Here is a 143491-nt window from a genome sequence, read left to right as displayed (position 1 = left end):
GAGCGGGTTCTTAGCTTCCCATGGGTCTTGCCTTCAGTACATGTGTTCCGAGTTAAGGGTCTAAGATGATTTCTCTGGAAGATTTCAGTATGCGATGGCTTCCTTCTTACACAACACCCAGTGCTTCCCTCAAAGGGCTGTTTTCTTTTAAGGAGAAAAGGCAAAAGAGCAGTTACTGCTGTTCCAAGAAGTGACTTAAGTATTGGGACTAGAACTTTCCTCCACAAAAAGGTGAAGTTTCTTTAGTGGGCTCTACTAAATTTGCTTCTTGCAAAGGGAAAAGTTGGATACAAGATATTATAAAAGCTCCATCTCACTCGAAAAAAGGGACACATTTAACTCTTTCCCCACACACATAGAACCATGTACACACCCATAGTAATTGAGAAAATATCAAAAGCTCCTACCCAGAAGTTATGATTTAAAGCACTTCACAAAGAGACACATGGTATAGGAAGATAAAATAAATTAAAATAAGGAAAATGAGATTACATAAAGGAAAGTAATTTGGCATTAAGCTTTTTTTTTTTAAGTGCATACAATTGGTGTCATGAAATCCTGTACATTTACAAGTGGTTGGCCACAAATTCGGTCAGAAACTTTTTAGGTATTTGAAAATGAGAAATATGTTTTGTTAGAGATTCAGTTTCTAACAGAGTAAGACAAGCATCAGGAGAATGCACTGCAAAGAGAGAAACTCCTCTAATGGACCCAGAGGAGAAGACACTGTTAGGAAATGTTGATGAGAACGTTATTCCTTAAATACAAGATTATCTGCAGAGCTGCTTCACCAAACATCCCTTAAAAACAGCTGATGGTGGCTGCCTATGTGCAGTGCCGCTCTGTGTGGCTCTAGTCAAGGGGAAGACTTGTGTTTGTTTAGAGCACATCACCTTTTTGGAGCCATGGAAACAATTGGAATGAGATGTAACTTATGAATCCTCTTCCTTGAAAAAAAATGCTCTGAACAGTCCTGAATTCAGTTTCAGGGGCCCATGACCTGTAGGAATGGATGAGCTGCATAGCCAGCAGGCAGCGTTGTTGATGGTATCTCTTGATACAGATCTTGAAAGGCATCCTGGGCTTGCAATTATGTTCCCCATGGCACTGCATGGCGCAGCTGTCTGTACTGATAGTTAAGTGAGCAGCTGTCTATAAGGAACAAAGCCAGGGACAACTGAAGATATTTTGTGAAAATTGGAGTGTCATAAAGTTGAGAACTGAACAGAATCCTCTCACAAAGAAGGGATCCGATGGAGTATTTCCAGGAGAACCAAATTCTGTTGAGATATTCTGGCTTACCTTTTATACAAACACAAAGGAAAAAGCAGAACATTTCAGCTTTTTTATCTTAAAGCATGGCCATAATTTTTGTTTGAAAAAAATGGAAACAGGTATAAAACTCCCGTCTGCCATAAAGCACCTCTGAAATGCCAGCTTTGAGGACTAGAATTTCCTGGTTTGTCACTCATGGGCTGAATAGTGTTCCCCTCTCCCTTGAAATTCATATGTGGAAGTCGGAACACCTAGTACCTCAGAATGTGACTGTAATTGGAAATAAGGTCTTTAAAGATATGATAAAGTTAAAATGAGGCTCTTAGGGTTGACCCTAGTCTGATCTGACTGGTGTCCTTAGAAGAAGGGAAACTGGGACACACAGAGACACCAGGGATGTGCATGCACAAAGGGAGGACCACTTGAGACACAGCAAAAAGGCAGCCACCTGCAAACAAAGGAGAGAGGCCTCAGGAGAAACCACACCTGCTGACACTTTGATCTTGGACTTCCAGCCTCCAAAACTGTGAAACAGAAAGTAAATTTCTGTTGCTTAAGCCACTCAGTTTGCAGTGTTTTGTTACGGCAGCCCTAGCAAACTAACACACCACTGAGCAAAACATCCTCGCAAAAGATACAGCCAGAGAACTCAGTGAGGTGGTGTGCTTATGGGGGTTTTACAGACATAGTAACAAATTATGGGGCATCTACTGAAACACATCTTTTTAAAATGTAGTTTGTGGCCATTCTAGCAATAATTAGATGGCAGGCTCAGTTGTCCACTGGGGTTACTTACACTTTGTGATTAAGCCCTACCATCGGCATGTAGAAAAATGCTTATTTTATATTTTCTGTAGTGGGAAAGTATGTATCTATTTCATTCAAATAGGAGCTGATTCTTAACTACAAGTTTGAAAGTAAGAAAAAATGGGAAATGCAGAACATAACCGTATTGTATCCCACTTGCAACGATTTGATGGGTAAAATTTTCTTACCTGACCTAACTATCACAATTTTATGAAATCAATAAATCATTAAATGGTCATTCTCATCATATACAAACTATATTGTATACCAGGGATCACATAAGTGTCCCTATATGATCATACCTCAAAAAATTGTGAAAGGAATTGTTGTCTCTATTTTATAATTGAGGAAACTGAGTCTTGGAGATGAAATAACTTGCAAAATCACATGAGATTTGAAGCTGAGTGTGACTCCAAGCCTGTGCTCATAGTCAGTATGTTTTACTGTGCAAATAATCAGGATTTCACAATAGTCACAAGCTAAGCCCCTGTCTTAATCAGCTTGGGCTGCTCTAACAACATACCATAGACTGTGTGGCTTAAACAACAGAAATGTATTTGTTGACTGCTCTGGAGTCCAGAAGTCTGAGATTGGAGTGCCAGCGTGGGCAGGTTCTGACCAGGGTTCTTCCTTGGCTTGCAGACGGCGGCTTTCTCGCTGTGTCCTCACATGGGGAAGAGAGAGAGAGAGAGAGAGAGACAGCACAGTCCTGCGGGATAAGGGCCCTACTCTCACTTAACCTTCGAAAGATTCCATCCCCAGAGACAGTCACATTGAAGGTTAGGGCTGCAACATATGAATTTTGGTGAGGAGGAAACACCATTCAGTCACCGCCGCCCTAAAAGACCAGTTACGGACAAGGGAAAGATCGAAGCAATTCACAGAACTCAGGGTTATTCCTAACCAATTTTCCCAAAGGTGATAGAATACAAGAACATCCAGAAGGGCCATTCCTAATGTTTGTCTTCTCTATATGCTTCCCGATGGCCAGAAAAATCCAGGCTTTCTGTTTTGTCAAGAAGAAAACAGAAATCTATTATGGACGGAATGACTAGTATGCATTCAGCTTACAAATGAAGGGATAGTGGTCCTGAGACTTTTTAAAAAATTGCTTACTCCTATTTGTATATAAAAAGTCTATTTTCTTTTCCATATAGTTCACTTCAAGGTGGAAACGACCATATATCACAATATACTGAAAGCTAAAGAATGAGGGTGCTGTCAGCTGGTAGAAATCCTGCTCTTACTCAAGCTAAGTTGGTACACAGCATAGGACTAAACAGAATAAATGTGCTAGTCACAATCTAGATTAAATAGGATGAAGTATATTTTTTTTCCTTTTTCAAAGGATGAAAAAATAGAAGTTATTTCCATCCAGAACCCCCATGATTGCCTTACACACACCTGTGCGCATGCACCTAGTTTGGAGACCACTGATTGAGGATAATTCTCTGGGTCCTGTGGTGTAGGACAGTGTGCAGGGACTTGGTTAGAGTGAGCATGTAGCAATGGTCAAAGGGCATCATTCAGAGCAGCGCCAGGGGCAGTAAACCACCTGCCGCCCTCTCTCAGCGGATGCACACCATCTTGGCCCGCAACTCCACATCTCCCTGAATCTGTGAAACTGCCCTGTGACTAAATGAACTGGGTAAACTACCCCAGCCACAGGAAATTCATTAGTCTGAATAACTAATTTCTCAGGTCAGAAAACTTTTCTTAATTATTGTTTTCCCATCACACTCAGCAAAGAGCCTTAAATGTATTAGACTCCAAAAGTATTTGCTGAAAGAGGAAAATCAGAAAAAAATTTATCTCCTGAGTAAACTACTGATTTTGGTGTATAATGTAGACACAACTAAGGATATCTGAGTGGAAGCATTGCAATATAGAAATTAAGTTAACCTCTCTTGTGGGAACCTCAGAGCAATGATGCGATACTTTTTTTAAGCACAGTTATTATAAAGAAGGTGAAATGTTAGGAATGAATAGATGCTAAATTTTTATTGAAATCCTATAGAATAAGATTAGGACAAGGTTATGGAAATTGCACCTCTTGGATAATATGGTGCTGCTCCCATAATTATTGCAACAAGGGACAGGACCAGAGTAGTGGTGAGGAGAGGCCAATTCACAGGGAGCTATGGAGATGGTTAAAAGAACACAGTGACCCTAGAAGCTAAATAGATGGGCAGTTGGCAAGGGTGTTGCTTAATGTGTGCACTCAAAACAAACCAAGCACGGATGATTAGGAGGCCAATGGTAGGTAGTCTAACAAAAAAGCTGCAGTCCCCTGCCCCGTTATCAGAACTGAATCACTTCTCAGGCCCAGAACCCAGTGACTGAAGGAGAGGCCAGGTGTCTGTGATGAACGACTCTGCAACACAGTGCCAGGTGTACTCAGTAGAAATATCCTTGGTCCTTCCCTCAAAGTACCTAGAGCTATAGTCACAGGTAACTGTCCCTGGAGGAAAGGAAAGATCCAGGCCTTCTGAGGACTGTTGGACGCAGAGTCTGAACTGACATCAATACTCAGGAATGCCAAGTGCCACTATAGTCTCCTTGTTAGAGTGTGGTGATTGGAGGTTAGCTAGTCAAAGCCCAGCTCAGAGTGGATGCATTGGGCCAGTGGAGTCCCCCCGCCCCACAGTGGTTATTTGTCCAGTTCCCAAGTATATGATTGGAATGCACTTAATGGCAGTTGGCAGAACCCCACACTGGTTCCTCCCTATCTGACACTGTAGGTTAAAAGCTATTATAATAGGGAAGGCCAAGAGGAAGTCCTCAAAACTTCTCCTCCAACTTGACAGCCAAGATAGAAAATAATAAAAACAGTAACAACAGCAACCCAGCTGGGGAGAATTGCCGATATTATCACCTCCCTGTCTTTTCCACATGTAATTCACTCGTTGGTCCCTGTGATACGAGTTGGATCCTGAAGACGACAGTGATCTACCGCAAACTTAGTCAAGTATCAGCACAGTTGCACAGGCTGCGCAGGACTGGCTGAGCTGGCATATTTGCTGGAGTGGATTAACACGGGCTTCAGAACCTGGTATGCAGCCACTGATCTGCCGACTGAGCTCTTTTCCATTCCTATCAGACGGGAGAATCAAAGCTGTGCGAACTCACATGGGACAGCCAACGGCAAAGGTTTATGTTCTTGCTCCAGGGCCACGTTAACTTTCCCTCTTTCTGTCATAAAATGGTCTGAAGGACCCTGGATCATCTAGATTAATGGTTTTCTAAGTGTGGTCCGTAGACCCCGAGGAGCCCCTCAGACCCTGTCAGCGAGCCTGCAAGGTTAAAACTATTTTCACAATAATATTAAGATATTGTTTGCTTTTTTCACTGTTGACATTTTCGTTGAGGGTGCAAAAGCGATGGGGAGTAAAGCTGTAGGCCCCTGAGCATATATCAGAGCAACGGCATGAAATCTTGGCAGTAATCGCAGGTGCTCCTCACTGCCATGCACTCATAGGAAGAAAGGAGAAAATGGCCAGTTTCGCTTAAGAATGTCCTAAGGAAGCAGTAAAGTTACTAACTGTGTTAAAGCTTGACCTTTGAACACACATGTTTTTAATACTCTGCATAACAAAGTGGAAGGCGTGCATACAGCATTTCCAGAGCACTGAAAGAAGATGGTTGTCTTGAGGAAAAGCTCTTGTGTGATTGTTTAGATTTGAACTGAACTAGCAGCTTTTCAAAAATAAAACACCATTTTCACTTGAAAGAACACCAAAAAACTATCATTATTCAGTCTTGAGTATTTGGCAGATATTTTCTCAAAAATGATTAAAGTGAGTCTTCACTTCAAGGAAAACGACTGACAGTATGTGTTGCCCATAATAAAATTTGAGCTTTCAAGTGAAAATTAGAACTTTGGAAAACACATAACTGCCACTGTGAATTTGACAGCTTCCCAATACTTAAAGACCTTTCTGATGAGATTGGTGGTCATCTTAACAAATGTCATTTTTTGGTATGAATAATGAAATGTGTCAACATCTGGAAGATCCATATAACTCAGTGAGCCAACATTATCCAAAGGACTGCTGCATAATGATACAAAATTGTGAGTGGATAAAAGATCCATTTCACAGAGTAAAATAGACCCATGGATTTTAATCTAAAAGAGTACAAAAAGTGCATGATATGGTTTCAGATTCCACATTGCAATAAACCTTTAAGAAGCTACCACTTACTGAGTTTTGGTCTACCATCACAGAAAACACCCATAATGATCTATTAAAACACTCCTCCATTTAGTTATCTGTTAAGGTACTCTCCCATTTTTTCAGCCATATATCACTGTGAGGCTGGATTCTCTTCATAAACTGAGACCAAAATAGCATATCACAACAGATGGAATGCAGAAACACATATGAGAGTCCAGCTGTCTTGAAGAGATTTGCAAAAATATTAAACAATACCACTCACAATTTTTTTGTTTTGGACTATACAGTTATTTTTCATAAAGACATCATTTATATAAACATGTAATTATTTATTCTTTTAGTTTTAGTGGATTAATACACAAAAATGTTTAAAATTTCTCCATTTAAGTTTCTATTCCAGCAATATAAATGTATATAACCCATGTAAACAAAAGCTCCTTGGGGCACTCAACAATTTCGAAGAACGTAAAGGCGTCCTGAGACCAGAATGTTTGAAAAGTGCTGCTTTAGCTATTCACCAGAACACCACGCTCGTCCACTGCGTTGATGCAGAATGTTCGTGGACCAGATGAGCAATTTGTTAGTCCTCGGTAAAACATTTGTGTTCAAAGGGTGGGAAATAAAACTTTGAAGATTCAGGCACCTACTATATCAGAGAAGATGTCGAGATTCAGTGGTCTAGGGCATGACAGGCCATTACTTCCAATGTGAAAGAAAGATGACTGCGTCTGGGACTTCCCACCACTAAAAGGGAAGCATAATGTGTGGTAGTCACTTCAGATGCCACCGGCAGCATATTCCACACTTGAGAATACTTCTCTGATTCATACACCCAATGACGTGAAAAGGCTGCCAGCTTTGGCAGGGGCTAAAAGCAGGAGAGGGATCTACCAGAGGCCCTGGCTGCAGGGAAAGCAGCCCTTCTGTTTGGGCCTTGACACTCGGCAAATCTTATGGTGCTGGATCTACCTGGAACGGGAAAATACTCCATGTAGATTTTATGGTGAACATCAGTAAAAGAGTTCTAGGTATAGACTTCCAGGGTTCTGGTGCAAGGTCATGCCATCTGCATAGGAAACATTACACCATTGGAAAGGCACCTTGCGGTGTGCCAGGGCTAAAGCGGAGGTACAGCATCTGAGCATGAGACGTCAGTGACAATGGAACAAGACACAGCTATCATGATCTGGATTCTTGAGACTCATTCACGAGATTGGGTAGGGCCAGCAGCAAAATAGCACGAAATGGAAGTAGTCCAGAGGGGTGCAAGCAAGCTCCACAAGCAGGTAGCCTGGACCACCCTATCATCCGTGACTGCTGTGTGAGCACCTGCCCCTCAGCTCAAAGCTGTGGCTGCATGACTAGCTGATGGGGTATGAGAAAAGCTGAGAGAGGTTCACAGATGGGTCAGCTTGGCCTGGTGGTGCAAGCCAGAGGAAAGACTGCTACTGCTTACAGACTCGCTCTGGGGTGGCCTTGAAAGACAGTGCATCCCAATAGGTAGAGGTCCGGGTGGTGCACCCTGATCATCCATTTTGTGTGGAAAGAGAAATGGTCTGAAGTAAGAATGCATACAGACTCATGAGCAGTAGCTAAAGGCCCCGAAATTGGAAGATTGGGAAGAAGAAGGTGTGTGAAAGAGACATGTGGGTGAACCAAAGGGAATATGCATTAAATATGAACATCTTTTTATCACTTTTAATGTGCTCTAGAGAACAGAATAGAGACACTGGTGACAGAATGGCCCAGCCAGCTGGTGACAGTCGGCCTCTGTAACCGGCCACCCTGGTGCAGTACAATATTTGCATGGAGAAGCCATGGTGGAAGGGATGGAAGCTGTGTGTGGGTGACACAACACGGGATCCTTCTCACCAAGTTTGATTTAGTTACTGCTGCCGCCCATTATTCAACCTTCCAATAACGGAGTCCAGTGCTGAGCCTGCAAGTCGGTACCATCCCTGAGGAGATCAACCAGCCACTTGCATGGGGTCCAAAACTGACTACATTGGAACCAGCCGCCTGTGAAGGGCAGCCATTCATCTGCAAATATGGGTGTGCCTTTCCTGCCTGCAGGGTCTCAGCCAGCACAACCATCCAAGGACTTCCACAAGTTTTGATCCTCTGATACAGGGTTCCACATAACACCCTAAAGAACCAATGGACCCACTTTACAGTAATGGGCATATGACCTGGGGTCCTGTCACAAACCGCTTGTTTTGGGTTGAGTTGTATCTCCCCCCTCTCCCACAAAAAAGATATATGGAAGTCCTAACCCCTGGTATCCATGAATGTGACCTTATTCGGAAGTAGGGTTTTTGCAGATATAATCAAGTTAAGATGACCTCATACTGGATTAAGCTGGGCCCTAAATCTGATGCCTGGTGACCTCCTAAGGAGAGGGAGACTTGGAGACACAGATGCAGAGGAAAGAAGGCCGTGTGAAGGCAGAGGCTCAGAGTGGAGTGACGCTGCTGCAAGCCAAGGACACCAAGGATTGCCAGCAACTACAAGAAGCTGAAAAAGGCGAGGAAGGATTCTTCCCTAGAGCCTTCGGAGGGATCATTGCCCGCCGACACCTTGATTTCAGACTCCTGGCCTCCAGAACTGTAAGAGGATACACTTCTGTCATTTTAAGCCACACAGTTTGCAGTATTTGTTACAGCAGCCCCAGGAAACTAACAACACTCCTTTACCTAGAAACTGCCAGCCTGAGAGAGTGGTAGAATGGCCTCTTAAATATGCTATCAAGATGCCACGTTGGAGATAATACTCTGCAATGCCATTCTTTTACATAGAATAGATACCATAACTCAATGGCCCTTTTATGGGGCTGGGCCCTTAAGGCAGACTATACAGGTCCGGAAACCAAGGAATGCAAGCAAGAGTGGTCGTGCCTCTGGGAGATTTGTCACTGTTCATGCAGCTTTAGGCTCTGTGGGTCTAGAAGCCCTGGTGCCCAGATAGACAAACTTCCATCAGGTGCTGCAGCAATAGACTTATTTAACCCATTCACGCTCATGTCAAGAGACTAGCAGGCAAGGACCGGAGTCATCAAACCGACAAGGGTAACTGTGGTGATGAGGAGGTGATGGGGCCACTGCTGTGCAGTGGGGACAGGGAAGGATAAGTTTGGCAGCCAGATGATCCACTTGGGCACCTCTTGGATCTCCCATATCTGGTTTTAGGTATAAAGGGATAGATGCAGCCGCCATGGTTTGAAAACATCTTGGCAACCAGTGGGTCAGATCCCTCAGGGATGAGGGGCTTACCTGGTGGGGTAACCCTGACATCCAGATCAACAGAGATGCGAGCAGAGGTTCAGGGGACTAGATAGGTAGCAGAGGAGGGAGACGATAAGCATCTGTAAAGCCTTGAGACCAGTTACAACAGGAGGGACTGTGGTTTGTCCCACCAACCAGAACCTAGATGGGAAGAACTTACTATGGGAAGCAAGTAGGTTTGAGGGGCATAAGGAGTGGGCTGTGGTGGACACTGTGGTGTTTCTCCAGCTCCCTTCCTCTGCTCCGATGTTGCCTTCCCCAGACACTGAGGTGTCAGCTGCTGGTAGCTCACAGCTACATCCCTCATTGGGAATTCAGATCTGCTGCAGGAACCCATGCTAAGGTCACATCTCATCTCAGTGGGTGGCCCACCACCAATGACTGACCAATGTGGGGAAACAGTCCCAGCCCCCTGCCTCAATTTGGGACAACTGCCACAGGCAATTCCTTTTCCAGAGCAGGGTTGGCTGAGGCCTCGTTACAACACAGCGTGGTCAGCTCTCCCATCCCCAGCCCTGCTTCCCTCACTTCCTTATAGGAGTATCTTCTAAGAGTACTTCCCAATAAACTTGCACATGAGCCTCTGTCTCAAAGTCTGTCCCCAGGCGACACAATCTAAGAGCAACACTTCACATCAGGTTCCTTTGAGGAAGGGTATTTTGTTGTTAGAAGATGCATCCTAACACCACTGACGTCTGTTATGGACTCAGCGGGTGCACGTGCACAGATGAATGGAAGCCCAGGATGGCTAATTTTCTAAAGAAAAATTGTGACACTTATTTTTTTTTCCTACCGGATGAAGTTACTCACTAGCCTAAAGCTAATGGATGATTGATTGTGATGAGACTTTTGAAATAGCTTACGCAATAACAGAATAATTCTTACTTGCTTCAGCTTTGAAGTTTCCTGTGATATGAGGGGCTAAACATGAGTGCTCAGACTGTTATTACATTTGCAAAGTTGGATCACTGTCTTGAGAGGCCTCTAACTGTGGGATGAGTAACATTTCCTGTAAAGGAGTGAGAGCATTTTACTCAGAACGGGTGCAGAAAACACAGTTATTCTTTGTCTGCCCTTTTTCCCCTGTGCGTTCCTCAAGTATCTGAACAAAAGTGAAAGAAAACAGCAGCACGTGGGGAGAGGGTAGGGAATAACCCACGTCCTTTCTCTCCGGCCTGCAGCAGGCAATACACCGCGCTTCATCGGTTCACCGGGCATATTGAAACAGGCACTTTCCCCAGTTTGGCAGCAGGGGGAAAGCACACTGACTATGGCATTTCCTGAGGTCAAGTCTGTTTCCAGTTTCCAGAGCCATTAGGCTTTTTGGAGGATGGTCCTAAAACTCAAATGGCTGAGTACACTGTTGAGGACAAGCCATGCAGGGGAACAAATTCTTGAACACAGCCCTTCTTTGCGAAGTAAAAGGAGGTTGGTTCTTGAGAACTCCCCGAAGCCTGGAGCGTGCAGATGTCACCTTCTCCAAGCCTCGGGGCACTAGCCTCTGCAACCCCTTGGATGTGGTGGGGTGGTGGGCAGTGTCACAGGCTTTCACTGGGCCCTTCCTTCTCATCCTGGTTTCACTTCATGGATCAGGGAGTTCATGTGGATATTCTGCAATTTAGTCTCTATTCTGACTGAGAATTCAGAAACTGGGGGAATAACCAGTTTGTGTCTGCGTGCTCACTGGACCCAGGGTTTGATGAACCTGGGCTAGGATTTTATCACCCAACATCCATAATCCCCATCTGGTGGACCATGGTGGTGTGTGGAGGCCCCAGAGCTCCACATGGATGCAGATACAGTTTTGTATTAGAGTCAGCTCCCCCTAACAAAGTTGAGACAGGAACTTGGGTACAAGTAGTTTATTTGAAAGCAGGGGAGCAGGGAGAAGGAGACAGGAAGAGAGGAAGAACCAATGCAAAGCACATTCTAGAGCTGGTTCCCGGCATACAGCCAGGGCTCCACCCACCTGGAGCCTCAGGGAGAATGCCCTTCAGGATGGGTTCAGGAATGGCAGCAGGCTCAACAGTCATCACTGACTCATACCTTATTGGTTGAAGTTTGCTCTAGGGGTGTCAACTTCACCACTACCCCCACTTCAGGGCAGGCTAAGTCAGTCCCCTGTTGGGAAGAAAGCCAAGAGGCAGAAAGCGGAGAGACTGCTTCGGCCATCAGTCAGTGTGCATGGGCTCTGTCCACCGTCGGTCAGTGTGCATGGGATCTGCCCTCCATTGGTCAGTGTGCATGGGCTCTTTCCACCATCAGTCAGTGTGCATAGGCTCTGCCCACCGTCAGTCAGTGTGCATGGGCTCTGCCCACCAGCTCAAATCAGAACTGGATCCAAGAGCCTCTCAAGAGCCAGACCTAACACTTCCTGTAGGTTCTGAGTGTTTTCCTTGCACCTTGGTGAAGGGCCACAGGTCCGTCTAAAGAGGCTCAAAGGAAGGTTTATAATATATACGTATGGCCATGTTGCAGAGAACTTCCTCAAAGGGGCTCAGCCTGCTCCTCCATCAAGAGGCTCCAGGTCTGAGCACACTTGGGTCTGGGAGCTGGATGAGGGGCTCTGAAACTTCACTATGGCAATTTGAGTCAAATCTCTGCCCACCAGAACTAGGTTTTTTTTCCGGATGAAAGTAACACCTTACTAGGTTGCCCTTGTATTTATTCCTAGGGACCCCATGACTGATTTGTCACCACCTTGGATCCCAGGGGTCAAAACATTTTGATGGTCTCTCTGTCCTTATGGTCTAGTACACACATTTTGTCAACCATGTGTCTGACAAATATTTCCTTTTGGGGTCCAATTTTTTTCAGTTCAAAGCAGGGAGCCCAATTCAATGAGTCATTTTCCTTTCGTCTTCTCTATCTCACTGAGATAGAGTCTGCAGCTTCCACAGAATTTCTTGAGGATGTCTATGCTCCCCTTAACAATGCATTTCTGATCTTTTAAAACTTTTCTACTATGGAAAATTTTAAACACACATAAAACTAAAGAGTTTAGTCTAACAAACTCCCACATACCCATGATTCAACACATTGATTCATGGCCAATCTTGACCATCCCTACCCGCATCTGCTTTCTTCCCTCTACCCAATACACTCAATGGGTTATTCTGAAGCAAACACCATCATATTATCACAACCGTAAGAATTCTAGCATGTGAGATATCGGTAAGATAAAAAGTCTTTAAAAAACATAACCACATGCGTTATCACACCTAAAAAGATTCACATTAATTCCTTATTATCATCAAATCTCCAGGCACTGTTCAAACTTGGCAACTTTTTAATAGTTGGGTTGTTGAAATCAGGATCCAAACAGGTCCACATATTATATCTGGTACATAGATTCTTCAAGATTCTCTTGAATCTTTTTAATATATATCTCTCTAATCTAACTCCATCCCTCTTTTTTAATTCTTACAATACATTTATTGAAGAAGCTTGGTCAATTCTCCTGTATGTCAGTGTATCTCAAACTTTAAAGTTTAGGAGAGTCACCTAGGAATCTTTTAAAAATACAGATACTGATTGAGTAGCTTTGACGTGGGCCTGAGAGTCGGCATTTCTAGCTAGCTCCCATGGGATGTCCATGCTGCTAGTCACACAAAATGGCAAGGCTGAAAAATCCCACCTTCTTGATTTAGCTGATTGCATCTTGAACTGGATCATTCAACATGCTCCTCTGTGTCATGTAGTTCTTGTAAGTTATTAATTAGATCTAGAGGCTTGAACCGATTTGACTTCAGATTCTTGGTAAGAATACTTTCTGGCTTGTGTTATAGGAGACACACAGAAACTGTGATAAAATTGATCAGGGTGCAGGTGTTGTTAGCCTGATCGATCCATTACAATGGTCCCCACTTAAGTGTACTTGAAGAACAGTTAAAATGGTAAAGGCAGGATAAATGCTTTAGTCTTTCTCTTTATTTATTAACTGATTTCTGGCTATTGAGCACTTGAAATGTGGCTAGCACTAAGTGAGATGTGCTACATGTGTAAAATACACATCAGATTTCAAAGACTTAGTGTGAGCAAAAGAATGAAAAGTACCCCATTAATTATTTTTTATACTGACTAGAAGTTGAAGTGATAATATTTTGGATATCTTGGGTTTAATTTAACTTCACCTGCTTCTTTCTACTTTTTAGAAAAATGTAGCTACTAAAAAATTTCAAGCTACATAGTGGTTCGCATTTGTGGCTCACCGCCCATTGCAGTGGACAGCCCAGTTCAGAGCGTGTCAGGGAAGGTCCAACATCTCCACCTCATCGATCCAATCAAAGGGACTTGGGAGCCACTCCCCAGGGCCCCAGAGAATCCTGAATCGTGGGAGGGTGCCCTGGTGTCAATAGACTCAGCCCAGGCCCGTTATATATTTTATCTTTCTTAGTCGGACGCCCAGAACACATTTCCACAAGTCTTGTCCTGGTTCCTGCCAATACAAATTACCTACATCCTGAAACCCTGTCCTCATGAAAGTGTCTTCTCCAAGAGCAGAATTGAAATTCTATATAAGACCTTGTTTAAAAATAATCGAAAACCATTTTCCTTGATGATCTCTTGAGTCTCTTCTAGATTCGAAGCCCTCTAGGCCCAGTGACTTGGCTTCATTGGCACCAAGCTTTCCCCAACCACGCTGACTGGCAGGGACCACGGTCCTGATGCTGATTGTGTAGTAACAACCTTGAGCTGCCATCATCCATTTAGGAAGCATTATTCTGCAAAACTGACAACCTAACCATAACCAGAAGGCATGGGAACAGCCTCCTCAGACAGAGAAAACCAGTATTTGCTGCAACCACCAAATGCAGGCCCAACCAGTGGTTGCTCTTTTGAACTTGTTTGAAAAAACTAATTAAAACCAAAAAGAAAATAAACATAGGCAGTGTCATAGCTACCATAGGCAATGCTTGAAAATTTTGCTCCACCAAGATTTGGCCCACACACAGGCAAGAGGGTGGCTAAAGATCCATCTAGGAGACAGTTTGTCAACACACCAGTCATGCCTCTTCCGATTAAAAATAAAAATCTCTTGTCCACTTCTTTTCCCATCCTCATCAGAATATGAGCACCCTGCCCCCTTCATCAGTAAATGAGTGATGTGTGGGTTCCTGACTCTTGGACCAAAGAAAGAAGTTGGGTCTGTGTCTAATGTTCTGGTCTTATTTTAGTCTCTTTTAATCTTATCCCATCTTCTCACTGTCCTACTAACTAAGAATCCCACCCTCTGAGTCAGAACAAGTAACATGCCACAATCTTAATGATCTCCTTATTTTCAGCCACAAAAGCTCCCCTTCTCTTCTAGCTCTTTCAGGAGGAAACAAGCCACGTGTACATTCTTTGAGGTGCATGGACCAGTGGCTAAGGCTCATTTGAATAGAAAATGAAGTGAAACCATGAAAATAGGTCAACATATTATATTCTACCTATGAGACTTATGAGATTTCTCCAAGGTTAAGTTAGTTATTTGGGGAAAGGATCTATTGGTATAGCTAAGTAAATGCTGTGTATGTTTTGAATGCAATCACATATATACATAGTCAATCCAAATATTTAACAAATTAAATTTTAAGGTATCTCAGTTCAGATTCTCCAAAGTCAACAAAACTAATGTATTTCTCTCTCACATTAGCATTACAGAAATCACTTTTCACAGGGAAAACATTCCTTTATAGCAAGGAATTTAATGTTCTTCACCCAGAATATCTATGTAAATGAAAAAGATGGCATTACTGTTTAGAACATGATGTCTCAAACTTTTTAATTCCAAATGCTTGATGTTTTCCCTACCAGTTTTATACTGCAATTAATTGTATAAGGGAGAAATATTTTGCATGAAAAGTATAATTTTCAGCAAAATCATACTTGATCAGAAATCAGTACAGGTACAGTTATGCATCGATTAACGACGGGGGTGCATTCTGAGAAATGCATCGTTAGGTGATTTCGTCATTGTGCAAACATCATAGAGTGCACTTCCACAAACCTGGACGGTCCAGCCTACTACACACCCAGGCTCTATGGTACTAATCTTATAGGACCACCATCATGTATGTGGTCCGTCGTTGCCTGAAACGTTGTTATGCAGCACATGACTATATATCTAAAACTAAGTATAAGAACTTTAACCAAAATGACGTATTGGGGATAATAGTTCTGAAACAACTCCTGATGTATTTTCCTTCTCAGTAATTAAGGCTAAGCACCTCAGAGTCCCAGAATAGACATGGGCATTCTAAGAGATCTTGTGAGCCACAATAAGGATTCCACGGAAGACGGCAGACACTGGGCACTTCAGCAGCAGTGGCAGAACAGGATTCCCAGGGAAATGGCCAGGAAAGTCACGAGGAAAGACAAGCTCCAATCCCAATGCCATGAAACTGTAAAAAAAGAAAGAGAAAGATAGAGAGAGAATTTGTTAAAAAGTAAGTGAAAATACAACAGACACTTCATATATGAAAACGTCTAAATGGCCAATAAACATTTGACAAAGTCCTCAACCTCATTAATCAAGAAAATGCAAATTAAAACTACAGTGCAATACTCATCCATGGGAATGGCTAAAATGAAAAAGACTGACCAGACAGCCTCTGACAGGAGGATAAATGCTACAGCCACATTGGAGAACTGTTTAGCGGTATCTATCAAAACTGAACATATGTACATCCTACAACCCAGCAAGTCCACTGCCAGATTATATATATGTCTCCAACGGAAATGTACACATCTATCCACTAAATGGCACGTATGAAAATGCTTACAGTAGAATATTCATAATAATGAAAAACTGAAAACTGCCTAATGCCCATCAATAATTACACAGATAAACAAACTGTGGTACATTCACCATGGAATACCACACAGCAATATGGATGAAGAGATTGCCGATATGTGCAATAATATGGATGGATCTCGCAGACATGATTATGAGCAAAATATGACAGACACAAAATACTACCATATAATATGTGATTCAATTTATAGAAACTTAATAGCAAGAAAATGATTCTAAGGTATCAGGATTGTTAGCTACGCTTTTTGTGGGGACAGTGACTAGAAAGGGTGAGATGCTGGCCACGTTCTAGGTCTTGCAGCTTACACAGGTGTGTTCACCTTGTGAAATTCTTTGAGCTGTACACTTAGGACTGTGCACATTACTCTATGTGCACTATTATGCTTCCGAAACATGTTATGCTTTACGTAATATATATTATGCTTTAATATAAACGTCAACAGTAAGAGCAGCTCAATATCAACTAGTTTAAAATGGCCTCTTTCAGATTAATTACCCCTCCAGCAATAGCTACCTTCAGCAGAATGAAGAATCTGTGATTAGTATGAAACCATCTATTTAAAAATATTAAGAATGTCACAGGTTGCACTCCTCTTAGCAGTGTTAAATTTTACCCTGCTTCAATAGGTTATAATAATACAATTTTAAAATCTTAATGCCATGTGCCTATGGCAACCATCTGCTGCTTTATATATTATTTTGCAGTCATTTTTAAATTATCATAAGGGAATCAAGAATGCAGTCGGCTATCAGTGTCAGAATGCCCGATGAGCAGTGATTCCAGATTGAGATCATCACATGATGGTGGCCCAGGGTTAGAGGAGAGACTTAGAGGTGTCATCAGGGACTCAACGCTTCCTATCTTTGCACCCATCGTCCTCTGCAGGCTGGCTTCCCACCTCATGGCAGCACACTGGCTGCTGCATGTCCAAGCACCTCGTCCATTCACGGAAGGAAAGAAAATGTGATAAAGGAGGGCAATATTCTACCAAGCTCTCCTTCCTTACTGAAAATCAGGAAGGCAAATTTTCCCCCAGAACACCTCCTCTTCAGGAGTCTTCTACTTATATTTCATTGGCAAGAACTGTATTACACGGCCAATACTTGCTACAAAAGAAGCTAAGAAAGTTACTATTGAGCTTTCTGCTCTGTAGAGTAGAGAAAGGAGAGGGCAAAGGGGGCTGAGAATGACAGTTAAGTGAGCCACTATATGCGAGTGTTTTTTCCTGCTTTAAAAAAATGTAATGTTATATTATAAATCTTTCTCTTTTACTGTACCCTAGCACTCATCAATTCTAGAACTCTTGAAATCTTGACCCCTAAGATCCAAAAAGTGGTCCTGGCAAGGCGGGCTGTGTATGTCAGGGGACAGCAGCCCCCACTCACACCCATCAAAGGAGCCTTACCACTTGCTTTTCACAGGCATGGCATCCATCCTGCAGATAAGCCAACGGGCATGTCCCCCAAGAGCTGAAGATGGAACCGCAGATTCATCAGCTTCAGGCAGGTGCTTCTAACCATAGTCTGTGCTCAATAGATAATTGCGGTGTCTTTTGTTCAGGAACCAAGAACCAATCGCGTACTGGGACTCTGTGTCAGCTGCCTTTGTTATCACTGTCTTGGCTTCCCGGCCCTCTCTGCACCTAATAAAGCTTTATGTGCGGAACGAGTTTTTAACGAGTCAGTACATTAAACCCAAGTCTACTGTGGTCCCCACCATTCACTGTTGCCAACTACAGCTCTTTGTCTGACTCTAATGCTATCTACTTGAACCAGTGTGTATTTACTTATGTTCATCTCCAGGTAGTTATGACAATGACAGCTTTGAAAGAATAGCTACCAAGTTTCTTAAGGTAAAATAAAAGCAGGAATTTCTGTAAAAAGCATTTTTTGAGGTCTTACAATGGTAAGTAAAAATTCTTGTTTTAAGTATTTCCCTTAGGTCACAAAACTACTCTCTTTGAATGGCCCTTCCCCTAGATGTGAAAATGTCCTTTTAAAAATCAATCTGAAGCCCATTTGGGTTAACTAACATGTTCACAAAACCCACTTCCTAACATTTTATCTAGACTAAGATCTGGTGGCTTTAATGCAAGGCAGGCCGTGGTTCTGTTCTGGGCTCTGCTGTCAGATTGCCAGGAAAACTTGGAGGGTCACCAAAAGTTTTGGGCCTCAGCGACATCTATACAACAACTGTAGTAGGCTAAATGGTTAAAAGTTTTAAGAAAAGTGGGTTAACCACGCTGTAAAGTCTTCAATGAACTATCCTCTAGTGCAACTAGAGTTAGTTGTGCTTAAAACAGGGTAGCAGTGACTGGCTTTTCTCTCCCCACTCTTGGCATCGTGGGAGTTGACTGTTCCACTCTGAAATGAGAATCTCATTTTAGGATAGCTGTAACAATCCCTGGGCCACTTATTCAGTAATAAACTTTGATTGGCTACTATTTCAGCAACGTGGAGATGACAGACTCTCTCCTTTACCAAGCTTTATTCCAGCTCCTCTGAGCCCTCTTTCTGACTAGTCCTGTCTTTGGCATGCCCAGCCCAGTCTTAGCAAGAATCCTGCTAAGTCATCCTCTTATCCTTGATATCTGATCAAAAATCTGATCACATCCCACCTTTGATGTCTAAGTCCTTTGCCTGTCTTTAGCAAGAATCCTGCTAGGCTAGGTTAGCAAGAGTCCCCTACCCTTGATGTCTCCTCTTAGTCATTTGCCATCCACCGACCCCTCAATCTGCTCATAGGCTACAAATCCCCAGCTGTCTTTGCTGTTTTTGGTATTGAGCCCAATCTCTCTCTCCTATCGCAATAGTCTTGAATAAGTCTTCCTTATTGCTTTAATAAGTGGCAGAACAATTTTTTCTTTAACAGAGGTTGACTTGGCAGTTGTTAGGGTGACCAACCATGTCAAGTTTGCTCTGGCCTGAGGGGTTTCTCAGGAAGCAGGATTTTCAGTAGTACTAAAACAAGGACAGTTCCCAGAAAATCTGGACTATTGGTCATCCTAGAGTTTATAACTGTAATCCGTACTTGTTGGCACTTTGTCCAACTCTGCCAAGCAAGTCACAAAGAGACGCTCGGCTGCCAGGAAGACATGCTAAGCTCTGCACACTTCTTGGATTTAGCTCATGGGTGACATTGGAAGACACAGGCGAACACGAAAGGCTGAGATACTCCATGGATCAGGCCCGGAAGGCAGAAAGCGGAAAATCAGGGGACACATGTCGTGATGAACAAAGCAGTTGGGCAACCCATGTCTGAGTCTTGGAAAATCCAGAGGCACAAGAGATACCACATTTGCAACTGGAGAGACTGTCTTTCTCCCACAATTTATTTTGAAAAATGTTCATGCTTCCAGAAAAGTTGGAAGAATAATAGGAATGTGTATATCATAACCTAGACTCACCAGCTGTCAACATTTTGCGACACTGTCTTTCAACACATACATATATGTGTATGTGATACGTATATGTACGTGTGCACGCATATTTCACTGTCTCATACACACAAACATATACTCAATTGCCATTGAAGATATTTTAAGAATGTTGAATTTGCAAGGCATTCCTGATATAGGACATGAATTAAAAATCAGCATAACTGTTGTGCCAAAAGCAAATTAAGACATGAAAAGGTGCTCAGCATCACTTGCAGATAGGGAAATGCTATAGTTTTTTTTTTAGATCTTTTTCATTTTTCTAATTTGGTGGGTGAAAAATAGTATGACATTCAATGCTGGTGAGAGTATGGGGAAATGAGCTATCTTATACATTGCTGATAGTAATGAAAATTGCTGGTGGAAATAGAAATTAATTTTCAGAGGAAATAATCTAGCAGGATCTATTAAAATTAACAATGCGTATATTGCATGATTCAGCAATCCTTCTCTGAGCATTGGAATTCAATCTTACAGAAATAAAAGCACCAGTTCTTAATTGTAGTACAAAGCTGTTTATTGCAGTGTTGTTTGTGGTGGCAAAAAACTAGAGATATCTGTAAGTGGGCATTCAGGTTATGGTTCAATTATTTATGGTGGAGCCACGATACGGAATATATAAAATATATTTTCAAGTTAGATACATCCATATTGACTTGGAGGTACGCCACGGCATGTTAAATGGGAACTAGTTGAATAATTACATTTTTGAAATAAAAAAGGACAGAAATCTTCATGATTTATGTTTTGTCTATCTGCAGAAATAGAGAAAAACACAAAAGATACACTAATTTGTTTGTTGTTGTGGTTGCCACAAGAATCCGTTTTCCCTTCCTAATAGAAAATCTCAGTTATTAAGGGTAATGACCATCCCCCACTGCAGACAGCTGTCGGGGGAAGAAGAAATCGAGACACCTGCCTGCTACCATCTATACTAGAGACACTGAAAGACTCAGAGCCCCTCTTATGCCCGTGGTGCAATGATTGTCATTGACCCAGGTTTGATGAGTCAGACGCTCTCTCCAGAGACTCCAGAGAGACAGGTGCAAGCACGGAAGAAATGATTGTCTTTTATTTATCCCCCTGGCTTGGATACTGCTTGGATGCAAGCAGGACTTGTCCCCAGTTAATATTCCTCACCTATCGAGAGCTGGCTTTACCCCTGTCCATTTTCATGCCTGCATCTCCAGTCTTGGCGTTTTATGGCTAGATTCTACTGCAGAAGTAGTTAAAATCGCCATGGCTTACAACCTTTTCTAACTCACACCACTTCCACTATGAGCTGCTCTTTGTGGTCGCTCGGGGATCCAGGCTAAGGGCGAGTTTAGGGCATTATAAAGTGGGAATATTTAAAAGCATGAGCTTATTTAAAAGGTTTTTGGAGGACTCGATGAAGAGAGTTGAATATATAAAGGAGAAGAGGAATAACGGATAGCTTCTTGAGGATGTAAGCAGAGGGGATAAGATTGAAAGCTTTAGAGAGGCAGAAGGACGGCTTCTCTATTGTAACCAGAGAGGAGGACAGGAAATTGCATATGCAGGTGAATTTGTGTACCACAGACCCTAAATCCAAGTTTAATCAGAGAAGCAGAGCAACCAGGATATATAAGGAATTTATTACAGCGAGGAACCCTTACACAGTGGTGGAGCTGATTAGTCTAGGTGAGGCTGCTGTTTCTGCATCTGGGGCTGGCATCTGAAGTCTGTAAGGGGGGTAGTCGGGAAGGGAAGATGAAGGTAAAGTGGGAGAAGCAAGGATAGACTGGAACATGCACGGCTGAGCTGGACCCTCAGTAGTCCCTCACTGTGGTGGGGGGGGGGGGAGGCTGAGGAGCCACTGCCAGACTTACACACACCCCTGGCCCAAGAGGTGAAGAAGCTTAAGGAGGACCCAGCAGGAGCTGGAAGAGCTGTGGGCCCAGCTGCCACCCATGCTAGGCCAGTGATCCTGCAGACAAGCTACAATATGCGTGAGCTGTAACAAGGCCTAGTGCCCCGGCATCAGCCTGTGGGGCATAAAAAGAAAATGGCCGCTGTCCCACTCTGCCTTCCAAACCTTGAGCAAATGTCTCCTGTTGCCTACGCTAACCCCAAACTCTGCAGGGAAGAGAATTCTGGGAAACGCAGTTCCCACTCAGATAACTGACACAATTCTACCACTGTCCGCCCTTTGCAGACATGGCATACATAGACACCTCTTTTAACCATACTAAACTTCCAAACAAGGACAGTAGCAAAAATGCTTCCACCATCTTAACATCAATTATCCTGCACAAGACTAAAAAACATGTCGGTCCTCTCCTCCAAATTGGGAACAAAGACCCTTCATTCAACCTTAGATGATGTTGATTCTTTTTCTAATTGAGTCACATTTCACCTCTGATATCCTGGAAACTAGATGAGATATGAGGTTAACTACTCTACACATCGTAAGTTAGATGCAACGGGATGGAAGGGAGAAGAGAGAAAAAAAAGTTGGCTGATATGTACATAAATACATTCATATCAAAATAAGGAAGAAGTACTCATAACTATTACAGTCTTCGTTTCTGCAACTGGTCATGTGGTTATAGATGGAATTTACAACTACTTTCTCCTACTACCCATTCCGTATTTCCTTTGCCCTTAGTGAACACCATGGCTACTCAGGGTCATTAGAGCTTTCCATCAGCTTTAAACACAGAGTATAGGAGCACTGAATCCTCTGCATTCCAGAGAGACCTTTTTTTTTCCTTTTGAGGAAGATTAGCCATGAGCTAACATCTGCTGCCAATCCTCCTCTTTTTGCTGAGGATGACCGGCCCTGAGCTAACATCCATGCCCATCTTCCTCTACTTTATATGTGGGACGCCTACCACAGCATGGCATGCCAAGCGGTGCCATGTCCACACCTGGGATCTGAACTGGTGAACCCCAGGCTGCCGAAGCAGAACGTGCGAACTTAACCACTGCGCCACTGGGCCAGCCCCCAAAGGGACGTTTTAAGAAGTTTTAAGAAGAGGGTTATACAAGTCAGCTGTAAGACAGCAGTAGATGGCCTGAAATTATTATTGGATGGAATAAGAGAAAAACAGGTCTGATAACTTGATGTAAAATAATTGAGACCCATCCAGGTGGCGATGTGGATAAGCAAGAATTTTTTTCGTGAATAAGGATGAATGTCGTAACAAATGTTTAATCATTATGAACCAAATTATCATCGCAAGATGCAAAGTGAAAACAGTCACGTATCCACATCAAATTCTCCCGATTTCAACCTTTCTTTATTATGTTTTACTTTATTAGCTCCAACTTTTCCAAGTCTCCCATCTTAGCACTAAAGAAATGAGAGGACGGGGGGCTGGCTCAGTGGCGCACCAGTTAAGTGCACACATTCCACTTCAGCAGCCCAGGGTTCGCCAGTTCGGGTCCCAGGTGTGGACATGGCACCACTTGGCATGCCATGCTGTGGTAGGCGTCCCACATATAAAGTAGAGGCAGATGGGCACGGATGTTAGCTCAGGGCCAGTCTTCCTCAGCAAAAAGAGGAGGACTGGCAGTAGTTAACTCAGGGCTAATCTTCCTCAAAAATAAACAAGTAAATGAGAGGAGGAATAATATTGAGTCAGGCAAGAGAGAAGAGAGGATTAGAAAAAAAGAGCCAAGGAAAAAAATTTGGAGGAGAGTATAGCGAAAGGGAAAAAATGAAAATCTTGACATGGATTAGCTCAAGTCTCTGACAAATTGGATCCTCACTTAGCATTAAGAAGGCTAGGATTAATAACTTTATATCTGAAAATATCTGATTCAGGATATAAATAACTGTTCCTAGGATGGGTTCCAAGAGAGGACTGCCCAGAATAACACACTGTGGCAAACTGGCAAACATCAAGGGACAGAGTTTCAAGTATGCTAATCTCTGATGAATCTTCATGTAAACATCACTGCTAAAGAAAGGATAAATGAAGCTTCTTCTCTGATTCTAATGAACATGTTGTAGATAAATGGAATGAAAGACACATGTTAAAAAGCCTAAAATAAAATGTAAAAGTTCAGCTTTTATGATGTTCCTATACACATATCCCCCGATACACTGAAAATTGTCTGTAGGAATAGAACGTGGGACTCAACACTGTCTGCATATTCCTCTGATTGCTTATGCTTCTGTGAGAGTTCTCAGAGCTGGGCACAGAGGCAAGCAGAGTGAGTACATTCTCCCACTTAGAAGCACATTAGAATTATCCAGAACTCTATCAAATCATTTAACCATTGAAATAGTTGCAAAGTGTTCTAAAAATAAATTGCTTTCGTGTTCATTGAAGTTCTTTGCTTTTTATAGTCTTACTTTCCTTTCTCATCACAGGTATGGCACAGACTCTTTCTTCCAAGCATATGAGAAATACAGAAGCAAGATGAATACCAAAATCCTTGACATTCACCCCAATGAGTTATCCTTATATTACAATTGAAATGGCAGAAAGTCAATGCTATCCAATCACAGCATTCTGGCTGCTGCTTTCCCGCGATTTTCTGTCCGAGTCACCCTACAGCCTCCACAGTCCCGACTAGTAACTCTTAACATTGCCTTTGACTTCCCAAGGAGTAGTATGTTCCTAAGTGAAGAGAACGACCTGATTCACAAGTGAGGAAAGAACTGCGTGTGAGCCCTCCTCAGCAAAGAGCACAGCGTTAGAACTTCTACACAGTTGGGCTTTTAATATCGGACAAAATGTGTCTTCGGAATTGACTGGGAATGGAATGTTCACAAACAAAGAGTGACACTCTTTCAGTTTCACCGTCCCTCAATTCGTTCTAAGCTTAAAGCTCAAAATATTTGTTCATGTTAGAAGACAAAAAAAAAAAGGTATTTTAACTCATTTAAGGAGTCATGTACCTAATTTTGAGACCATTTTCTCTTTGTTATGTTGTTTGTAAAAACAGTTATATGTTGAAATGTCTGCCCCTTTTGGTAATAACAATGGTTTTTATTAATATCTTGGGAAAATGTCCCTAAAATCCCTGTATTTATCTCGATAGACACCGAGTTATTTTAATTCCTTTTAGATTAGTGCTATTCTTTTTTCCACGAACTTCACTACACAACAGGCATTTATATCGGAGACACCATGAACAAATTTCACTAAGACTTTATTCATTTTCACCTGTGCTGTGCTAATAAGCCGCAAATTAAACAGCTCCATCAAGCCTCAGCAGCTGGCTCTGTGCCCCACTGAGGATCACAAACTGAAAAACGATTATTTGGGGAGGCTTTATAATTATACTAAGATGAAAATGTTGGCAGCCAGGAGATCCATATTTTTCAAGGTCTGAGAGAAAATTTAATGAAAGTGCCACAAATATATTACTTAGGATGATCGTTTGCACTTAATATGAGGCCCTTTTCTCTCTGGATTTCAAAGTCTGGACTAATTAATTAGCCCTAATTCCCCTGTTTTCCTGATGGTCAAGCACTCACAGACCTCCTGAGACCAGTGTGATAACTCACAGTTACCACAGTGAAGTAGAAAGAGTGCCACCGGGGGTCAAGAGACCTGTGAGTTAGTTAACACCTGTTGGGTGTGAGTCTTTGTTTCTTTCACTTGCGAGTTGGCGACCCTGGAGGCCCCAACCCAGAGCTGGCAAACAAGGCCCCGAGGCTAAATCTGGCCCCTTGCCTGTTTTTGTAAATAAAGTTCTATTGGGACACAGCTTTGCTCATTGGCATACACATTGTCTATGGCTGCTTTCACACTGCAAAGGCCCAGTTAAGAAGTCAAAACGGACTTCATGGATCATAGTGTCTGAAATACTTTCTATCTGGCCCTTTAGAGAAAAAGTTTGCTGACCCCTGACCTAACCTCTCTGAACTTGTTTCCCCTCTGTAAAATAGAATGCAATAGTCAATAATACAGCAACTTCATTAGAAGAGGTATGTTTTAAATTTGCACAATGATGACTGTCTTTGATGGTGCTTCAAAACCAAGGTGAAAAATCCCTAGAAGTGATATTAATTCATTCAAAATGCTTCCATCTACTCTTTAAATATTTATCCATCATCCACTTGACATTAAGCACCATATTAAACAGTGACGGGGAACACATGTTAAGGGAGATAAGACCTGTTTCAGTTAGCAGTGGAGGGATGATGTGGGGGTGGGTGGGGACAGGATGTGAAATGGAAAATTATTTTAAAATAGTCTTCCTGGTGCTTTAAATATAAGTATTGGGATGAAGGCAAGCTTCTACATTTTGGGCTCCCTGCCCTGTTTGTACTCCTTGCCCTGAAAATGGTTCACAGATGGATCACACCAGCCATTATATTGAGTTGAGTATGAACTCTCTCATTCTTGGCTGGTTTAGTCATCCTCGATCCATGACAAAGAGCCTCCGGTTATATAATTCGTTATAATCATAAATAGAGGGACCAAAGAAATTCTACCTCAAGGCATCACAGACGTGTCATGAAAGGGGGCATGTGAGCTTGGCTGCAGGAGATGAGATCAGATCTGCACAGGCATGTGTGTGGAGAAGGTCGTTCAGATGGGGAGATCGACAGTTTGTAAAAAGCTATGGAGGTGAGAAAGTTCTGGATGTGTTTAGAGAAAGACCAATAGTCCAGTTTGGTGGGAAGAGAGCAAAACAAAGGGGAGTGGCTGGAGATAAGCCTGGAGTGCCCAGGTTCTGGAGCACGTTGGAGAGCAATAGGAGATCGTGGAGCTCTCTGACGGCAGGCTAATAGGACTGAAGTTTGCTCTGCAAGCAGTGAGAAGCTACTAGAAGCTTTGGGACCAGAGCAGTAAGCATTGTCTGGCTAGTACTTTTTTGAGTATTGTGGAACTCGTAGAACTACTTAGCCTGCTATAACCTGAGCAGGCACAGATATTTTTCAAACGGGATCAAATGAAAGACGAGCTTCTGTTGTCTCAATGTCAGCCTAAACATTTTTTGATGGTGATTTATAATAGAGAGACTCTAATCTGAGAACTATGGGTGGTTATTGTCTTTTCATACATAGCTTTTCGCTGAAGGTCTTCAACCTGCTTCTTCGTAGTGTCTTCCAAGGCTCCACCCCACAGCAACTCCCTCCAGCCAGGAGTCTGGCCCTCGTCCTGCTGCCCTGCTTGTTCGTTCCAGGCCAGGCTCTGGTCCAGCTGTGCCTCCAGATGGGAATGGGTTTCCTCCTCCCCCTCCTCTGCTACCCTTCAGAGCCCTCTCCAGACTCAGCCCCTCAGAGGCCCTCCCTCATCATCCTAGGCCCCATGCCTTCTCCCTACTTTGCATTCCATTACCCTGTATCAGTCACACTGGCGTTTAACGTGCTGTTACAGAATGGAACTTGGTCATTCCACGGGTGCCTGCTGACTGCTAAGTAAGCCCTATCTGCAAGGCAGCTCAGCGCCCAACGAATGTTAGTTCAACGGAAGCGAGTTTCCTATAATCAGACCACTTCATTTCACGACATGTGCTGGGTTTGTGTTTAACGCTGGCCGACCACCCCGGCTTTCCTCACGTCACCTCTGGGGGGACCTGGGCTTCTCTCGGGTGGTAGTGGTGCTATGGACAAGTGGCGATGCAGACATGGCTAAGCGCACTGCTATGTCCTGACTCTGTCAGCCTCTGCCCCGCAGAGGACTGAGTGCTCAAATCTATATTAGAAGGCACTTCAAAGGCGGGAAAGAGAAAAATTCAGCCATTTTGAAGATATAGTCTTATTTTTGTTCTCTAAAAAGTAATTATTTAATCTTTTCTGTATATCATTACATTAAAACAAGTTATCCACACATTGTTTACATTTGTACATATTTAAACATGAAAGAACAAGCGTTATTTGACTTCCACAAGCCATACAGGTATCAGGCTATGTTTTTACCATGTGTTCCCCAAACGTCATCCATTTAGCCCATTGAGCAGTCTGAGGAGAAACTGAATATTTTAGTATGTCATTTATACCAGGTGATCATTTCAGAAAATCTCTTTTTCATTATAATTACTTAGCATTATTCAATGCTTCATGATTATTTTATCGTCTATAAGATCATGTGGTGGGGCTATTTCTCATAAAATCCTGTGTTCCAGGATATCAAGGACATATCCATTGAGTTCTAATCTGATAGAAATTATTGAATCCCAACCTCGGTTTCTACATGTACCAGGTTTCAAGACAAGTGCACGTTTCTGAGACCTCGCCCTGAGTCCCTTCAATCTGTCCTATTCCTGCCGCTGACTGTAAAGCAATAAGTGCAAAACTTGGCAATATTCCCTCTTGGCATAAGCTTTCCAATTATTGAAAATTAAGTAATTCCCTATAGAGGAGAAATCATTAAATATATAGTAAATAATGAGGTTAATTAATTTAACCCCTTCTAATTAGGAAACTAATTAAATCAGAAAATTAAAACTGACACAAGACATTAAAATTGGGAAGTTCTGAACTTGGATTTAACAATCATCTCTCCGTCTTCAACCAATTCCAAAAGAGGGATGTGTACTAGCTACAAAAAGATAAATCAGTGGACTGTTTTTAACCATAGAAAGTTCAATTTTCCATACTATAAGTACTATTTTTACAGAGTTTACCTTTTTTCTACTTCTATTATATATGTAATTAAACCTCGTTCCTTTTAATGTTTTTAAAGACCGAATTAGAGTTAGTCCTGAAAGATGGATTTAGCCCCAATTCTGCTGGTAACTGATCACGAGCAGGGCACTTTGGAGTCTCTGGGCCTCGGTTCTCTTGTCCTCAGTATATTCTATGAAAGAAGTGAGACTGACTCATAATATCTTGGAGATGGAAAGAGATCTAAACAGGAGTAATGGATCAAGAAGCCAGAGTTGGGGAAGATTGTTAAAACCTTTGTCAGTGTGGCATGGTGCAGAACCAGGTCCTAGCTTAGGGTCTTCATTAATTAGTTGGTGAGCTGAGATAAAACGAAGGATATATTTTGCAAAGACACCGACTTTCTCTACAACTCTAACTGTCGTACCTGTTGACATTACCTCTGGATATAAATCTCCAACCTCTCAGAAGTCTCTGAGTAACAACACAACAGAGAATAAGGTTTGGTGCTTAGTGCCACTGGCAATGGTGTTTCTAAGCTTAAAATACCTCAGTAGGTGTCCTGTAAGAAGTTTTTGGACTCTCCATCCTTTCTACATTGTTCTCACTCTTCATTCAGTTGACCAGGGCATGGGGCACTGTGGTCAAGGCCCCCAGTGTGATCCACTCTGGGGAGGGGAGCTAATATAGATTCCCAAAAGCCAGCACCAAACATCATTTTGACAAAAAGGAGTTCTTTGACAGACGCTTGATCTCATCTACAGGAAGGTGAGCAGCCCGTTTGTAGGGAACTTGCCAGATTTCAGGGCTCTCTTGACTCAGTTATGTCTTTCCTGTACCTGGCGCCTGTGAACACTGACAGAAATTACGTGCAGCCAATCTGAGCAAGGTGGTGTAAAGTGCTAGAAGAAGCTGGTGGGGCACAATCTCTTCCCCCAGATTTGAATGCTTAACTCATTCATTTTAATTACTGCAAACAAATGTGTTCTAATTCCTTGGCATGTTCACGCTCTTGGGTGCTTTACAACAAATGGTCAACACGATTCATAATGACAATTTTATTTTCACACACTTCAAAGGCCATACATGAAGCAATAGTTAATCCCCAGCCAGCCTGTCACAAAGCACTTAACTTTAAATAGCCATTAAGTGACTTTCTCCCAATACCACTGCTACAGCATTATTCCATACCTCAACTTTAACAAGGAAAGATGAACAGAACCTGGAAGGAGAGTGGACAGAACAGGTTACCTTGCCAGCTCGAGGAAACCTGACTAGGAACCTGGGAAATAAACACCCTAAGCCCACTCTTCTCCCTCCCATCCCCTCACCTCTCTGCTGGGGTTCCCCATTCACCAAATCAACTGGAAGCCAGAGTACGAGGGAGATTATTTATATAATCCAGTCAGGTCAGGGTCCTGGAGCAGAGAACAGGTGGAGGATGGGGCGTGGATCTGAGGGTGGGAGTAAGACGAATGGAAAATATCCAGCATGTCCATTACAGGCCTTCAATAAACACCTAACTGCTTTTTAAAAAGAACACTATTAATCCTTTCCATCAAAAGCTAATAACCCCACATTCAAGAAGTATCTATTGAGTAGCTATTTGCAAGCATGGTTTTTAAAAAATTATCTTTAAGAATTTTCTGTTTTATGTTATATCGCATTCTGTAATCTTCATTTGTAGATTTTTTTGAAAACTAAAAATGGCAGATATTGGCAAGATGCCATCAATCCCATTTCCTTTTCCAGGATACATAGACGACTACATTTCCCACGCTCCCTTGCAGTTTAGGTTGGCATCAAGCAACCAGGTTCTGGCCAATGGAAGTGGTTGGACATGGAAGTATGCTGCTCTTTTTACGCCTGACCATAGAATTTTCTGCACAATATTATACTTGCTTTCTCCTCGTCTAGAGCTGGAAGCAAATGGCTCTCAGATAGCAAAGCCACAAGATGACAGAAGCCCTGAATGCCCATTTGGAGGAAAGTTGTCTGAGCAAGCCACCAAGTTGTGTGCAAGAAACTTCCAATGTCTTAATCCAGTGAAACGCTGTAGTTTGTTACAGCATCTCAAACCAGCTCTGTCAACAGCAGTATTATTGACATTTTGCACAGGCGATTTCTCTGTTGTGGGGACCATCCTGTGCATTGTAGGATGTTCAGCAGCTCCCTGGCCTCCACTACTAGATGCCAGTAGTACCCCCTCCCTGTGGTCACGACAACCCAAAGTGTCTGCAGACATTGGGCAGTTTTGACCCCACGGCCATTTGGCATCGTTGAGAGCCACTGATCTAAGCCCTCTTGACAATAAGCTCATTGTGTGCTAGGCAATGTGCGTAGAGAGAAGGGAGACAGGTACCGGACATAATTTCTGACCTTAGAGCATGGAACAGTATAATACATCACACAGGTAGCCTTACTTTAAGATGACTGCTTCACTGCAGCATGGTAACTGTTAAATTGGAAACAATAAATGTGCAACAATACAGAATTGGTTAGATAAAGTACATTAAAAAACAGAGTATTATGTATCATCCATTAAATGATGTAGATCTATTATTTACTGACATGGAAGGACATTCTTATTTTGTTTTTTTTTAAGCAGCAACAGAAGAGTGCATGTGGAATAATATTTTTTAAGGAAAAAATTTTTTTTTCTTGTGGGACAGATTGTCACTGAGCTAACATCTGTGCCAATCTTTTTCTTTTTGCTTGAGGAAGACTGTTGCTTTATTTTTTATGTGGGATGCTGCCACAGCGTGGCTTGACATATGGTGCTAGGTCCACACTGGGGATCCAAACCTGTGCACCCTGGGCTGCCGAAATGGAACACGCTAACTTACCAACTATGCCACCAGACCCGCCTCAAAAAATACTTTTATGTGAGGGGAAAAGTCTACAAGGATTTTAAGTGTTGTTTCTAGGGATAGGATTTGGGGTAATTTACTTCTTTCCCTCACTCATGTTTTTTAGGTTTACTACACTTAATAGCTAGATGACTACGGGGGACAACTGTGCCCTGTGGGTTAGTCGACTAAACCTTTCCCATAAAGACACAACGCCCTCTGGGTTCCCAGGTTCTCCTGCGATAAAACTCTGGCCTGTTTGTGCCGGTAACTTAAGTATTCCCTTTCAAGAAAAGGTTAAATGTAGTCCATAAACCCTAACTAAAGGTTTACCGAACATTGCTAATAGCTACCTTTCAGGGGTGTGTGACTAGCTGAACCGAACTGAACATGAGAACACGACTGAGATTGTTGTATGCAATATAAAGAGATGTGTTTTAAAAAAGCCATTTGGAAATATTTATCTAAATCACTGCCTCAAGTTCCCACCAGTAGGTACAATTTGAGTTAAATATTCCCAACTCTATTTTCACTTTTTCTAACTTCACACTTAACTTTTATCCTAGCCTCAGGTTATCTAATTTTGCAAAAAGAGATAATCACAAATGCATTACTTTACTTACCAAATTAGCATTAAACAAGCTGTTTATTCTCTGAAGGTCGATTATCAACAAAACAACTGTTTTGAACTTAGCCACGTAGGGAGGAAGAACTATTCCTCTCCCCTCTGGTTCCTTCTGGCTGGTCTAAGAATTAAATTTACATGAGACAGATTAACAGGAGAAAATCAAAGTTTAATAACACGTACACACAGGAGAAACGCAGGAACACTGAGCAACTCAAACAAAATGGCTGAAGCCACGACCTCAAATACCATCTCCAGCTAAAGACAAGGAGGATGTTGGGGATAATGGTTTGGGACTTCAAAGGAGGGGAAGACAATTCACATGGAGATGGAAAAGCAAATGTCTGGTAAACAAATATTTGCTGGGCCATCTACAGACAATGTGACCAGACAGAGAACTTTGATAAAAATGGGTTTAGCAAGGATGCTCCCAATCTATCAAACCCACAGTTATCTCTGATGATGGCCTGTCAGGACTTCTTAAATTTTTTTTTTTTAGGCAGTTAGGGGGAAGGTCAAAGTTTCTCTCAGTCTTTTGTCCCTAAAAATAATCAAGCCAAAGAAACACATTTTGGGGTGGCCAATTCTGATCTCCCACAGTTGGAAGAAGTGTAAAATATTAATGCTCAGAGTGTCATATATGGGGGTAGCACACGCATCAAAGTTAACGGAAACGCAAAGCTTCTGTTTAACAACTGATACTGTTATTATCCGAAAGTGGGTAATCCTCTAAGTGCCACAAAAATCAATGATAAGAAGTATCTATTTATTGGTGAATAAAATACAGCAGTCTCAATATGGTATTTTTTTCTATAACTTTGCATATGGATATCTTACAGAAACGGACCTCTTGTGAAGATCATTTTTTAGGAGTTTTAGTGCTAGTTTTTAAAAACTGAATTGCCACCGGTAAGTCTTCTGGTAGAGTCATCCCTCCTAACTTCAGGATGTCAGTTTTGCAGACTTCCTCAGAACATCCACTATGCACATGAAATTAGATTTCATCTAAAGCTGTTTATTTCTCATTCTGGCAAGCAGCAGTGTTGAATGCACTCTACGGAATGTTTTCTTTGTGTGGTGACCTGGGCCTGCCTTATGCGGGTGCCGTAAGGCCTGCACGTGCGTACTGATAAACAAATGACAAGCAGTAGGATACTGGAATACATGAGGAAGCCATTTGGTGTAAAACTTATTTGGCCTGACCTTGTTTTTCCAAAAGGGCGTGACGGGGTCTTTGAGCATGCATTTATAGCTGCTTTAAGGATTTGCTATGTCCCAAAGACAAGAACAAATGGCCTTAAGATAAAGGTGCAACTTCCCCACATTCCCATTTCCTTAAGGATAAGCATCTCCCTAGACTAGGAACCAATGGCTGCACTCTCCTGTGACCACCCAGCTCGAGATAGCAGACCTACTACTTGCTGTGTGAACTGCTGTGCCAACAAGGCAGTCTTGTGACTTCTGTAAAAGGGACATTCCATTCATATGCGATACACGCTCTTTGATAGTATACAGCCACTCTGTACACCCTACTTCTTTGGTGCCCTTCCTTCCTTGCCGAAGGAGGGCCCAGGCTAGTCCTCACATCTGGCTCACCTTATGATGATTTTTAGATCAGTTATATTATTTGCACTGACAGTACTACACTGACCTGCACGGTTCACATGGGGTGTCCTACAATTTCCGACAGGCTGATGACATTTTAAACAGGTTACTTAGTTCCATAATCTACCTTACTATCAGAAGTCATAGTAGGGTAAGCTTGTCCTGCTGGGTGTTCCAAGTTCTTTTTTAACTTACACGATACCCGGTTAGGGTATGCTTTAAGTGTTTTAACATAATACCACATGGTTAGCTCCTATGCAACCAAAGAAGAAAAGTGCTCACCAAGTTATCTCACACAGGTCAATAAAGGGCACGCTAATTTCAGTTCTATTTACAACTAATTTATTACACTGACATTTTCTCAACGGCCAATGTAAAATGTTGCAATGGTGAATACTAAACATATTCCTGGGTATTCAAAGGAAGGACCGTAAGTTCTTACTCATTCAGGCAAACTCTGAATGCTTTTATTATTTGTAAAGGAAATCCGTTAGCTTTACAATGTGGCTGTTTCATGCTGTTCTAAAGACAAACGAAAACGGCAAAAGACAGAAGCACGAGGAAGAGAAAACGGACGAATACTGAGAAGGCTGGGCGCGCTCGCCCCCTCCCCGTGGGCAGCCGCTCACCGCGCGCACGAGGCCGCCGCCGCCGCACCCCGGACCAGGACGGCGGACGGGGCCCCACGCCGCTCCGCCTCCAGCCCCGCGGGCCCACTCAGCCGTGCCTCGGAAGCGCGTTCAGGTCGCATCGGGGCGGCACCGGGGCTCCGAAAGCTTCCTCCTCCTCGGGACCAACTTCCACGCACGCTCACTCCCGTCGTTCTCCCGACGCCCTGCGGTGCTCCCCGGGCGGCCGGAACCGAGCGCGCGGGCCGCGCGGACCACAGGCCCCGCCCCGGGAGGACGGCAGAGGCGGGGCACGTCGCGGCGCGCGGTCGTCAGGACTCCGGGGGCGGGGCGGGCTCGCTCCGACGGCCCAGGCGGGAGAGGGGCTCGGGCCAGGCGGGGAGAAGCCGGCCTGCGGCGTCGGTGCGACGCGGCCAGCGCCCCGCCCCGCCGCCGGGACCGGCCCCCGGCCCCCCCTCGGCCGCTGCGCCGGGGCGTTACCTCGGGTCCCGTCGGGCAGCAGCCGCCGACACTCCGCTCTTCTGTGCCCACGGCCCCGAGACCCCGGCCAGAGCGCCCGAGGCCCGCTCCCGCCGCCTGGCCCGCAGGCTCCGCCCCCGCCGCGCGCATGCGCGACCCGAGCAGCCGCGCGTGGTGACGGGAGGGGCCTCGCGTTCCCTTTTTCCCTGGGCCGGTCCACTGCGGCCGCACCGAGTGGGGGGCGTGTTTTCCCGCTTCACCGGGACCCCCCCACTCAGTAAGCGGCCGCTACGGTCCCCCGGTCTCCGCAGCGGGCTGGGCGGTGCCCGTGCCCTGGGGACCGCGGGCTGCAGCGGAGGCGCTGCGCGGCGCCCGCGGGCGGCCGGCTCCTAGGAGCTCCCCCTCGGCGCCGCACAGGATGGTGCATTCCGCAGGGCGCGCGCGGCTCCCGCGCTCGGGCCGCTCGGCGCGGGCGGGGGCGCGGAGGGCGGGGGAGCGGGCCCGCCTCGCAGGACCGTGCGGGGGCCGTGGGCCGCGCCGTTGGGGAGAGGGCCCCGCGGGGCGGGGCGGGAGCCGCCGCGACCATGTCGGACCCGGCGCCCCAAGTTCCGGAGGAGATGTTCAAGGAGGTCAAGTACTACGCGGTGGGCGACATCGACCCGCAGGTACCGCACCGCCCCCGCCCGCCCGCCGGCCGCGTCCCCGGCCCGGCCCCGCTCCCGCCTCGGGCGCGCGCTGGGCGCAGAACGTCGGGCCCCGCCGCCTGGTCCCGGCCGGCCTGGCCGCGCGGAGGCTGGGCCGCCCTGCGCCGAGCAGGCCTGCAACCGGGGCCCAAGGAGAGGGAAGGGACCGGGGTCTACCGGACCCGCTCTCCGGGGGGTGGGGACCTCGAGGACCGGGGGAAGGGAGGGCGATCTGGGGGGTGCTCTGCAGGACCCGCGGCGGGGAGGGGACCTGCGGGTGCGCTCAGACCCGAGAGGAGGGGCAGGCACGTGGGTGGGGGCCTGCGCCCGGGCCCCTCGCTTGCACGACGCCCCTCCGATAGCCCGAACTTGGGCCTAGCGCCAATTGTCACCGTCCCCCGCCTGGTGAGGACTGGCGTCCTGTCGCATGGCAGTAAGCCCGCGAGCCCGCCGCCTCGGCCCGACTCCTACTTTCTGCTCCTTCGAGGGTGGCATCCTTCCTGCTGCCCGCTCCGCTCCAGCGTCCCGGCTCCCAGGGCGGTAGGTCGGAGAGGTGGACAGGTGACAGGTTCGGGAGCGGGAACCTTGGCCCTGGAGCTCGCGTGGGGACCCCGAGTTCCAGGCTGTCAAGGGGACAGTTGGCCGGTTCGCGTGCCTGGGCCGCGCAGCCCAGGTCCTCTTGTGTTGGCTGAGAAGCGCTCACTTCACCACCAGCCGATTCGTATTCCTTGATTTTCCTAGTTGGGCAAGTTATACAGTAAATGTGGAAAATACCCTGGTAGTACCAACACACTAAACATTTAATTTTTTGTAGTTTGGGCTCACGCCAGAGGATCCTGTGGCTTTTCCTAAGGTTTTTCTGAGTAAGAACTTCTGTTGAAATGTCAGAATGTTATCCTTCCGTGGTGGGAAAGAATCTTAGTTGACTGTCCTCTTCAGGTTAATCTTCACAATTTAGCTTATCTGTGTGGTTCTCCCACCTTAGGTGTCTCATTAGCAGCCAGGGCTAAGTTAGAAGGAGGGGCGTGAGCAGTGGGTGACCCATACTGAGGCCTGGGAGAGTGGGGACTGTATGTAACAAACTCGGTTGGCTTACAAGGTATTGTGGGAGGCTCCTTGGTCTTGGCCTTCCAGAGGCTTGTCTGGTGGTGTCTTAGTAACTAAACTCTCTTGCATGACCCCAGGGTGATCCTTTTTCTACTGTAACTTTAGGGTGAAGAGACTTTTAGCTTTGAATTTAAAGATAAACGGATGCTGAACCCCGAGTGATCAAATGAGTGCCTGTAACAGTGGTAGCTTTTTCCAGTCTTAATTTCCTTTTCTTTCACTGCCGTTTTTCTTCCCTTCTGCTTCCTAACCCCCTGCCCCTCATTTCATTTTAGGACTTTGCCTCTTACAAGGAACTTGAACCAAATGTTACTTAAAACCTGGAACAAGCTGAACTGGAACCATATTTGCCCAACTATGAATCAAAACTAAGTGCTTAAAAATCTTCTTGGCAAACCACTTTGAGCTGAAACAGTATATTTTCTAAAAAGTTTAGAGCCAGATCTTCTGATTTTCTGAATCTTGTAAACATGAATTCAGGAAGTTCACATGTGTTGAACATCTCTTATGTGTCAGGCATTGGAGTAGGTACTGAGTATAATATAAAGAATAAGACCTGAGCGTTATCCTTGAGGGGGGAGGTGGGGACATTTTATATATATATGTGTGTGTGTGTACATATATGTGTATATATAGTGAAGACGTAGCGTGGGGTGGTAGGTGCTGGTGGAACAGATTTCTCCACTGGGATGCATAGAGAAAGCCCCACTGAAATGTTTCAAAGTAGGTGTCATTTTGGTTGGGTCTTGAGATAAGCAGAAGTTATGAAGAGGGTGAAAGATTATTTCTTTCAGGTGGAATGTATATGCTAAGGAATGAAGGTGTTAATGTATTTGGGATACATCAGGATGATCAGCACCTCTGGAGCAGTGACGTGAGATAAATGTAGTAAGGTAGAGATTCAGTAGTGTGGGGATTGAAAAGAAGCTAGTGGTTTTGTCCTTAAAGTTCGTGAAAACTATGAGTATTTTCAGTAGAGTGTTGGTAGAAGAGGCTGGGTAGTGGTGAGTTAAAGGACAAATAGGAAGTGAAGACAGAAAGCTGGGTTGTTTCAACAAATTTGTGATTGAAAGGAAGCAGAAAAGGTGGCCTGAGAAAGAGAAGGCCAGGGCATGGGTCTGTGTGCACGTGCCTACATGTTATGCAGTGGAAGACTTGTTTCTAGGCTGAGGGGGAGAGCTTGAAATCTCAAGACTCATAAAAAAGGCAGTAAGGTGAGAAACACAGACCTGAGGGTGGGTACAAGGAGGGGTGCCTTTTTCTGTGAGACAGGTTGAATGGATGTGTGAAGCTGAAGATGCTTGGAGGTCGTTTGTGGCTAATGACCATTGTTTTTTCATTTATTAAACGAATACTTAGCATCTGCTCCATTTCACATCTATTGATGGTCAATATAGTATTCCAAAAAGTTTGTCCAACTTGTGGGTAGATTTAGCTGTGTGGGCACTGCATTACCTTCATATAGGTGCTCACTCAGCTCCTCTGAGCGTATACCACTCCCCTAGGGTTCTGCCCTTCCTTCCACCTGCCCCTGAAGTCTGTGTTATGGGTGGATACCCTCCAGTCTCCTCCCACTCTGTGCTCCCGGGATCTCATTGACTCAGAGGTTTGGCTCCCATCTTTAAAAGCTGATGACTCCCCACCGCCAAAGTGGGACCCGAGTCTTTTCCTGGATACCCCGGGCTGTATCTTCCTAGATCTCCTGCATGGCAGCCACAGAAGGGCTCCCTGCCCTCCGCTCCTGTGTCACGGTCCCCAGTAGTGGTGCTCTTGTTCTGCAGCACGTTTCATTCTTTCCTTGTGTGCCTACACCCCTTCCAGTCACCAGTCTGGCTGATTCTCACATCTTCCTTCTGCCTGTCCCTAGTGGTAGTCCTTTAGTTCAGTGACCTGTCTCTTCACCTGGATTACTGCAGCAGTTAACAGGTCTCCTGGCTCCAGTCATACAGCCAATCCAGCCCATTCTTCTTACACTGACAGTAGTCTTCCTGTAAAATCTGATCATGCCACTTCCCTGCTTAAAATCCTCCCTTGTCTCTTCAGAAGACACTTCTCTATTTTATTTTAGAATAAAATACAAACGTTTTTGCATAGCACATAAGAAAGACCACCTATGGTCTGATCCGTATTTTCCTGCCTGGAGTGTTGAACGCTGCTCTCTCCAGACAGTGGCCATATTTTTGCCTGACTGACTCCTTTAGATTTGTAAGGATTCTGCTTATATATCTCCTCTTCCAGAAACCTTCCCATTTGCAGTGAAACTACTCATCCCCAAGCCTTTAAGTTTGAGGTCTGGGAATGTCATATGCCCAGTCTCCACGCTCAGGGTTCTGCATTCTAACTGTCCGTCCTTCTGTCTTCAGGACAGACATCACCTAGTACCTGGCACACAGTAGCCGCCATACTTGGTCAGTGAACCAAGTCGTGCTGTGTTTCTTGGTCCACAAATGTTTCATTGTGTGTGACTCAGTGAAAGGTTATTAATCTTGTCTGGAGAACATGTGTGTTTTTATTAGAGTTTTCATTATTCACAATAATTTGTGTAAACCAGTAATGAAATGGAGTATTTTCCATTTTAATTTGTGTGGGTTTTTTTTAAAGGTAATTCAGCTTCTCAAAGCTGGGAAAGCTAAGGAAGTGTCCTATAACGCACTAGCCTCGCACATCATTTCAGAAGACGGGGACAATCCAGAGGTTGGAGAAGCTCGGGAAGTCTTTGATTTACCTGTCGTAAAGGTTGGTAGTAAATCTAATTATTTTTATGCATTTCATCATGTATCTTGAAACCAGTACATCGAAGTTTTAATATAACTCTTCTCAGCCTGTTTGCTGAAGTACTGCTTTGTGAGGGAAGCGGCCAGATGAATAAAACCCTTTGGGCGTCTCAGCACCTACCTAGTTGAAGGCCCTTTGAGTTAGATTGCCCTGTGGTGAGGGTTCTGTACGTGACCCGTAACTCTAGGTCGATCAGCTTATACACCTGCTCTGGGATGACCCGATGTTGTCGCTGTCTGGGAGAATGCTAAGCTGCGGACATGTGTCGTAGGAAGTGGGTGGGTTGGCCTGAAACAGATGGGCAGTGGTGAATTCTCGCTAGAAAGTGTATTTGATTCCAGAAGCAGGCTGAGTCCTGTCAGTCACTCCTGGAACAGGGTTCCTTTCCATCCCGGCTGGGGCAAGTGGTCCTCACTTCCAGCTGCACAAGTTGAAGGAGGTCCTGTTCCCCATCTGCTGTGCTGTTTACCCTCTGACAAGGGTCACAATGACCATTTGTGACATTGTCCACTGAGTGGCCGTCAGTACTTGTGTCCAACTTGACCTATAGGTGGTTTATTCTAGAAAGTGGGGGTCTCAGCTGGTGGCTGAATTGTGCAGAGTTTGTTGATCTTTATACCATGCTGCTCTGTTGTGGCTGATAGTTGCACTGACTGCTGTTAAATGTATGTTTGTAAGATTTAATTTTGTAATTTTGATCCTTCAACATTTTTTTCTTTTTTCTTTTTAAAGATTGACACCTGGGCTAACAACTGTTGCCAATCTTTTTTTTTCCCACCCCCAAAGATTGGCACCTGGGCTAACAACCTTTGCCAATCTTTTTTTTCCCCCTGCTTTTATCTCCCCAAACCCCCCCTGTACACAGTTGTATATCTTAGTTGCACGTCCTTCTAGTTGTGGGATGTGGGACGCCGCCTCGACGTGGCCTGACGAGCGGTGCCATGTCCGTGCCCAGGATCCAAAACCTGGGCCGCCGCAGCGGAGCGCGCGAACTTAGTCACTCAGCCACGCATCCGGCCCCTTTTTTCTAATCTTCTGTATTATGTATTTGTTTTAAAATACTTCTATTCCACTACCATTTTTTCCTCCTCTTCATGCTATTAAATGCTTTGCCTTAAAAATCAGTATGAAAGTTATTGTGCTTTAATGATGACAGAGGTAGGAGCTAGGAAGGGTTGCCATTAAGTCAGGCTGGGAAGCAGAGAAGCTGGCTGGCTGCTGGGAAGTCTGAACTACACACCAGTATCCATGGTCTGAAACTCTGCCTTACAAACTTAGAAACTTGATTTTTGAAAATAAACCTGAAAGCAGATCTGTCTCATGAGAAGATTCTCCTAAACCAGACTCTCAAGAGACTGCTATGTAAGTCAGAATGACTATTAATTCGCGGTGATGAAATACGTGGTCACCTTCCTGTGCGAGAGTGCTTGTTTCAGCGTGACCAGCTTGGGCTCGCTCAGCAGTAGATCCTTTGTGAAGACTGAGTATCAGCAGGCTTCCTGGCCAGTTCAACTGATGCCGTTTTGTAAGAGAGACGGGCTTCACAGGCCGTGGGCTATGGCCTTGGGTGCTGCTCCCGTGGACCCTGTTTTGTCTCAATTTGCTTCTATTTTTCCTTAGCTGTAGGTACTGGGGCTCAGGCCCTTCCCCTGTCTACAGACTTTCATTCTCCCAGACAATAGCCTGGGGCCTATTGTCTCGTCAGAGTGACTTCCATATACTGCATAGGTTTCATAGGGAACCTGAAGAGGCAATCTTATTAACAGATTTTGGGGTCCTAGGTCATTGTTACCAGACCACTTACAGCAGCAGCTCTTAAATCTGGTGACCCCAAGCCCCTGTTCGTAACAAAGATTTTGTAATACCCCTTTTATTATCCTAAAATGACAGTCATGCATAAGATGACATCACATAATTTAAAATAGATATGTACATGTGTATGTATGTTTATGTGTGTATATACATTGCCCAAACTGAAATGGAGAGGAGAAAAAAGGAAAGTACGTAATAAGTATGCATTTCAATATGTAAATGCTTGGGCACAACTACACCAGAGGATGGAATAAGGGAGTCAGGTGCTGCTGTGTATAGAATCACGGTGAATGTGGCTGCCACAGCTGCGCATTGATCCTCATATCCTACAAGTGGAGTCGCCAGCTGTGAGGTGACATTTCAAAGTGTTGATCAGTCCTTACTAAAATTCTGAGCTAAACAAAGCAGACTTCGTTTTACACAGTAGTTGTGTCCCGGAAAAGTCAGGCTATAGGCAGGCTCCATAAAAGTACCCGTTACTCAGCGTCCGCGCCTACCTCCATTTTGCTGATCTAGCTTCATACCTCCCCATCCTGCCTTTTACCCCTTTGGCTATAGTGTTTTAGAACAGATCCCAGGGATGCTGTTGTTTCGTCCTTCAGCACTCCAGCCTGCCTGAACTGATGGCAGCACCTGTATTGTCTTGGGCTGCCGTGTTACATTACGGGACGATGGAACATTTCAGAACTGATCCAGCAGTTTGTTTTCACTCCAGGGTGGTGCCGGTAGACCCTGATCTTCTTGGCCTGCACCTGATAGGCTTTTTCTCTTGGCGGCTGCTGCTAACGGTGGAGTTCAGCTGATTGGGGTGGAGGCCTGGTTCCCCAAGCACATAGCCCTTGGCCTTTACCTTTGTATTAAATTTGACAAATGCCTGTTAAAAATAAGTTAGCCTTACGCGTGGTGACAGTTTATCTATCTTTTACGTATTTGAATTTTCAGCTGTTTAAAACTTCTTTAGGCACCAGAACTTTCAAAATAATTTATTTAATGGAATTTCCTCAGTGCTCTTGGGGCATCATTGGAAATGTTAATTATGTTCACTTGGAGTGGGTTTATTTTTATATATTGTTATTAGCCTTTGGGATAAATAGCTCCTTATGTTACTGTGCTTTTCCAGTTCTCCACTGCTGTCTGCTTTGTTGCTGTTAGTGTGTCTTTACTTACCTTTGCATTGTTTTATCTAGATGTATCTGAGGACCTGCGGGCGATTCTGCTCTGTGTGGACTTTGATAGCTGGCCAAGCAGTCTTTCAGCAGGATACCCTGCTTACCTGACCCCCAGCTCCCAGAGGGGCCGCTTTCCAGGGTGTCTGCTGTATGGCCAGTCGTAGAGGGGGCCTTTCCAGAGGCCGTGTGCTTACATGGCCTTCTTGGAGCTGCCTGAGAACACTCCTCCGGTCACAGTGGCCTCTCTCCCACTGCACTTGGGAGAAGTCATATCTGCACCCTTGCAAATGGTATTACAGTGCATCGCCCTGGGCTCTGAAAATCCTCCTGTTCACTAGACAAAGGGAAACTAGAAATACTGGTTTCAAGAAACCGCCCCAGTGCTCAGCCATGCAACCACGGAGTTCCGAGGGCCTCCAGTTCTCACTGTTGAGAATAAAGCTGCCCCTGTGGAGATGTTCTGAGTGCAGAAGAGTCGCAGCCAGGATGGGTTACTGATGTGGCCAGTGCCCTTACATTTTCCCAGGACTATCAGAAATGTGCAGTTCGGCTGGATAAAGTGCGTGGATAGAAACGTGGAGTCCCTTTCTTTCAGCTTGGTGCACGTTATCCAATAAGTTAGTTAAAACATTTGATACAATTATCAAATCATCATGAGATAATTATCCCAAGTAGAGCCAATCTTTATTTTATAAAATGTTTAACATTAATACACTCCGTTTGCAGATGATACACTTCTGTAAACTTATGCTGCAAAATTGTTGACATCACTTAAAAAATGATGAGAAGGTACTTCGTTTTCTTCAGTTCTTTTAAGGTGTACATGGCGAAAATAGTTTGGAGGTCGTTACCTTGGGATATCGGTTGCATGAGAGCGAAGACCACATTTCTGTTCTTCATTATATCCCCAGTGCCTTGCACCATCTCTGGTGCAAAATAGATTCTCAATAAAGATTTGATATATGAATTGAGGCGTGAGTAATGAGTATGTACGTATGTGTCACTTGGCTGAAGTTTCTGCAATTCAGCTGGCTAAATGGGGCATTATTATATTTTTACGTAGTAATTTTGTGAAGCAGAGCTATCAAGGTAATGTAATTTTCAAAGGTAAATATAGAAATATAAGATAAGATAATTTTTCAAAACTGTAAGTTACCCAAAAGGTAGTAATTAAGGTTTTATAATTAATCTGTGTTTCGGTATTCATAAAAAAATTACCAGTTAGAAATACTTTTTATGGTTTGCAAACTGTTGTATCTGCTTGGCTTCACTGAAAAAACCTCACTCTTTAGTCTTGGTTGGATTCAGGATTCCAGAAAGGAACTTAGGAGGGGCCGGTATACTTTGGATGGGGGGGGGCATGGCTGTCAGATCCCCTCCCTGCCATTGTGAGACAGTTTCTATGCGTAAGCAATAATGAGTGTGTAAACCCAGAATTTAAAGTTCTGTACGTAAGAATTTTTTAAGATCTGGTAGCGTTTCACTCTATAATTGGGCTTTTCACCTTGGGTATTAATAACTAATCTTCGACTCTGATATTTCTGCTACGTGAATACTCATAATTTTAGTCTGAACACTTTATAGCAGAGCCTTTAATTTCTAGGAGCAACACTAGTGAACTAATGTCGTTTTGATGCTGATTGGAAATGTTTTTGATTCCTGTTAATGTTTTCTCTTTCAGCCTTCCTGGGTGCTTCTGTCCGTTCAGTGTGGAGCTCTTCTGCCGTATCCTTTCTGGGGGAAGGGAGGAGGGGAAGGAGGACTCTGGGTTTCACACTGAAATGATCATTACTGAGGGAAGAGTAGACATGTTAGTTAGGGCAAGTTGTGTTGTGTGCACTGTGTATTCCTACTATTTTCCATCCTGTATCAGATTTTATGTACCTGATCCTTGTTGTTACCCGTGGAAAAGCAGCAGACCAGCTGTGTGGAAGTAGCTCCAGGCTGCGACCTGGAGGTGGGAGTTCTGGTTCTTCTGGGACTTGGCTTTATGATCTTGGGCAGCCTGCTTCTCTGGACCTCAGTGTTCTTGTCATTGAAACAGATCGTTTTTGTGTTGTCTAGTTAGACGGAGTAGTTCCAAAATTCTAAGTCTGTATGGATCAAGTCATGAGTCATTTAAAGAACAGATTAGGGAGGAGAACGTCAGAATGTTTTTAGTTTTGTAACATGCATTGTTATTCTTTTTAATTATGTTGGGTGGAAGGTTTATTAATTCAGTGCACATATTGAACACCTGCTGCAGGCTGGGTACTGAAAATAGAGGGGTCAACAAGACCTCACTTCTGCCCTCAAGGAGCTCCCTCGTGTGCACGTGTTCTTTGACATTTCTTTCTTTTTTTTTTTTTAAAGATTTTATTTTTTCCTTTTTTCTCCCCAAAGCCCCCCAGTAAATAGGTGTATACTCTTCGTTGTGGATCCTTCTAGTTGTGGTATGTGGGACGCTGCCTCAGCATGGTCTGATGAGCAGTGCCATGTCTGTGCCCAGGATTCGAACTAACGAAACACTGGGCCGCCTGCAGCGGAGCGCACGAACTTAACCACTCGGCCACGGGGCCAGCCCCTCTTTGACATTTCTTGAGTGTGACTCTAGAACTCAGGTCCACCCCGCACTGTGCTAGATGTCGCATCATGAGACACTGTAGGCTGCTGTTCAGTGTTCTGGGCTGCGTGGCTCCTGTTTCGCCCTGGGAATAGGAACCCTCCCTGGAGGGTCACTCCATGCATAACTGATTTTGAAGATCACTTCTTGTTGAGGGTGCCTGGTGCCGTACAGTGAGGATGTTAAAATCTCAGCCCTGGGCACGAGATGAGGTCATTCAACCCGCTTTGTTTTGCAGCTCTGCCAGGCGGTGCCTGCAAATGCATTTATTACTTACTGAATCAATGAGGATGCAGGGAATCTTGTCTGAAATATTTATGGGGGACCTCAAATAAACAGAAAATATCCCTTTGTAAGCAGTTCCTGGAGAATGTGCAGAACTTAGCAGCTCTAACTCAAAAATTCTAAGATTTCTCATCCAAAATCTAAAAAGTCAGAGGAAATTGGTTCCTGTTTTGTTTTTTTGAGAGTTTGTTTTTTTTTTTTTTTAATAAGCGCAGGTATAAAAGACTGGGGGTGGGAGGGATGTTTTTGAAGGTAAGAGGCTAGTCTTCCTTTTCTGGATCCTGTACCCCACACACAAAAATTCCAAAGTAGTTGTCTTCTTTGAGTTCTTACTTGTCCATCCCAAAGAAGCTTAAAGGGACAGAAGGGGGAGCCCCGGACTGTGTTAGACAGCACAGTCTAGATATGCCTTTGTTCCTGTTTCCCCAAGTCTTTGGAAGTAGAAAGTGCCAGAGCTAAGATAGGAGGATGGAAGCATCTTGGATGAGGGGGCTGCAGGCATGATGCTGGGGTCTGCAGAGCCTCTTGTAGTCATGTGGGCTCCTGTCTTGATGAGACTTAGCAGCCCTCCATAGGAGATTCCAAATTGCCATAGAATTTTCAGTCTCACCCATTTTTCTTAATTCACTTCTCCCTCAGTAGCTGTACTTTCCCCCTGTAGGGAGGAAATTCTAGACACTCCAAATTCTTCAAAAAGTTTAAAGTATGAGCTCCTGGAGGCCACGTCTGCTGTGTGTACCCACATGCCCAGTGTCTGCACATAGTAAGCTCTCAGGAAATATTCTGAATGAATTTTAAAAGAGCTTCAGAACTGGGAAGATCTTGGGAATTATATATTCTAACTTATTTTAGCAAAGGAGATACTAAAGCTCAGAGTTGTCTTGCCCAAGTTTGCAAAGTAAGTGATGGTAATAAAACTAGAAGGCAAGTTCTTTTATGAAGGATTCTCTCTACTATGCAACAGAAGTCATCACATTAATGTTTCCTTCCAAAGTAAACTTAATTTGCTGTTAAAATAAGTGTTCTCCCGTATGAGTATGTATGTATCTACGTGTATGAGTGTATGTATGTTTGGATGGTTAGCTAGCTCAGAGGTCAAATGTTTACCCCCCTGAAAATGTTGTGCCCGTTTGATTGCTGCTGTAAGTGGAGAGGTTAGATTTGAAAACGCACTTGACGGAGACCTTTCAGTTCTCTCCGTGGTCAGTTCTCTGTTTGCCAGTCTGCCCTTTGCTCTTGTTGGGTCAGCTTCAGTCTGTCTCTTTCCTGAATGGACTGAGCGGGAAGGAGCGGGTGGGTAATGTCCAGGTGGGCAAAAAGGGTGTGTCTGTTAGTGAGCACAGTTGCACTAATCTTCTTTCATTGAAATCTTAATAACTGTAAAACAGAGTGAATGGTTTCTCTCCAGAGTCGTGTCAGATTTTCTTTGGAGTCACTGCCTGCCTCTCTCAGGTAAGTGTGCTTACGGTGCATCTTGGGTTGCTCACACTGACAGTTCTGGGCTTTTATACGATCCCATTTGTGACCTGTTGGTAAACCACTTTTAGAGAAGCTATTTACTAAAATGCATATTCAATATGACCTTATGACACACTTGTAATTTTATTTAAGTATTCATGATTAGTTTTAAGATTTAAAGTTTTAGTGGGTGAAAATGGCCTTTTAATCTAAAGAATTACAAAGATTTAAAACTTGAATATGAAAAAGTAATAAAAGTGAAATTAAAAGATGACAAGGAGGGGCTGGCCCCATGGCACAGTGGTTAAGTTTGACCTGCTCTGCTTTGGTGGCACAGGTTCGGTTCTTGGGCGCGGACCTGCACTATTCATCAGCACCATGCTGTGGCAGTGACCTGTGTACAAAATAGAGGAAGACTGGCGCAGATGTTGGCTCTGGGCAAATCTTCCTCAGCATTAAAAAAAAAAGATGACAAGGAAAATTCAGTCAGAAATAAAAGCAAAAAATTTTCTTAATGAATAAAGGGCTCATACAGATCAATAAGAAACAATAAAACTTCAGTAAATAAGGCAGAAAAATGAATTGACAACTTTTTTATAAAGAGGAATTGCAAGCGATAAGTGTAACAAAACATTTGATCCCCTCTGTAACCGCAGATGTGCACTTTCTAGTAGCACTGAGGTAAGCGTTCTGGCTCATCAGGTTTGTCGCGGTGTCCTCAGTGCTGTGCAGCTGCGGGCAGCAGTGCTGGTCAGTGCCGCGCTTCTCTAGAGAACGCGAGCTGTGTCACAGCCTCCAAATACGTGTTCTCTTCCTCTGCAGTCCTCGTGTTTAGGAACTTACCCCAGGTTGATAGGAATAAGAGCAGATTGACGTGTAAGGTGAAAGCACGGCGTTGTTTCTAAGATGCAGAATCGGAAGCAGCCAGACCACCCACAGTCTGGAAATGCGTGAGAAACCTGTTCTGCACTTTGACACCGTAGTCAGGCTCCGGAGCCAGCTTTGAATCATGTTTTATGAAAATATATAAAGACATGGGAAATGTTTTAAGTGGAAAAAGCAGGATATAACAGTTGTGTAGGGGCCGGCGCGGTGGCATAGTGGTTAAGTTTGCGTGCTATGCTTCAGCAGCCTGGGCTTCATGGGTTTGGATCCCCAGGGCAGACCACTCATGAAGCCATGCTGTGGTTGCATCCCACATACAAGACAGAGGAAGATTGGCACAGATGTTAGCTCAGGGCCAATCTTCCTCACCAAAAAAACCCCCATAGTTATGTAGAGTATTACATCAACCATATAAAATATATAAGAATTACCTGAAAAGGAACCAAAATGTTAACAGTGGTTAATTCTGGGTAGTGAGAGAAGTGAATATTTAATATTATTGTATTTTGTCTTCGCAACTTCCAGCTTAAAAAAGCCCTCAAACTGTACAAAACTATTATACAAAATCAAGTTGGTATTGTTCACGCTCATTTTTAAATTACATAGAGTACTTTGTTTCAAATTAGTGGTCAGTCGGGGGAAACGCTGCAGTTCAGCGTTTACCATTTTGTTTGACCTCACAGGCCTAGTCCCTTTCTGTAGTTTTGGTGTTAGATGCTATTTTTGAGGAGTATTTAGTCCCCGTCTCTATGGAAGCCTCTGAGAAGGGGCCTGTCAAGGACGCTAGGGGAGTTGGAGGGAGTCCTGCTGCTCTCCCTGTGCCTGTGACGGGATCGGGGCCGCGGGTGTGTTTAGGTCGCACTGTTAGAGGACTGGCCAGACTCGGCTTTCATGCACGTGGTGTCGTCAGCCCGAATTTGACCTCTTCTCTATCCCAGCGATTAGTAAGTTTAATTATGGTTCCTCTAGTTTGTGTCTCTTGTAAATTCTGGAAGTTCTTTAAAGTTATAAAATCCTCTCTTTTTGTACTTACTACATCAATTTAATAGCCGTCCTTGAAAAATTGGCCTTTTTTCCCCTCTTAAGAACAGGAATTTTGTTGATATCCCTATTCAATGTTTTTCACATCTGTGTTACAAATGTGTATTTACATGAGGATAGTCTTTCAAGTTAGCTTAAATGAAAACCTTTTAATGATGGGTACTGCAGTTACATGTAATTTTTATTGTTTTCTTTATACTTCTCTGTATGTTCCAAATTTACAATAAACATCAGAAACGTTTTAAAATGAAAGCATTTTATCACTATTACTCCTTATGCCTAAAGACAGTGTACCTTGGCTAAAATGTGAATTTTGCATTTAAGTATATTTTTATTGATTGGATTTCTGGGTTCAGAGATTCAGAGTCCACTATTGAGAGGGTTCAATTTGAAATAGAAAGGGAGAGAGGAAGAGCCAGGGGCAGGGGTATCTTCAGGGATCAAGGTCGCAGTGGCATGGTGTTTAGCAGACCTGACTTGAAGAAATAAATAAGAAAATCAAAAGTATGTGATATGAGAAGATTACAGGGTTTTAAATTAGGTAATTAGGCATTATGAAATAGTAACTATAAGTTTAGCACTAGAGAACACTTTTAGCCTTGAAGAGAAATAACTAATGGTTACATTTAACAAAGGTTGTCATATATATAATAAATTATTGTGTAAAAGGCCTAACATGTAAGGGTATAGTATGCACAATGCATACTGTATAGTTTGCTGAATCAGGTGGCACATGTGTGTATTAATGAGTGAGTTCAGAGAAGAAGGCTGCAGTGTGGACTCCTGGCATAGGACGGCCTTGATGGAGGATGTAAGATTTGGGTGGGCCTGAAAGAATGGGCATAATTGGAGTAAAAATGGGGAAGGGAGAGCAAGTTCCAAATAGAACGAGGTGGAAGGAGAAATCAGGCCGGCTCCAAGGCTATTGCTGAGGACACTGGCATCAGAACAAGGTTATGTACTGGGGTATAGAAGAAAAGAATGACTGTCTCGGTGGGTGGCAGAGAATGAGGAAAAGCATGAAACATAGATGAGTTTGAACTTGATGAAAGTAGCCAGCAGGATGCTTGTTTACCTTTTTTTCTTATATATTTAATTTTGGATTACAGATGTTTGCATTAGAACATTTGGAAAACAGAGAAAAAAGCAAACAAAATTAAAATCTCTTGTGGTCCAGCAGTGAAACTGGTCTGGGAGCTGTAAGCTGACATGCAGGGCAGGGTAGGGATGAGAGTGCTGACAGGAAGAGAGTCAGTCTTTTAGGCTTGAGATGAAGATTTGGATTTGGGTTAGCACCGTGTAAATGAAGGTACAGCATGGACCCTAGGAGCAGATGGGAATCAGCAGGTAGGTCTGGGTGACTTGGTAATGCCATGGTAGAGAGAGAAGCCAGCATCACAGTGCTCTGCAGGCCAGCTCCTGGGCTAGATGCTTTCACGTTGAAATTGTTAGTCAGATGACTTCCTTGTTTCAAACTAGGAGCAGTGGTAAAGTGATAGCATCGTTGCCAGAGATGGGAAACAGAGGATCCTGATTTCTGGGGGAAGATGACGAAGTTGATTTGAAACACATTGAGTTTGGGGTGTTGATGAGCTGTCCAAATGTAGGGACGTGGAGATGTGGTATGATGGGCTGAGAATTCCTAACTTCTTGCAGAGGAGAGTAGAGAGGGGCACATGACCAGGAATAGAACCTTGAGTAGTAACATGCATAGTTAAGGAGGTTGGGGAGGAAAGGGAGCTTGAAAATAAATAGAGATGATATTGGAGGAGTAGGACATTACTTTTAGAAACCAAGGATGAAGTCAGACTTAACCAGTTTTGTTTTTATTGCTGGGAAGTAGTCACGCCCCAGGTAAAGGTGGAGCGCATTAATTGGTCCAGGTAGTTGTATGTACCTGCATGTGGTTTTCAGTCCTGCTCTGTGACCCAGAAGGAGGAGGACCAGGGTGTGGACAGTGACACAGGACTGTTGATTGGCTTGGTGGCCATCATGCTGGCTTAGGGGTCTTAAGTAGATCTCAGGTTCTGCGCTGAGAAGAGACAAGTGTGGTTGGCAGAGGGGCGGGGAGGGGGAGAGTGGAGAGCCCATGAAAAAAGTGAGGTGAGGAAGCTGTGGTGGAGAACATAGCTGTCTGGATTCTCAGGTGAACAAGTGTTGCTGGATGGTGTGGTCTGGGAAGCAGCCCAGCTGGTAGACTTTTATCCGGGTGCGAAACTCATTGTGGGGAGTGGTTGGGGCTGTGATGGACAAAAAGGTGAATTTAGCAAGACCTTTGGCAGTATTTTATATCCTTTTGGCAAATTTCTTTAGGTAAAAAAAGCAGAATCCAGAATCAGTGTGATCTTTATGGATCACTTACTATACCTTATTCTCACATCGTCACTTATTATGATGGATTGAAATCCCCAGTGTGTAATGGGGTAAAATAAAAAGGCTTGCTTTTAAGTTCTGAAAGATTATTCAAATAAAGATGGGAAAGATTTTACTTGATAGTAGTTCATATGAAGAAACTTTGGTTAAGAAAAGTACACTGGGCACACTAACATTTTGTTGTTGCTAAAAGCTGTTAATTCGGTTTTAAGATATATTAACAAACATAAATATATATATATACACACACACATATATATACATATAGTGTGTGCAGCTAAGGGACTTGGGTTCAACAAATACATGACGAGCACTTCCTTTGTGACAGGAACAATGCCAGAGTACAAATGAACTGAGATAGGATTTCTCCCCCCCCAGTAAACGTACAGTCTAGAAAGGGGGACAGATGCGTGAACAAACGCAGTGTGTTGAAACGTGCACAGAGACAAAGTGGGTGCCAGGTGTGGAGATAATGCTGGGAGGGAGCGATCACCGGGTGAACCTGCGCCGAATGGAGGCTCTGGGTGTCTGTGCCCCTTTCTGAACACTGGAGCACCTGCACACACAGGCATGCACCGGGCAGGACCCCACCTTCACGAAAGGACTGTTTGCTTGGTGGTTCTCAGTGACCTTCTGTCTTTTCCCCGTCAGGGTGTTGATACAAGCTGGAGCTCTTTGTTGGAGTCTTCCAGAGCTGTCCAGGGAGAGGTAGGGAAGGGAGCTTGTGCCAGCAGAAGTTGGGAAGCACAGCCATCATCTGCCTTCTTCTGACCCGGTATTGATGCAGGCTGAGGCCTCTGTTGTAATGTGCTGGGTAGGTTTCGGGGACTAGGTCAAGAGTCTGATGGAGAGCCTGGCCAGGGTCATAATTTAAATCTGGAAGACCTAAAAATAAAAGCCCTTTCCATTCTGTATCTCAATCAATAAATATTTCTTGACTGCCTACCCATGTGCCTTGCACTGTACTAGGTACTATGAAATATATTAAAGAAGTTTCAGACGTAATTCTTGCAGAAGACTCTGGTCTTTAATAAGTAGGCTTACAGTCCATAATCAAGACTGGACAAGGAGAAATTCATGTGAGCTAGAACCAGGACTGTTTTATTGGAGATATGAGACCTCGAGGAGGAGGGAGGGCGTTCCTGATTGGTGTAAAGAGAAGCGTTTATTCAGTGGGGGACATAGATGCAATTGTAGTCCTCTGCTTCAAGTTCCTAGAGAACAGTGGGGGAAAAGACCAATGCTCACACAGTTACGGAGTGTGGTAAGCCTTTAGATTTTGTGCAGCTGCTGTCGGAGGACAGTGGCAGCGATAGCCGAGCTGCAGCTAGAGCAGTGGGGTAGGGGAGGGAGGGCATGGAGGCCAGGAAGCACAGCACGCTTAGCATGGTTGGGGAGTGTCCTGAAACCATAGGGTCAGGCGCATGCTGGGAGTGGTGCTAGTGAGCAGTGGGAGGCCGGCAGCAGTGAGGTCAGGTGGATTTTAAGGCATCCCAAGCTTTGTTAGCTGAGGTGATAGAGTTGTAGCGTAGAAAGATTGCTTAAAAAAAAGAAAAAGCACTTTCCCCAGTTATAAAACTAACGCTCTTAAAAATTTGGAAAATACAGAAAAGTATAAACATGAAAATAAAAATGTCCCCGTAATCCTGTCACCACTAAGTAATGATTGTTAAACATTTTGGTGTGGAAAGAGCATGCTTAACTGTTAATTAGGCTGATATAGATTCATTACGTTAGTTGATAGGTGTGTTTGAAGTCATTTAACCCAAATGTACATCGATGAAGAATCCCGTTCGTGGACGTTTTCCAAGTTGACGTGAGCTCATTTTTGGAGATCCGCTGTCAATTCTGGGACTCCCCTCCTCCCTCTCTGATGTTCTTTCCACAGCAACATACGGCAGGCACCCTGTTGAGACCCATGTCTGTGACACAGGCCAGATAGGTACTGTAGTCAGTAAAATAAAAATAACACTCAGCTGACGTGTGACCAAATCTTTGTAATAAAGGCGTATCTAGATTGTTTTTTAATTTCATTTTAATAAAGATTATGTAATGATTCATTGGAGTAATCCAAATGATCATATAATAAATCTCAGCTCTCCAAAGGCTGCAGGATGTAAATCTTTTTGTGAAAGCCTCTAATAAAAATAAGTCTTCTGACCCAACCTCTGAAATGTGACATTGACTTACTAAAGAGATATCAAATAACAATTTTTAAAGGTGATCTTATAAAATTAATGTGTTCTTGTTAGCATTCACAGAGTAATGTGGAGCGCAAAATAATGTCTAGAAGTCTTTGTAAAATGGATGAGAGTAGATGTGGAATGTTAGATTTTTAGCAAGCTGAATAATGGCTGTTAAAAAAACATGCTGTTTATCAATACTTCTAAAAAATTAACTTGAGACAAAGTCCAGAATTCTTCACCATAATTCTCAACTTGTAGTAAATTATCCACCAAAAAATTGACGTGGTTAATTGATTATCTTAGAATTAACACTCACACCTTTATTTTTCTTAAATGTTTCTTGTCTTTCAGAGTCTAAAATTTTATTTTTTAGACATTATTTTTGGTAGTAACTGCCCTTAGAGAAGCAGTGTAGAGAGGTTGGAAAATACAGTTAGGAGTCAGACCTGGGTTTAGACAGACCTGGCTTGTAAAAAGCCAGCTTTTCTGATTATCAGCTACAATTTTTCTAAGTTTGTTTCCTGATCTATAAACTGGTTCTTATGATGCCTACTCCACATGGCGGTCATGAGGATTCAGAGCAGACACAAAGCACTTGGCACAGTTCCTGGCACATAGTAGGCAGGCAATAAATGGTAGCTGTGTGTTGTTATAGTGACATCAGCCATTGTATCTGAAGCCTTACTTTATCATCTAGGCAAGCATAACATTTAATCCTTTTATGCTTGCCTTATTTCTTTCTTTGTGTTAAGTAATATTTACATTTTCCCAGAGCTTACAAATCACTGTATTTTTATCTTTTCATTTTATGCATTTCATAATTAATATTTATTTGTTATCCACTAATGATTAAGGCACTCCTTAAATATGATTTTGATACTGCTGTTGTATTTAAGCATTTTCAAAAATGACACAATTGGAAACTGGAATGGTATACTAGTTCTTTCTGCTTTTTTTTCCCCCTATCATTTTTGTTATAGAATGAAACAACCCTCCATTCAGTCTTTGGAGTGTAGATATAAGTATTTTCTTTTAATTCATTTGGTGACAAGGCAAAAAAAAGTAATATCTATAAAACTATTATTATAGGAATAAAAGTTTTTATTGTAATAAGCAAATAGCTAAAAGCTTATCTATTTTTCCCACTAATACCCTTAGGTTATATCATTTAATATGGGAGAAAAGTAGATAAAGCAAAATTGTTATACTGTCACAATGTATTTTAATAATGAAGTAAATAAGTAAACATTGAAATGTGTGATAAAAGCCTGATTTCTGGTTTTCTGTCAGGTGTCATCTGGAGATAGAAGTGCCCTCTGGGCTTTGCTGACTTTCTATGGGGGGGATTGCCAGCTGAACCTCAACAGGAAGTGCACACATTTGGTTGTTCCAGAACCGAAGGGGGTAAGTGTTTCATGTACATTCTCCTTTTTATGTCATTTAAGTATTTCCAGTAATCAAATGTCTTTTTTGAGCATCTTTTAAGTTAATTATTAGATTCCACTTACAAAAGCCGATTATATTAGTTTACATTATTTATACCCAGCTTCATTCCACAAGGGATATGAGATGATTATAAGTTTTATTCTATTGTATTTTTTTGGAGAGGAAGATTGTCCCTGAGGTAACGTCTGTGCCAGTCTTCCTCTATTTTGTATGTGGGACGCCGCCACAGCATGGCTTGATGAGTGGTGTGTAGGTCCATGCACAGGATCTGAACCTGCGAACCCTGGGCTGCCAAAGCAGAGTGTGCGAACTTAACCACTGCACCACCAGGCCGGCCCCTATAAATTTTATTTCGAGTCAGGTGTGACTTCTGAATACAAAGAAATAGGGGTTTATTTCATGGAGAAAATAGGAAAGTTTTTTGAATTTCTAGAGTTTCCTTTCAAGTCCAGTACAACTTCTGTTCATTTTTATTTGTGAAAATATGTATCTATCGACCTCTTCACAAGTTTTAAAAAGGCCTTGTACTGAGTGTAATTATAAACATGCATTTGGTGAAGTTTTCAGTATAGTTTCCTTCTTAATAATGTAGACTATATAGACTGCATTTATCTTGATAAGCCCAGGGCTCTATACCTCGAAGCACTGGTGGGGCCGGAGGGATTTTGGTCCCCAAGTGGGATCCCCATGTCAGCAACATCAGCCTCCCTTGGGGACTTGTGAGAAGTGCACACTGTCCGGTCCGCCCCAGACCTAGTAAATCAGAACCAGGTGGGGGAAGCGGGGAACCCAGGCATCCGTGTCAAGGCCTCCCAGCGATTAGGACACACACTAATGTTTGAGAATTACTGTTCTCTGGAAATCAAACTGTTTTCCTTCCATGAACAATTATTTGCATCTTTGAGAATCAGATATAGTATATTTATAGTAGAAGAGTTTTTTGATGATTACTTTTCCCACATATCAGTCATTGCCTCCATTTTTTTCTTACTGTCTTCAATCTGAGTCTACATTGTCATTATCTTATTTCGTCTGACTCACAGCAGGAGGAGAGAGGTGTGTGGTGGATGTGCCCACAGCCCTGGCGGAGGGTGGAGAGTGGAGGGCTGGAACAGTCGTACACTGGCCAGAGGACCCTTTCATGGGGTCTTTGAAACTAAGCAGGGGCACTCACGAATGTGTGCTCCTCGTCATGCCAGTCTACTGACAGGGGGAGAAGTTGTGAGCCAGTGGATTTGATTGTAACATAGTAAACCTCTCAGTCCAAGAAGAAACTTTTCTGTGAAAATTTAAGTAGTGAATCTTAAAATCTATATAAGTAAAAAATTACATTTTGCGTAACAATTTAAGAGATAAATAGTATGCTTTGGTTAAATAGTGTAGGGGTTCTTTATATATCAGTATTGATTTGTGGCTAAAAATAAATCATTAGATTTTAGGTAGCTGGTTTGAAGAGAAATGGAATCTTGTATAAATCTTGTACCTATGAGTGAATACTTAGAGGCAAATTATAATTTCAGAGGCATATGACTAGAGTGGATTTGTCAAACAGACTAGCTGACTACACACAACATAAATGGCATCTCTTTAAATTCTTTTCTTGCATTTTTTTGATGAATTCTTAGGGAAAATGTGTAAATGGCATAGTGAAACTTTTATATTCTTGAATTTTAAAGTTTTAAATTTAAGTTGAGAAGAATGGATGAGTTAGTAACAGAATCAACAGAAACGAAATGTACTTCCTAGTTATTGGGGGAAAGGGGCTGGATGTAGCACTTGGAGATTTCTGGGTGTGAATACTGCCCCCGGGGCTGAGGGCAAGGCTGGGAGAGATGGGCGGCATGGGCCAGCCCTGGCCCCCTGCTGGCCACACCCTGACCCCATGCCACTTCACTTTGACTCCTGAGGTCTGTGACGTTTAATAATTGATAGTTTTGAGGATTTCAGAGTTAGAATAACATAGCTGGTAAATTAGCACAGGCAGAGGCATTTAACGTTGCTTTGCTCTTCAGTCACCTTGTTTAAGCAGTAATTGTCCTTCAGTGACAAAAAACACTTACTGGTGAGAAGTGAGAGAAAATCTGAGTGGACTTCAGTTTGCTGAAGTGTTGTACGTAGACTTGCGTGGGAAGTAGGTCGTTCCTGGAGCGTGGAATGCCAGAACCCTGTACAAGGGGAGAACTCAGGACTCGTCCACGGTGGATCCAGCTCTTTAAGTATGAAGTGCTCTTTCTGACATCCAGAATGTTCAGCAACTCTGCTTCATGGTACTGGTTTTATTTTTAGTATTTAACAGAATTAAAAAACACTTTATTTCATATTTATTTCAATAAGCATCTTCCTACTTTGGGAAATAATATATAAACCATATTAAATGTATGTTATTTGCCCGTGTTGTATATTTGCAATATTTGTTTAGTTTGTAAGTACTTCAGTGTGCACCTGGGCTGTGTGTTTCCTGAGAGAGCTCTGGGCTCTTCTGGGCCACGTGGTCCAGTCACTGAAAGTCTCTAGTCAGCTGCAGAAAGAGATCGTCTGTATTTACTGTGGGAGGGTGTGTGTAACATTCCATACTTAAATATGTCACAATAACATGATTTTTAGAATAAGGAATGAAAAATTTTTTTCTCAAGGGTGTGGTAAATTGATATACTCCTACATAGATACAGCCTTTTTTGGAGGGAAGTGTAATTATAGATATGAAGTCCTAGAGAATTTTTCATACTTGAACACCAAAACCTAGGAATTTATTGTATGTAAACAATTTAGGATGTGTGTAAAGATCTCCTGCAATTTTTCATAGTAGCAAAACAGTGAATAAACATTAGAAATAACTATAATAAGTATAACACTAGAGATAACTAAATAATAATCCCTGACACCAGGGGATTTCCTAATTTATACAACTACCCAACAGAATAGTAGGCTTATGTTAAAAGTACTGTGTGCAGGCGCCAGCCCCGTGGTGTCTGAAGTTTGGTGCGCTCCACTTTGGCAGCCTGGGTTTGTGGGTTGGGATCCTGGACATGGACCTACACCACTTGTCAGCAATGCTGTGGCGGCACCCCACATACAAAGTAGAGGAAGATTGGCACAGATGTTACCTCAGGGCTAATCTTCCTCAGCAAAATAAAAACCCCAAAAAACTGTGTGCAACTGTAAAATGAGTTTTGAAACTCTTGGGGAAATTTGAGTAAGTGCTGGGTATGAGATAGTATTGACAGCTGTAGTGGATTTCATAATGTAGTTTATCAGTTAAAGATGCATAGACAAAGTCGTGGAAGAGATAGATGAAGCACGATTTCAAGAAGTTGCCAGTTATTGAAGCTGGGTGATAGGTGGAGGGATTTATTTCACGACTCTACTTTGGAGTATTGTAGAAAATTACATTAAAGAAGTTAAAAGCAAAAGTGCCTGCATAAAAGTGTACATATTGACGTCGGAGATTGTTCACGATATATTAAGTGGAAAACAGCACATTATGAAGTATTTGTACACTGTGACAATATGCTTCCTCCCTTCAGCTTTTAATATATGTACATATATTTATAACAAAAACAATTAAAACTGTACACTAAAAATGTAATCAGTGTGGTTATGATCACATTCATTTTTCTTTTGCTTTGCTTTTTATTCATGTGTTTGCCCATGACTGAGTTTTACTTGTGTTTTAAATAGGTTTAAGCTTGAACATCCTCAGAAGTAACACACAGTTAAATCCCTTCTCTAGTGTGGGCCTTCCTCTTTCCCAGGAGAGGGGTTCCAGCTTTGTGTTGTGTCCGGGCTCAGCACCAGGTCCTCCACAGAGGCTGATGGCCGAGCGTCCTCGGTTCTGCTGCCGCCGGTGCAGCTTCTCCGGCCAAGCACGCACCGCCTCCGTCTCCACGATGGGATGGGGCTTGTAGTGTGGCCCCGAGACATGTTTGTAGAGAATCGCTGTCCTCCGGGGTTTGAGAAGCAGATGGGGGAGATTCTAGGAGTTAACTGAACCGTATTTCCAAACTCATTCATTCTAAAGCTAGTTTATCGTATTACCCTTATTTGAAGTTTTCCATTATTTCCTTTTTTCTTTGGCACATTCCTCTTTCCGCCCTTACCAGTTGGAGAGCCCCCTGCCTGTCAGCACTCCTGGCCCGCTGCTCCAAGTGTGCCTTTTCTGGTGTGCCCTCCAGTCGTCACCGCTCACACCCAGCCGGACCTCACCTGTAGGTGGGCGTCCCTGCGTGTTGAACTCACTGGTAGAACCTTTTCTGCCCACATGCCCCTGTCACTTAGTGCTGGTTTATATTGTATTCTCACTGCCTATTTAATTTCTCTTCAGAACTAAGTTGTGAACCTTATTAGGTCAGAGACTGGTTGCATCCGTTGTGTCTCATGTGGAAGGAGCTCGATAAACCCCAGATAACTGGTTAAGAAGGCATTCCCATGAGTGGTCAGCCCCCTGGTGACTGTCTCTGATGTCCTAAAGGTGCCCGGACCCACAATTAGAGCTCTGTACACATTGTCAACAAACAAAAACTAGATTAGGTGGCAGTTACTCATTTCATTCATAGAGTTTTCCATAGGATTCCTGGCCCTACTTTTGTATCTAAAATATCATTTATAATAGTTCATTTAAGCAAAATCTTTTAAGGCTACTATTGCAGGTGTAAGAGCATCCATCTAAAGGAGCGTAAGCTTTCCCTGTGTGTCAGATGGCAGTAGTGGGTGCTGAATGTTTCCGTTGTACCCCTCTCCCAGAGTTCTTTGTATGATGCACAATTCTAGGAAGCTGATAAAACTCACAGCTTTGTTTCTGTGTGTGTTTGTGCTTTACTTGTAGGAGAAATACGAGTGTGCTTTAAAGAGATCAAGTATTAAAATTGTGACTCCCGACTGGGTCCTGGATTGCATATCGGAGAAAACCAAAAAAGATGAAGCATTTTATCATCCTCGTCTAATTATTTATGAAGAGGAGGAAGAGGAAGAACAGGAGGAGGAAGAGGTAGAAAATGAGGAACAAGATTCCCCAAATGAGGGCAGTACAGATGAAAAGTCGAGCCCTGCCAGTTCTCAAGAAGGCTCTCCTTCAGGCGAGCAGCAATTTTCACCCAAGTCGAACGCCGAGAAATCTAAAGGGGAACTGATGTTTGATGATTCTTCAGACTCATCACCTGAAAAGCAGGAGAGAAATCTAAACTGGACCCCAGCTGAGGTCCCACAGTTAGCTGCAGCAAAGCGCAGACTGCCGCCCGGGAAGGAGCCCGGCTTGATTAACTTGTGTGCCAATGTGCCGCCGGTCCCAGGCAGCATCTTACCGCCTGAGGTCCGGGGTCACTTAATGGCTTCGGGACAAAATCTCCAAAATTCCGAGAGATCAGAAATGATAGCTGCTTGGAGTCCAGCCGCGCGGACATTAAGAAACATTACTAATAATGCTGACATTCAGCAGATTAACCGACCGTCAAACGTAGCACATGTAAGTCACTGTTTAAAAAACAAAAATTTAGATATTGGATTTTCCAGTCTATTTCAGTATAGTTTATTGTTTTCTGATTCTTCAGAACAGTTGACTTACAAGCAGTATTTACTTGTGTGAGAACTTGTTTTACAGTCTTTTATATGTGTCACAAATTCTGTCATAAAAGGGTGGCAGCATGCATTGAGGTTGAAGACCTCACACTGCCCAGTAGAACCAGGATACCAGTGATGGAGCGCTCTCCCTAATTAAAGAAGTTTCCCCCTCTTTGTTTAAAATTAGCAGGGGCATCAAGAGAAGATTGAAGTTTACCAGCTTTTCCTTATTTGTTTCTAATGAACTTCATGGTAGATGATAGCATAACACAAATTAATGTGAAGAAGCCTTAATTTCAATTTGCGGTTTTACGATCGGAGCTTGTTGATACAGAACGGACCTTAAAAGTTTTAGTAGATGTTTTTCTATTTAAGACAGAAAGAAGGTAGTTGTGGTACATTGACCACTGTTTTCATTTTTGTGGGCACTGGAGACACAATGATAAATGAGAGCAATCAGTCCCCTACTGTTGTCTTAGTTGGAGAGGTAGTGAGCAGACAAATGTGAACAGAAGGGCTTGTGACGGGTACAGGTGTTTTGAAGACAGTAAGAAGGGGTCATGTGATAGCAGTTGGGGGAAGAGGTTCTTGTAGGTTCCGTGGTCAGGGAGGGCCTCATGGTGGCTTAAGTCAGGGGTGAGTGACAAGGAAGCCATGGGAACAACTGAGGGAGAGAGTTCCAGGTGAAAGGAACAGCAACTGTGAAGACTCAAAAGTAGGCATGAATGTGCTGTGCTCTAAGAAAGCCAGCCAGTAAGATTGAACTTAGTGAGGTGCGTGGGTGGGTGCTAGGAGGGACTGAAGAGGCCTCGTCCTAAAGGTGAGGAGCACACACTTTCTCCCAAGGAAGCCACTGGCGGGGGGCTAGTAGGGGTAACCAAATGCATATTTCTTGTTAGAAATAATAGTATCACAGTTGAGTATCATAATGTTAGTGGTTTTGAAAAGTCCTTATTGGTTAGAGATGCATAAAAAATGTTCTTCCTTCCTTCCCTCCCTTGGGTTAAGCGGTGAATAATTGATAGTCAAGGTTCTTGAGACGCTGGAGGGGGTTGGTATCCAGAGTAAGGGAGAAGGAAACACATCCTTTAGACAGCAGAAGAAAATTGAGAGAGAGTGAGGCAAGATGGGTAGAGTGTCAGAGATGAGAGGGAAGGTCATCAGGGATTTGAGGAGGATGGAGATTTTGAAATAGTTGGTACAGAGATTCTGGGAAGACAGTATTTCTGGACCTGTTAGGACCCAGTCTAGGTTGGTGACCAAAGCTTAGTGTATTAGCAAGAGCCACTAAAGTGGAATCTAACCCAGCCAGGAGGGTGACGGGGCCGGGGCAATGGAGACTAGTCTCAATGGAGTGGACGTCCTGGAAGGAAAAGCGAGGTGGTCGGAGGAGGCGCGTGCACAGGCGGAGCAGTCCTGGAGGTGCAGTGGCTCCGGGTGAGGAGAGACGGGGAGCAAGTTTGCACCCCAGTAACTCAGAGGTCACATTCTGCCTGACGCCTTTAGTTTGATCCAGATAATTTTTTTAAGTTAGATTTATTTGCCAAAATCTTGAGATTCTCCATAAAAATGGGGTTTCTGGCCTATCTTGAGAAGTGGATGCTGTAGTAAAACCCTGAGCAGATATTCTAAAGTCTGAATGGTGACAGTTCTTCGTGGTTGAGCAGCAGTTGCCTCCTTTGAAATGCGGCTCCTTCTGTGTGCTCGATTCCCACACCCCGTCGGCATTCCCTCTGTCTCATTGCACTTGTTACTGCCTGCCGGGCCCTGGAGGTAAATTTGAGTTTGTCACGCACTACGGTCTGAAGGGTGACTGGGAACGGGGAAGAGGTCTCTGAGATGAGGTGGTCAAAGACCAGCAGGCCAGGTGTGTCCAGATGGTGTCCATGCTCACGTGGAGTCACAGAACCTCAGTGCTTGGGGGTCCATGGACCTCAGCACCCAGAAAGGGCAGTGAGTGGAAAAGCCACAAAGCGAAGTCCCAGCACAGCAGTGGGCTGTAGGGGACAGCAGAGGTAATGGTCACGAAGTCCTGCTGGAAGCCAGAGGACTTAGGGAGGGTGGGAAAGAAGAGTCAGGAAGACAGGCTGGAGGTAAAGATTGGGGAAGAAATTAGAAATTAGAGGTGGTGTGACTGAGGTGGGGAGGCTGGGAGGTGAGCCAGTTCTGGGCGGGGACCTGGAGCATCCGGGTGGCCTTGTCTGGCTGGCAGGGGAGGTGTGAGGCGTCCACTGAGATGGGTCTCACAGGGTTGATGTGAGAGTGGAATGAACTAACATGCAAAGACTCTGGCAGCTTAAGAAATGCTGTTTTCTTCCTTTGTTTAGTTGAGGAATTATGAATGGATGTCATCCATTAAAATAGAATGGCAATGTTCTTTGCTCTTTATGTATTGGCAGTGTAGAAAGTACTGTTGATCAATTACTGGTCATTTCTATACATTCTATATTTTTCAAATACAGTGGGTATTGGCTTAAATCCCATTTCCTAAGTTAGTACTGTCATGTGCTGCTTAATGATGTTTTGGTCAATGATGGAGCGCATATACGATGGTGGTCCCGTAAGATTAGTACCGTAGAGCCTAGGTGTGTAGCAGGCTGTACCACCTGGCTTTGTGCAAGTGCACACTGTGGTGTTCTCACACGGACCACATCGTCTGACGATGCTTTTCTCAGAACATGTCCCTGGCGTTAAGTGACGCGTGACTGTATTTGGATATAAAGATAAAATATTCTCATTTGCAATGGAAATAAGTGACTACCCCCGGGAGTTTGGGCACATCTCTGCTTTTGAAATTGTCCTGCAGGTAAGACATCCTTAGAAGACGAACTTGATCCACTCAGCTGTGGGCTCTAGAGGTGGAAACTGGGAAGGCTCCATCCAGCTCTAGTGAGAGAATGGATCTGATCACTAACGGGAACAGTGGTGAAGAGATTTTCTCAGTTTTCCAGCAATGTAAGAACATTAGGACATTTTGCTGCTAGATGTGAAGAAAATGAATTTTTGAAATGTTAAGACTATGAGACAAATTGAGTCTAAAATTAGCTTAGGGGTTTGGGGAAACATAGCTAGCCATCAAAATCCTGTTTGAATCGTAGACTGTTAGTGGTTAGGAGCCATGTAGTGTGTATCAATGCTTTGTATATTGTGGCACTCATTGTTAAGTAATTTAAATAAGGGCTGTGACAGCCACAAAGGAAAAATTCACACTTGACATTCAGGAAAAATTGTTTGTGGGCTGGCCCGGTGGTGTAGTGGTTGGGTTCCTGTGCTCTACTTTGGCGTGCCAGGGTTTGCGGGTTCAGATCCTGGGCGTGGACCTATGCACTGCTCATTGGGCCATGCTGTGGTGGCATCTCACATGCAAAGTGGAGGAAGATTGGCACAGATGTTAGCTCAGGGCCAATCTTATAAAAAAAAAAAAAGAAAAAGAAAAAATTGTTGTTTGCAGTATGGCAAATTATGTGATCAAGTAATTAAGAATGTTTTTCTTGATTCTTCAGGACTAACGTATGTTTTCAACCTGAGGCAGTTCAGAGGGTTGAAAAAGCCATCTGATGAGTACAGAAGCTGTTTTAAGAGGCATCTCAATGGCTGGTCCTCCAAGGTGCCTGCTCCCCAGCTAGACCTGTGCCTTCAGACCCGCACTGGCCTGCCAGGTGCATGACTTTCTAGGCCAAGGTCCATTTTCATTCCTGGCTGGGGCTCTGATCTTGAATCTTCATCTGCTCCAAGTGGCCCTCCTGTCACACCCCGGCCTCCCTCAGCCCCTCCAGTTGTGGTCACCCATAAAGAAGGCAAACCCAGTGAGTCCTCCTGGCAACTCAGAGCAATGAGAGTTGCGAGGAACACCCTCTGGCCTCAGGCGTTCCCACTGGCCCTCCTAACATAAACTCCCCTTGTGTGTGAAGGTCCTTCAGACTTTCCAGACCTCCCCTTTGATCTGGGCTGGGGGTGCAATGGGAGCAGCTCGTGGCAAACAGCTGGCTCAGCCCTGTTCGTTATGGCAGATGGGTATTTATTACCTTATTGCCCATCAAATTTACGTGGGTTGTTTACTCCTCAGGGTCAAAAAATAATATATGTATGAAATAAAAAGATTCCGTGATACTGAAGGCTATGAAGTGATGTTAAACTCCGCCCCACCCCTAACTCTGGTTTCTTTCCAGAGGCAGCCACTGTTCGCACGAGTTTCATGTGTGTGGGCCCATGGCTGACGGACATACCCACCAGCAGGTGTCCTCCTCCCCTCCCCCTGCTTTTTTCTGGGCATGTCAGCATCCCAAATGCTGTTCTGCTACTTGGGCATCGTGTGTGGAGGGGTGAATTTCCCCTTCCACTTTCCTGGGTACTTTTTAGTACTTTTAAGCATAGAGAAGAAACAGTTACTTTATGATTTAAAAATTGGTTAAAAAAATTTCTTTTTGCTTAGAGCTCAACTGAGGAGTTGTTGAATCTCCTTATAGAGGTGTCTTATCTATAAGAAGATGTCAAAGACTGGTGTACCCAAGCTCTTGAGTTTGACTGACTTCAATTTTAAACTCATTTCATCACTAAATCCAAAGTCTGTTACCCCTAGCGAATTATATAACCTTTATGTTTTGGAGACTAAGTGGGAGATACATGTTAAAAACATATTTGAGATTTTCATATAACTCTGGTTTATGTTAAAATTAAATTTTAGAGTTTTATTTAAATGACAAGTATGCTTTTAATAGGGTTAAGTCGTATTGACTGAGTTTTAGTAAAATCCATTTGACTGTTACGGGTTCCCAAGACCATAGGAAGTTGGCTTCCAATTTTTGTCATTTGAGCATTTTGGAAAAATTCATTGTATAACATGTTTCGTTTGGTTCAGCCCTGTGTAAGCTAATAAAGCAGCTTGCAATCTGATGCTTGACTTGGTGGTACCTCTTAATCCCTTGTCCTGTCCCCTCCCACCCCTCAGCTTATACAAAGCTCTCAGCTTACTTCCATCCTTGTGAAGCAGAATGAACTAGAAGGGAAATAGTCTGGCCAGTAGGCTTTCCTCTAGCCTGAGACATTTTTGTTCCATCTAAAGAGTTCCAAGTCATTTTTGAGGAAGGCTGATTTACCAGCTGTACTGATGGTTTCTCCCTTGGGAGAGTGTTGAAGAAACCCATGGTTGGTGTCTTCTCTGTCCCTCATGTATGGAGTGTGCCAGGACACAGCGCAGGGCGTGCAGAGGAGCAGAGGCTGGTGGCTCTCATGGGGCTGGCTGCTGTCTGGGGCAGCTTGGTCCAGTGCTTTCACTTGCAGGTGCTCTTGGTGCTCACCTCTCCCTGGACCCCTTTCTTTGTCAGGAAATGGCATCTGTAGAACGGGGGCTTGGCTCAGGCTGCTGGGTGCCCTCCCTGCCTGTCATTCCTGGAGCATCCCTCACTTAGGAGAAGGTCTGTGGAGAGGACAGGACGGGGAGGGGCACCAGAGAGGCCCTGCGCACGGCAGAACATTGCAGGTGGAGCACAGCCTCTGGCGCCCACAGCCCGAGAAGTACATAGGACAGAACACTTCTTTTTTTTTTTTGCTGCCTTGTCACTCTGCGTTCTATAAAACACATCAGCCATATGAGTGTTTATGTTTGTCAACTTTAATTCATTAGCTTATTCTATTTTCCTTATTCAGTTTCAAATTTTGGTGGTCTCAAAATATATATTTGCTTTATTAAAGTTCGTGCTTAATGAATACCAAAAAAAATGCAGTATTGTTTTTGAAGCTTCCAATTGTTTGATGCTTCTCATTCAGTTGAATATTAAACAGGTAGGACATACTATTATTCTCTTAAGAGAATATTAGTACATTTTAGTAACCATTGGTATTGACTTTACCTAATTTTCATTTTCTAGATCTTACAGTCCCTTTCAGCACCTACAAAAAATTTAGAACAGCAGGTGAATCACAGCCAGCAGGGCCATGCAAATGCCAATGCAGTCTTGTTCGGCCAAGTGAAAGTGACGCCAGAGCCACATCTGCAACAACAGCAGCATCCGCCCCAGACACAGCAGCACCCAGTTCTGCACCTTCCACCCCAGCAGATCATGCAGCTCCAGCAGCAGCAGCCGCAGATTTCTCAGCAGCCTTACCCCCAGCAGCAGTCGCATCCATTCCCACAGCAGCAGCAAGTCCATCAGCATCAGTTCCCACAGCAGCAGCTGCCGTTTCCGCAGCAGCAGCTGCATGCTCAGCAGCAGCTGCACCGTCCTCAGCAGCAGCTCCAGCCCCTGCAGCAGCAGCATGCCCTGCAGCAACAGTTGCATCAGCTGCAGCAACAGCAGCTGCAGCAGCAACAACTCGCACAGTTACAGCAGCAGCAGCACAGCCTGCTGCAGCAGCAGCACAGCCTTCTCCAGCAGCAGCAGCGTCTGCACCAGCAGCAGCAGCAGCAGCAGCACATGCAAACTCAGACGGCGCAGCATCTGAGTCAGACGCCTGGGCTGCAGCATCCAGCTGCGCCCGCGCAGCCCCCGCACCCACAGCCGCCACTGCCGCAGCACCAGCTTTTTGGACACGACCCAGCAGTGGAGAGTTAGTAACGTGGATTTTTTCTTTCTCTCTCCTAAACATCTTGTACTTACATAAGCGCTTTGAGAGTGTTTGAGGGTAGGGTAAGAATTCATGTCAAACTAATTCTCACAACTTAGGAAACGTGCATCTCCTACCTAACAAGGATGTAATTAGAATAATGAATAGTCACATGTTCTTTGGTACATGGGACACCGTGCCCTGAAGTGAACGCTGGTGTCCAGAGAATGTTGGTCTGCCACAAGGACCAACACCCAGTGCTCAGTGCCCAGGCAGAAACTGTCGGTTTCACTTTTTAATCATTTTATATAGACAGTCAAGCCAGTATGTCTCGCACTATCCCAGATGTACTCAGACTGCTGCTGGAACGTCATGGTCAGGAGTGATTAAGTTCATAAATTCAGATTGAACTCAGCAAAATGAGCTGTGTTATTTTTTGTGTGCACATATTCATGGGGTTTTAATTTTCTTTTCCTTGTATAATTCTATTCTAGTTCCAGAAGAAGGCTTCTTACTGGGATGTGTGTTTGCAATCGCGGATTATCCAGAGCAGATGTCTGATAAGCAGCTGCTGGCCACCTGGAAAAGGGTGAGGTTGTGCCTGGAAGAAGAAAACTTTGCATTTGAAGATTTTCCTTTCTGAACGTAGACTTGGCTTTGTTCATTTGGCTGCCTCCACTGAGATACAGATCTGTGTGTTCTGAATGTATGTGGGCATCTTTATTGACACTTTCTCTGTGACCGAGTCACATCATTTTTCTGGGCTTTAGTTTTCTAAGCTGTAAGGGGAAAATTGTTTATCATTCTTAAGGTTCTTTTCAGCTCTGAGATTCTGAGGGACACGAATTATTTGTATATAACTGGGAGTGTGGGAGTAAGTTCAGGTTTTTGGTGACCTAGGATAGGGACCATCGACCTGACTGCTTTATCACCTCTGTCTCTCCAGAGGCGAGTGTTAGAAATTAGGGACTCTCCAGGTTGGAAGGGGCCTCAGCGTCTTCTAGTTCACTTGGGGAACTGTAGTCCGTTTATTCATTTATTATTTTGCATGATGGCCCTTAAAGAAAATGTAAACACTTTTTCTTATAATGTCCCAATCAAAACTGAGTCAATTTTTGTTTTTAATGAGTTTACATGCGCTTTGAATGCATCTTGAGTGTGCTTCCTTGTAAGCGTCGCTGGTGTTTAAACCCTGCTTGTATGCCAGGCGTGCTGGAAGACCTGAGGAATATCGATGGATAAATGAGACTGAGAAACCTGTGAACCAGTTGGAGAAAGAGCCACATGCACAGATAATGAGGAGGCAGGAAATAGGTGCAGGGAGAGCCCTGGGAAAAGACATTAACCCGTTGGGTTGGCGGAGGTGGGTGTGTGAAGGAAGATCTTCTGAACTCCATCTTAAAGGACAAGTGGGAGTAAAAGTTAGGGGAAGGTGTCCCAGGTAGAGAGCAGCATAGGCAAAGACATATGGTTGCAGAAAGGGCTGGGGGCAGAGGGAAGACACACATCCTTGGGGGTCCAGGAGGTAGGGGGGCGGGGAAAGGCCAGGCTGTGTCTTCTAAGAGCTCATTTATATGCCATGTTATGGACATTGGAGTTTTCTCCCCAAAGTCTTTAAAGCATATGGAACGGGGGAGCTGTACATCTTAAATCATGAAATGTTGAATTAAGGGAGAGCAGGGAAATGACTAGGTTGTAAGCCAGTTGGGAGATGCCAATAACCTGAGCTAGGGCAGTGGCTGGAGGACGGAGAGTGAGGGGCCTGCTTCACAATTACAGCAGCAGAAATTTAAAGTGATTTTGATTGTGTTTTTTTAAGTTATAGCATTAGTCCAGCGGGTCTGTCATTAAAAAATAGAAGTTGAAGACCAAAGGAAATGAAGGCAAGAAAATTAGTAAAGAAAATAGCTTACAACTGAAGCACATGCGTCCCTGGATTGAAAGGAATGATAAGCATGGTTATGGCAGTCGTGAAAGTTCAGAACGTGTGAGAGAGCTGGTTGAAGCTCGGTAGCAAGGAGGAGGGTCACAGGTCAGGAACGGGGAGTGTCGGCGTCTCAGACGTGGAGCTAGAAGACTGTCAAGCAAGGTCTTCACGATTCTGAGGGAAGTAATTCCCAACCTAGATAATGTGTCTAGTCTGTCAATCAGATAAGACTTGGAATAGATATTTTCAGGGTTCCACAGTCAAAACATGTACCGCCCATGTGCTCATTCTTAGGAAGCCACTGGACCAGCAAAGAGGAAGATGTAGGAGTCAAGAGTGGGGGCTCTGACACAGAGATGGAAGGGAATTCTTAGGTTGAAGGCAAAGCGAAATGCCAGATACACTTGAAAATAGGACTAGAGGTTGACCGGCCAAAGTTAGGACAGGAAGACAGAGTTCCAGGAGGGACACGCAAGTTAAAAATGACATTAGTAGATTACTGGATACGCTCTAATGTACCGATGGACTAGATTCGTTTCCTATCGTTGTGTAAGAGGCCCCCAGAACTTGGTAACCTAAAACACCAAGCATCATCTCACAGTCTCATTGTGGGTTGGAAATCCTGAAGTGACTTAGCAGGGTGGCTGAGGCTCAGGCACTCTCATGAGGTTGCAGTCAGGATGGCGCTGGGGCTTCCTCATGTAAAGAGCTGACTGGGCTGCAGGAGCCACTTCAGTATGGCGCTCTTCACGGCTGTTGGCAGGAGGCCTCAGCTTCTCCCCACGGGGCCTCTCCATAGGGCTGCTTGAGCATCCTCACAACGTGGCACCGGCTTCCCCCAGGTGCGGGGCCCGAGGCAGAGCTGGGAGGAAGCCACACGCTGTCAGTTCCACCGTATTCTGTGTCTCGTCCATACTCAGGGTGAGGGGACTGAAGCTCCGACTCTTAAAGGGAGGAGTGTCAGAGGATTTGTGGAGATGTTTTTAAACCAACACATGACATTGCTTTGAAAGGTTTGGGAATGAAATGGCGAAGGTTTTGTAGAACACTAAGAAAAAGATAGGCGGGAGGGTGGGGAATAAAGCAGTCAACATCAGGGAAAACAAATTTTGTACAAGAAAGGAACTTTAGTCCAGTGTGCCATTTTAATCCCAGTGGCTGAGCTACACTGTGTTAAATCCCAAAGACTGATTCAAACAAGAATTGTGATGTAACCCAATTAGGAGCTCTCGGAGAGTGTGTGAGTGTGTCCATGTGCCCTATGTAGTAGGAGGTTGGTAGATAACATATGAAACTGGAAAACAAAGGCATAGTATAAAATGTCTTAGAGTGTGTTAGTAATTATCAGAGGAGTTAGTGAAAGACTGAATGTGGTTGCTTCACCGGGATGGAAAACAAGTGGGAGAGGAAACTGCTGTTTTTGTCATATGCCTTATTAAACTGTGTTTATGACTCACTATAATTAACATAAAATTAAATTTAAAAAGTAGTAAGTGAAGCAGAACCATTTTGTGAGGCAGATCTTTTTTAACATACAGTAAAATTCTCCCTTTTTTGGAACACACTTTTTTGAATTTTGCAAATGCCACTAATGCCACGTAGGCATGCAACCACCACAGTCAGGACACATATCAGTTCCCTCACCCCAAAAAGTGGAATCTATTTTTAAAAGTAAGTTTTTCAGATTTGCTAGCCTCAATCTGCTGTGCTGTTGTTTTCCTTTTAGAATAATGGCTTTTACCAGTGCGATTCTGCCTGCGGGGGACATGGACAGTGTCGGGAGACGTTTTTAGTTGTCACAATGGGAGAATGCTGTTGGCATCTAGTGGGTAGAGGGCAGGGGTGCCACCAACATCATTTGACGCGGTGGGCAGCCCCCCACAACACAGAATTAGCTGGTCTGAAATGTCAGTAATGCCAGGTTGAGAAACCCTGTCATGGAAAGAGAACATTCCGTTTTTCTTCTCTTTGCCTCTGGAAATTCAGATTAAATGAGTGTTAGAGTTCATTTTCATTTTATAGTGCTGGGTGGAAAATTCCATAAATGTAACTGATACATATCGTTTATACTTTGGGGAAATATACTACATAAATATATGATGGTTTCTTTTAATTGCTGCCTTATTTGAAATTACAATTCTGCTCCATTCTCCTGAGCGCTCAGAGTCAGTGATGCTTTGCTGTCGTGTGTGTCTAGATCATCCAGGCGCACGGCGGCGCTGTGGACCCTGCCTTCTCCAGTCGGTGCACACACCTTCTCTGTGAGAGCCAAGTCAGTGGAATGTACGCACAGGTGAGTCACGTGGCCTCAGCCGGGGCTGGAGCAGTCTGCCCCTGTTTATGGGCCATTGTAGGATTCTAGTAATTTGTGTATTTTGAAAGGACTTTTTTCTACTTGTGAAAATAGGAGAGTTGCTTCCTACTAATTTTCATTGATCTTCGGTGGGATAGACATCCTTTGGACTCTAGGCTTTTATGTCTTTGAGCAATGGAGGAGAAAGAGAAATCCCCAAGTAGCGCTAAGGAAAGCATAGACACTCCTTCCCCTTAGATCCAAGGCAGCAGCAAATAAAGGGTGGGTGGAAGCAGGCTTTCCTCCCCTTGTGGGACTCGGGACGCAAGGGCCTGGCGGGACGAGTGCCTCACAGAGCTTCTGCGCAGCCCGCAGGGTGTGAGCTTGCTCCTCTGGGCCACCTTGTCTTATCCCCTGAAGTTTTGTTTCTTCTCTTTTCTTGAAAATGTTCTTATTTGTAGACAGAGTAATGGTAATGTGTGTGTGGTAGGTGACCTCCAGGAAACTCCTTAAAGAGTATAGCCGTTTACTGAATCCACTTTTCAGCAAAAAATGTAGAAATACTAGTGAGGTGACACTCGTTGATTTTCGGTGGGCAGTTATATTTTTTCATAACTTGTGGTCTGTGGGGCCCTCTGTTCTTATGGGGGAATTTTAATTTTGATGATCATCAATGTTATCTCATTTTGTGATTAGTTATTTTGAAGTTTGTTAGAGTCTGTTGCTTTTATCCCCCATCGCAGGCTCTTGTTCCTGTGTACATGGTAACACTTTCAGCTTGTGTTAAAATCAACTGGCTCCACTTTGTAGTTTGTTACTCTAGTAAAGTGAGTGCTAAACGTCATGAAATTTTTGTAGGGCTTCCAATAAAGGTGGCATTGTAGTTATACAACTTAAAATTTTGTATTTAATCGTGCAGTTAAAAAACAAAAACAACACAGCCGTAATTTCTGTTTGGTAGGCAATACGGGAGAGGAAGAGGTGTGTCACGGCGCACTGGTTAAACGCCGTCTTGAAGAGGAAGAAGATGGTGCCTCCTCATCGCGCCCTCCACTTCCCCGTGGCGTTCCCCCCAGGAGGAAAGCCGTGTTCCCAGCACGTGAGGCCCATCGTTTGTCTGCTGGGTGGTCCTCCTCCGGCGGTCCCCACACGCCGGCTGCCCTCCCTTCCTGGCTCCCGCCCCGGCGTCTGGCCCGGCTCATGAGTGCCCTGTGCCCCTGGAACAGGCACACTTCCCCGCACATACTGGACGTTTAAATGATTCACCGAAGTCTTTGACGCTGTTTAACAGCCTAAAATAAGTTGGGTGTCTCGCATCAGAGGTGGCCACAGTTGGGCAGAACTTTATCAGTAGCTCTCAAATGATCTCAAAGTTGGGATCAGTAAGTAGAGTAAAGAACTAACTGATGTTTATGTGCTTAGTAAAATAACTTGCTTAAAATTATTTGAACAACGTCACGTTGACAGAAAGGTTTTCCCTTATTTGGTATCTCATGTTCATTTTTCTCCCCCTCCATGATGACCATGTACCGTTTTTACCATTAACAAAATTCTGGTCTTGACATTCTTAGGAATGATTTTACTAAATATCTCCTCTATTGCCGAAGAAAGGATGAAAATATACATGTCTGTATAAAACAACTAAAATGTAGAAGAGAGAGTTGTATTAACTGGGTTAAATAGTCATTGTATTTTGACCTCATTTGCTCTTTTTTCCCTTAGATTATTTCTGTGACTGGATTTGTCGACAGTGACAGAGACGACCTCAAGTTGATGGCTTACCTGGCAGGTGCCAAGTACACGGGCTACCTGTGCCGCAGCAACACCGTCCTCATCTGTAAAGAGTAAGCCGTGTTTAATCTTAAATTTACACACATTGTATGGCTGTTTCAACAATTCTGTGTTTCCTAATGTCACAGTTTTGTGGTGGGAATTCGAGTGTGAACATCAGAGTCTGTTGAAAGAATGGCAGTGGTATTCATGATAATGCTAGCAGGAATATCTACAAAACGTTTGAATGAAATTAGGTGAACTAGTGAAATTTGAATTCATTAAATTAGGTGACAGGAATAAGGTAAAAGTGGGACTAGCAGAGGATCTTGTAACCCAGGAGGAGCCTTGAAGAATGCTTTGGTTCTCAGCCTGCGATTGCGTCAACTTCGCTACGGTGGCCCTGCCGTCCCAGTATGAGGAGGTGTTCTTTATTGGCTTCTGGGGAAAATATATAGAAATTTGGACAGCAGACAACTCTGACATTTAATAAATGTGTTTTCTTCTCCACAAAAAAAGACCAGCTGGTTTAAAGTATGAAAAAGCCAAAGAGTGGAGGATCCCCTGCGTGAACGCCCAGTGGCTCGGCGACATCCTTCTCGGGAACTTCGAGGCGCTGAGGCAGGTCCAGTACAGTCGCTACACCGCCTTCAACCTGGCCGACCCGTTCGCCCCCACCCCGCAGCTGGTTTTCAGTCTCCTGGGTGAGTGGACTCTGGTGCTCTGCGTTTTGCTTCAGGAAATGGCAGGCGCGCTCCCGCAGCTCTTCCTCACGCTCACCGCCAGCCTCGGCCTTAGCGCTCTCGTCAGTTCTAGGCGCATTTCCTGGGTCCCTCCACACTCTGTCTTCCTTCTCCCCACACTCTGCCCAGAATCTTTTGTTGGTTTGATAGTTTTATTTTCTTTTTTAAAATGGACTTTTAGAGATGGAAGGAACTCAGAAACCTTTGCAGTCCTGTCTCTTAAGCCAGTTATCATTTACCCAGAGTGCGGCCTCCCCATGAAGCGTCCCCTGCTGTCCTCCCGGTTTAAGTCCACGTCCACGTCTCTTCCTCTTTGTCCTTGTCGTACTTGGATGGGTTGCCGTGACGAGAGGCAGGAGTGTGCACGCCTGCTGCTGCTCCGTTCAGTGACGCAGAATGCCTGGGTCTGTCTGGGAAAGCACGCTGCTTTCCTATGTTCTCTTTTAAAGAAGCCCGTTAAGTTCTGTTTTCGGACGGCTTTAACCATGAGACAGCTCTTCATCTTGCGCTGCGTCTGCGTCCCTGTGATGCATCTGCGGGTCTGCCTTCGCGTGGAACCCGTTCCGTCTCTGAGTGTCTCACATGGTCACCCTCTGGGCAGCGAGCCAGTCCCTTCAGCCATCCCCAGCGCCCTGTGGTCCTTCGTGTTGGCCACCTCTCGGCATGGGTGGTTTGTTAGAGGCCAGACTCTGTGGTTCCCAGAGCTGGCTGACGCCCGGCGAGCGGGCAGGGCCTTTGCTTCAGACGCGGTGTCTGTGCCGCGCGCTGGCTGCCTTGGTGCTAGCCATTGTAGGAGGGGTACCGTGAACCAAGCCACCAGCGCCTTCCAGCAACCGCCTGCGATTCCTCCTCACCTGGCACTGAGAACTTTGTGTAACTTAAGTGCAGTCCTCACATTTATCTTTATGAAATGTCCTCAGCTAACCGCCTGTGTGTCTAGGATTACCAGCCCCAGAGGGGGCTTTTATGAACAGGCTTTTCTGTTTAAACAATGTATCTTTGTAAAAATAATGTCTTTCTCTCTTTAGATGCTTGGAGAGTTCCACTGAAAGTGTCAGCAGAGTTGTTGATGGTACGTCAAGTTAATAACCTTACTTTGGCTATTACTGTACTGTAAAAATGCAGTAGGTATGTTTGTATTTGTAAATTAAAATTCTTTTAGTAATTTGTCAACTTAACAACAGACAAAGGCTGTGTCCTCCCACCTGTCATGAAGTGTGTGCCTTGTGTCTGTTTTCTCTCTTAATTGATGATATGGTCTGTCATCCATATTTATACTCATGAGGAGCATTATTTGCTTCAAAGAGCTTTGTGATTGCTTAAAGAATTGGAGAAGAGAATGCGGTAAGACTGCTTGTTCTCATACGGTTAGAGAGGCAAGGACTATGGCAACAGGCATTGCAAACCCTGGACCTATACTCGCTCTAGGCTCCGAGGAGGAGTGAATGGGGCCCGAGCTCCTGTAACAGGACACAGTGTCCTCAGGTCCCAGCGTGAGTCCCCTCACTCTGGTTGAGGTCTCTGATGGCGTGCTCTCAGGAGGGGCCGTTCTGGAAGTGTGAATGCCTGTGGGTGCTGGTTGGGAGACAGGTTTGGGCTGCCTTCGGAGTGAGGGGCCCTCAGCTTTCTCCTCTGTCAGCACGATGGGCAGAGCGTGTGTTTCTCACTGTTTCTGCACATTACCATTTCAGTCATTTCTTTCTTTTTTTTTTTTTTTTTTTTGCCTTGAGCCATCATTTATTTATTTTTTTTTATTTATTTTTTTATTTTTTTATTTTTTAAAGATTTTATTTTTTCCTTTTTCTCCCCAAAGCCCCCCGGTACATAGTTGTGTATTCTTCGTTGTGGGTTCTTCTAGTTGTGGCATGTGGGACGCTGCCTCAGCGTGGTCTGATGAGCAGTGCCATGTCCGCGCCCAGGATTCGAACCAACGAAACACTGGGCCGCCTGCTGTGGAGTGCGCGAACTTAACCACTCGGCCACGGGGCCAGCCCCCATTTCAGTCATTTCTTGCTGAAGAATTTCTCTGCTGTGAATCGTCACTGTTTAACTGCGGTCGCTGTGAGAAAAGCAGCCTTTGTGTGTTGCTTGATAGTGCGATTCAGAGGTTCAGGCTGACATCCGCGTTCTATGTCAGCCTGCGTTTTTGGTAGTGGACTTCCAGGCCCTGTGCTCTGGATTTTCACCCCACCCTGTCAGCTACAGAGGCCGTTTAGGGTTTGTGGTCATGTAAACAGCTGGCTGAGGAGAATGTTCTTGTCAGCATCGTCAAGTGACACCTGTCTGTGTCTGCTTGTTGGTGCTGTGACGCGCTCATTTCCCACTGCTGGTCCGGAAGCTGCTCGCAGTTACCCGGAGCCTCTCAGGGAGCCTCGAGGCTGCTGTCTGTTTTCTTCCTGATGATCATGTGGTTGTGTAGGCATTTTTTCCCCTAAGCTAGTAATTATGATTTTAATAAAACATGACCAGCTCTGACACATCAGCAAAAGCAAATAGTCTCCCAGTTCATTTGGATGAAAGACGTTTTATGGTGGGTTTTAAGATCAAGCTCGGAAAGTGATCATCAGAGATTTTCCGCCCTGAACCACAAGGCTTAGGTTCTGCAGTTGTGTTAGGGGCTCCGGATGTCGAGTCCTCTTATGTCTGTACCAGTAACTGACGGCTGAAAGTCTTAGTGACCAGGAAGCCTTTTTTAAGCCTACTGTCTGTTTCTGGCACCGCTGCCGAGGAATGGTAACTTGGAGACGTGAGTGTGGTCGTTGCCGTGGAAGTCGAGCGGTTGTTCTCTTGTGACGGTGGTAGAAAAAGTCTAACCCCTCCTGCAGATTACTGTAAAGCTGGAGTTTCCGTATCTGAAGAGGCTAATAGGCTCAAGTGTTTTCTCTAGATATGCGTATATATGTTCTGGTGGTCTAGTTATAGTAGCAATATTCAGAAAATCTAAGTTGTAGTTAACATAAACTAGTAAAATCGAGAGGTAGTTGCTTCAAATAGTTAACATAAACAGGATGTCTTTGGAAAAACCTCTGCGCTCAAGATGTGAAGAGGGTGGACAGGGAGCCGCAGCCGAGTGGGGAGTGGACATGGGGCCGCCTCGCGGGGAGAGGTGGGCGTGGACGCGGCTGCTCCTCGGGGAGGGGTGCCTTCTTCTCTCCTCTCCACGTGGCTCGCTGTCGCCCAGGTCAGGCACTCGAGTTGCTCCAGGGAGATGAGTGTCGGGCCTGGGAAACCCTGTGGCCTGCAACACCGTGTCTTGCTCTTAACAGCGCTGTGATCTGGTTGTCGTGTCAGATCTTTGGAGAACCTTCATAGGTGAAATTTGTTTCAGGGATAGTCTTTTTTTAGGGGATATTATTGCATTGAATATGTTTTCCAAATTCAAAATTGGGATGCAGACAAAATATTTGAAATGGACACTGTTCTGAAAAGTTTGAGGTTGAGGACGACGTCTGTAACTAAAGTGAAGAGAGAAAAGGATGAAGACATTTTAGAGAACTGATAGGACTTGGTGACTAAAGAAGGCAGGCTGGGAAGTGGCCGAGGTTCTCTGGAAAGTCACCTCTGCTCCTGACTGGGGTCCTGCTTGTCTTCCTAGGCAGGTGCGGGTTTGGATGTGGAGAGTGCGATTCTCGTATATGAGGAGATCGTTTGGGTGTTTGACACATAAATCTCTTGGAAGCTACTGTCTTACTTGGGAGTTTGATTAAAGGAAATAATATTTTAATTACAGGGTGTGAGACTACCTACCAAAATGAAACAGAATGAAGTAACTAATAGCCAGCCTTCTTCCAAAAGAGCCAGGTATGAATAATCCCCTTACTCTTCTGTAGGGGGTTATCTTTTACAGTCTGTTTTAGAAAATGGTGGCAATTGGGGAAGTTTCTAAAAATTGTCACAGTATACAGGATTTAAAAGGATTTGCTTGTTGCTTCACAGCTGTATTGTAATATGTCTCATTTTATTGCTGCAGATAAATGGTGAATAGGCCAGCATTTTTTTCTCTTTTATTAAAAAAACTGTTAAATCTTTTTATTTAAGCAAAACCTTATGAGAACTCCAGTCTGTAAAAGATGAGCTCCTGTGCTGGGATGGGTGGGGGACAGGAACCCCAGCCCCAGGCGCGCAGGCGTGAGTGTCCTCAGCTTTGAGTCAGAGGAGCAGGGGAGGGTAACGCCATGAACCAGATGGGATGGGACCAAGACCCTGTGGAAGGACGTGTGCCCACATGCTGCACCTCGCGTTTGGCTTGGGGCCTGCAGACTTGACTAGTCTCACCGGGTAGAGATGTGGTTGGCCAGTACTAGTCAGTGAGGAGGTCCTGCCAATCATTTAGTTAGTAAGGCACAGCAAATGCAGGAGCAAAGCAAGGGAGCTTTGTTCTCTCTGCGTAATTCTAGAAAATTCTGCAGGTTAACTGCTCACGTCGTCTTTTGCCGTTACCAGTTTCTTCCTCTTCCCTCTTCCTTGCTGCTCGTCTTTTCCTCCTTCCGTTCCTACGGCCATACAACCTGTAAATTACCGCATTTTTTAGTAAAATCTTATGTGGGATTATATTTTTTTAAGACTGTCATAAAATTACCATAAGTAAACTTAAAAAAAGAATTTTTACCTAGACTGTCTCAACTAAATATAACCTAAAAATAAGATTTGAAAAAAATGCAAGGAAACATCAAAGACTGATTAGGAAGATGTGTGCTTGAGTCAGGCAGCTCGTCTGTGCCCGCTGGTGTGGGCGGGGAGGGGTGGGAGAGGGCCGGGTGCTCCCTCTCGCCGATGCCATGCGCTTGCTGACGTGAGGACAAGCCGCCTTAGGAAGGACCGGTAAACTAGCCGATCAGCGAGGTGGAGAAGACCAGCGTCCGTGATTGCCTTCTTTTTAAAGCCTTTTTAAAATAGTTTTAATTGGGAGGGGAAGGAGATTGATGAGCAAGAGGACAGTGTCCCTCCTGACCGTACGTTAACTGGCTACTTCCCGTGGAGGTGCCAGATACGGTCTTTTTGGGGTGACTTTGTATAAATGGGGAGAAAGGAAGGACAGGTAACTCACTGCATTTTTCCTTTAAGAAAAAAACCACACACACTTAGAGCTATTATTAAAGCTATTAAAATCCGTTGTTTTCTAGAGAACATTTTTATTTTAAGTAAATAATAAAATCATCATTCTGTTTTGTGTGTATTTATTTTATAGAATTGAAGATATACCACCTCCTACTAAAAAGTTAACACCAGAATTGACCCCTTTTGTGCTTTTCACTGGATTTGAGCCTGTCCAAGTTCAACAGTATATTAAGGTGAAATTTTATTCTACTTTGTAAAAGAATTTTTGGCAGTGTTCCTTTCTGTATATATCTACTTTAGGCCAGCAGTTTACTAAACTAGTATTTAATCAGCAGTATCTGATAACAGTCTTTAGAGTTGGTGTTTGTAAACTATTTGTCATAGTATTTATAGTAACAAGCAGTCATTAAATCATTATTGACTTCCCACCTTGTCCTGTGCTGTTGTTTCATACCTAGCTACTTGCTTTTGTATTAGTAGAAAAATAGGACTCAGGTGCGTAGACCAAGAACCGTTTTTATAGTCCCGTGAACGTTTTCAAGGCCGCGGGAATGTTGTTTTCGTAGAGACAGCTCGCTCGAGAGAGCGAAGTGCCCCTTCAAGTTCCCTGATGGAAGCCACCGTCTGTGAGAGTAGCTGTCTTGGGTAGGGTAGGCCAGGGGGAGTTGTGTGTTTGTACATTTAGATGGTAAATGGGAACAAAATTTTAAATATACTTTTGGAAACAGCACGAGGGATTATGGGATTTTGTTTTACTGGTTTTAGGGGGATGGTTAAGAGTGTAAGTTGACCTATATCGTGTTGGATTCATACTTACTACTTCTAATTTTGTTCAGGGAAAAGAAACAAGTATAAGTGCTACTGTTGTAAATTTAGTACAATTTAATTTTTTTACCTTTAAAATTGAGTATAGTTATTGAGATCATTTTTTTATATATTCGCGTCTTTTCAGTCAATTGTTAGGCCATCATTTTTCAAAACGGAGACAGTATGTTAATATGCCTCATTTACACTCATTTCAGCTTAGGAAGTCGGGCGTCTTCACTTCTTACCATGAAATGAGCTGCATTGTTCTCAGGGCGTTTTATTTACTCATAGGGATGTGTTATTGTGCAAGGGAGAATTCGCATTTTAATCTTGATTAGTGGGGGATTAATGACGGAAAAGTATTTTATAAATTTATAAAAAGTATTTTATAAGTTTTTCATTTTTCTCCTATAGTGTTGTAGGTTTGGTTTGGTTTCGTTTTGCCAGTTGTACTATTTCCATGGCCGAGAGTTCTGTTCATAAATCTTAGACAAGTATTCTCTGTACCATACTGTTGTGTGGCTCTGTAGACTTAGCTCTCATCCCTGATCTGTGCTCGTGCCCTCTAGAAGCTCTACATTCTTGGTGGCGAGGTTGCTGAGTCTGCGCAGAAATGCACTCACCTCATCGCCAGCAAGGTGACGCGCACGGTGAAGTTCCTGACGGCCATCTCTGTGGTGAAGCACATAGTGACTCCAGAGTGGCTGGAAGAGTGTTTCAAATGCCAGAAATTTATTGGTAAGTAGCAGCATCAGTACTTTAGTTTTTAAGACAAAATAAATGTTAACGTTGTTTTCTTGAATTTATCTCCATTTTCACCTAACAAACATCTAGTATATTTTTTAGCTCTTTGATAATTGTCAATTTAAATTTATAAATTTATTCCATGTCCCAGTGAGTCATTTGGTTGATACCTTTGCATTTTACGGTGAAGTATAAAGGTTTTGGTAATTTGGATAATATTAGGGGAAAAGTAAGCTGCGTGTCGCTGATTAGTACATGTTGTTTGGAAATCTGGCTGTAGAATGATTTCCCATGCACAAAGTGTGAAGAGGAGAGAGAACAGGTGGGTGACTGTCCTGGATACCAGACTGCGCCGGACGGTCGGATGTCTGCCCCCTGCCTGTCTCCCGTCATTCAGAGTCTTCACTGGCACTCACACTTGGAGATGGTATAGAAAGGCTAGGTTTTTTCTTAGATTAATCAATGTACTCAAGTTGTTTTCTTTTTTGTTTTTTTTTGAGGAAGATTAGCCCTGAGCTAACATCCGCTGCCAATCCTCCTCTTTTTGCTGAGGAAGACTGGCCCTGAGCTAACATCCGTGCCCATCTTCCTCTACTTTGTATGTGGGACGCCTACCACAGCATGGCGTACCAAGTGGTGCCATGTCCACACTTGGGATCTGAACTGGCGAACCCCTGTGCTGCAGAAGCGGAACATGCACACTTAACCCCTGCACCACCAGGCTGGCCCCACAAGTTTTTTAGAACCTTGCTAAGCAGAGAATGAATATAAATTCCAAATGATTTTTTCTCTGTAGAAGCTGTTATAGCCACATAGGTTTGCACCTTTGTTAGCATAAGCAGCAGCACTGTTAGCCTTGCTGGGCAGGTGTTCCCAGTCCGTCATCCTGTCCCCGCCGTGGGGCAGGAACCCATAACCCCACGGGTGCATCCTCAGTCCTCATCTGGCCTGCTCTCTGGGTGGAGCAGCAGACGAGGCGTGTGTCCTGGTGACGAGCTTCACCCCAGTCTCAGTGTTGTTTCTTATTTTTGGTGTATATGCCCCAACCACAGTGGCACTAAAACCTAACTGCCTTGCTCCCCATGTCATGGACAATAATTTTGATCACCAGCCCTGGCGTACACACACTCTTAGGCTTTTCTGCTAGTAATCTGCCCTGTATTTCTGTGTTCTCGTCACACTTTCTCAGTTGTGCCCCCTCACCCCCTACCCCTTAAATAGAGGAATGGTACAGCTGCCAAAGATAAGAGCAGGACACATGGTTGTGGGACCTGCAAGGCCAGCAGGGGCACACCTGGTCCCCACTGGTACCACGCTCTTCTGACCCACTCAACTAACCTTATGTATCATGGGGACAAGTCGGTGTTAACTCAGTGTTGTTAAACTGAAATATTTCACATCCATGTCATTCTCTTGGCCGCTGGCGTTTAAACATAACTCAGGCTTTAGTGTAAATAAGTAAGTAAAAACTATATGTATTTTAAAGTTCGTGTAGTCTTGATGTTGCAGATGAGAAATTAAGATCCAGAAAAGTAAGCATACTTACGTTTGTGTTTATAGCTAAGCTAGAACCAAGCATAGCATTCCATGATTCTCTATCTCAGTGAAACATAGGGAAGAATAAATCACTAACGTGAGAATATACGAAAATCAGTAAGCTGAATAAACCGAGTCCTCAGCTACAATAAAACAGCTGATTTTCATTATTCCTGGTAGCTGTGTTCTGTAAAGTTGCCACAGACACTGAGTTAGTGGGTACTGAACTGTTGCTCCTAGCCGAAATAGAGGGTTAGGTTCCTGAGCCTCTGGTCACGTTTCATCAGCTAATCAATACAGAACCTCACGTGTATCAATAAAACTGTTTCTGTTTGACACCTTATTTACTATGTGTGCTTGCTTCATTAGCACTGAACTCACGGCCAGCACTGGACTCATACTGAACGAAGCCCGTCTAACCCGTACTTTCCTCCTAAGGCACATGACAGCTCTTGTTCTCAGGAATACTAGACAGCACTTCTGCACAATGCTGCTGGGAGCCATTTTAAATAGCAAAATCACCAGCAAAAAGCACAAAAATGTGAGAAAAGTGGCTCTACCGTGGCCCACAGAAAGGGCCCTGGTTCGCAGTGTGAGAGCTGAAACATGAGGGCAGCTCCGCCTTGTTTCCCAGCTGGGATCGTGCACGTAGGCACCTGCAAGTGTCCACGGTCCTGTGCACGTCCACAAGACTTGAAAGCCCCACAGACTGTGACTGTGGGGTTGCAGATGATTGTAGCGAGTAGGCAGATTCACGAATAGGAAATCCACAAATAACGAGGATCAACAGTATTATTAAGTAGTATTTAGAAATTTTCTTTGGAATTGAAGTTTTTTTGTTCTTAAAAGATAATTAGTGAAATATAAAACAATGCAAGCAGAAGAAAAAACTTGTAGAAACATTACCATAAACATAAGTATTAGCTCCCAATTTTGTGGAAGAGTTATAAAATTTACAATGAGACAGTCTGTTCTTCTATTGAAATTTGAGTTACTTAATTTATCCAGCTGACCAGTTGGTGAAAATGATTCTTTTATCTATTATTCATATTTAATGGGAAGTTTTGGTTGACTGACTTTCATTTCTTTATGACATTATTAATGATTGCTGTGTTGACTTCTGAGGGTTATAAGGGGGTTGGTGATATTCTAAGCAATATTAAATATTCAAACATATTTCATATTTGATCCCTCAAATTTCAGGATTCCTTAAAGAGTTTCTCCAGTTTATAATAATTGCCTTTCCCAGAATATCATATAGTTGAAATCACACAGGATGTAGTCTTTTCTGATTGGCTTCTTTCACTTAGGAATATGTATTTAAATTTCCTTCATCTCTTTTCATAGCTCGATAGCTCATTTCTTTTTGGCACTGAATAATATTACATTGTCCAGATGGACCACGATTGATTTATCCATTCATCTACTGAAGGACATTGGGTTGCTTCCAAGTTTTGGCGATTAGGAATAAAGCTGTGATAACTGTCTGTTATGTAAGCTTTTGTATGGATATAAATTTTCAGGTCCTTTGGGTGAATATCAAGCAGTGTGATTTCTGGCTCATATGGTAAGAGAATGTTTAGTTTTGTAAGAAACCGTCAAGCTTTCTTCCAAAGTGGCCACACCATTTTGCGTTCCCACCAGCAGTGAACGAGAGTTCCTGTTGCTCCCCATCCTTGGCAGTCTTCAGTGTTGTCAGTATTCTGACCATTTTAATAGTAGTGTAGTGTGTCTCATGTTTGTTTTAATTTACATTTCCCCTATGACATACAGTGTTAAGCATCTTCTCATCTTGCCATCTGTGTGTCTTCTTTGGTGACTTGTCTGTTCAGATCTTCTGCCCATTTTTTAGTTGGGTTGTTTTCTTACCGTTGAGTTTCAAGCGTTCTTTGTGTATTTTTTATAACAGTCCTTTAGCAGATGTGTCTTTTGCAAATCTTTCTCCCGGTCTGTGGCTTGTCGTCTTCTTCTCCTGACATTGTCTTTCACAGAGCAGAAGTTTTCAATCTTAATCCAGTCCAGCTTATCAGTCATTTCTTTCATGGATCGTGCCTTTGGTGTTGTCTTAACAGTCGTCACCAAAGCCAAGGACGTCTAGGTTTTCCGCTACGTTAGCTTCTAGGAGTTCTGTAGTTTTACATTTTACATTTAGGTCTGTGATCCATTTTAAGTTAATTTTTGTGAAGGTGTAAGGTCTGTGTCTAGATTCATTTCTTTGCATGTGGATACCCAGTTGTTAAAAAGGCTGTCTTTGCTCCATTGCATTGCCTTTGCTCCTTTGTCAAAGGTTAGTTGACTATATGTATGTGGATCTTTTTCTGGGCTCTCTGATCTGTTGATCTGTTTGTCTGTTCTCTCACCAATACCACACTGTCTTGATTCCTAGAGCTGTATAGTAGTCTTGAAGTTGAGTAGCATGTCTTCCAACTTTGTTCTCCTTCACTATTGAGTTGGCTGTTCTGAGTCTTTTACCTCTACACACGAACTTTAGAACCAGTTTGTTGATATCCATTAATGATTTATTTATGTATTTATTTATTATTATTTTTATTTTTTTTGGTGAGGAAGGTTCACCCCGAGCCAACATCCATTGCCAGTCCTCCTCTTTTTTTCACTTGAGGAAGATTAGCCCCAAGCCACCGTCTGTGCCATCCTCCTCTACTGTTTGTATGTGGGATGCCTCCACAGCACGGCTGATGAGCAGAGCAAGTCCACACCCAGGATCCAAACCCATGAACCTGGACTGCCAAAGCAGAGCACGCAGAACTTTAACCACTCTGCCATGGCGCTGGCCCCTACTGCTTTGTTTTTAGTACATATTTAAAGACATTTTGTTTTGCTAAAAGTTTACGTTTTCAGATTGTTTTTGAAATTTCTCAAGAAGAATACTGACCTGAGGTTATTATTTCTGCAATTAGGAGCTGAAATTTTGCTTTCTGAGTCATATCTCACTTTAAGCGATCTTTTAGCATTTCATGGATTTTTTTAAACCTATTTGGTTTTGAATTAAAAATTTTTTTTTCATTCTTTTCTTTTTTGGAAACAATCACCAACTTACCAAACAGTTACAGTATAGTACAAGTTTCTTCTTTTTCTTGAACCATTAAGAGAGTATGTTGCCAAAATGATGTACCATTGTTCCTCAACACCGTAATGTGTGTTTCCTACAACAAGGACTTTCTCCTGGATGGCTAGAATACAGCTCTCAAAGCCAGGAGTTAGTGTGGATCCATGGCCGTTAGCATCCTCAGACCCCATTCAGATTTGTCCAGTTGTCCCGATAGTGTCTGTCAATAGGAAAAGGATCTAGTTCAGAATCCTACATTGCGTTTAGTCTCCTTCAGTCAGGAATAGCTCCACAGCCTTTCCTTGTTCCTTTGGAAGATTTCGGGTTGGTAATTTTATAGAATGTTTCTCAGTCTGGGTGTGTGCTGTTTGCCCCTGTTTGAGTCAGATCCCATCTTTGGCAGGACTGTCAGTCAGTGCTCGGCCCTCTCAGTGCATCCTGCTAGGTGTCGCATGGTTTTTTTATTTTTTAATTTTTTTTAAAGATTGGCGCCTGAGCTAACAGCTGTTGCCAATCTTCTTTTTTTTTCTTTCTGCTTTTTCTCCCCAAATCTCCCAAGTATGTAGTTGTATATTTTAGTTGTGGGTCTTTCTAGTTGTGGCATGTGGGATGCCGCCTCAGCGTGGCCTGATGAGCAGTGCCCTGCCCACGCCCAGGATGCGAACCAATGAAACACTGGGCCGCTGAAGTGGAGCGCACGAACTTAATCACTTGGCCGGCCCCTCGCACGATTTTGATTGTCGTGTTACTGCTGTTGTCACCATGGTTCCTTGAGTAAGGTGATTTCGCTAGCTTGCTCCGCTGAGCAGTTATTCTTTTCTTTGCTGATAGTAGGTGGTTTATGGTGAAGTACTAAAACTATGCAGATATTACTGTTCCTTACCAAAGTATGGATTTATTCATTTATTTCCTCATAGGAACCCCTTTTTTATTTTATTCAGAGGGTTACCATTACTGTCATTATTGATGCTCAGATTGTCCCCAGTTTGACCAGTGAGAGCCATTTAAGCTGGCTTCTGTGTCATTTTCAACATATCCCATCAGTTTTTTGTTTGTTTGTTTTGGTGAGGAAGATTGGCCCTGAGCAAACATCTGTGCTTATCTTCCTCGGTTTTGTATGTGGGACACCACCTCAGCATGGCTTGATGAGTGGTGTGTAGGTCCATGCCTGGGATCTGAACCCATGAACCCTGGACTGCTGAAGCAGTGTGCGAACTTAATCACTACACCACTGGGCCGGCCCCTGTCCCATGAGTTTTAAGTGCTTCCTGAGCTTTTGGCACAAGAATGTTCTAGGCTCATCTTCTGCTTTTCTGCCCTGGGTCTGGAGTCAGCCGTTTTCCCAGGGATTCCTGGTTCCTTTTAGTAGGGAATGGTGTTTAGAAACCAAGATCTGGGTGCTAGGGTGCTCATTATTATTGGGGTTTTGCAATTCCTAAGCTCTCTTAGTGAATATTTATGTCCATGTTTATTTCTTGTATCTTTCCAATTCCAATCCAAAACACAGGGTTCATTCTCCTTGTCTCCATTCCCGTGTTTGTAAATTCCTTCTCCAGTAGTGAGAAACCTGGCTTCCAGGATCCTAAATATATTTACTCATTTGATTAGTTCTACCGTATATAACCAGTCTCCCGTCTTAGCCACACTGCCCTCCCACGCAGCACATCCTCTCTGCCTGGCTCTGCCTCCCCGTCTGGGCCATCCTTAGGAGGAATGCCCCGCTCACTCTGCTGGGGTTCTCACACCCTTCTGTGGACCTCATAGCTTTAGAGCTGATTGTTCAAGAAGTGGTAGGAGATATTTTTGGGATTTTTTATTTATATTTAGTTTATATAGTTTGAGACACCAATTTTAGAGATAATCACTTTCTGGAATACTGATGTCCTTTATGCTGCTGTGAAAAGTTTAATTTTCGGGTTGACTCTTTCTACAGACTCCTACTGACTTAATGTAACTTTGTGCCTCCTTTTAAAGAACAAAATGTCATTCTCATCTATGCCAGGAATGTTTTAGCTACTCTCTGTTATTCTTTGGTGTCATTTTCTCTATCACAAACATTAGCTACTTCTTGGTAATCCCTCACCACTTCTTTACAAGGCATAGCCGCCTTAGTTTTTGCCCTAGAAACTTAAGATTTCAAATATATCACTTCATGTGTGATAGTACTTTTTTGTTCATTTTTTAATTTGTCATTTTTTTATTCCTCCAATTTTTAGACATTCTTTTCTTCCATCCAAAACAGTATAACAGCCTCATTTATCTGCTGATTGGCTGGTAGATCGATTTTCTATTTCTAGCAATTTTTAATCAAATTTAAGTACTTCTTTAGTGGTATGATTGCTCTTGTTCAAGGGTCAGCAGACTGTGGCCCATGAGCCGAGAATGGTTTGCACATTTTTTTTTTTTATTAATGTTATGATAGATTACAACCTTGTGAGATTTCAGTTGTACATTATTGTTAGTCATGTTGTGGGTACACCACTTCCCCCTTTGTGCCCTCCCCCCACCCCCCCTTTTCCCTGGTAACCACCGATCAGATCTCCTTGTCAATATATTAACTTCCACCTATGAGTGGAGTCATATAGAGTTCGTCTTTCTCTGACTGGCTTATTTCGCTTAACATAATACCCTCGAGGTCCATCCACGTTGCTGCGAATGGGCCAACTTTGTCTTTTTTTATGGCTGAGTAGTATTCCATTGTGTATATATACCACATCTTCTTTATCCAATCATCAGTTTATGGGCATGTAGGTTGGTTCCACATCTTGGCTATTGTAAATAATGCTTCGATGAACATAGGGGTGCATGGGACTCTTGGGATTTCTGATTTCAGGTTCTTAGGATAGATACCCAGTAATGGGATGGCTGGGTCATAGGGTATTTCTATTTTTAACTTTTTGAGAAATCTCCATACTGTTTTCCATAGTGGCTGTACCAGTTTGCATTCCCACCAACAGTGTATGAGGGTTCCTTTTTCTCCACAACCTCTCCAACATTTGTCGCTCTTGGTTTTGGATGTTTTTGCCAATCTAACGGGTGTAAGGTGATATCTTAGTGTAGTTTTGATTTGCATTTCCCTGATGATTAGCGATGATGAACATCTTTTCATGTGTCTATTGGCCATATTTATATCTTCTTTTGAGAAATGTCTGTTCATGTCCTCTGCCCATTTTTTGATCGGGTTGTTTTTTTGTTGTTAAGCCATGTGAGTTCTTTGTATATTATGGAGATTAACCCTTTGTCGGATAAGTGGCTTGTAAATATTTTTTCCCAATTAGTGAGCTGTTTTTTTGTTTCAATCCTCTTTTCCCTTGCCTTAAAGAAGCTCTTTAGTCTGATGAAGTCCCATTTGTTTATTCTTTCTATTGTTTCCCTCAACTGAGGAGATATAGTGTCCAAAAAGATTCTTTTGAAACTGATGTCGAAGAGTGTACTGCCTATATTCTCTTCTAGAAGACTTATTGTTTCAGGCCTAATCTTTAGGTCTTTGATCCATTTTGAGTTTATTTTGGTGTGTGGTGAAAAAGAATGGTCGATTTTCAATCTTTTGCATGTGGCTGTCCAGTTTTCCCAGCACCATTTGTTGAAGAGACTTTCTTTTCTCCATTGTAGGCCCTCTGCTCCTTTGTTGAAGATTAGCTGTCCATAGATGTGTGGTTTTATCTCTGGGCTTTCAATTCTGTTCCATTGATCTGTGGACCTGTTTTTGTACCAGTACCATGCTGTTTTGATCACTGTAGCTTTGTAGTATGTTTTGAAATCGGGGATTGTGATTCCGCCAGCTTTGTTTTTCTTGCTCAGGATTGCTTTAGCAATTCGCGGTCTTTTGTTGCCCCATATGAATTTTAGGATTCTTTGTTCAATTTCTGTGAAGAATGTTCTTGGGATTCTGATTGGGATAGCATTGAATCTGTAGATTGCTTTAGGTAGTATGGACATTTTAACTATGTTTATTCTTCCAATCCATGTGCATGGAAATGTCTTTCCATCTCTTTATGTCGTCGTCAGTTTCTTTCAAGAAAGTCTTGTAGTTTTCATCGTATAGATCCTTCACTTCCTTGGTTAAGTTTATCCCAAGGTATTTTATTCTTTTCGTTGCGATTGTGAATGGGATTGAGTTCTTGAGTTCTTTTTCTGTTAGTTCATTGTTAGTGTATAGAAATGCTACTGATTTATGTATGTTGATTTTATACCCTGCTACTTTGCTGTAGTTGTTGATTATTTCTAATAGTTTTTCTATGGATTCTTTGGGGTTTTCTATATGTAAGAGTATGTCGTCTGCAAACAGCGAGAGTTTTACTTCTTCATTACCTATTTGGATTCCTTTCATTTCTTTTTCCTGCCGAATTGCTCTGGCCAACACCTCCAGTACTATGTTGAATAGGAGTGGTGAAAGTGGGCACCCTTGTCTTGTTCCTGTCCTCAGAGGGATGGCTTTCAGTTTTTGTCCATTGAGTATGATGTTGGCTGTGGGTCTGTCATATATGGCCTTTATTATGTTGAGGTACTTTCCTTCTATACCCATTTTATTGAGGGTTTTTATCATAAATGGGTGTTGGATCTCGTCAAATGCTTTCTCTGCATCTATTGAGATGATCATGTGGTTTTTGTTTTTCATTTTGTTGATGTAGTGTATCACGTTGATTGACTTGCGGATGTTGAACCATCCCTGTGTCCCTGGTATAAATCCCACTTGATCATGGTGTATAATCTTTTTGATGTATTGCTGTATTCAGTTTGCCAGAATTTTGTTGAGGATTTTTGCATCTATGTTCATCAGTGATATTGGCCTGTAGTTCTCCTTCTTTGTATTGTCCTTGTCAGGTTTGGGGATCAGAGTGATGTTGGCTTCATAGAATGTGTTAGGGAGTACTCCATCTTCCTCAGTTTTCTGGAATAGTTTGAGAAGGATAGGTATTAAGTCTTCTTTGAATGCTTGGTAGAATTCTCCAGAGAAGCCGTCTGGTCCTGGACTCTTATTTCTGGGGAGGTTTTTGATCACTGTTTCTATTTCTTTACTTGTGATTGGCCTATTCAGATTCTCCATTTCTTCCTGATTCAGTTTGGGGAGGTTGTAGGAGTCTAGGAATTTGTCCATTTCTTCTAGGTTGTAAGATTTGTTGGCATATAGTTTTTCATAGTATTCTCTTATGATCCCTTGTATTTCATTGGTATCTGTTGTGATTTCTCCTCTCTCATTCCTAATTTTATTTATTTGCAATTTCTCTCTTCTTTTCTTGGTGAGTCTGGCTAAAGGTTTGTCGATTTTGTTAATTTTTTCGAAGAACCAACTCTTTGTTTCATTGATCCTTTCTATTGTCTTTTTTGTTTCAATATTGTTTATTTCTGCTCTTATTTTTATTATTTCCCTTCTTCTGCTGACTCTGGGCTTTGTTTGTTCTTCTTTTTCTAGTTCTGTTAGGTGTTGTTTGAGGTTGCTTATGTGAGCTTTTTCTTGTTTAGTGAGGTGAGCCTGTATTGTGATGAATTTCCCTCTTAGGACTGCTTTTGCTGCATCCCAGATGATTTGGTATGTCGTGTTCTCATTTTCATTTGTCTCTAGATAATATTTGATTTCTTCTTTAATTTCTTCAATGACCCATTGTTTGTTCAAAAGCGTGTTGTTTAGTCTCCACATTTTTGCACCTTTCTCTGCTTTTTTCTTGTAGTTGATTTCTAGTTTCATAGCAGACTGTGGCCCATGAGCCGAGAATGGTTTGCACATTTTTAAAGCATTGTTTTCAAAGAAGGAGGAGGAGGATATGCAACAGAAACAATTTGTGGCCCCAAGTCCTACAGGACGCGTCATCTGGTTGGCCCATTTCCCAGCCCTGCTCTAAACACTTCCCTGTTCCATGCTTTTGATGAATGTTTTATCAGATTTGAGCCTCTGGGGTGTGCTCTTTGGTTATTACTATGAAATGAAGAAGAAATGCTATTCTGAACATCAGACATATTCATAAGATTAAACGATTTTAAGATTTTGTGATCTTGAACTTTTGACAAATTGGGTATTTCTTAAAATGTTACTGTGAAAACTCTGAAAACCAGTCAATTAAAAATTCTCAAAAGTCTTCAAAATTTGCTGAAACTGTCTTTTGTAAATTGCTGTACACTTTAATATACTTAAAAGGAATATGTTTTTGGTCAATCTGTGAAATCTAGCTAATTGATAATCAGCTAATTGAGTCTAATGCCCCTCAGTTCACTGTGGTGGTTACATATGCAAGCTGGGTGTGAGGATAGTTCTAAGCTTGACACTCTAGGACTAGACCGTTCTTTTTTGTTTTTATTGAGGTCATGATGGTTTATAACATGGTGAAATTTCAGGTGTACGTTATTATTTGTCAGTTTCTGTATATACTGCATCATGCTCACCACCAGCAGTCTGATTTTTATGCGTCACCATATACCTGTGCCCCTTTACCCCTTTCACCCACCCCCCGCAACCCCTTTCCCCTCTGGTAACCACTGATCTGTTCTCTTTGTCCATGTGTTTGTCTGTCTTCCACGTATGAGTGAAATCATGCGGTGTTTGTCTTTGTCTGGCTTATTTCACTTAACGTAATACCCTCAAGTTCCATCCATGCTGTTGCGAATGGGATGATTTTGTCTTTTTTTTATGGCTGAGTAGTATTCCATTGTATATATACCACATCTTCTTTATCCATTCATCAGTCCTTGGGCACTTGGGTTGCTTCGACGTCTTGGCTATTGTAAATAACACTGCAGTGATCATAGGGGTGCATAAGTCTCTTTGAATTGTTGATTTCAAGTTCTTTGGATAAATACCCAGTGGTGGGATAGCTGGATTGTATGGTATTTCTATTTTTAATTTTTTGAGAAATCTCTATACTGTTTTCCATAGTGGCTGCACCAGTTTGCACTCCCACCAGCAGCATGAGGGTTCCCTTTTCTCCACATCCTCTCCAACATTTGTTATTTTTTGTCTTGATGATTATAGCCATTCTAATGGGTGTAAGTAGATATCTCATTGTAGTTTTAATTTGCATTTTCTTAATGATTAGTGATGTTGCACATCTTTTCATGTGCCTGTTGACCATACGTATATCTTCTTTGGAAAAATCTGTTCAGATCCTCTGCCCGTTTTTTGATCAGGTTGTTTGTTTTTTTGTTGTTGAGTTGTATGAGTTCTTTGTATATTTTGGAGATTAACCCTTTGTTGGATATATGATTTGCAAATATTTTCTCCCAGTTGGTTGTCTTTTCATTTTGTTCCTGGTTTCCTTTGCTTTGCAGAAGCTCTTTAGTCTGATGAAGTCCCATTTGTTAATTTTTTCTTTTGTTTCCCATACCCGAATAGACATGGTATTTGAAAAGATGCTGCTGAGACCCGTGTCACAGAGTGAACTGCCTTTGTTTTCTTCTAGGGGTTTTATGGTTTCACATGTTACCTTCAAGTAGCACTGGAGTTCTTAACCTGGATCTGTGGGCTCAGGGAGAGTGTGAAGTTATGGTTGAGGGGTCTGTAGGGGAGGTGCCATGATAAAAGAGAGTCCATAGCTTTTAGTACAGTTCGGTTTTTTTGTTTTTTGTGTTTTATTTGGTGAGGAAGATTGTCCCTGAGCTAACATCTGTGCCAGTCTTCCTCTATTTTGCATGTGGGATGGTGCCACAGCCTGGCTGATGAGTGGTGCATAGGTCCACGCCCGGGATCCAAACCTGCGAACCCTGGGCCAGTGAAGTAGAGTGTGCAGACTTAACCACTGTGCCACTGAGCCGGCCCCTCAGTACATTTTTTTCAAAGTTTATGACCTCAAAAGGTTAAGAAATACTGATCTAGGAGAAAGAATGTCTGCCTGTCTTTCCTTGGTCTGGCTGTTTTCAGTGGGAAAGTAAGTGAAATACAGTAGGTGAGACTTAAGTATTCAGAGGTTTCACAGGTCACTGTGAGCTGTGAATAACGTGTCCCTGGCTACTGGGAGAGTTCGGGGTGGATTGCCCTTTTCGGAGTGTGTGCTGTTGTCTTTTCCAGACGAGCAGAACTACCTTCTCCGGGACGCCGAGGCCGAGGTGCTTTTCTCCTTCAGTTTGGAAGAGTCCTTAAAAAGGGCACATGTTTCTCCACTCTTTAAGGTACACCTTGGAGGGAAAGTCAGATAAGTCCACGTAGGCATCACAGATTGCACAGTGGAAGGTGACAGTGACTCAGGGGAGGCACACACACAGAGGAGCTGGTTCACCCTGGCCTCCCGCTTCTTCTTGGATGTGTTACTGGAGTCTTCCCTGGGAAATCCACTTGTTCCTCCAGAATCCTGTTCTTCATTATAATTTAAAAGAATGGATTGAGAGTTAAATAATAGATCTGTTAGAGATAGACATTATAAAATACTTGAATGTTCCAAGAGTATGTTGACGAATAACTTACTTGGTAAGAGGCATTTAAGTTGATTTTTCTGCTTTTGACAAATCTTACATTACTTAATACTATTCTTATTAAATATGTATTCAGCTGGAGAATGGAGAACATTCTTGGAAAAATATTAATTGAATGGGTATCTAAATAATACAGGACTAACGTATTTAAGTATTTGTTAGGTAGGATCCTTAGAACAGTTTGGAAATTTGTTTCTGCATCAAAGAATGGCTAAGTAAATTAATAACCTGTCTTTTACACTTCTTAAGGAGCCAACTTAATCAGAAATGATTTACAATGCTGAGTTAAGATATATTTTACCTAAAATAGTCCGATTTTTCTAAATGTTTGATTTTCTTTTTTTTTCTATGAGCAGTTTAAAACAAAATAGTATTTTGTGGTATACTTAGGAGCAAGGGTATTAGAAAACTAGATCTTAGCCATCAAAATCATTTACTACTCTGAGTACAAAAGAAAAGGAACACAGGCGCTCTGCCAGTCTGTTGCTTGACACATAAATGTGGATGATATCATGCTAGTTTAGAATTTTATGGAACTTATGAAAACGTTTATATCACTTTTGCTTGTATCACAAAGTCCTTCACATCTGTGAGGAGCGTAAGTTCTAGTTACGTGTAGTAATCATAGCCCAGCCCTAACATAGGAAAGTGCTTAGATTATTTCTGAATTTCCGTCCTGGATTCCCCCAGGCCTCTTTAGGTTGGGGAACTAGTGGGGGCTAGTGCCTTCATAACTTTGTGAAATTAGACATTTTGTCAAAAATCTTAAGATAGAATTTATGAAAAATTAGGTACTTTAAAAATTAAAAACAATTTGAAAACACAGTGTACACATTTTCCTTTTATTTTTAGGCGAAATATTTTTACATCACACCTGGAATCTGCCCGAGTCTGTCAACGATGAAAGCGATTGTGGAATGTGCAGGAGGAAAAGTGCTGTCCAAACAGCCGTCTTTCCGGAAGCTTATGGAGCACAAGCAAAACAAGGTGGACGGAAGTAGAACAAGCTGTTGAGCGCGTCACTCTCTCTGGGAGACTCACTGTCAGTAACCGGTGCCCTCGTTCTCTTTTCCCTAGAGTTTGTCAGAAATCATCTTAATATCCTGCGAAAATGACCTTCACTTGTGTCGAGAGTATTTCGCCCGAGGCGTAGGTATGCTTCCTGCTCTTGCTGTGTTGGAGTGTGTACGCACGCGCAGCACTGCCTTTATCTGAACAGCTGTTGTTTTCATTCCTTTCAGATGTTCATAATGCAGAGTTTGTTCTAACTGGAGTGCTTACACAAACACTGGACTATGAATCATATCCTTTTTGAAAGATGCTTAGTGCGGAAACCCTCTCATCGTTAATATCGGAACGGTGTATGTTCCATATCTCCATATGTTAGGAAGTTATTGCCAGAGCTAGTGCTGCAGATGGTAAGGACCCACCAGATTGTGCAGATAGGCCATAAGCATCCTATTTTTGTACGATACGTACTTTGACATCGTCCCAGATTTTTTCCTACCATTCATATTTATATTTGTCATGCCTTTTCTGTACTACTCTTACTCTCAGAAGGAAGAGTTGCTTTAAAAGTCATTTGGCTGATTTGGGGGTGTCATCGCAGGGGCCTTTCTTCGTTTCTGTAGTCTGCAGGTAGCCTCGTTCGTTTTGCTCCAGCTGGGTGGTTCAGAGTCGCAGGGGTTGGCAGGGGCACCTGCAGATACAGGTCGGGGTCAGCTGCTGGTGGGGGCTTTAGGGAGCATCTGCTGTGGGGCACAGCTTGGTTGTGGTAGCGGAAAGAAGAGTCAGCTGTGACGGGGTCTCAGCTTTGGCTGCGTGGTGCATCACTGGTAACTGAGACCAGCGCTCGTGCCAGGCCCACTGCGAGAGTCGGTTCTCGGCTGCGGGAGCCTGGGGCTCGGACGTGCAGCCTGACCTTCTGCTTTCAGTGGGTGGAAACATGCTGCCACACTCTTACTCAGTCTGGGCCTCCGTGTCGGATGGTGTTGCGCTGTGGGGTCTTTGGATGCAGTTTTCCTCAACAAGCCTACATATAAATTTAACTGACGCGTCTGCACTGCCGTGTGACTGGAGTCCCGGAGCGCCAGCTGCTGGACGGAGCGGCCAGTGCTCCCTCACACGCCCTTGTTTTCCAGCTGCTTCCGTAGGTGACAAGCGTTTTAAAGCAGGAAAACAAATATAATAAATATACTGCATCTTATTAAGATGTGTAATTTTATTCTGAGGAAACATAAATTATGTTTTGTATTATATGACTTTAAGAGCCCACATTAGGTTTTATGATTCATTTGCCAGGTTTTTAAATGTTTTCACAACACTGGTGACGGAACTTCAGCTACAAATAAAATGGTGTAAATAAAGACCTTGCTATCTCTAAATTATGGATGTTAAAGATTTGAAATGTTTTGTACTTTATTTTTATTTCTTATACTCTTTTCTTTTATATTGATATCTTGCCTACATTTTAAATAAATGTACTTTTGAACTTAGAATTGAGTGATCCTTTGTTATTCCATGTATTTTGCATAATTTATATGATTTGCATCAGACTGGATCACATTTTAAGTAATTTCAAGGCAAAATATTTTCTAGTAAATTTTCTCCTAAAGAAATAATTTCTAGAAGGCAGCCATTCTCTATCAATGTAATAAATAAACCCCCGGGCAGAGGTGTATTCAAAATATTTAGCAATCACTACAACACGGCACCAACCGGTCAGAACCATTAATAGCACAAAACCTGTATCCATCCTGCTCTGTTCCAGATCTGGTTCTAATGCTCTTCCTGTTGAGTTGTAGGTACAAAAGAGTAATTGAAGACCACTGTCTTATCAGGGCAATAACCACTGATGTATTAATGACTACGAATATGCTAATACATTTAATGTAATAACATAATTGCTGTATTAATGTCAGTGTATTTAGTATGTTTGTGATCAGTACTGTCACAGACCTTCGGATCTGGTCCCACATCACTGTGCTCATCAGGTATGTTCCTGGAACACTGAGTTTATTTCCATAACAATTTCTGAAATGTCTTCCCAGAAATATTTGTGATCTACTCGAGAGCTTATTTTTTAATTGCAGAGTCTCTACCACTATATCTGGAACACAGCTTAGGTGGAGCAGGTGTATTGAAAACATTAACACAGAGTGCGTTCGCCGTCGTGGGAACTCTCACCGTTCACATAGGCCTTGGGTGTTGCTCACACAGTCAAGACAGCAGTACTTATGTGTTTCTCCCAACTCTGCAGGGACAGGACGACTGGAGCTATTTCTACAAATGGAAAGAAAATCACACAATTTCACAGTTTTAAAGAAAGGATCAGAATGTTCCACATTATCCATCCCCTATGTGACCTTGACCTGTGGTTTTCACAGTGATCCATCTGATTGCCATGTGAGAACACCTTCAGTCTTATCAACACGACTGATTTATATTATTTATTGTCTACGGGAAACATTTATCTGTTAAGCTCTTTGAAATACGTCCTAACAACAATTTTTTTCAGATGTACTACATGCTGGCACTTACTTGTGTTTTCAGCAAACTGTCCCTCAGATGTGTCTGCTTCTAAGTCATACTTCTGTACCTAAGCAAACTCAGAGAGAATTATCTGCGAAACTGACCTTTTCCCCTCATGTACCACAGGTGAATTAGCATTGCTATGAAATATCTTGGATTCTGTAAAATCCCCTAGAAGTGCAGAAGAGTTCCTAAGTTGGAACAAAGTTTTGATTGCAAAGTATTCAGAATAGTGCCCTGCTGCTTACACCTTGACGGAAAGTGAAGACGATGGAATCAGCTGGCCTTCTGGGGGGAGTGTGATGCGTCTGCTCAGTCTTCAGTGGAGACGGGGCGTTTGTTTAACCAACACGCAAGTATGACTGATTTGATTAACCTTTCAAGTAGTGTTTTTTTCCAAAAGCTGCCAAGAAATAATCCTTAAGAACTCCAGGAGCTGTCTACAGCCAACTGGCCTGCACAGCTGCTAAGCACTGATTTGGTGGCTCAGAGGAAGTTAGATACGAACATGTAAGAATAAAGATTTCAAGTAAATGCTTCTTAGAGAAGTTGATTAGAGTAGAAAAATTATTTCTCATGAGAAAAAGAAGTCTCTTCTTCGCATACACCTCGTTTTGTCTGGCTGAGGCTTGTTTAATAGAATATGACATGAACCACGCATGTAATTTTAAAATGTCTAGTAACCACAGTAAAAAAGTGTTTAAAAATTAATTTTTATACTTATTTAACACAATATATTGAAAATACTGTTTTAGCTACAAGTAATATTTTTAAAAATTATTGAGATAGCTTTACTTTTTGTTTTGGTGCTAAGTGTTTAAAATCCACTGTGTGTTTTACACTGGGAGCACATCTCAATTCTGACAATAAATTTTCCTTGGAAATGTTTTATCTGTATTGAGATTTCATGCCGCTTACAGTTTAAAAGGTAGATTGGCATACCCATTATTCTAAGCGTTAGTGTGTTCCAGTGACTGCATTGGGGTCAGTCTTTAAGTTAATGTTAAATAAGATTGAAAATTCCACTCCTTGCTTGCACTAGGCATGTTTCGCGTGCTCGGTGACCAGCTGGAGGTGGTCGTGCTCGAGGAGAGGCAAGGGCCGGCTGTGCCGTCTCCCTTTGTTAACAGACAAGGATGGCAGGAAGTGCGAGTGCCGGTCAGGAAGGTGTGTATAGTCCATCCAAATAGTTCCACGACTGCTTCTCCATGTAGAATAATTAAAATTACATTTCCCTACTACCTGATAGATCACAAAAGGTGTGGTTTTATCTGTGTGGGTGCTAGGCCTTGAGAGGAAATGTGGAAGAAATAATGAGTATCCTAGCTCCCTAGGTAGGAGTTTACAGTCTCATCAGGAAAAGGTAAGCAACATGTCTTAATCCTGCAAATATTTGGTAATTTAAGAAAAAAATACTTGAGTAGTAATAATTGTACAACACTATTTTCTTTAAATATTGTAGCATAGAAAAGAACAAGGCTGATGAGAGAGAATTGTAGCCTCAGCTCTTTAAACCCAGGTGCTTCTCAGTTCCCTGTGAAGCTGTCCCAAGTTACTCAATTTTGTTGAATTAAGTGTGCAATTAAGGTCTACATTTGTGGGGAGTCCAGCTACCTCCTGCCCACCTCCCAATGAACGGCAACGTGTCCCAAGTGAACTTCTGTCTCCCACCACCCACTCACTCATCTTCCAAGCCTCCTGTGTTTGTCGCACTTGACAGCATTGGCCACCTCCCTCGCTGCTGCAGCTGAAAACACCTCCTCTGCGACTGCCCCCTCTCCACCTCCTTCCAGACGTGCCTTGTGTAGCTTGCTCACTCACTGGCAGAAGCGTTCGCGTCTCTCCATCCCTGTCATCGCCAGGCTCTCTCCTTCCCTCTCAGAAATCTGAGCCAGGTTCTTAAGTTGCCTCCCTGCCCCCAGTCTTCCCTCTCCAGGTACCCTCCGTGCTGTTGCATGAGGGATTTTTCTGAAATAGGATTCTGCTTGTCACATTCCTGCTAAAAAGAACAAAGTACCCAAGTTGTGATGTTTCAAACCTTTCTTGATCTCTTGTCACATCCACATCCCAGCCCCTCATTCCCATTATTCACAGAATTGCTTGCTGCTGGTCCTGTTAGGGTAGCTCCTCGTCCTCCCTGGCAGGCTTGCCCGCTCACTAAGACCGTGAAGCCTTTTCTGATCTGCCCGGCTTCATGTGTAGTGTCCTCCTCTTTGCAGCCTCAGCCTATGATCCAGTGCAATAAATGCTGTGGAGACGAGTCGTTACTTTCTGCAACCTGTTTCTCCACTGCTGGGAGAAAGCACAAGCTACGAAAGAAAACAAGTTGGAGCACGTCAAAGTTAAAAACTTGTGTGCATCAAAAGACACACTCAACAGGGTAAAGAGACAACCCATAGAATGAGAGAAAATATTTGTAAATCATGTATCTGATAAGGGGCTAACATCTAGAATATATAAAGAAGTCCTACAACTCAACAGCAACAAAACAACCTGATTGAAAAATGGGTGAAGGAATAGACATTATTCCAAAGAAGATACATGATGGCCAAGAAGCACATGAAAAGATGCTCAACACGGTAATCTTTAGGGAAAAGCAAATCAAAGCCACATGAGATACACTTCAATCCCATTAGGATGGCTACTATCCAAAAAAGAAAAAAAAACCCAAAAAACAAAATAGGAAGCGTTGGAGAGGATGTGGAGAAATTGGAAACTTTGTGTATTGGAGGGAATGTAAAATGGCCTAGCCGCTATGGAAAACAGTATGGAGGTTCCTCAAAATTTTAAAGTAGAATTACTTAATCTGGAAATTCCACCTCTGGGGATATACCCAAAAGAATTGAAAGCAAGCTCTCCACAAGACATTTATACATCCATGTTCATGGCAGCACTTTTCACAATAGCCGAAAGTTGGAAGCAACTCAGGTGTCTGTCCATGGATGAATGGATAAACAAAATGTATACACATACGCTGGAACATTATTCAGCCTTAAAAAGGAAGGAGATTCTGACACATGCTACAACACGGATGAACCTTGAGGACATGGAGTGAACAGCCACACAGAAAAGGACAGACACTGTGTGATTCCACTTGCATTAGGACCCTAGAGTCATCAAATTCAGAGACAAAGTAGGATGGTGGGGGCCGGGGGCTGGGGGAGGGGAACGGGGAGTCAGTGTTGAATGAGCATAGAGTTTCAGTTTGCAAGATGAAAACAATTCTGGAGATGGACAGTGGCTGCACAAGTGGGACTGTACTTCATGCCACTTAATTGTACACTTATGAATGGCCAATATTGGGGCTGGCCCCGTGGCCGAGTGGTTAAGTTCACGCGCTCCGCTGCAGGCGGCCCAGTGTTTCATTAGTTCGAATCCTGGGCGCGGACATGGCACTGCTCATCAAACCACGCTGAGGCGGCATCCTACATGCCACAAGTAGAAGAACCCACAACGAAGAATACACAACTATGTGCCAGGGGGCTTTGGGGAGAAAAAGGAAAAAATAAAATCTTTAAAAAAAAAAAAAAAAGAATGGCCAATATGGTAAATTTTATATTATGTGTATTTCCCCACAATTTTTAAAAAAGACAAAGGAGCTGAAGAACACTAGTTAAGTGAGTGGTGAGGAGGTTGGGAAGAAAGACACTGTTGTGAGCTCGGTCTCGGGTCTTTCGCAGGACTTCATTGAACGCTCTAACCAAGTGTTCACAACCCCAAATCCACATACAGGATTACATGATAGGCAATATCTCTCTCTGTGTGTGCGTGTTTTTCTGTGACTGAAAATGTTTTTGACCTAGGAAAGATTAAACATTTACTGTGTTAAAAAAAAACAGACACAGGATGGAGAAGCACTTCAGGAATGACAGAATGAGGACCTCTGTCTGCTTCTCCACGAGAACACAGGCATAAATGATCAAAATCCACATTTGCAGACCTTGGAAGGCTGCCTGCGCTGTCCACTGAGCCGTGTAGGTTTGGGTTTAGGCTTCGAAGCTCCAGGGCTTCTGAGGTTACGCCGTCTGTGTCATTTTGGCCAGGGTGACATATCTTCCTTGTGAGGAAAGGGAGGCAGACGAGGGACTCGCAGAGACGTGCAGTTTCCTTCTCTGTTGCTCATGCCAATCCCCCAGGTGAGGAGAGGAAGCCCTGCCTGGACTGGAGCAGCGCAGGCACCAGAGCAAAGAGGGTCAGGGTGCCCGAGGTGTGAGACGGAAAGCCTGTCACAGAAGTACGCATCGTTAGGAGTGTGGCACGTGAATCGCAAGGCTCCGTTGTGTAACTTAGATGTCGTCGTCGTGTGTATTCTCTGGAGTGAGTGGCAGTGGTTTGGAGCTGGTCCGTTGGCCCCGGGAAAGGAGGAAAGGCCGGTGCCTTAGGAAGTGGGTTCTGAAGTCAGGACGTAAAGGTGATGTTTTCTGAGCTAAGTGAAAAGCAAGAGAAACACTCTCCCACGAGAATCTAATTTTTAAACAAGCTGCTAGACGAGGCGGCTTGAGTCGGGAGGGGAGAGAAAGATGGCGTGAACTCAAACATGCACATCCCATGTGCAGTGTCATGACTTACAGTGCCTGAAGAACCACACACAACAAGAAGTGCCGGTCGCCCCATCGTAGTGGTCCACACCCCTGAGGGCGGCACAGCCCCGCAGCAGGCGTGTCACAGGGCAGGGTCTCCCGCTCGGGCCCCTGTAGCTGCTGCTGCTGGCTTCACAGGGGGACAGGCCCATCACAAGGAGTCGGGCTCATGCTCCCGGGGCTGCCACCCACCTTACACTGACCCTCCACAGCTCCGGGCCTCCCTCCTGTTATTAGGCAAAGAAGAGGTGAGTCCACTTTCTGCTCCTGGACAAAGAGAAGGTCACGTTCCTCCCTGGGGATATGCGGTACCTACAGCAGAGCAGAAGGGTTTGCTGCAGAGGACGGCGCTGTCGCTCAGTCGTCCGAGACCCACCGGCACGTTTCCTAGGATGGCACATTTTACAGCCCAGAATTCTTTTTGATTAAAATAGCATTCGTATTTATGTCCCATGTCACACAGCGTTGATGTAATAAGCAGAATGTTAACATGGATGCAAATATGTCTAAATGGGAACTTATTCCTCCCTAACAATGGGCTGAAGTCTAATCGCCACCGAAGCAGAGCGGACGTCTAGCCAGGGTGTTGCATGTGTCTGGTTTTATTTGGTCGGTGGAAGCAAGAGAAAGAGACGGGACTTGACCTCGGCCGCCTGCTCCTCATCTATGGCTGTGTCCCTTCAGGGCTGCTTGCCCTTGGTGCTGCTGAGCACGGTCTGGGCTGCAGCCTTGAGAGTCAGACTCAGTCGCCCCGACAGGGCCAACCCAGAGCCCAGAAGAAAGAGCCCGCGCTGGCTGGGCTTGGAGGGAGAGTCCTGGAGAATTCTGAGAGAATGAGGCCGCTGCCTTGCTGAGTAAGACATTGGGAAAAGATGGGATTTTTAAGAGGTTCTGAAGGTAAGTTCCCTTTGACATTTTGTGACATCTTTAATGAAGACTCACAGATCCGTCTTAAGAACAATAATAGGACAGTGCTGCCTTGTCTTTGGGGACACACAGTGACATCAAGAGAGGGCAGGTGTGCCCACTGGGTTACATCTTGAGTGTGACCTTCCAGGATTTTGGACCTAAACTCCAATACAGCTGCACCTCATCCTAACTCACCGTGAACACGACCAGCATCTGCCTTGTGACGCAGAACCCCGCCCCCCCCCCCCCGGGTTTCGAGTCCCCGTCAGCCGCCAGGGGACCACACAGTGCGTTTCTGAGCAAACCGCTTCCCAACAGGTGTGCCTGGAGATAGCGGCGTGCTGGGGACACTAAAGGGTGCAATTTTATATTGATACGGATTTACAACTGTTACAGTTTTATTTGAGCACTATTTGTACACTTCCATCTACAAACCTTCCCAAGCAATATTTTTTTCCTTCGGATGGGATTTAATTGCAGCACCTGATGCTGGGGAGACAAAGTCGTGAATGGAGCACATAGCGCCTCCCCTGGACTTTCTTTTTTGCAATCCCACTTGTCCTGATACTTTTGAGTTGGGATTTGTTTATCGTTGGTAAACTATTTTTCGTGTGTATGCAAAATATTTGGTTTTATTTCAATTTACTCCTATTTTTTGATTTTTCCTAATACAGAAATTAGGTATGATTGTTATTATCATCATTCAGTACCATGAGGCAATGTAACGAAGATGATCCCAGTTGTCGACTGTGCCCAGTGACACTTCTCTTCCTTAGAATAATGTCTTATTGTATGGATTACTGCGAGAAGGAATGATGGCGTGCTGATTATGCTGGCGCCTTCATACTGCACACACCCCCACACTGCATCTGTTTTCCCCGGGGAAACATTTGAACTTTTGAAAGCCCCTGCTTGTAAAATAAAGAACAAAGTTATTTTCTGAGTTTGGATACAATTGTCTCAGGGTTTAAGAGCTGGTGAGGAGTTTGCACAATTTATAGCCAAACTGAGTCTCATACAGTTGCAAAACTGCTTATTTGAAAATTAGCGGCTCCTGAAAATTAGCACCACTGTTACTGTGGGGATCAATGAGGGGCAGGACACAGGAGCAGCCCCTTTGGAGTAATACTGTAAGACGATGCACAGAAGGGACAGCGGATGGCGAACATGCTAGTCCCAAAGATAGTTGCGTCCTGGAGTTTGGACACAGATTGACGAGTTCACAGATACTAGTTAACTCTCATTTAACAGCCCTAGTTAGAAGCTGTGAAGGGAAGCACCTGCAAGGATATTGCCGTGCTGGAAAGAAGCACCGGACGAGATGACAGATTCAAACTATTGATGAGTAGCTTGGAACCAGTGAGACCTGGCGTGAGGGCAGAGACCCTGAAAAGGGCTGTAGGGGTCTTCTGAATGCTCCAAGATTCGGGCAATGCATGTTTCATGCACAGAAGCCCTCAAGTGAGGAAAGTTTGCCTGAGCTGACATTACCTGGTGTTTCCAAGACGGCAACTTGGTGGAGGGTATTGTGGTGTCAGGTGTCTGAGCTGCAGGTGACCTGGTAGAGGTTGTTCAGTCCTCAGGTGTCTGGGCTGCAGGTGTCCTGGTGGAGGTTGTGCAGTCATCAGGTGTGTGGGCTGCAGGTGGCTTGGTGGAGTTGTGCCATTGTCAGGTGTCTGGGCTGCAGGTGTCCTCGTGGAGGTTGTTCAGTTATCAGGTGTGTCAGCTGCAGGTGCCTGGTCGAGGTTGTGCAGTCATCAGGTGTCTGGGCTGCAGGTGTCCTGGTGGAGGTTGTGCTGCCATCAGGTGTCTGGGCTGTAGGTGACCCAGTGGAGGTTGTTCAGTCATCAGATGTCTGAGCTGCAGGTGCCCCGGTGCAGCTGAGCCATCACCAGGGGTCTGGGCAACCCCTCTCCACACAGAGCCAGGAGCCCCCCCTCTTGTACCCTCAGGGTCCTCTGGGGCCTCTCCCAGAGGGTCTGGCGATGGAATCCAGGCACTTGTTCAAGCGAGGGACACGCAGCCCTGGTGAGAAGGGTGAATTCGCCCGAATGTATCTTGAGCACTTGCCCTAACACTCCAGCTGTTTCCTTACGCCAAACAGGCCCCCGCTAAGACTTGCTCACTGACAGCCACTGTGCTGTAGGGTCCGTGGGCATCTCAGCCTCCGCTGACCGCATCCCCGAGCAAGTCCTTGGTGAGCGGGGCATCTCCAAACTTCTCGTCACTGGAGCTCTGGCCTCCAAGCTGTGCCAATGCCGCGCGCTCCCGGAGCTCCATCGGTCCCTCCCTGCACTGCTCTAGGTGGGGAATGTCCTCACCTCCTGCTCCAGGCTCCCTCGAGCTGCCACAGGCATGTGTCATTGCCTCCCACAGTGGCCTCCTAGGGGCCTCGGGCGTGTGGATCTCAGGATGCCAGCTCCCAGCTCCCGCAGGGCACTCAGAGTGTCGCCCGGCCGGACAACTGGCCCAGAGCTTTTCCTCTGCTGCCCTCTGCTGGCGGCTTCGAGACGCCCACCTGAGAAAGCAGTGAGGAGAAGCTCTCTCGCGAGAACCTGTGCAGAGGACGCTCCGCTGCACCCCCCATCTCTCCCCCCCCCCGTCCCCCGCCTCCGCGTGCCCACACCCCGACGGGCGTGGTAGGGGCCGCCGCTGGGCGGGCTGCGACCCTGTGTCCCTAAGCGCCCCGGCCCGCCTCCCTGAGCGGCGACGCTGGCGGCCTCCTCGGAGCTCTGCTCTCGGCTTGCAGGGCTGCCGCTGGGCCTGGCGTCCTGCCCCGTGGCTGCATGGGCTCTGTCCAGGCCACAGCGCCCGGCCCCGTGGCATCCCCACCTGGGGCTCAGATCGCCTTCCTCTCGCAGTCAGTCTGCCGCACCTGGGGAGGCACCTGCTGTCCTTGGCGGGAAGCAGACAGAGACCAACACAACGACAGGAGGGGAACACGCAGGCGCGGCTGAGGGCGCACCCTGCCTTGCCGGGGAGCCACAGAAGCAGAGCTTCTCAGGGACCCTCTGGCCATCCAGTCACATTTGCCACCAACTGAAGCCCAAAAGTTCAGACAGCCTGCCCACCGTCACAGGTTTCCCGAACTTACAGCCCAGAGGAGAGGCCCCACCTCCAGTGCCCGGAAACCTGTCTTCCCAAAGATTGTTCAGGTTATAGTTTAAAAAACTGCTGAAGTGCAAATTGTCAGACATTCTTCAAGCTCTTCTGCTTAAAAAAAAAAAGGCAAAATGCTAGACGTTCTGAATGACCTTAGCTTCAGTTTATTGTCTGAGGACTGCAGGCTGAGCGGTTCAGGAGTCTCCACCCTTGGCTCACGACATTGTCCTCTCTGAGTTACTGTCTCTGTTTCACAAAGGAGAGGACCTGGGCTCCGAAAAGTCAGGCCACTTGCCCCAGGCTCCACAGCGGCCAGCAGAGAGGTAGGGAGTGCTCCCTCTGACTTCAAAGCCTGTGGCCTGACAGTGCGCCCGGTCTCTTGGCCCTCACTGCCTCTCCTCAATGGAGTCACCCTTTCCGGAAGGCCAGGTGACCAGACTTCTGGTCCGGGGCCAAGGGGCCACGTGGCTCCTCTGTGGAGCAGCGCCCAGTGTGTCAGGTGTAGCAGGTATCAAAACACCCTGCTGGTTGTACGTGCTGAGTGGTGTGCTGGGGAGCAGAACTGCGTCTGTCCGCAGGGTGCGGGGAGGTGGGAGAGTGTGTGTACACAGGAGTGTGGCCACGTTCCTGGTGCAGGGGCAGCCTCTGATGGGTCAGCGACGGATCTGCACCAGCGGCGAGCCGGCCACCCTCCCGGGTGACTTAAAGGGACTTCACTTTCCATGATTGGCAGGATATTTTGCTAAACCCAAGTTGTCATGAGTGAAGATGGCTTCCTTTTGATAAATGGGGCTTCTTTGAGGTGAAGATGAGGAAAACCGACTTAGATGGAAATGCCCATTTGGTGGTATTTGTTGTGTGTTTCTTTCAGGTGGTGGCCCCTGTAGGAATAGCCTGTCACTGTGATGAGGACACTGCCATCCGCTTCCCCAGGACACGGTGGCCAGTTCCTGTGATGGATGCTGCCCATCCTCCCCAGGACAGAATCTCCCCTCCGGAAGCTCTAGGTGAGCTGTGGGTGGGTCACTGGAAGGGGCTTCTCTTTGGGAGATTTGAGGAAATGGCTGTGGTGGGGCAGGAAGGAGTTTGTAGGTGGGTCCAAGGCGGCTGGAGAGGCAGGCGTATCAGCAGGCAGGGCCCCTCGGTTGCACCCCAATTCCCCCAGCCCTTGGCAGGGCCTTGTGCTGGCCCCCACACTCCACTGACTCCAGCTGCCTGGCCTCAGAGGCTCCTTGGCCGTGATGACCATGTGAGACTTTAGTGAGAGTGACCTGAACCCACCACCCCCACGGGACGCTCATCTTCTTCCATCTACTCTCCTCCAAATAAAGCAACGCTGTGCTTTGAGGAGGCAGAAGCAAGTCACAGAAACAAATTCAGCAGAAGAAAGTCTTACCACCAGCAGATAAGAAAGCCACATTGCAGGTCCATCCTGGGTCCATAAGTGTTCGGCTGGCTCCAACGTCGCCTTGGTATCAGCTGACAATAGTGGCGGTACACATGGAGGCTTAAGGCCATGCATGCCATCCTGGGTGAAGGACAGTCAGCTTCTCATTATTGTCATCTGAGGTAGGCTGTGGACGCAGGTCTCCTGGAAAGAGTTGCTTTTGCTGCAGAACTGAAGTGGAAACGGAGGCTGTCTAGTGAGCCAGAACATGGACTTCCAGAATTCCACGTGATGCTGCCCTGCCCAGCCTGAGGTGGACTCCTGGGACAAGGACGTGGCCCCAGGGCCCAGAGGCCTGCAAATGCCCTCCCCTGGGGTCCCGCTTGAGCGCTTTCTGTGGCTGGGCATGAAGAGCGCTGTTTCTTCATGAAGCCCTCTCCCCCAGCAGGAGAGGGGAGGGGAAATGAGGCAGAAAATGGCAGATGTGCTATTCGGGGTTGTTCCTCCAGCCGCCCCGGAGTCTCGGGAATGGCAGCCCTGCGGCTTCTACCCAGTGGCAGGGCTGGAGCTGCAGTGGGGGCCGTGGGTCCTCCCCACTCTGGGCTCTTGGTCTCCAAGCTTGAGGGGTCTGCACGTGGGAGCCTGGGGGATGCAGAGGGGTTCATGGGGAGGACGGAGGGAGTGGCGGCCCAGGGCCTGGGGCCTCTCCTGACCCCCCAGGGGCGGCTTCCAAGAGTCTCTCCCGCCCCTGCTCTTTCACAGCTTCCAAAGGGCTCGACACAGTTCTCACAGAGTCTTCACAACACGCCGTCAAGGCAGGTGTGTTACCCTATGTTACTGCGAGAAGGAGACCCAGAGAGGTCACGAGAGACTTGACAGGGACCCAAGGACAAGGCTGGGTGGGGCGGTGGCCCTGGACCCTCGCCAGGGGTCCCTCCCTTCCAGCGTGGCTCTGGCTTCCTGGCCTCCCCGCAGGGCGCTGTGCTGTGCCAGGTGGGAGGATGCTGCAGGTCAGGCTTTGCTGGTGTTGAGATGAAGCGTGGAAGGAACGACCTGTGGACCGGAAGGAAACAAAGTTCACCCCAAATTGACCAGTCCCTTCCTGTCTCCTCATGGTCTTGGAGATTGTTGTGGCTGCTACTGGAGTTTGCCTTGTTTCTGGGTTTTTTTTTTTTCCAATTGTTTTATGGAGGTCCTAATGGTTTAGAACATTGTGTAATTTCAGGTGTACATTATTATCGATCAGTTTCTGTATAGACTGCATCGTGCTCCTCCCCTCGGCCCGTGAGGCTGGGGAAGACCTCACGCACAGCCCGAGCCGGGCCCCAGAGGGTGATGTCAGCACAGAGCTAAAAGGCCCGGGTCGCAGTGTCAAGTCACTTTGCCTTTGTGAGCAGGGGTCATGGGCCTCCATCCCCCCGATGTTCTTTGCAAGGTGGAGTCGTCAGTGGGAGGTCTCGGTGAAGAAGATGGGTCAGTGGTTGGCTGCAGGCGAAGGTGGTGACTTGCCATCACATCTCCGGTCGTTTATCCGTGGTTGTCCTGTGCCTGGCACACGGCTTCATAAGGCATCAACATCACATAGAACAGAGCAGGCAGGCCTCCAGAGTCGCCCCTTTCTCTGTGAGACTCAGGGAAACACTGTTTTTCGTGCACAAGGAGGTTTCGGTCTAGCTAGGAAAATAAAACTGACTCAGAAAGCAACTAGTGGGCAAACATGATTACAGCTGATGTCACAGAGTACTTGTCCTCACCGCTGACGTCACAGAGGACTCGTCCTCACCACTGACGTCATGGAGTGCTCATCATTACTGCTGACATCATGGACACAAACGCCACTTGGCAGTCCAGGACAGGGCGTTGGCACTAAGCTGCAGACACCAGGCGGCGGGAGGGCTGCGTGCTGCTCTGGCGGAGTCTGGGTTGCTACAAGCAATCAGATTAGCATCAGCTGGTTGCTCAGATCCAATTATCTGATATCCAGCCTGCTCTCCTGCTTGTCTTTAAGCTGCATTTTGCGATTTTCTGAAATTAAAAGGAAAGGCTTTCAGTTGCACACGTGAAGCCCTGACAGACATGGGAGAAGTTGCCTAGGGATCGAGGGAGAGCTGGACCCACGGGCCTCTCACTGCCTGGCACTGTGCTAAGACCTGTTGAGAACCCCCAGAAGTATCTCGATTTTCCTGATCCTGGGCACAGCTTTTTAGACCAGAGGTATTTTCATCTCAGCGGGAGACCACCATGCCTTGGGACCAGGTCGAGCGGTGCATGGGGCCAATGAGGCCCTTTGGACAGATGGCTTCTTTGTGTGTTAGGGGCTCAGATGATCAGCATTGGGACTGTACTAGTTCTCTATTGCTGGGTAACAAATAACCTCAAATTCAGCAGCTTAACACAACACCTATTTAATTATCTCAGTTTCTGAGGGTCAGGAGTCGGTGCGGCTTAGCCGTGTGGCTCAGGCTCAGGGTCTCCCATGAGTTTGCAGTCGAGCTCCTGGCCGCGGCTGCAGCCATCGCAAAGCTGGTGGGGGCTGGGGACCGGCTTCCAAGGTCACTTACATGGCTGTTGGCCAGAGGCCTCCGCCCCTCCCCACCTGCCCGTCCTTAGGGCTGCATGAGTGTCCCCACACGGCTGCTGAGTCCCCAGAGTGAGTGATGGGGGCGGGGGAGACAGAGACAGAGGGATAACGATCTAGCCCCCACCGCAGAAGCCAGCGCCTTCTCCACCCTCCTCTGGGCAACAGCATACCTTCACCCGTGGTCACACAGACCCACGTACAGCCAGCCCAGCAGGAAGGACAGACGGCATGCAGAGCAGAGTGTGGGCAGAACACCCACGCTCACCCTCACCTCCACTCCCTCTGAGAGTCCGTCACGGTGCAGGCGTGCGCTCCCCTCAGGCCCTTGAACCTGAGTCCCCACCTGGAGCTCCTGTCCCAGGTGTTTGCAGACTCATCGCTCACCTCCTTTGGGCCTTTGCTTGAATGTCAGCCTTGCCATAGGGCTTTCTCTGACGCCCCTATTAAGAGGAACGCCCCCCAGCACGCCCGCCCCTTCCCATGCTTTGGTTCCCTCTGCGCTCTCATCGTCCAATAAAGTAAACTGGTCTTCCATCTCCGCCTCCCTGAGCCGCCTCAGGCAGGGGTTTTGCCTGAGCCCCCTCCAGTCTCCGTCCTGGGCTGGCCCGGTCGATCCCCCGCCGATCTCGGACCAGCTGCCCTGGGTGACAAGGGTGGTTGGGGTGCGAGGGTCACGCTGCATGCAGTAGGTCCTTGTGCATCTTCATTTTATTATAAAATTGGGCGATAAAGGCAAAGTCTGTGTGTAGCAGGTGCTTGTTAGACTTGAGCTACACCTCCTCCTCTCCCAACAGTGTTAATCATGCTGAGACCCCAGCAACCCTGGGAAATTGCTGCCTCGTTTTTGCACCACCTCTGGGGGGACGTGTCTCATCTCCCTGCCATAGTGCCTTCCCAATGGTAGCTTTCCAGAAACCCCACACCCACCCCTCCGACCCCGGGGTGGGGAGGCGACGCCCCTGCCCTCACTCCTGGGTGGTGAGGCCTGCGTTCTGGCAGTGCTGGGTGGGAAGCAGGTGGGGCAGCATCCCCCAGGACCTCGGGCCCCCAGGGGGAGGGGGACTCCGTGTGTGTGAAGCTTTCAATTTCTCTTCTCATAAGGGAAGGGCAGCCTGACATTTCCCGAGGACCCTCAGTCCTCCCCTGAGGGGCCTCAGGAGGCTTCTATTCACATAAAGGATGGTGGGGTGCCAGGGGTGGGTAACTGGCTGCTTCTGGGCTGCTGGGCTGCGGGCTCCAGCTTCCCTTGGTGAGCTGAGCCGGCTGCGGCTCCCCTGCGGTCCGCGCTCTTCCTGGGCAGAGGAGAACGGAGGCTGATCATAAAGCCAAGGCCAGAGAGAGCTGCCGGGGCACACGAGGCCGGGCTGGGAAGGAGGGCATGTGTGCACATGTGAGTGTATGCATGTGTGTGCACAGGCGTTCGTGGGTGTGTGCACTCACCCACGTGTGAGAGGGTGTGCCTGCGTGTGTGCACGCATGCACGTGTGAACATGTCCATGAGTGTGTGTGTTTGCCTGTGTATGTAGAGTGTGGCAGTCACGGGTTTGGAGGCCACGGTGATGGCCTCGCAGGAGCTCACTTCTGGCCGCGGTTCACCACCTCCGGCCTGGCAGGACAGCAAGCGGGGCGGGTCTGCTGCTGTTTCTGGTGAGGGACAGAAGTGCTCCCCGGCAAGATCTCCAGGGAAAGCCAGTGTGTTGAGTGCAAGGCCCAAGCCAACACTGCTGCTCTGGTCCCAGCAGATGCCCCGGGAGCACACAGGGCGGTGCCCAGCCTTGTCCCAGGCCCGCACCCCACGGGCCCACCTGAGCCCTGGGAGAGGCGCCAGGGAGCCAGAGCAGGTGCCCAGTGGGTTGGTGCACAAGGGAGCTGGAGACCCGGCGGCAGGAACCCAGTGAGGGGGTGATGGAAGGACAAGTAGGGGGACAGGAAGGACCTCGCCGTGTCATTTCATAAACGCCAGGTGCGGGGTGTCCCAGGGTTCCCAGCCGTAACCCAGAAAAACAGTAGAAACGTTGGGTCTATGAAATGGGTAATAAAGTGGAAATTTTTTACAATGTTACAAGCTAGGAAAGATGGTGAGGCGGGTAGGCTGGCTCAGACCTGCCTAGAAGGAGCCCAAGGGAGGAAGGGACCCAGGATGAGGCCCTGGGAGAGTGGGAAAGGACCACAGAACCCACAGGCGGCCCTCTGGCCCAGCTCCACGCCTGGCTTCTCGAGTGTGGGGGCAGCCCTGTGGCCTTTCCCTGACCCGTGGCCAACAGCAGGCCGTGGATGGTCCCTGGCGCCTCTGCCACTGCACCTGGGGGGATACTGGGAGAGCCTGGGATGTCAGAGATCCCCCAGGAAGGGACGGAGCCTGTGTATGTGGGCTCCTGGAGCACCGTGAGCTGAGGGCAGGGTGGGGTGGGGAGTAGCACCCAGGCCAGGAGTAGGGGAGCCACAGGGACTGAAGACGTGCAGGACACGGGGAGGGGTGGGCTTGGGGGTGTGGGGAGTGCGGAGCTTCCAGCAACAGAGCCGGAGGGGCCTGGAGGCCATGGCCGGGGAAGCTGGAGACGCAGGGACTGTTGAGGCCATCGGCATCTCCCCCTTGGGGAACTGCTCTGCCTTCAGCCTCGTGCATGATCACCTGCACGTGACTTCAGCAGGTCACTTGAACATGTCTGCTTTCTCATTCTGCCTGGGTCTTCCACCCGGGCAGGCAGCTAATGACCTGGCAAGGAACCCTTGAGAGCACCAGGGCCTGGTGAGCAAGGTCTTCCGACGTCTGTGTGAGTCCTTTCGACTGACGTGCACGTCCCTGCTCTCTGTGCAGCCCTCTCAACCTTCAAAATACGGAAGATGAGGGGCCGGCCCCGTGACCGAGTGGTTAGGTTCCCACGCTCTGCTTTGGCGGCCCAGGGTTTCGCCGATTTGGATCCTGGGCATGGACATGGCACCACTCATCGGGCCACCCTGAGGCGGCGTCCCACCTGGTACAACCAGAGGCACTCACAACTGGAATGTACAACTACGCACTGGGGGGCTTTGGGGAGAAGAAGAAGGAAAAAAAATTAAAAAAGAATTCAGAAGATGAGCAGAGAGGCTGTCCTGCCTCTGCAGCACTTCCCACCCCTTGGGTGAAACACTACCCACGTGTTTTAGTCATTTGTGTTGACTCAGTGTGACTTCCGGAATTGCAAAGATAGCCCCTCCCAAGGTGGTCCAACCCTTGCTTTGTGATGGATCTTATGCTGCACACAGATGTTCAAGTCCGGAGGTCGTCTGGAGGCCGAATTTCCTCTTCCTCAAGGGAAGCCTGTCTGTTTCTTGTAAGGTCTTCAACTGATTGGATGAGGCCGACCCACATTATGGAGGGCAATCTGCTTTACTCACAGTCCACGGATTCAAATGTTAATGTCATCCAAGAACAACGGTCCACAGAAGCACTAGACGGGTGTTTGACCACATCCCTGGGAACTGTGGCCCAGCCAAGTTAACACCTCACATTCAACTTCACAGTGCCGTTCAGTTGTTTCCAGTTGCCCTTCCTTCCACGGCCGCAATGCAAGGTAGGAAGTGCTCACCAGTTGACTTCAGTCCCTGAACGTGTGCACCAAGATGAACCAGACTGGCTGGTGCCCACTGTGGAGAGCAGCGGTCATGGCCCGAGGGAACAGAACAGGAGAGTTTCACCGTGGGGAGAGGGGACGTTCCAGAACCTGAGGGCCATGGTGGCTGGGATGCCATCCAGGCTTTGGGCAGGCAGGTGGTGCCTTGGGATGGGAGCACCCAAACGGAAGGGCAGGGGAGTGACTTGGGGCCTCAGTGGCCAGGACTTGGGGGCCCTCCCTCTTTGGCTGTCCTCCAGCATCAGAGACGACACTTATTTCCTCCTCACGGGTCTCGGGCCTGCTGCTTCCTCTCCAGTCCCACCACCATCCCTGCCCTCCAGGCCTCGCTGGTCCCTCTCCGGCAGCCTCACAGGCAGCTTCTGACCCAGGATGTCCCCAAGCCATTGCAGGCCCCCACCCCTGCTCCAGACGTGGACCCGTTCTCCTCCTGCTGCCCTCCTGGCGGAGCCCACCGCCCCCCCACCCCCCCGCAAACCTGCCGTGGCCGCTCCCACCTTCTCAGACGGTGCTCCTGGGCTGGCCGCTTTAGACCCTGTGACCTCCTGGAGAAGTTTACAGTTCACAGAGCACTTTGTCATAACCAATCAACAGTCCCATCTGGGGAGCCTTATTTTCGTTTCTCTCTGTAACCAGATTGCTCATTGCTGGGGTCCCTGCAGGTCCCAGTGCTCGAACTCGTGAGCTGACCCTGGGCATCGGGCCTGCAGCGCAGGCAGACAAGGGCAGGAGTGCAGAGGCCTGCAGAGTCAGCGGTGCCCGGCTGCCCCCTTCCCGGGTGCAGGGAGGACACAGCAGGACCCCCCCCCTCGTTTATTCTTGGGCAGCCCCCCTTCCAGCTGGTGCTGCCTCTCATGCATCGGGGCAGGGAAAGCAGGGCAGGGCCAGTGGGGCAGGGCTGGATCCCAGAGCCACAGGCCCCTGCAGCCCACTGTCAGGGCTCCTCTTCCCTATGGCTGACCTTGCAGCCCCGGCGATTTCTCTGTCCTCCCACACACCCCAGTTAACGCCGGCAGGAAGCCCTGCTCTTACGGGTTGAATTGTGTCCTTGCCCCAAAAGATACATTGAAGTTCTAACTGACCCTCAGTCCCTCTGGATGGAACCTTATTTGGAGGTCTTTACTCCATCATTACAGATGATCAAGTGACGATGCGGTCATCAGGGTGGGCCAGAGTCCAGTGGGACTGGTGTCCTCATAAAAAGGGGGAATGTGGGCACAGACACGCACACAAGGAGAAGGCCGTGTGAGGGTCGGAGTTCTGATGCCACAAGCTGAGGGACCACCAGACGCCGGGCAGAGGTGGGAACAGATCTTTCTGTCGAGCCTTCAGAGGGAGCACAGCCCCACCAACACCTGGATCCCGGACTCCTGGCCCCCGGAACTGGGAGAGCACACGTTTCTTGTGTTTAAGCCTCTCAGTGTGTGGTGCTTTGTCACCGGAGCCCCAGGCAACCAGTATACCTGCCATACTCACTTTTACAGATAACACAATGGAAGTTCAGAAAGACAAGCAATGCACCAGGGCCACACAGCCAGTGCACGGTGGAGCCAGAGCTCACCCCAGATCCAGACCGGCGGCCTGCAGAGCCATCCCCCACCCCTGCACCTCACCCTCTGCCCCCACATCCCCCCTCCACTCCTGCACCCCTACCCAACCCTGGGGGCTCCCTCCTCTGCCCTGCCCCCACCCTCCTTATTCCGCTTGGCTGGTCTCCTAGCTTGGATTCAGCTCCCTTGCTTCCCCCTCTGCTCTCTGTGCAGACCTTCTGCCTGGCCAGTGGCCCCTGTTGGGGAGGGCAGGAGAGAGGATGGGGGAGAGAGATTGGGGGGGGGGGGCCCGCTTTACCTTTCCAGGCAGAGGAGCTCAGCCCTGGACTGCCATAACTGATGCTTTATGAAAATGTACCTTTGCAGCGCTGGACTAGTTCCCTGAGCACAGTGACTGAATAATTGGGGAAATCTTTGCAGGGTTTGTGCTGAAATGCCAGCAACCGTGGTGTGCTGTGATATTTATGAAGCCTGATGCATTATGCATGAAGCAGCACAGCGCGCGGCGTGAGGCTTATTACCCTGGAGCTTGGAGACCTCAGTGCCCATTCACTGCGTTTTACTTCCACTGTGCTCCCCAGATGGCCTGCTGCCTCCTCCCGAACTCGATAAAACTAGTGCTCTTTCCTTCCTGCACCTCCCGCTCCTTGAGCGGCCAGAGAGTCATCAGCTGGGATTCCGAGGGTATGAAAACAGGTCGTGGTCCTGTTTTCCAGGCCATGGTTGTGCAGTGACCACACCTCCTCCTGCAAACCCATGCTATTCCCGTCTCTGCTCACCCTGCTTTCATTTAGGAGACGGTGTTCACAGCCCAGCTGGGCAGCAGCAGGAGAGGGAGGAGGAGAGGATACAGGAGAATACACCATCCTCACCTGGGCAGAAGTCAGATTCTAATTGTGGAAGATCCCCCAACGTCACTGAAGAAACCACGGCCAGGGTGGAGAGTGTGGTTTTGTTAACCGCCCAGAACTTCCCTATGCTGACATCTTCCGGCCATCCTAGAAGCCCCATCCCATTGACTTGCCATGTTAGCCCCAAATTAATAAGTCCACTGCAGAACAGCTCACCACTTCCAGCTGGAAGGGACTCGAGAAGGGGTTTTGCACATCGCTCCCTAACTCTGTTTACAGGGATGTCAGTTTGGCCATTTGAAACTGGCGACCGGAAGTGTTTACACCACGGAAATAGACCCACAGACAGATCAACACTTCCAACAATTTTCTTTTAGAGAGGTAGTTTACCAGCTCACCTCCGGGATAGCCATCAAGTCCCCTCAATAGGTTGACTCCTTCCTTCAAGTGGGTAAGCATCTCATTCAGTGAGTGATTATTCTGACTTCTAGATAATATTAAGATTTCTGTAAAAATGGTTCCATAGAAGCCATACATCTCCCAATGTAATCTGAGCCCTAAAACTCCAACAATCTTAACGTGTTCAAAAGCAGAATTTGGGCACATTGTTGGGCCCATTTCTTTACTAGTCAATGAATTTGCCGCGTCTTTATATATGAATATACCAAATATATTTACTTTAAAAGTACCCTCTCACTCGTAAAAGTACCAGCCATGAAACCCACTTGAACCAACTGCAGTAGAGATCTCAAGTTTCCTGGGCTTTATCAGCCTTTAGGTAAAAACGGGATCTCGCGGATGGAGATAACCAACGTGTCACTGACTTTGCCCACTGCCATCTTAACGTAGGACATTCGCCTTCTGAGAACACCCTCCCAAGTATGTCTGGAGACAGGGCCCAACACAGACGCTTGGTTGCCCACCCAGACAATGGGGCAGTTCCTCCCCCGCAGAGCCCATCACCGCCCTGAGTCCCATGACACTGACCAGCAGAACACAGATCCTGGGCTGCCAGGGTGGCCCCGGTTCCCTGGAGGAGTCACTGGACTGATGCCACATGGCGTTCCCGCTGAGCTGGGAGGATGCCCTCGGCCTCCCCACGTGGAGCCACACCGGCCTCTGTCTCCTGGGCAATGAGTCCTTCAGCTCCGGGTTGATCTCCTCCCATAGACTTAGAGACCCTGTTCGCCTTCTCTCCAGGCCCCGGGCAGAAGACCTCTCCTCCTTCTCTTTCACCCAGAACAAACCAACCAGCCTAGACCGAAACCACAACTGAACCTAACACTCAAACGCGTGGTGGTCACACCAGTTCATCAGCTGAGCCCAGACACGGGTAAACTCCGGTTTAGGATCCAGTTCGAGTGCCTGTCAGAGAGGGAGGTGGTGGTGGGGGGTCTTCAGTCCAGCACACTTGCTAGTTCCTTAACTTGGGCGGTTTCTACATCTCTGCTCCTTTTGTTTCCTTGTCTGCAAAACGTCAACGAGAAGACCAGGTCATGGGGCTGTTGTAGATTATCGTGTTCGTTGTGTTGAGATTATATGTGTTACTCCACGTGGAATTTAGCCCAGTGCCTGGAACAGGGCAAGCGTTCAGTGTGCTAACCATTATTACTACTGATGTGGCCCTTGCTGTTTTTGGAATGAACGCACATGCACCCATCTGCCTTTTGCCTGATACAAATGCTTCGTTGCCTGAATAACCGGCTCTTCCAAAAAGGTTTTACCGTGCCCGTTAGAGGTTTCCAGGCCCCTGAGCATGAGCTGTTGGCCTTGTGAGAGCCAGTCCTCACAGTGAGGTGTGCGAGCTGGCATTAAACTTGGCTGCAGGGAACGGAAAAGGCGAGACAGGCAAGATGGAAGATTTTGGAGCGGGAGGGGCATGCCGCACACCCGGGAGCCCTGCGCAGTTCCTGGTTCTCTGCCACCCTCAGCACGGAGCTCCCACCTCCTGGGCCCAGCAGTCTGCTTGACCTGGGGGAAGGGGGAGGAGGAGGGAGAAGACAGACAGGGTGCATACTGTGGCCTCTTAAGGAAGTTCCGTGGGAGCTGACACTTGGCACTTCCATGTCCATTCTAGTGGCTGGAGGTTAGTCATGTGGACACTCCCACCTGCTAGGAGGCCCGGGACGGTCTTTATTCTGGATGTTCACGGCCCAGCTAAAACCTGGGGTCCCGTCTCTAAGGAAGGGGCGATGGGCATTGGAGTGGACAGCGGGCGGTCTCTGCGTGAATTTTTGTGCCATCACCCTTCCTGCCGTTTGTCGACCTTCCCTAACTGAGCAGGGATTTGAGGCCCGGGACTGGAGTGACACCTAAGGCAGACAGGGAGGAGGCCGCTGCTGCTCCGGGGAGCACAGAGTGAGCGTGAGCGTGAGCGTGTGTGTCCTCAACTGATTCCATATTTAACAGAAAGGGGGTGCCGTGCAGGGGCATCCATGTGGGCCCCAGGATAATCTGGAGAAAGGAAGCTGGTCAGGTTGCGTTCGTTATCTAACACTGTGTAACGGATCATCCCCAGACTTAGTGGCTTGAGTAGCAATAGTCACCTGTCGTCCCTCGCAGTTTCTAGGGATTGGGAATCTGAGAGTGGCCGGGCTGCTTGATTCTGGCCTTAGGTGTCGGCAGGACTGACAGGGTGGAGGATTCGCTCCCAGGTGCCCCCTCGCCTGGCTGCAGAGGTGTCCTGGCTCTTGGTGAGAGGCCTCAGTTCCTCGCCGTGAGGGCCTCGCCGTGGGGCTGTTGGAGCATCCTCGCAGCGTGGCTGCTGCTCCCCTGCACCAGCGGTCTGATCCAGGGGACAAGGCAGCCCTGCAGTACCTTCCTTGGCCTAGCCTGGGAGGCACATGCTCGCCTCTGCTGTATTCTGTTGTCACAGAGGTCAGGCCTCCTTCCGCCTGGGAGGGGACAGCACAGGGCAGGACGACCAGCAGAAACAGGCCTCAAAGTGTTTCAAATCTAGTGAATGGACATTTAATGAAGCAAAACAAACGCTCTGTGGGCAGGATGCTCTCAAAGTCCGCTAGAGTCGAAGCAGGGAAGGCCAGGTGGGTAAGGCTGGGACGAAGATGAGACAAGGTGCCCAGGGTGAGAGATCCAAGGGGACACTCGCCCTCAGGGCCAGGCAGGTGCAGGGCTGTGGCGGCCCTTGAACAGGCTGCAGCATCTACGTAGTCAGCCTGGTTCTCAACCAGGGTGGTTTTGTCCCCCAAGGGACATGTGACAATGTCTGGAGACAGTTTTGGTTGTCATGACCCAGGGAGGTGTTACTGGTTATCTGGTAAATGGAGGGCAGTGAGCTGCTAAATGCCCTACAAGGCACAGGACAGACTCCCAAGAGAGAGAACCAGCCTGAGGTGTTGGAGAGGTTGGGAAATGCTGTTACAAGCGGGAAGGGATCAGTAAAGGCGCCTGTGTGCCAGGGCTGCGGGCACGTGTTGGGTGCACAGGGTGTGGAGCGTGGCGCCACCTGGCAGGACCGGCTGTGCACAGCAACAACCAGAGGGACGTTTGCCACACCGAGTCGGGGCTCTGAGCTGCAGGTGGTGGAAGCTCTGTTTAGGGGGTTTGGACATCAGCCCAGAGGAGATGGGACGCCTCTGAGAAACAGTTGGTTCTGGCAGCTTTTTCATCCCATAGAGAGTGACCCTGGCATCTAGACAAAAAGGATGCTGAAGGGAGGGATCGGGGTGGCCAGACCAGCTGGAGGCCTCGTCAGAGCCTGAGCTGCACAGCGGGACCCCATGAACAGGACAGACCCTTCTCTGTCTGGTCTGAAATGCTGCCACCCAAGGTCCCGTATCTGCAATCAGAAAGAGTCATCTAGGATTCTGAATATTTGGGAGCAAAGCCTATGCCTTAGGGACAGCTGCTCAGGTTTTGTGGGGCAGGAGGAGACGACAGGCTAAGACCAAGCCATATAATCAGGGTGGTGCCTCTTGGCTGTGCGTGCACCTGCGCTTCATTGTCCTGGGCTCACAGGTCTGTTGCACAAGGTGCCGCGGTAGATTCTGACCTGCACAAAGCATGCAGGCCGTCTCCCTAGAGGGTGTGAATGATTTGGGCCCACTGATTCCATATTTTATTCCCTATACTTGTGGTCATTTCAGATCCCAGTCTGGGAAACAGAAAGATGCAACTTCCCCTGCTTCATCTGAGGCCGGGAGGCTGATGCAATAAGGGCTTTCCTAGCTATGAGGCTTGAACAGAACAGGAATCAGAGCACCTGTGGATTTGTCGTCTGCTCAGAGCCTAGACCTTGTTGCCCATTTCCACCGAGCCTGGCTCCACAGTTGCTGGGGAGGTGGGGACAGGCTAGACCCAGGAGGCCCGAGCCTGGGCCTCAGAGCATATCATGAAAGAAAACACAGCACAACCAAGGGGAAGGGACACAGGGCTACGGCTGCCTTCCTGTGTGATTGTGGCCAACTCCCTTGCCTTCTTTAGATCCCCTAGCTGTGTGGGGTGAGGGAAGAATCAGATGGTGACTGGCTGTTTCGGAGCTTGTGGTTTGCTGAAGAGAACTTGGGCCTCTCAGGACCAGATGCCCATCCAGACCCCCTGGGAAGCCCCACTCGTATGGCAGTCTCCCCGAGGCTGGGTCCCCTCTGTCTCCCTCCTTCCCCCTCCACCCAGGGTCCCCACCTGCCTCTCAGCAAGTCTTCTCAAACACTTATTTTCTCTCTGGAATGCCAGCGTGAAGATAAAGACCACCCAACATGTTTATGTTCCCCAAAATTCATATGGTGAAGCCCTAACCCCCACTGTGGTATTAGGAGATGGGCCTTTGAGAGGTGATTGGGTTAGATGAGGTCATGATGGAGGGTCCCCCTTGATGGGACTAGTGCCCTTAGAAGAGGAGACATGGAGCTCGCTCGTGCTCTCTCTCTCCGTTGGGTGAGGACATAGTGAGAGGCTGGTGGTTTGCAAACCAGGAAGCAGGTTCTCACCAGGAACCCAATTGGCCAGCACCTGATCTTGGACTTCAGCCTCCAGCACTGTGAGAAACGAAGTCCTGTTGTTCAAGCTGCCCCGTCTATGGTATTTGTTATGGCAGCTGGAGCTGACTAACACGCCACCTGAATGAGAGCAAGCAGAGTCTGCTTATTCCGAGGTCACTGGAGCACGGGGGTTGGCCACCATCCCTGTGCTTGGCAGGCCGGGCAGTGCCTGGTGGAGGCTGTGGGCCGGGGAAGCTGGGCTCCTACGTGACTTGTTCAGGGAGCGTGTTTAACTCTACCAGTTGGTCCCAAGTTGGAAGTGGGGGCAAAAACGAGGGAGGCTGGCAGATGCAAGCCTCGGCCATTTGGGCAGCCGCCTGCGGAGGTGCAGCGGCTCCCTGGGCAGTGCCACAGCGTGGGGTCCCAGCTCTGCTTTCTATTCAGGCTGGACGTTCTCTGCACATCCCGTCTCTCACCAGGCTTCCTCTTCTCTCCCCTTGTGATTGTCCTAGAACTCACACTGTGTGCTGGCAGAGGGGACACGGGAGTCTCTGAAACGTCCTCCTGGCCTCTCCTTTGACTCCAGGGTTCAAACAGAGTCAGTCCTTCGAGAAATCATCATGTTGGGACTGTCGAGTAGGGCAGGAGAGGGAGGAGCATGCTTCCAGGCCAGCGGGGATGGAGGTCCCCATGTGCACCTCTGTGCATGTGGCAGCCCGCATCCTAGGAGGTGCCACAGAGGAAGGCCCCACGTATAGGGCCTGTGCCCCTGCTCTGGGCTCCAAGGCACTGAGGGGTGCTCAGGAGTTCACAGCTGCGGAGCTGAAATGCTATTAAAACCTTTTTAAAACAAATTCAAAACCGAAATAAAAAAACAACACTCAAATGTGTCACACACCCCCAACTGCAACACACAGGGACGTTCTGGGCGGGTTTCCAGCCACACAGCTGCAGGGGCCCCGGCTCGCCCACACAGGCTTCCCTCGAGACTGTCTGGAGTTGACCCACTTCTTCCCTCGGGGGAAGACGGAGGGCGCTCAGGGGAAGCCGGAGTGCTCCCAGCCAGTAAGGCCAGTGTCTGTTCTCAGGGCCGGTCTCGTCTTGTCACCCTATACCATGTGTTTTCAAAAGTGGGAAACACACCTTTTGTGTAACCCGTCCACTCCCACCCGCGTGCCCAGCCCCCTCCAGGAGGCGTGGCCTCAGCAGTGAGAGGCTGGGGGGAGCACTCCTCTCCCTCCTGGTGGAGCCGGGAGAGGGCTCACGGTGACACTGCGCCGGGGTGATAAGCACCTCAGGCCCGGACAGCCCCTGAAGCTTCTGGCTTTTTTTGTTTTATCTCCTGCTCTTGACTCTTGGTCAAGCAGGTGACGAGATTCAGCTGATTCGACTGGCGTGCCTGGACTGGTCTGGTTTCTCTGCGGCAGAAGCCGCTCGGCGGTTTGGAAGGGTTTATTTGCTTGATCCCTCTGCTACATTCACACCAGACATCGAGTAACAACACCACCACCACTGAATTAAGGGATTTCCAGCAGATGGAGGTTTTCCTAAAGCATTCTGGGGGCAACACTATGGCCTTAGCTGAGAGCCGCTTTTCCTCTTAGCGTAGGAAAATCTGTCTTCACCCTAAAGCTTTCAAGATGCAACTCAGACCCCTTTTCTCTGACTGGGGGACTTTGATCTATTTGGTCCGTCCGCTCCTTCTTACTATCAGTACTGCTGCCACCACGGAGGCAGGTTTTACCTGCCGCGCCCCAGGCTCTTGAGGACACGCACAGTCTTGCTTAGGGTCCAACGAGGACCTTACAAACTTCTTGAAGTTTCGCACTTTCTCTAAGGTGAGATGGTAGAAGATAAGTAAGAAAAGAGCTATCCGAGTGGTAAAATAATGTTTTATTCCATGGATGAACAAACGCTACCATGCCACATTCTGACCTCCCCCCTACCAGATCGTGGCCAGAGCGGGCTTCCCCTGTCAGCCCTAGCTGGCTCTGCAGTTGGCCAAGCCCACTGAAACAGCACAAGCACGATCACGCAGCCTTCAGAGCAGTGATACTGGTCAGCACGTTGATCCTTCTAACCAACAGTGACGGATCACCCTAAAAATCCCGTGATGGAGATCTCCCAAGCAGACTAACTACAACTGACGTTCAGAGCTCGCGTGGGTGAAACCAAACCCCAAACATCAAAGAGACATGGATGTGTCTTCTCTGCTGACAAGATGTCAAGGACCCTCCAGCAGGACCGGAAGCTGGAGAAATCAGAACTGACATTCGGGTTGTCAACAAGCTCCAGAGGAAATGACGGTAATCAATATATTTCAAACGAGCACTTCTAGAGAGCGCAGATCAGCCAGAGTGTCGGGCATGCAAGCGAAATGCGGAACGCAGAGGGGAGCGGGGGCGCTGGGCGGAGACGGCAGGCGATGCCTGACGCAGGTTCCTGTCTTTATACACAACGAAAGGAAATTCACACTAGGACACCGCTCCACACTCGGCCAGAGGGGATCCTACAGGGCTAGTGGAGAGCATCGACGTGGCTGCTCCTGGGCGGCGGGGAGGGCACGAGCCATCCCCAGGACAGGAGCTGGGAGGCGACTCGGCTTCCTGCCACCCAAGCGCATGTGACAGACCTGGGGGTGAGGTCAACACTTTGTCTTTTTATGTTTTTCAACCAAATGTCATCTGAAAAGACTTGACAACTTATCAAGGAGGCAAAGGATGGGTCGAAAGACATATGCAAGCGGACAATGCAAATCTAAGCCAAATCCAGATGTGGCTGGGTGGGAGAGGGTTTATTGGTGAATTTTTTTTAGTGAATCGTATGGATATTTCTTCCCCTCAGGGGTTTGAAATGTCTCCGCAAAGTCTGAAGATAACCTTGGAGAGAGTGGTGAGTTAGTTCTGATCTGCTTCTTCATTCAAACAACAGCAAAGCCTACACATTGACTGAAGAAAACCAAGCAAAACAAAGGAAAAAGAAAAACGGCACAGCAAAACAACCCCATGTCCAGAGACAGTGTCAGGTAAAAACCATAGAAAAATACGAATTAATTCCATAAGGTTAACCATTAGCATAGCTACAGTAATACTTTGTACAGCCCCTTAAACGTGGAATCTCCTAATTACAGAAAGGAGCAAGCCAATCTATGAACAAGTACTGTTAAAATAATTGTGCTATAGTTGTTCCCATGGCGTGGTTATATCAGACAGGATGTGATGCTGCTAATGTGGACGCGGCCCTCAGTAGAGGGTGGGTCTTAATGCTACTGCTCGACAGCTTGAAATTCAGGGCCAGTTTCTTCACTGCCGTCCGTCCTTCATACCGTTCCTTGGGGAGGGGCTGTGGGATGCAGCAGTCACTCTGGGGCCAGGGGGCGGCAATGCTGTGATGGTTCCAGGCTCCGCGGAAGCCCTCGTGAGCGATGACGCATCTCCACCCGGGAAGGAGCTTGTTTCAGAAGCAAAACTGCCTTCAGGACCCGAGACACACATGCTATGGAACGATAACACTTCGTGCCCCCACCCCAGCCCTCTGCGGGAGAGGGAGGCAGGGTCCCAGTGGTACGCTGTTCTAGGAAGAGCCACGTTGTGCTTAGGGCTGGCTCCTGGTCAGTCCTCCTCCTCCTCCTCTTTTGCTGTGGCTGTCGGGAGTTTGTCCTGAATCCTGAAGCATTCCACAAAGAAGTTGATGATGGAACGGTAGAGGTGCTGTTTGAGGGAGGCGCTGTTAAAGTAATGGCTTTCATCCGGGTAAATCTGCAAGGAAGGCACAGAGGAGTCAAGAACACTGGCCCACCCTCCCAGTGGGACTGGGGATGCACCTGAGACGTGGAGATGACTATGGTCAGGGCCCACGCAGGCCTGAACTTAACCTGGGAAACGCATTTCCTGAACCATTTCAGTGCTCATGTCAGTGCCTTTTTCTCCTAGAAGCTTTGCCAGGTGCAGCGGGCACTCAGTGAATCGACTGACTAAACTAAAAAGCACTTCGTTCAACAGACTTTGCACTGTCTCAATGTGCTTGTTCGAACGTGCAGCACAGAGACAAGCTCGAGAGCACAGAGACAGCGGGAAACTGCCTGTTCCCATACCGAGTCCTGTGGCCCGGCCACCTGGGTTTGGCTCCCCGTGTGGCTCTGGACAGGTGACTTTCCTGGGCCTCAGTTTTCAGTTGTGCCAAGTGGAGATGATCATCATAAGAGAATCTAGCTCATAAAGTTTTGTGAAATTAAGTGATGTTATAATACCTATAAATCACTTAGAACGAGGCTTGGAACATAGTGAATCCTAAAAAGATGGCAGCCAGATACCCCATTACCAAACATAACAACACCCCCTATACCCTAGGGGCACTGCGCCATTTCCACACAAAGGGGCCTATCCCAGCAGGGGTTCAAGGGAAGTCTAATCCACCCAGGAGCCCGTGTCCTCTCCACGACACCAGGCTGCCTCCTGCATTTTGGACTCTGTCTCCCTTTCCCGTCATTGGAGGATGGCGCTCGCTTTCATCTTAGAGCGTTATTAATGACGTAAGTGAGCTAGTGCGTGTATGTTAAGCATCAAACAGGACAAAGGATACAGAGTAGGAAGTATGGCCCCTCCTTTCCTGGGTCCCCTCCCTTGGTGCCATTATCTGGAGTTGATCATTGTGACAAATTCATTGAGTGTCTGTTGAAACGTCGCTGTGCCTGAGGCACGGCCCTGCGCGCCGGGGTCCCTTTCGCCGCCTCTGGCTGATCCAACGTAGCCGCTGTCTTGCGGAGCAATCCACATCAGCACGGAGGGCTGCCGTTTCACCTACCACGGCTGCACCGTGTGTGTAAAATGTGTCTCATAACTCTGCGGCAGCTATCGCGTCTACTACGACCCAAACATTTTCAGAGGGGAGCTCAAATGTGACATTAACTCCGTCCTTCCTGCCCTATTCATCAACCCCTGGGCCAAACTCCCTCCCTGCAGGAAGCTCTGCACGACTGGCCCAGGCCACAGGTGACCCTCCACAAGACAGCATGCAGGAAGGCCAGGAGCTGGCGACAGAGGCGGCCAGCGGTCAGTGCCAGGGCACCAGGAGACAGGGCGCTCGGCTGAGGAAATCTCCCATTTATCTCTGGACCTGAAATGACCATCGGGGTCATGCCTGTTTTACTGAAGGAACCAGTGGTCAGGAAGGAAATGGAGGAAGTTTCCAGAAGGAGCATTGTGCACCACTGGAAGGAGCCCAGCCTTGAGCTGTTGGGTCCGTACTTGATGCCAATAGGACGAAGCCATGAGTCTGGCTCTTGGAAAGGGGAACGCTCTTTAACTGCTGCTCAGCCACAGACGATTCTGGAGCCTCCTGCCAGCATTTGTCAGTGTGCGGTGTTGTCCGGGGGAGGCTAGTGAGAGGGGGCTCAGGACCCACTCACACTGCTCTCACCAGTACTGGGACAAGAGCCCCATCTTCACACACCAGGGACACCATCACCTCACTGTAGGGTGGTGTGCTGGTTGGTGTGGCCTTGCTCACGGCCTGGAGTGGAGGCGGGGGTGGGTGGTGGTGGTGGTGGAGCTCCAAAGGGGCTTAAACACAGCCTGAGTGCAGAACCGAGCTATCGCTAATTCGTAGAAAAAGTAAGCCGGTGCTAATGTGTCTGATCTGACCTGCCCCCGCCCATCTCCCGGAACCATAACGCAGCTGTGCTGAGGAAACGGGACGCACTGACTGCACTCAGTGCTTTCTGCATGGAAAGGACTGTCTCTCTCCCAGTGCGAAACCCAGTGGATGGGCATATACTGTACCTGCAAGCTGTAATTAGCCTTTCCCTTAATTAGTTGTGTGATGAGTTCTGCGGTGTGCTGGAAATGGATTTTTTCTGTTAAAAAAAAAAAGAGGAAAGTGTTTGTCAAAACCCATAACATCATCAATGGTGACGCTTTCACCAGATATGCAGTGAATTGACATCCTTAGTCCTCACCATCAGCGGTTGCGTGAATGATCAGAAACTGCTGTTCCTCCAGCGCTGACACGCGATGGGCCACCTTGGTCATCTGCACACACAGGGGCAAGGGGAGAGCATCAGCGGGCCTCACCGCAGGCAGCAAGGTCTTGTTACTAGAAATCTGACTGAGAAGGTGGGTGCCGTGCATTGGAAACAGAAAGTTCTGGGAGAATTGGGATGCTTCATTGGAACCGCTAGCTGTTTTAGCTCCTGGTCTTGTGTGTTGGGGAAGTGATTTATAGGTATCTGCAATGAAATGCACAGCTCATCCCGGAAGCCTCAGCTCTCCCTTATGTGAACTCCTTTCAGGAAGAGGAAGGGGTGGGAGAGAAGATGGGAGAAGAGAAAGAGAGTTTCTCCCACTGCAGGTGGTCTCAGAGGGCCATCGTTTCACCTGGTGCCATTAGGAGGTGACGTCCTGGTCAGACAGTTCTGTTGTCCATGCGGGAGTTTCAACACTGAAGCCACAGTCCTGCCCTGCAGAACCCTGGCCTCTCATGCACCCAGGTGTGACGTCTGCAGTGACTCAACTGAATGGCTCTGACCTTGCAGGAGGTATCAGAGTCTGCTGTCCCTCCACCAATAGCTTATTCTCCCGAAGTAGAACCCGCCTTGGGCGCAGGGGAGCCGGCGGTCACCCACACCCAATGCCTAGGGGCCCTGGGACAGACTCCTCCATCCAAAGATGTTCTCGGCTCTCTTCCCCATCCCTCAAGCTCTAGAACGGGAAAGCAGACTGACCCGAGAAAGGTCACAGTCCCCTCAGTTCACAGTGTGGTGGAAGGATGGACCCAAAGCTTTCCTTAGAGTGGACAGGGAGAGAACAGCGGGCCCGGGAAGGGAGGGTGGGTTAGAGCGGGGCTGGGGGTTGGAGGGGCGGGAGAGGGAATTTGGAGAAGAGGTTGACAGAGGTCATCAGATTCCCCACTTGTGCCCAAACATACCTCGTATGCTCTGTTGTCAAGTCCGTGGAGGCCCAAGTACCTCTCGGAAAATGCAGATGCTGGACACAAACAGAGGGAGGAGGGTTACCCTGGGGGTGTGGCGCTCCCCGCACTCTGGGGACGCCCATGGCACAGGGCTGGGGCGTGGAGGGCTGACGCACTTACATGCACACGGGAGAAGTTTGTTTTTAAAAAACTGTCTCAACCTCTTGCGTCCTTACACGGGGAATCCGAGAGTACCATACCAATAAATTGTCAGTGTGGTGGCTGGTTGGTTTGTAGCAGGAGAGCAAAACCTTAATTACGCAAAACCTACTTAATTGGAATCCTAAATAAACAGGATACCTCTCACTTCATTTTGACATACAGGAAAAGGGAACAAATGCTAAGAGAGCACATTTCCGTGAGGATTTACTTAGTTTTTTAACAAGTCTAAGCATGTTTCCTTTCTATCCCAAAGCCTGGCTCCGGGTCCGGGTTCTGGATGAGGGCTCAGGGGCTGCCCTGTCGGGGAAGTCAGGATGCAAAGAGCCCCAAACAGCTTCCCCAGGTTTCAGGGAATCCATAGGTAAGTGGAAGAGACAGTGTGGCGGCTTTCCCTCTTGGGCACTGTGACAAAGCCAAGCGTGGGGATGCTGGTGTTTGTGTGCATTCAAATCAGGCAGGTTTGAAATAGCATGATTAAAAAAATTATGAAAGTCTCACTGAGTTTGAAAAATATGAAATATGCTACATGTATTCCCATTGGAAAATTAATTTTAATTGTTAAAATTTTGAATTAGGAGAGCTCTTGTACGATTATAAGTTGAAATTCGCATTAGAGCTCTTTGTAAAGACTAGCACATCTGTTTTGAGCCTTTTGGCTGCAGGAACCAGTGGGCTGCTGGACCCCACCATGACCCCTGGGTTGTTTCCCGCGGTCCAGTAGTGCTGAGATGGGGCACGTGGAAGGGTGCAGCCAGGGGAGTAGGACCTGTGCCTTTGAACCAGAGGGAGCACAGGCTTCGAGCAGGGCTCCCGCAGACCAGCGACAAGAAGCGCTCCTGGTTTGCCATCTTACTAGTGAGCGTAGTGCAGTGCGGGTAGCAGGCTAACAGCCAGCCTCCCTGTAGCCCTGGCCTGAGGGCAAGTTCTCAGACCCACATGAAAGACCTCTCTGCACATTTAAATAAGAGGTTAATGTCACAAAGCCATGCACATTCGGAGGAAAGGGGCTGGCTGACCAGAAGGAGGAGAAGGTAGGGAGCCTCGAACCCCAAAACAGTGACAGTAGAGGCACCTCTGTGCCTGGGCAGAGGTCTGGCTCCCACAGCTGGGAGGCCTGATCTCCGCCTGGTCCCTTCAGCAAGTCATCCTGACACCCCGTCCCCCATCTCAGGCTTCTGGCCATGGGAAAGGCAGTCTCCCCAAGGAACGGTGCTGGCCAGGGGCTGCCAGGGAGGAGGGCAGGCAGAGAGCAGAGCAGAGCTGAGCCATCACATCTCCCCCAGTGCTCACCAAGTAGCTGCCATGCTCCTCACTAACCTCTGCCCGCCAAACACCCCCACGCCCCAGACACAGACCCAGTGCAGGGCCCTGCCCAGGCTCCGGGAGCAAAGAGGAAGGGCAGCCCTCAGGGACGGCAGCACACCTCTGTCCCTCCTGCTCGCAGGCGAGGGTTTTCCAACTCCGCCTATTGTGAGTGGAACCACTAGCTGTTTTAGCTCCTGGTCTTGGGTGTTGGGGAAGTGATTCATAGGTATCAGTGGATTGACCACTTTCATCCAACAAGTGACTTGAAACCAGGTTCTCTCTATGAGGTTCACCCATTAGCCACACAACCCTGTGGTAGTTTATCCTCAACTGTGGGCGCCTGAGGGGAGGGAGGCAGGTGGAACGCAGTGCCGAAGGGGAGGGCAGTGGGGCCATGCTGTGGCCCAACACGTCTAGTCAAGACCTTACCGTAGAGCTTGAAGTCTGTTATTGGAGACAGGGCAGAGCCGCAGGTGAAAATCTGACCTTGGTTTTCACCCTTTGCTGGGAGGATGTAAGTGCTCAGGTACCCGCCATAATCCTGAGAAAGAGAGAGGGAAGGGAGAAAAGTGGGAGTCAACGTCAACAACGCAGTTGTGGAAAGAGCCTCAGACATAATAAGATCAGCCACTCGAGCAACCATTTTCACATTGTTTTTACTTTTAACTTAAAACTCTTTAGGGGGTAAAAAGATGAAAAGCAGATACCTTTCCAGCTAGTTATGTGATGTGAGTCTTCCCAGCTTTTGTGCCTCAGTTTCAAGGGGTGGGACGAGGAAGCGTGATAGTGAAGTGGAAATGCGACTGTAGACTAGGAAATGCCATGTAAGGGTAAGGCTATTATCAAGTCCCCTCCAAATCAGCACTTTTGTACAGCTCTTCTTGCTGCCTTCCTTGTCTAGGGAAACCAATCATTCCACGTGATTCTGAGGGAGGACCCACCAGGAAGCAGTGTCAAAGGGCGCCTGTACTGGTCTGCCATGATGCTCAGCTCAGGGGTCTACATGAGACAGACATGCACCCGTGTCCTGTCCATGGGTAATTCCATAAATTCCTATATTGCCCTTCCTTGGGATTGACATGAAGACCCCTACTTCAATGTGGGCCTCTCAGAGAGAGTAAAATGTTACATCATTATCTGCCACGGGTGCCTTCAAAGTTGCTTGATTCAGATGTGCTCCAGTCCCCCAAAAGACCCAAAGGGAATGGGACACAGATGTGATGTTTTGATGAGTGAAGGTGGGGAGGGCCAGGAGCAAAGGCTCCAGAGAACAAGGGTATGGCATGGGGACTGCGTGTGTGCATGTGTGAGCATGTGTGAGCATGTGTGTGTGGAGTGTGGGAACCCACAGGCGTGATGGAGACAGTTTGTGGAGCCCACACCATGCCAAACTCACTGTAGGATTAACCGCTTATCACCTATATGTTTGCTCCGTTATATTATTTTCTAATAGTTTCCTTCAGTACAACAGGAATATCTTGTCTTAATGGCAATAAAAGAGTCTTTTTGGTTTCTGGCTAATAATATTTATTGCCAATGGGATCTACAAGTCCTTATAAGTCCTTCTGCAGTTTGTTTTTAAAAAAAGTGTTGGCTGACACCACCAAATGCTGGCGAGGATGTGGAGCACCAGGAATGCTGACTCGTTGCTGGTGGGAACGCAAAAGGGTGCAGCCCCTTTGGACGGGAGTTTGGCGATTTCTTACAAAAGTAAACATACTTTTACCATATGATCCAGCAATCACGCTCCTTGGTATTTATTCAAGGAGCTGAAAATTTATATCCACATGAAAACCCGCACATGGATGGTTACGGCAGCTTTATTCGTGATTGTCAAAACTTGGAATCAACCAAGAGGTCTTTCAGTCAGTGAATGGATAAATAAACTGTGGTACATCCAGAGAATGGAATATTATTTAGCGCTAAAAACAGATGATCTATCAAGACATGAAACGACTTGGAAGAAAGCTAAATGCATATCACTAAGAGGAAGAAGCCAATCTGAAAAGGCTGCACACTGTATGATTCCAACTATAAGACCTTCTGGAAAAGGCAAAACTGTGGAGACAGTAAAAAGAGCAGTGGTTGCCAGGGGTTGCTGCGGAGGGATGAACAGGCGGGGCAGAGAGCATCTTTAGGGCAGTGAAAATACTCAGTTTGATACCTTAATGATGGACACATGTCATTATACATTCGTCTAAACCCATAGAACGTGCAACAGCAAGAGGGAACCGTCGTAAACTATGGGCTCTGGGTGATAATGATGTGTCAAGGCAGGTTCATCAATACTAATAAATGTACCCCTCTGGGGAAGGATGTTGATAACGAGGGAGGCTGTGTCTGTGGAGGGAAAGGGGAATTCTCTGTACTTTGCTCTCGATTTTGTTGGCAACCTAAAACTGCTCTGAAAACTAAAGTCTTTAAGAAAAAAAGCACTGAACACATTTTTCCTAGAGAACCTCAGGGCCTAGACTAGGGCTTCAGCGAGAGGCTACCCGTAGCCTACAGGCCAGAACCTGCAGAGCGCAGCCCACGGTGTCCCTCCCCTGTCCCCCAGGACACCTGTAGAGCAGCCACAGCTCCAGGGGGCCTCTGCGGCTCCAGGAGGTCCTGTGCTCTGTGATGAAGGGGGCACAGGACCCGGGCTGTACCCAGACTCACTGAGGTGGACTGAGGAAGGAAACAGGGGAAGAGCCTGCAGAACGCTGATCAGCTAAAAGAACCAACGGCTCATTTCCTCCGAGGAGAAATGCAATTATGGGTCCACAACACCTCCATCTAAGGGGCACTACTGCATGCGGCAGGGGGCCACTGAGGCAGAATGGATGGGGAAAGGTGCCCAGCAAAGAGCACTGGACACACTCCCTTTGCCTGTCCCAGTGACAGAGTGAGGTGAACTGCATTCTTGAAAGGTGTACAGGTTCCCCTTTCCACCCAGCACACTCTCTGCCCATGCCGCTGAATCAATCACTTTGGGGAAAGCCTGTTTGCTATTAGCTGACTCCTACATCTTCTTTGTCCAGAGTGAATTTTTTTTTTCCCTGGGTAAGACTGGATCTGAGCTAACAACTGTTGCCAATCTTCCTCTTTTTTTTGTTTGAAGAAGATTGGCCATGAGCTAACATCTGCGCCAATCTTCCTTAATTTGTATGTGGGTTGCCACATACAAATACATAACAACTGTTCCCAATCTTCCTCTTTTTTTGCTTGAAGAAGATTCACCTTGAGCTAACATCTGTGCCAATCTTCCTGTAATTTGCTTCCATAATTTGTATGTGGGTTGCCGTCACAGCACAGCTGCTGAGTGGTATAAGTCTGTGCCCAGGATCCGAAGCTGCAAACCCAGGCCACTGAAGTGGAGTATGCCAGACTTAACCACTACGCCACGGGGCTGGCCCCCAGAGTGAATTTTGAAAGGTCCCAGGGGTTGGGCTATGTTGAGATGCTCGCCTTGGGAATGCAGCCAGAGAAGGGAGGCCGAGCTCTCAGGAATAGCATCACGTGTGTTTGGAGAGGAGCCAAGACTGGACACAGAGTGACCCAGGCCTGGGCGCTCTGCCTTGAGCTGGCAGCAGTCTGTGGGGCAGTAACTTTCCCATGTGGGAGGGGATGGGTGATAAGTGTTGTCACCCCAAGTGACACTTATAATCCATCCAGCTCACTCTGAGCCCCTCACAGGGTCCTCCCTAGCACAGAATGAGCCTCTCGGTCCCTGTGTCCAGGCTCTGAGTCCCTCCCCTAGGAAGTAAGTGTGGAGGGGGTGTGGGAGGGCTCCAGGACGCCATTTCTGGGGTCACCCTACAGGGTGGGGCCACGTCTCAAATGCGCACTGCTCCCATCGAATGCTGGGCTCGGAGGTTCCGGAGGAGATGCTGTAAGAGGTGCTCCTGTGATCACCTGTTCAAGCCTCCACCTGCAGGCAGGTCCCTGCGAGGCACCGCTGACGGGCCTCTGCTGCCTGCGAGCCGTCCTCTCAGACGGAAGAGGGATCCGGGTCTATCCCTCTGTGCTCTCGCCTTCTTGAGATCAAGAGGCCAAGGGTCCAGGCCATCTGAGAATGGGGGACCACGTGCCCCGGTGATACTAGGGGGCCCTCCACAGACCTGACTCCCAGCCACGGGCCACCACTGCACCAGGCTACAGCCTTCGGATATGGGCCATCCCCTGGAAGCTTCTCTGGCTTGACAGCTCAGAGTGTGACCTCCCACTCCCTCCCTTCCATTTCAGCGAACCTGCTCAATTAATGTGGCTGCTGCACAAGAAGATACGCAGAAGTAAGGATGCCTGCCTCCCTTCTTTCCTGGGGCAGGCTTACGCCAGGAAAGCAATTAGGAACCTGACGGAGCGCTCCCACAGGACCTGGCTTCTTTCTTCCTTTCCTTCCAGATGATGTAAAAGAAACATTGACAAATGAGCCGGGCAGACGAAGGCTCCCTTTGCTGGAACCACTCAGTGCCCAACCTCTCGCTCTTAAGAGAGTAACTGCTCGCACACCCGACCAGAGACACCCGCAGTCAACCAGGACAGCTCAGTGTTCTTGAACAGGAGGTGTTCAGACAAGAAGCAGCCGAGCTCACCTTCCCAAACACGGCCACACGCGTCTTGTCGATGTACTGCTCTTTCAGCATCGTCCTGCAAGGTCAGAGGAGAGAGGAGTCAGCGCACATCATGGCTGTGTTTTGCATCTCTGTGTCCCAGAACGGTGCTTTCCAACCATTCCAAGCATAAAAGCCCCTATTTAGATCAAAAGAAATACTGGAATTCTGATATGATTGTTTTTGGCTTTTATTTACTTAGTGTATAGGCAGGATGCCCACATTAATCTCAGGGCGCCCTTGCCGTAATTCTGGAGAACGTCCAGGGATGTCAAGCTTGCTGGCTGAGAACCATGAATACAAAGCAGCCAAGGCTCTTCTGGAGACTTTCAGGTCTGCTGGGTCCCTGTCCTCCTGTTGCCATCCACCCCTCACCTGGACCACGTGACTCCCAACCACCCCCGGACTCTGGGCGGGGCCTCCGGGCTTAGCAGGGAGAGAAGACGCTCTGGGTCTGTGCAGGGCGCTGGGCACCCACCCCACCTGCACTGTCCTTTGTCCCGATTCCTGGGAAGGGGTCCCCGTCTTGGACCTATTTGGTGGTACAATCACCCCTGCCTTGTGCTTCCTGCCTTGGAGGTGACTGGCTCAATGCCCCTGATCCTTGCCAGAATCTCCGCCGCCCTCCCCAGGGGTCCCTTGTTTCCCCATGAAACGACAAGAATCTTTCTGGTTTGGGGCCCTAATTCAGCAGCAGGAGTCCTGCCACTTGCTGGCTGATGACTGGCTACTTTCTGCATCTTCACACGTCACCTCTTTCCCTATGCCCACGGCCGCCAGAGGCCCCTTCCCTCCCACTGCCCTGGCACTCCTGCTGCCATCTCACCCTTGGTGGTTATTTTCTGGTTTCTGTTTACTAGGTTGTGCGGGCTGGCTGGAGCCACCCCATCACCAGTAACTGCCCTTCTCAGGCTGAAGGGAGTGCGAACTCTGGGTACGGGGCCCCCAGAGCCAACTCTTCAAAGACCCCACGTCCCCGGACATGGCCAGTCCTTCATGGTTAGGACAGTGCTTTGACTGCTGATGCCAGCAGTGAATGGATATAAGTCCTGGGCGCAGGGGCCCCAGCTTGTAAGCAGAAATTTCCTTGATTTCTCACAATTATAAAAATTCAGGTGACTTTTCATTGTCATTACGTTATTGTTTATTTCAGTATAATGGGATTCCCCAGATTACTGGTGGAAAATTGATGATTTGTGCATGTTTACATTATGGCTTGGTTTAAGTTTGATTTCATTTTAGAATATTAGTGGAGAGCAAGAAAAAATACTACCTCCTCCTCCTCCATCATCCTCCTCATCATCCATCTGTTGAGTATGTGTGTAAGGCTCTGTGCTAGGTCTTGGGGACAAATGTTGACTAATTTATTGGCCTTGCTTCCAAGAAGCTTCCATTGCCACTGAGTCAGGATATCTTGTGTCCAGTTCCTGCTCAGCTACTAAGGAACTGTGGGGCCTCCAGACATGGCACTTGAACTTCCCAGGTCTCAGCTCTGGGCAGAAAAGGAACAGGCTCCAGATGTTGGGGAGGGCACTAGACTCAGTGAGGGGTTAAGCTCCGGACCGTAACAAGCAAATTGTGTTGAGTCTGCATCCTAAAGGATGTCTCCTCAGCCCGTTCCAGATGCAGGCAATCGGGAATGTGCCGGCCAGGCCACAGAAACTGCCTATCCCTGGAGAAAATACGCCACGATATCAAGATTAGTGGGTCTCTCCAGTGAAGAGCTGGATCACCTGACCACCCATGGTGACACCCACGTCAACAGGTCACTCTCTACACACAGAACTGGCACCCGGGTTAAGTGCCTCTCTCTTATTAATAAAGAGGCAGAAATGTAAGATTTCATCAGAAATCTAAGAAATCTTCCAGATGAGAGAGCCCATAACACCTGGATCAATAAAGGTAAAATAGCATGCTCTTGCATGAAGAAAGAGGATTAGCAAGTTTAAGGTGTCACACCTGAAGATAAACATTCAACAGAAAGGCTGGAAAATAGGACAGAAAAGGTACTTGGAGAATAAATTCAGAAGCACCAAGACCAGCATAATAAAAGTTCCAGAAAGAAAGAACAGAGAAAAGAGAAATTATCAACACACGATATCAAAAACCTTCCAGGACCAAAGGACAATTAATTATTCCCCAGGTTGAAAAGGCCCACACCGAGCACTGAAATCGCAGAATTCCGCGGATTAAAGAGGTCCTTCTTCTGAAAGGAAGAAAGAAATAGGCCATATACAAAGACCAGCAAACAGGATGACATAGCTTTTCTCATCACCAGCACTGGATGGGGGAAGATTCTAAGGCTTTCTAGACAGAAGTTATTTTCTATGTAGATTTTATGTCTAGATAAACAATAATACCAGGCATGGGGATAGAATAAAGACTTTTTTTTTTTTTTCCTTTTTCTCCCCAAAGCCCCCCGGTACATAGTTGTATATTCTTAGCTGTGGGTCCTTCTAGTTGTGGTATGTGGGACGCTGCCTCAGCATGGCTCAATGAATGGTGCCATGTCCGCGCCCAGGATTCGAACTGACGAAACACTGGGCCGCCAGCAGTGGAGCGCGCGAACTTAACCACTCGGCCACGGGGCCGGCCCCAGAATAAAGACATTTTTAAGACATTTTCTAGATATATGAAGGAATAAATAAATAAAAATGAAGACATACATCTATTGTTCCTTAGCACATGACCCAGGGAGGGTGTGATACTGAAGAACTAAGCCCCCAGATGCTACCAGAAGTCACTGGGGGAGAAATCACAAGGACGTGATAACGGTATTCAGAAATATGGAGCGAATGAGCAGGACGGTGTGGGAAGGGCAAGGGGATTTGTTGTCGATTTAAGCAGTTGTTATGGGTTAAACTCCGAAAATTATGTGCAAGTCCTAATCCCCAAAACCTCCGAGTGTGACCGTATTTGGAGTTAGGGTCCATGGCTGATGTCATTCTATAGGACGAGATGACCATGAAGCAGGGTGGGGTCCTGGTCCAATACGGCTGGTGTCCTCATAAGAGGAGAGAGACACAGACACACGGGGGAAGATGGCCATGTGAAGACGGAGGTTGGCATGACACATCTACGAGCCGAGGAATGCCAAAGATTGCCAGCAAACACCAGAAGCTGGAAGAGCTGAGGAAGGATTCCCTTACAGTTTGCAGAGGGAGCTCGGCCCTGCCCACACCTTGATTTTGGTGTTCCAGCCCTGGGAAACTAATGTAGACTGTAATACACTTGCTTTTTAAGAACGCTGTGCAGGTATCATAGGATAGCCTGGGAGACTTCAACACGTCTGCCTGGCTTGAGATTCAGAAGCACATGCACACAGGTGCACATACACACACTCACACCCTAGGTCATGGGCTACGGAACACGCAGGCATGCCTACACATCTTGAACCAGTGAATACGTTTCTCCAAGTTCCTGAATCTTCTCCTGACCCAAATCCCTGATGTGCCTCTGGGAACATCTGGTGGGATGGTCTGGGACAGCCGGCTCTTTCCGCAACCAGTCAACCTGGTCATATGAGGATTCTGCCCCATGGCCAGACGTCCAGACCACATCTGCTGGGGTCCAGCAGCAGCTTGTCGAGACAACCGAGCATGGAAAGAGCCACACACATAGCGAAGGGCACGGGGCCAGGGTCTCAGGCTCCACTCCAATTTGTCAAATAGCTCAGATTTTTGTTCTTAGCCCTGCTTCCCAGGCTGCAGGCAGCCTTGGGCGTTTGGCAAGCTCTTCAACTAATTTCCGGTGACTCACTTCCTGATCTAATAGCCATCAATCCTGGTAATGATCCTCATCTGTAAAACACCCTGGAGTCCTCCAAGGATACTTTTTTTATCCAATACCAAGTATTTTTATTATCTTATAGTTATATTTTCACTTTTCACCCGAGAAAATCCCTTGCGATGATTTCTTTCCTAGTCAACAGCAGAACTCCAAGATAAAGGAGAGCTGGCTTCATACGTAGGGAGCACTTCTGATTACTGGTGGTCAGAGGCACAGCACAGAGTGGAAGCAGAATCAATCCGGGGGTCCTTCTTGACCGGGCACGCCCGAGTGCAGCTCCATGCCAGGGTCTGCAGAAGACCCGGAGAGAGGACGAGGCAGGACGGGGCTCCAGACCTCAAGAAGTGCGGTCCACCGGGGGAGGGGGGCTAACACCCAGGAAGCAGCAGCAACACTGACTGCATGGCGGGACGTGATGTGTGCACGTCACGTGGCCCAAACAGTCGTCGCTGAAGGAGCTGAGACCCAGCAAGGACTGGAACCAGAGAAAAACCCTGGAGTTGGTGAGGACGGTGAGAACCATGCAGACGGGAGGTCAGGAGACGACCTCTGAGGCGACAGCACAGGATCCCGAGTGAGCGTGGGGTGTTTCTGGGACCGTATGGAGACTTCAGGAGTGGGGACAAGAGGGCGAGTTTGCATGTGGTGCACCTCACCTCTCCTTCCAAGAGAACCTGCCCTGAGGGCTGCAGTTGGCTGATGGCCACCGGCGGCCACATTTTCTGACCTGTCATGGTGTCCATGCTGTGCCAAGCTGTCCCTGCCAGTGCCTGAGCATGTCAGGCACCCTAGAGCCATGCCCTGGCTGCCTGGCATACGATCCTCCACTGGGTTCCCGGTCAGGCTGGTGGAGACGCTGGGAGCCTCGCTCCCTTTGGAGGCCCTTCTCACCCAATCTCTCATCGTCCCCATCCTTCCATGGAGTCAGAGCCACCGCAGTCTGCTGGCTCTCCCGCTGCCGCGCTCCCACCCTGCATGCTTCACTAACGCTCCCTCCGAAAACCTTCCGCATGTCTAAGTCCCTCTTGATCCCCTTCTTGGAGACCCAAGCTGACGAAGCTCCCGCAGACCACACAGCTGCTCTCAGCACCTTCAGAATCAGGGAACTTCACAGCCAGAGACTCAGTTTGGCAAGAAAGAGGGGGCCAATGGGAGAGATGAGGTCAAGCAGTTTGTCCTGCTCTGTGCCATAGGGCGGGCGCAGCATTGTGTGGGGCACAGAATTTACCACCCAGCTCTGTCTCCCAAGGCAGAAGCCTCACATCCCCCACCCCTCCATCTCCATATTTATGCATTTACCAAATCTTGCTGACTCTGCCTCGGAAGTGCCTCCTGAGTTATTCTCCTCCCTCCCTCTCCAGGACTGCTGACTCCATGTCTGGCTCCCTGCTCAGGGGCGTAGGAAGCTGAAGCCTGAGGCGTGCCCAGGCCCTCAGGTCTGTGCCCCTCCCCTCTCTTCTGGCTGCACTAGCTGCCCTTGACCCTCTCTGACCAGAGCTTCCCCATGTACGGTAAGGAGGTAGTCATCCCACCTGCTGCCTTTGCTTCTGGCAGTCACGGGGCCACATCCATGGAGTACCCAGCCCATGCTGGCGATGGCAGGCAGGCTCTGGGTCCCATCAGTTTTCCTCTATCTCCCCACCCTCTTCCTTCTCCATCCACACAGGGGTGGCTGCCTCTCCACTTCCCCTCCACTCACTCTCCACGTGACTCCACTGAGCTCTGCGCCTTGGGACAATGGATGAGCGGCATGAACAGAGCCAATGGCTCCTGTGCCCTCTGGCTTCTGGTGGGTTCAGCCAATGGGGGGCACCAGCAGGGGTCCAGTGGGAGGGAGGAGTGGTCAGGGCACTGGTCCCCGGCTCCCTCCCTGCACAGCTCCTGTCAGGTGCTCCCTCCCCATGACGGGCCTCCTCCTAGGGTCTTGGTAATCGCTGTGGCTAGCCCCAGGATACTACAGCAGCCTCTGGATCTCCCTAACCCTGCCCAGGCCTTTGTAAACATGCACTTTATTCATCTCTCCTCAAATTCCCCAGTTTGAGCATTTCCTGCCAGGACTCTGACCCATAAAACTTGCTACACTGTTACCAAAATTATAACTTTGAAAAATAAAGTTGACCTTGCTGTTTTCCTGCTAAGAAAACCTCTTGTGGACCTCTGCTGCTTATAGGGCAAGCAGCAGCTCCTTAAGGTGATGTGGGACATGTCTCAGAGTCTAGCCTTGTCCTATCTCTCCATGCATCATCTAGCCCTCCCAGGTCCACCCTACCTCTCCGTGTATCTCCTACCCTCTCCGTGATCCACCCTACCTCTCCATGCATCTCCTGCGCCCTCCATGGCCCATGAACACTGTGGTGCTCCATGTGCTGTGCAAGGGCTGTCTCTTTGCATTACCTTAAGCCTTTGCTCACCATATTTTCTCTACTTAGAATGTGCATCTCCAATTTTCTTCCTGGCAAATCCCTATTAATCCTTTGAGGTCTTGGGCAAAGGCCACCTCCTCCCAGAAGCCCTTCCAGGCAGGGTCTGTGCTTTTGCAGCCTGTGCCCCGAGCGTCAGTGTGGCTCCACCTCTGCCTAACCCACCCACTCACTTGACTGCCCTCTTCCCTTACACAGCGAGCAGCTCACCTGGGAGAGGACTCTGCCCAAGTCAGCTGTGATGGGAAGCATGACGCAGCAGGACAAAAGCACGAAGTTGAGGAAGATGGGAGACCCGCTAAGGGGCTGGGAGCTCTGGGAGTCAGTGCGATGGGCTGGCCTCACGGTTTCTTAAACTGATAAAACTGGGCTGTTTCTTCCTGGCTAATGAAAATACAGACCCAGATCCTGAAAAGCTTTGTAGAGTGCTCTATGGCTTGAAACATTTGAGTCTTAGCTTCCTGAGAAAGGTCTGCATGTTTTAGGAGGGCTGTAAGGTTTGTGATGGTTTCTGTCTGCTTGTAAGCCTCAGTGGCCCACAGTTGACATTATTTACTGTTTTTCCGGGGCAGGTTCTGCCTTGTTTTTGAACAGATGGCCGGATCAATTCCTTATTTTTAGAAAACACCGCAAGTGTGAAACAGCCTTTTGCCCTCTTGTCCCTGTGCTCGGAGGGGGCCAGCCAGACGCAGCCAAGAGCCTGCAGGGGAGCAGGCTGCGGGCGGGCCTGAAGGACGCTGTGTCCTTCCGCCTGGGGCCTCGGTGGGCTGGAGAGGCCTCTGAGCTTCACTGGGAGGAGTCAGACCAGGGTGGGGAGGACAGGAGAGAGCAGCAGGCAGGTGGAAGAGGACTAAAGGAGGAGGGACACCGAGGGAGGAAGACTTTGCTGTCATCTCTGCAGGACAAGCCCCCACACAGCTGCTGATCTAAGGGCCACTCCTGCCTCCAAGCCCAGCCCGGGTCCCCGGACACTGCTGGTTGCTGACCCGCACCCACCTGCTCCTCCTCCTTCCCAAGAGAGCCCCACTGTGCTGTTATCCAGCCTTCCTTCCTCTGTCGGGGGAGGCGGACCGCCCCCAGGCCAGGGGTTCCCACTGGGTCTCATGGCGAGTGTCCACACTCCTCTTGCTGGTGATGGGTTCTGGGTTCTGGACTGGGCAGGGAGATGTAAGGAGAGGTTTTCTGGGTGCTTCTGGGGAGGCTCCTCCCATCCTTTCTGGAAGTTTCTGAAAGTGGCTCCCTCCCCAACCTGCTGGAGGTGAATGAAGAAGCATGGAGCTAGGTGCTCCTGGCAGCCGTCCTGTGAGCATGAGGAGAATCGGCTCAGGATGAGGGCATCATGGTCGGCCGAGCAGAGAGGTGGAGAGAGGCTGGATCTCTGGTGGCATTGATGGGTCTCTGGATCACTCACTCCTGAGGCTGCCATCCCTCCAGATTTCCACAGTCAATATAGTCCCTTATTTTGAAAGCATGGTTGACATTGAAAGCATGTGTTGTTAACCTCCAGGCAACAGCATCCTAACAGAGGCACCTTCCCGGACCATCGGTCCTCCGGGATTCCTCCTCGTCTGCATCTTCTGTCTGTAACACACACAGGGCTCTGGACATACTGCCTGTCTCTCTTCAACCAGCTCACAGCTCCCTCGAGGAGAGGGGGCCACTCATTTTTCCTTCCACTTGAAAGTTAGTTACTGAGAGCATACCACATGCCACTCATCTTTTTAAAAACAAGAGAGAAACGTGATGGAAAGTCAGGAAAGTGAAATCTTTTAAACCTGCAAGGCACACAGGCCTGATCATAGGTGAGGTGAGATGCTAAGCTCACCGACAGCTCTTCAGTGAATGAGCATTTGCTCGTCTGGGCACTGTGTTCTACCTTCTCCAGACGCCCGGGGCCAGCATCAGCTCCCTCTTCAGCATGAAGATGACAATCGTCATCATTTGAGCCCCTGTGTTTTTCCTGGCCCTTCTTCTCATTCCGAGTCGGCGAGTGTGTAGATTCAGTCGAGCTGTTCTCGCCGCACCTCTCAGTGGTTAAGGCCTGTTGAGCTGCAGTCCGTGCGCCATGAGACCGTGAAGACTGTATTTCTACCCAGTGAGCCCGAAGCCAGCTGTAGCCTGGCACAGGCTCTTGATGTCTTTTTTTTCCAGGGCAACGATAAAACTCAATAAATAATTTTGAGCATCTGTCCCTTGACGCTAAGCTTCTTTTTGTAACACTCTGTTCTCTGTACACACTCTGTAACACTCTACTGGTCTTGCTGACTCAGTGACAGGGACATGAAGGAAGGATGAGACAAAAATGTGCCACTCTTCAGGGCTGAGCAGAGTTTTCTGACCAAGCCCACAGATGGGCACAGTGGTCCCTTTTCTCAGTAGTGGCTCCATCCCCACTCATATTCTCTTTCTCTCTCTTTTTGTCCTTCCTTCCCTCCCTCCCCTCTCACCCCCTTGTGACGAATGGCAAAGATGTGTGTGGACACTGGCCAATGTCTGTGATCATGGGGAAGCCATGAAGATTCACCTCATGGTCTCTGCACCTTGTTTTTTTTTTTTGAGGAAGATTAGCTCTGAGCTAACATCTGCTGCCAATCCTCCTTTCTTTGCTGAGGAAGACTGGCCCTGAGCTAACATCCATGCCCATCTTCCTCTCCTTTCTATAGGGACGCCTGCCACAGCATGGCTTGTCAAGCTGTGCCGTGTCCACACCCGGGATCCAAACCGGTGAACCCTGGGCCGCCGAAGTGGAACATTCGCACTTAACCTCTGTGCCACCGGGCCGGCCCCATGCACCTTGTTTTAATCAACTAAATGAGCAAGCTACCGAGCTATGCAAAAACCAGCATAAAAGTCTTTGACAGAATAACCCTAGTCGTTTCCCTTGAAATCCACTTTGGAATTATGGACAGAGTTTTGTAAGTACGAGCAAATTGCGTGCAAAATGTGTGCCCTGACAAGAAACGTACATCTGGAGAGGACCATGGTGCAGCCAAGCCAGGAGACGCAACCTCCCCCCGCCTCCCCTGGGTCGATGGTGCCCGCCGGGAGGGGTCCTCACCGCACAGCCTCCATCTGGTCCTTCTCCTCCAGGGAGCCCAGCCTTCTCCTCACTTCATGCAGGAGCTTAGTTCCTTGGAAGCCACTGCCTCGGCCGTCACATTTCACCACCACGGCTCCATGGCTGCTCACCATCACCGTTTCCCAGGTCACCTCAAACTTCTCCGCCACGCTCTGGCTCCCTGGGGTGCCATCCCTGGAAAAGACCGTCCCTGGCCTCAGCATGCCGCGTGGGACAGCGGCTAGTCTATCAGACACTGGGGCCTGAGGATGCTCTCCTAAGGGACTCTCCCCGCCCCAGGAGGGTGTCCGTGACCCCTGCCTGCCACGTGTCTGCCTCCATATCCCAGGTTCTGTCACCCCGGGTGGGCGAGTCAGCATTCTCCACACACCTGTAGGGGGATGAGGAAAGGGAGCACTCAGAGGGCCACCCCAAAGCACAGTGGCACCAGCACAGACTGTCACCGAAGGGCCTTTACTTAGTGAGAGAAACTCAGAAAGTCCTCCCAACTTCTCCTTTTGGCTTGCCTTTCCAATGTTGTGTGGCTCTTTCCTGGGTTCTAGACATCTCAGGCTGCCCTCCTCAGTCCCTATCACGTGAGCGACAAGAAAGCGTTTGCTCCTTTTAGCAGCACCTTTGGTTTGAAGAAATGATCTCTCTTTTTGGCTAACTCCGAAGACGCAGCACACAAGCTGATCGGGGTGGTCTTTCTTATTTGCATCTCCTCAGAAGACGAGGCTGCCTGTTCCCTGCGAGGCAGGGGATCAGACCAGCCGAGCCCTTCGCTGGGTGGTTATATTGTGCCTGTGTCTTCCCTGCTCCTCACTCAGGGACATCACTCTGCCAGCTAAAACCATCCATGGCGGTGAGTTTACACCGTGGAAGCTGGCCAGTGCTACTAACAGGGCCCTTTTAAACGGAGGCTCCGTTGCGGAGAGCACTAGCACACTCATGGGCACGAGGGAGACTTGCAAAGTACTCTTCCATTTGATGGGGACGGGATGAGCAAGGCCAGCGCCAGGTCCAGCCTCTCTCCCAGCCACAGCAACAGATGGCAAGGCCCATTCTGAGAGCCGGCCAACTGAAGATGCTCTGGCTGGTCCTTCCTCCAAGGAGGTGACAGCTACCACTGCCATAACCATCATGACTTTCTGCCAAAGACTGAGGGCATGCAGGCAAGGTGTGTGTGTGTGTGTGAGACTCAGGAGTACTGCATCTGAGGGCTGCAGGTGAAAGACCGCTGTGATGATATGATTCTGATATACGGGAAGTGCGTGTTCTGTTTTCTTTTGGGTTTTTTTGTTTTAAACAGGCATCACTTGACACAGTTTCTTTGGTGTCTTGAGGTCCCCAAACCACAGTGCTGTCGCATTTGAAGTCATAGTGAAAAGCCCTACAGGAGACTAAGGTGGCT

General features: G+C 46.7%; 2 protein-coding genes across 2 annotated transcripts in view; one reads left to right on the top strand and one right to left on the bottom strand.

The window, feature by feature from the left end:
• Positions 1-34947: 34947 nt before the first annotated feature.
• Positions 34948-95220, top strand: PAXIP1 (PAX interacting protein 1). Its single transcript, XM_046670225.1, has 21 exons — positions 34948-35142; positions 38869-39003; positions 43705-43748; positions 46299-46362; positions 54144-54257; positions 59122-59757; positions 65720-66398; positions 66890-66984; positions 70520-70615; positions 71577-71714; positions 72338-72459; positions 72905-73089; positions 74157-74200; positions 76859-76929; positions 78317-78419; positions 79563-79731; positions 92337-92437; positions 93590-93724; positions 93815-93890; positions 93979-94039; positions 94774-95220. Exons 1-21 carry the CDS (start codon positions 35062-35064, stop codon positions 94787-94789), a joined length of 3165 nt encoding a protein of 1054 aa, XP_046526181.1. The 5' UTR covers positions 34948-35061; the 3' UTR covers positions 94790-95220.
• Positions 95221-123390: 28170 nt separating this feature from the next.
• DPP6 (dipeptidyl peptidase like 6) overlaps positions 123391-143491 on the bottom strand; it is a 753509-nt gene continuing 733408 nt past the window's right edge. Inside the window, exons 20-26 of the mRNA XM_046670129.1 lie at positions 142078-142272; positions 132793-132847; positions 128645-128756; positions 126704-126762; positions 125736-125808; positions 125560-125633; positions 123391-123537 (exon numbers count right to left, since the gene is read on the bottom strand). Coding sequence (XP_046526085.1) covers positions 123391-123537; positions 125560-125633; positions 125736-125808; positions 126704-126762; positions 128645-128756; positions 132793-132847; positions 142078-142272 — 715 coding nt within the window. The remainder of the gene's footprint in view (positions 123538-125559; positions 125634-125735; positions 125809-126703; positions 126763-128644; positions 128757-132792; positions 132848-142077; positions 142273-143491) is intronic.

Source organism: Equus quagga, chromosome 8 (genome assembly GCF_021613505.1).
Source record: "Equus quagga isolate Etosha38 chromosome 8, UCLA_HA_Equagga_1.0, whole genome shotgun sequence".
In the NCBI taxonomy this organism is placed as follows: Eukaryota; Metazoa; Chordata; class Mammalia; order Perissodactyla; family Equidae; genus Equus; species Equus quagga.
The sequence above is the reverse complement of the archived record's forward strand: the minus strand, read 5'-3'. Positions and strand labels throughout refer to the sequence as shown.

Bases quoted from the DNA above. Each gene is read 5' to 3' on its own strand.
- PAXIP1 (XM_046670225.1), top strand. From the start codon at position 35,062: ATGTCGGACCCGGCGCCCCAAGTTCCGGAGGAGATGTTCAAGGAGGTC. The intron at 39,004-43,704 runs GTTGGTAGTAAA...TTTCTCTTTCAG, and splicing joins TTGATTTACCTGTCGTAAAG to CCTTCCTGGGTGCTTCTGTC. The intron at 92,438-93,589 runs GTACACCTTGGA...TTTTATTTTTAG, and splicing joins ATGTTTCTCCACTCTTTAAG to GCGAAATATTTTTACATCAC.